The sequence below is a fragment of the Lathamus discolor genome, chromosome 16 (assembly GCF_037157495.1).
Source record: "Lathamus discolor isolate bLatDis1 chromosome 16, bLatDis1.hap1, whole genome shotgun sequence".
Taxonomy (NCBI): Eukaryota; Metazoa; Chordata; class Aves; order Psittaciformes; family Psittacidae; genus Lathamus; species Lathamus discolor.
In genome coordinates, this window is record NC_088899.1 from 1587128 (window position 1) to 1730457 (window position 143330).

The window sequence follows — 143330 nt, forward strand, 5'->3', positions numbered from 1 at the left end:
AAGGTGGGCAAACCCGGCTGAAGCAAAGCAGCAGAGCCCCTCTGCACCCGAGCAGCCACCCAGCTCCTGCCAACTTCCCTGCTGTTACTCCTTCCCTTCTCCCTCCCCTCCCCACAGCGGGTCACCATTTCTCTGAGTTTTGCAGCTCCCACTTTAAACAAAAATAGAGAAAATGCTGGCAAAATAATTAAAAAAATAAAAGAAAGGAATAAACCCCCCTCATTTTAAGGGAGCGGGGGGGGAGGCGCTGGTTGATAACCAGCAGATGTGATTTTTGCAGATAAGCGTAGTAATTTAGATAAATCTGGAGGCTTTGGAGCCTTTCGCTTGCGTCCCTTTTCTTTCTGTCTGATTCTCCTTTCAATTTTATCTCATGAGTCAAGAGCAAGGGGGGGGGGGGGGGGGAAGCTTCATCTTTGGGTACTTTCTCTTCTCTTTTTCATGTGTTTTTCCCCAGAAGGTGGGATGCAGCCTCCCCCCCCCATCCCCGCGCGCGCGCGCGGAGGAGCCGGGTTTGTGCGTTTGAAAAGCAGCGGCCCCCAAATCAAAATATTTGAAAATGTATTTCATGGTAATTATGTCATATTTCATGGCCTGGTGCCACTACTGAAAGAGCGCCTCAATGCCTTAATTTGTATAGAAATTGTAATCATTTGTTCATTTCAAGGTGAAAATTGCATTTTTTAATTTAAATTGTATCCTGCGTGATAGTCTATTATCTAGTAAAATTGTCTCCATGTCTGAATGCCTCCTCTGCAGCTGCAATGCTTGTTACAAATCCACTTAGACTCATAAAAGCTTTGCCGATGTCTCGGGAAATGGGAACACTTTCTGTGGGCTTCTTCTCGCTCTTTTCTCCCCTTTCCCCCCCTCTTCCCTCCCATTCCCGTCCTCCCTCCCCTTCCCCCTCGCTCCTTTCTTTGCTTCCCAGTTGAAATAAACCCAGATCTGCCATTAATAATAATTAGCCTGGGTAGATACAGAAGACGTGCAGAAAGCAGTCAGGAGTCCGCCTTCCTTATGTCTTTGGGAGCGAGCCACCTCGAGGTTCCTTACTGCTGGGGAATAAAGGATGAGGGAAGGGGAAGGACAAGCTAAAGGAAGGGAGAGGTTTTGTGCTGCAGCTCCTGTAAATAAACCTCATCCCAAAGGATGGCACGGGCAGGGACGAGGACAGACTGGCCCTGACTGGGATTTAAGGCGCTGGGGGTCAGAGATTTGAGGGTGGGAGGTACAAGGTCACTTTGCTTCCAGCCCCTGGTTTTGGGATGTCCTATCCTACAGTGGGTCTCTTCTGGCATCTGCTTTGATCCCTGGTGTGATTTAGGGATGCCCAGGATCTGCAGGAGGGGAAATAAGAGTCCGAGAAGGTAACCATGGAGTCCAAGGTCTGGTAAGAGCCCAGACCTCCTCACTTCCTGTCTTTTCCTGTGCTCACTGTGTGTGTGAGCTCCCTTTGCAAGAGGGAACTTGGATGGAGGGAATCACAACCACCCTCTGGCAACCCAGCTGCATCACACTGCCCTCCATGGCCGGTGATCCCTACCCCTTGGGGCAGAGACGGATGTGCCTGAATCCAGCCTCCTCACCTTCCACTCCTGCTTCACCCCCAGAGCTGAGGACACCCCCAGCCCCCAGAAAGTCAGCTCGGAGGAGAAACGCTGGGAATACCGGCCCAAGGATGCGCAGCATTAAGGGAGGACTGTCAGGAATGCTGCAGGAATGCGGGATGAGCTCAGTGCTCAGTGTAAATCAGCACAAGCAGTTAAAATTCCAAGCTGGTTCGCACCGGGTGAGGACGTGGCCTGCCCGGGACAGGATATTAATTATATTAATCCTTAAAAAAGAAAGAAATCGGCCTCCGAAGGAAATCCTTTTTTAGTCATTTAATTCCCTTTCATACACCTCTCCCTGCTCAGAATACCCTGATTTGATGCAGGTCCACAGCCCATTACCATAAACTTCTCTACACCTATTCTGGAAAGCAATTGCTCATGAAACGCTGTGAAGCTGAAGGCTGCTGAGCCAAATTCACCAGCACAGCCGCTGCCTGACAGGAGCTGTGACCCCTGAGATGAGCCACAAGGGATCCAAACACGGGTCATGGGATGGGTCTGGCCTCCCAGCCAAGCAAACACCCCCCACGGATTAAGACTTGGGAATGGGGGGAGCGGAATGCTGTTGGCATGGGCAGGGATGCACGTGTGGGTATCTGGGTATCGCAGGCTGTCTGCAGCATCCTTTGTAATCTTCCCTGGTGCATCAGAGGGATTTAGTAGGTGTGAGTACCTGAAATACCTGGGAATTCAATAGCTGGAATGCAAGGTGGGCCCTGCATCCTAGGGGACATTGCAGGGCAGGAGGTATTGCTTATCATAAGGGATGGAACTGGGAAGAAGCGGGTATAACACAGAGCATGGAGGAATTGTCGGTGTGTCAATGCACCCGCAGCCCCTCTGCCTTGCTGTCCAACAGCTTGCCTCTGCTATGCATAGGAATTCATTTCACCAGGGACTTGGATTTGGAAGGGAAAGGCTGATATTTCCCAGTGATCCGGATTCCTGCCGTAAGCAGGACCCAGCGTGCACAGGATGGTGCCAACCAGAGCTGAGCAAAAACCAGGAGCAGGTTTTAGGTCTTGGTGTGATGTTTGAAGAGCAGGGACTGGTGCCTGGGAATATCTCCCAGGTTTCCCCTGGGACTTTCCCAAACTGGGCCTCACCTGCACCCTTCTGTGGTCCCAGGACCATCCCTGCAATGTTTTCAGCATCAATACAAACCCCATGGAAGGCTCTCCCAGCATTCCCACCTTGCAGGGCTCCTCTCATCTTTAGCACACCCCAGTTTTTATAAGAGGGACCTTTCCCCAGTTATTGTAATTATTCCATTTCTAATACAGAGAAAGGAAGAAAATTTGCAGTTTCTTCCATTTCAGCTAAAAAAAAAAAAGGTTTGAATCTCTGTTTAGAAAGGCAAAAACGTTTTGTTTTGCATCCAGGTTGATCTCTTCTCCTTCACGCCTTTGAAAATGAGAAAGGGAAAAGCAGAAACAACCCCAACAGTTAAAACATTTGGATCTATTCCTCGTATTTCCTCTGTGCAAAATACTGATGAGAAAGTCTGGAAAATAATGCAAATCCATCCAACTTCTTCTTTTATGGAGTAATCCAGAAGAAAAGGGTCAGTTACCGTGCGAGGTGCTTCTGCCCTCCAAACCCACAGAGCACTGAGATGTACAGATGTATCTATCAGTGGACATAGGTTTTATAGATCTGTATTATATAGATATAGATCTGTATTATATAGATATAGATCTGTATTATATAGATATAGATCTATATTCCATATAGATTGTATAGATTGGATAGAGATGTAAATTGTATTATATTTATATCTATATCTAGATTTAGATTTATATCTGTATTTAGATTTATATAGATATGTAGGTATATAGATATATGGATATGTAGCTATGTGGATACATGGATATAAAGATACGTGGATATATAGATTTACAGATGTCGATGAAGATGAAGATGTAGAGGTAGATATATAGAGTAGGAATGGAGACAAAGATAGAGATGATAGAGACAGAGAGATGAGATAGAGATAGATATAGAGATAGAGATAGAGATAGAGATGGAGATGGAGATGGAGATGGAGATAGATACAGATACATGCTGTCTCTGCTCACTTGGAGTCACACTGGTCCTGTGCTTTCTCCAGCAGCTAACTGCAGAGCCCCAGAGGAAGGTGCAGCGGGGGCTCAGGAGGGCTGCAGTAAGAGCCTGGGCGATGGCTTAGACGGCATTGGGCTGTGAGGGGTTTGCTGGAAGTCAGAGGAGTAGGTGTGAAACCACAGTTAAAGAAATAAAGACCAAAGTGAAGAGCAGAGGTGGAAACGGGCACATTAAACCCCACTGGGGTGGAGGAGCAGCGCCTTCCTGCCAAGTGCAGGAGGCCGTGTGCAGCACCTCAGGTCAAGTCCAATGACATGGGACCAGCACGGTTGTGCTGCAGCAACCAGGGTCAGCCCCAGCGTGCAGGATGCCGAAGTTAGCAGCTGGGGTCGGATTGACTTGAATTTGATTTATCACCTTCTTATCAGCAGATTAAAGCTGATGACAGCTTAGAGCCAGAATTGACCGGTGATGCTTGTAGCAGGAGCTCTATCAGGCTGAGCAGCTCCCTCGTGGGCTTGCTTGCGCCATTGATGTCTTTCGGAGGGCAACGGATCGGCTCTGGCAAGGCCTGGGAAATATCCTGCGCTCCTCAGATAAGGTTTGAGCCGTTAGGAGGGAGGACGAGGAGCTCGGGGAACGGTTGAGGGCAGTGTTGAAACGCCTGCAACAGCAGGGCTGGCGGCGGCAGAGCCTGGACCTGACCATTGCTGGAGCAAAGTCATTCCGGGAGGGCTGGTGGGGAAGCACAAAGCTGGTACCTTCCATCAGCGGGTTAGGACGGTTTAAAAGCAGGGATGCGGCTGGGAATAACGTTGTCCTGGTTTAGTGAGGGTTCCTTCCTCTAAAACCCCTCCATGTGTGAACGTGTGCTGTGGCTTGGCCGCTACCAAACACACCGGCTCTGGAGTGAAAATCCAGTGCTGATGATGAGCGCAGATACAAGGTGGGATTGGGGGCTTCAGTGTGGGTTAAATTTGCAGATGCCAAATGTAATTCCCCCAGGACACAGCGAGGAAGCTGGGCTAACGCTCCTGCTCTGCGGGCTGAAGTTGGTTACAGTTCCTCCACAAAGAGAGACTCCCCATTCCATCATCACCACCAAGAACGGGGTTTCTGACAGCACAGTGCCCTTGGCATGGTGCAGGAGCTGTGCACCCAAGCCTTTCCCTGGTGCAGGAGCTGTGCTTCCCAGCCTTTCCCTGGTGCAGGGGCTGTGCTTCCCAGCCTTTCCCTATCTGGAGACCTGCAACACCTCCTAGGGGTACCCCTCAGAGCAATCAAAGCTTTTGCCTGGGCAGCTCCTGCATGCCCAGAGCTGCCCCAGCTCTGAGCCAGGCACCCTGCAGCCCCCTGCCCTGGGTTTCCATATCCCACCCAGCCTGAAGGCAGCTTTGCTGAGCACTGAGAACAGCTTCTGAGTCCTGCTGGGCCCAGGGGACTGTAGAGGACACTGCACAACTTCCAGTGAAGGTCCCTGCCTAAACCCAGCGCTCCAGGCACTGTTTCAGGATTGCTTCAAAGTCATAGAGCCAAGGGGAGCAGGGCAAACATGGCAGGCTGGGGACACCGGGGCTGTTCAGCCTGGAGAAGAGAAGCTGCGTGGAGACCTCAGAGCAGCTTCCAGGGTCTGAAGGGGGCTGCAAGGATGCTGGAGAGGGGCTCTTCATTAGGGACTGTAGTGATGGGACAAGGGGTGATGGGTTCAGACTGAAACAGGGGAAGCTCAGGTTGGAGATAAGGCAGAAGCTCTTCCCTGTGAGGGTGCTGAGGCGCTGGCACAGGGTGCCCAGAGAAGCTGTGGCTGCCCCATCCCTGGCAGTGCTCAAGGCCAGGTTGGACACAGGGGCTTGGAGCAAGCTGCTCCAGTGGAAGGGGTCCCTGCCCGTGGCAGGGGTTGGAGCTGGGTGATCTTAAGGTGCTTTCCAACCCATTCTATGATTCTATGAAAGATCTCAGCCAGTGCTTGATAAAGGCCTAACTCTGAAGCTCACCATAACCAGTGGAGTGCACGTGGGATGAGCAGAGTTTGCAATGCCAAACCCCCTATACCCCGCTGAGCCTTTTTGTGCTGGTGGGATCCTCCCGGTGGGCAGGATGCTGCCTCTTCTGCAGCAACGGGACATCATCTCACTGTGTGTCTTATCTAAGGGTGATCTCAGCTGGGTCTGGGCAGCTGGTTAGCTCCCATGGACTGGTCCCTCTGCTCAGAGGCAACCAGAAAATGAAACCCCAGCATCTAATTAGTTTCTGCGTGCGGATATTCATGCAGCACGACTTGGCTGAAGATCAACTTATTTTACAGAGAGCCAAAATGTCTTCAGATGGGAACTTCAGCTTTTGAATTCAGGGCTTTGTTTCAAGGCAGAATGCTTTATTCCCGATCCCTGGAGCCCGGAGCCATGTATTCCTCTGTGGAGTTTCAAACCAGTTTGCCGCGCTCTGGCGTGTAACGAAAGCCAGGTGCCCGCTGAGCTGGAGTTACCGCGCGATACCAGCCCGGCCCATGCATAAAGAACCAGTTGTGTTTGGAACAGGCCCGGAGATTGTTCTCCCCTTGTGAAAAGTCACAGGGAAATTGAATGTTGGGTTTGTTTATGTGGCTTTTCCACGTTTTCGGTCGGGATTGGAGCACGCGGATTTGCTTCTTTAGCAAAACCATCTGCTGTTTGTATGTGCGTGTGAACAGTCTGGGTTTCCCGGTTTCCCCCCGTGCTCTTGGCACGCCGCAGAGCGAGTTAAAGCAAGCAAAGCACCCAAAGGCACTTTTAATCCTTTTTTTCTCTTCTCTTTTAATGTATAACAGTTATGCCTGAGTTACAGAGAGACACCTACAGGCAGCAGGTAGTTAAAGCAAAACCAGTTTCTCTTCCTACTAAGACTACTCCATATAGCTGAATAAATTATGGTGCGATTATATATATACACACGCACGCACGCAGGCACACACGCACTGGCTCACACACAGGCATACACATGGAGCAAAATGGCTATGAGTCAAACACAGAAGCAACATATCCGCAGTTACTAGGAATAAGGAATGTCCTATAGTGCTATGTAGATACTCCCCAGGTGGGTATATGGAGGTGTTAGGGATGACGAGTTAGAAGCATTAAATACACAAAGTCTCTGAGCGACAGGAGCCAATCTGCTGAGTTACTGGACACAGTGAGGAGATGTCCATTGGGTGGCCTCAGGATGGTGCTGAGAGGTGAGGGCAGGGGCACGGAGAGGTAAAAGGAACACATTCGGAGCTCTTTCTGTCCCCCAAGGATGCCAGTTCTCATCCGCAGGCATGGAAGAAATGTCAACCTGAGAGAAGGTCTCTGGAGCACGTCCCTTCCCTTGGTGGTTCTTCTGGATGAGGTGCAGAAGGATTGTAGGGTTCCCAGGCACCCTCACCAGTAGTTGAGTATCTGCTCAGTCCCCATTTGTTCTGCTTTGCATCCACATGTTCTTCCAGATCCTGCTGTCCAACACTTGTCCACTGCTGATTGCTACTCTTCCATGCACGGTTTTGTTTCGCCTTCAAGGCACCTCCCTCTGTTCTGTCCCCCCTCTCCCCATCCCACCCTACCCGCTGAGTTTGTCTCTTGTCAGCAGAGCCGAGGCTGGCAATCCATAAACCAAACCAAACCCAATTGAAAAATCCTTTGACTTTCATACATGAACATACCTTAAAAAAAACCAAAGAAACAACCAAAACCAAAGAATCCCCAAATCAAACCCATCCCACCCCAAAGACTCTGGAATGTATTTTGAAAACACACGATAGGCAAATTTCTACAGTTCCTCCCCTCCCTCCCCCTTATTTTTGTATCTTTTTTTATAACTAGCACGGCACTCACTGTGGGGTTTAGTATCAAAAATGTCAACTTCCTATAAACATACAGCACATGACCAAAGTTCCAACTAATGTACAAAGTGCGACCACGAGGGGAAGGTCAGAGAACAGCTATTTGCGCTAGCATGGGGCGGTTTCCATAGTCCTCTAAGAACTCTATTTACAGCAGTGCGCAGGTGGTCATGGACTTCCTGGTGAAGGTAACTGGCAAATAGGTTTCGACAGAGCTCCCTCTTTCTAATGCTTTTTCACTTTTGGGGTCCTGCACTCAGCGCTGAGCTCAGCTCAAGGTCTCCTCGACAACGTGCTCGTGGTGGGGACCAGGTATCTGCTGTTGAGGGATGCTTGGGAGATGTGTGTGTACACAGAGGGGGATGGATGAGATACCAGCAGGGAGAAGAGAGCAGGAGCAGCAGTTCTCAAGTTCTCAAGACAAACTGAGCTTTCCTTCTAGTTTAGCAGGTAGCTAGGAATGCATTTGGTCAGAAGTTTCACTATGAAGAAGAGATTGCAACCGTCTGGGGTAGATACGGGGTCAACACCATCTACAACCTCCATCTTTCAGTAGTAAGCGGAATGTAGATCTAAAGGTGCTCCCAGATGGAGTGATTATGGGCATTTGGCCTCTTAAATACTATTAAAAGTGGCACACAAGAAAACCGTGTGCTGCAGAATGAGACTGAGAGACAGGAGCAAATTCAAACAGGTACTCCAGTCATTAATCCTTAACCTCACCCTCGAACCCCCAGTTCAGGTGTGGCTGAAGGTTACTGGTATTGGCAATGACATTTAAACCAATACTGGAATTCAACGGGGATTTCTTCCTTAGATCAACTCTCGCTTGCTGAGATCTCAAACCGACACGAAGCAGGGAGAGCTCTTCAGGGAATGTGACCGGTCTGAGGCATTCAGGCACCTCACGAAATCATTACCTTCGGCCTCACCCAGCTGTAGGTGCTACATATTGCCCTGAGAAAGGATGTGAAGAATCCCAAGCTTCAAGTGCTCCCAAAAGCTTCATGATCCAAGAAAAGTCTTTCACGACTAAGAGGGAAGCTGTATGTGTGATACAGCTGGGCAAGCAAAGGCTGAATTGGGATCTCTGGAGCATAAAGGAGGGCAACACAGCCTCTAGATGCCCACGCCGCCCTGCACAGAGCTCCTGCACAGAAACATGTGAGAGGCCAAGCTGGTATATTAATATGTTTTAGGAATGTTGAGCAGGCTCTGTCACAGCCATAAAGCACAGCTGATGGAAGCCAGATGTGGCTCTGATAGGATGCTGAGCTACGTAAGCAGCAAACCTCTGCTTTGGTCAGAACAGGCACTTGCCCATATGGCTCAAGGGAAAGTGGCTTGGTGGCTCATGATAAATGGTGTTGGGGAAAGGCAGGGGAGAGCTCCCTAGAAAAATGTTGTTTCAGCTGTAAAACCAAGAGGAGATTATATAAGAATAGATGAAGAAGCAGTAACAGGAGAGAGCACAAGGGAAGCGTCTCCTTTAACAACCCAGGAGCATACACTAGACCATAACACATGGTCCCCCATTATCACCAGTGGACAAAAGCAGACATTCATTATCCTAAAGCAGACATATAAAATCAGTGTATTATAAACCCTTACAGTCTGTAGATGACTTTAAATACTGCCTGTTGCCACTGGACTTCACACATCAGCTCCTGGCTGGCACAGATTCTCTGCATCAGGCTGTTACATCAGGGCAGCTTTCTTTGCCTTCTCCAGGTCACATTTTAGCATGTTCTTGAAGTCTCTCAACACAGGAAGGTGAGGAGGGAAAAGTCTGCATTAGACATCATCTGTTCAAGAATCATCGAGGATCATCACCACATGCAAAAGGGAATCTATTTCAAAACTCATGTGGGTCAGGCCTTAGCAATAACCTCTTATTGTTGGCTGCTTTTATCTGAGCACTGTGCCGAGCAGACTTGTGAAGCGATACAAAAGCCAGAGCACCGGCTGCGACAGGAAAAGTGGGGTGATAAATCCAGAGAACAAGATCTGGCTTAGAGAGAGAGAAATGCTCCACCACCAAAGTGAAAAGCAGAAGGGAGAGACTGAGTTGTATGGAATAGTACATGGAATGAGAGGGCTGGGGGGAAGAGCTGGGAGGATGGACAGGGGCACACATTTCTCCTGCTGTTGGTACAGTAAATCCTTCCCTGCAGTACAGACAGGGGCAACGCTGCAGCTGAGAGCACCTTTCCCTCCTAGCTTGTGTTAGAAAGACTCATCAGACATCTCCTCTCTGACTCCACAGCCACATCCATCCCTCAGTGAGAAGCAGCTGCGGGAAAGCACCTCCAGAACAAGCCCTATTTTCTTTCGGGTGGCCCTTTACCTGTAGAAGAACCTGGCTCTGTGCACTGACCCCTCCAAGCAGGCAGCTAACAAACACCTCTGACTCTTCCCTCTCTTGTCTTTGTTCTCATGGCCAGCTTCTCTCCTGCTGAGTGAAGGAAGGGCCACTGACAGTCCTTGCCCTTCCCAACTGGATGGGCAGAAGCTCCAACGTGATCGGGTGTATGTGATGCCCTTCCTCTGTGCGTGCAAGGCCAGTGTCCGCTATCGCATCCCCTGCTGCTATCTGATGCCCGTGTCTTTTCAGTGATAGTCATAAATTGGTCCCTAAGAGGAAAAGTAAATGTCATCTCATGCCTGTGCCCCTCATCTCCAGTCCTCATGCAGCAATTTACAGTTACACTTTCCAAAGGTCCCAGGCTGGACGGACTTACACCCTGCCCCTGCGTAGCAGCAATCTGGCCTTCTTTAGCCCTGCTTTGGGAAGCCTTCAGTGAGAACAGAAGAGTAGAGTTGGAGGGGGGGGAATTTGCTGTCACTTTAACATATGTTTTATGGTTTTCATTTGTGGTGTTTTGTTTCATTTTTAAACAAGTTCTTATGTTTGGTCCATAAGTCTTCTGTGGTCCCGAACTACATCACCCTTAATGATCAGCTTGGTTATTCTTTCCTATACAACATTCACCAAATTTACAGCAATGGAAAGAAAAGGAAATAAAAGGAAACATTTCATTTTTACAAAGAAAAAAAGATCATTTTGGCTTTGACTATGCCAACTACCTAGATCAATGGAAAGTCCTTAAGCATGGGCAAAATGCCATGGCCAGGTAGGTTAGAGGGAGGGTATGAACTTGGGGTTAATAAATGTACCCAACCCATTGTCTCTGGCCACAGGAGGAGTCAGGTCACAGAGGCCAGGCTTGCCTCTGGAATGAGGAGGAGCTGGAGACTTGGAGAGCCTTCCCCTTCTTTCCCGTCTCCTTCACAGCTCAAGTTGGTGCAAGATGGAAGGGAATTCTGAAGGAGAAGGGTCTGGGTACAGGTAGATCCCTGGAAGGCTGGTGGTGTTTCTCCAGTGCTACCAAGTTGCTGGAGTGGGCTGTTGGCACAGTCGGACTCTTCAGTAAGCTTGGCCTGTCTCTACTGGTAGGAGGCCCAGAACGGCTGAATGTTCTCCGAGCTTCATCCTGCGCTGTGTGGACAGACTCACGTTCTTGGCCAAATAATCAACAGCAGCTGAAGAGGAGGGGAAAAAAGAGGAGGGTGAGAAAACAGCACAATGTTAGCATGCAGTGGAAGGAGGCTTTCAGCATCAAAGTGTGTGTAACCAATAGAGATTGCAAACAGACTCATACAAAGAGGCTCAGTGCAGTGGTTATCACAGACATGAGGGTCCTGCAAATGGGTGATGGTCCTGCCAGAAATACCTGATGGCACAGATGCTGCTGGGGTTAAGCTGATGTTCAGAGTTTTCGCTGTGTGTGCTGCTGCAGCCCCTTGAATCGCTCCACGAAAAGAGCTAAAACTCTACTTCTGCCAATGAAAATGGTGTTTCCAAGGCAGTTGCCCGAAGATGAGCCTGAGCAGAAAGCCAGTGGGATAAGCCTTCCAGCCTCACCTCCCTGTATCGTCTCAAAGTGGCAAAGCCAACTCCTGCACTCGGTGTAAATGACTCCAGAGATTCCAATGGAAGCTCAGCAAGGCTGGTCAAGGCTTGAATCTGACTCACTGCTGTATGCTGACTCATCTCTGCAAGCTCTGCTGCCTGCCTCCATCCACCCTTCCTAAGGGAAAGCACTTTGCTTATCTCCATATGGGTGAGAAACAGCAGCCATAAGTCCTGAGGTGATGCTTAACCTGTATCCCAGCTTGCCTGACTGCCCCATGGTCTGAGGGGGAAGAGGACCAGGGGCAGGATGGTGACATTGCTCATTAGCTGAGCTTCAGTCAAAGTCTTTCCCTTTCACTAGCTTTAATGTCTCAAATTAGATTAATAAGGAGCTGGCAGGAGATGTACAATCGGTGCCAATGAGTAAACAAATTTCAGCCATCAACGTCTTGTCAGGCACCTGCCCCAGAGGAGGTCCCTTCCAGACACAAATTCTTATTAGACTTGTCATATCTATTAGAATTCTTTTCACGCTTCTGCGTTCCATCACCGGCATCATTAACACAGCTCCAGCCTTTGGGAACTGAGAGGGCCACATTAATCTGGCATCCCTGGTCCTCACCGGCTGGGACAGGGCAGGCTCGCCTCAGGGTGAGTTCTGTGGGGCTGAAGGGAGGTGGTCTGGGGAGCTTCTGCAGGCAGCAGGGTCTGGAAGGAGCTCAGTGAGGCAAGTGGAGCTGGTTGTAGCTGGGGTAGCACAACTTGGGTGCTTGGCTCTGTAATGTTGTGTTATGGTGCCTCCAGCTTCAAGGGTGGGGTGTACACAGGATTAGACCCCAAACTATGGCTCTCATCCAGACCTTGGTCCCCTGATATGTCAGGTAACCACATGAAATATGTCTTTGAGAGGATGCAGGTACAGAGGAAATTCACTCCTCAGCCACACTGTGGATGGGGTTGGGCCTCTGTTGCTGTTGTCACCTGTGCTCTCGGTGAATTCAGATGGGTGCTTGGGAAGGGAAGGAGGTAAACAGCCAGAGCTCTGGGAAAAATGGAATTTGATGGCAATCCCACCCTTCTATAACAAACTTGCTAACCTCCAAATACTGCTTTTGTGGGAAGAGCTGAAAGGCACCAGGGTATCCCCCGCCAGAAGTCAAAATACAATGCGTTGGTTTAATACAGTGGAAGCCAAAATAAAACCAGAAACCCACCAGAAGTACTCTGGGTGTTTATTTGCTTATGTGAGAGAGAAAGTGTGTCTGGGTTTGGGTTTCTAAAGCAAAGAATGAGGCAAGAAGTACGGGAAGAGACTCCCTGCAAGTCAGTTCCAAAGCCTATTAAAGTTACAGAGCTCTTATTTACCAGCCCTGGTCACATCCCCTGTCATACAGAGCCCACCCCAAATTATAGTAACCTCCCATTTTTATTGTATCAGCGTTCATTAAAAAGAGTTCTGATACTTCTTTGCTGCATCATAAAAGGAAGAAACATATGATTTGAACTGAACATCAATAAATGGTTTTGTGGAGGTCAGCATTTGAAAAGAAACAGAGAAGAATTAAAAAGCAGGAAGAATTGAAGTATCTGCTGAACACAACATGCACCGGGACAAGGAAAAGTGTTGCTATATCAAGGGCATCTTCATGTAAGTGATTGCTCTGACAGGACTCATTACCAATGAAAACTGTTTCCACACACAGAGATTATTGTAAATGGGGCTCATTATAAGAAAGTTTATAGTGGAGCAGACTTATATATTGCCCTTGCACAGCTGTAAATGCAAATATCTATAGGCAGATGTGTTCACATGTGGGATTTCACAATAATCTAGTTTTCACCTTAGAATAGCCACTGCTGGTTTGTCCTGCACCTGCAGTGCAGTGTGGCTCTGGCTTTGGCCACTGTGCTGAGGGGGACCCCAGCTCCTGGCACTGGGAAGCAGTGGCACCATGGATGGTGTGTGATGGTTTCTCACCTACCTTCCTTGCCCCAGCAGGAAGAACTCCTTCATCACTAGTGACCTGCACGTCTCTAAGCACGGGACATTGCTGGACCAACAAGGCTTGCTGCTGAGCTCTCCTGACTATTAATAGGAAAACATTCCTGTTTCAAACCGAGCCCAGTGGGTTCTGAACTGGACTGGCAAATAGAATGGTGTCCAGCAGAAAAAAGGGAGCGCTGTGACAGCAATCAGGAAAGCAGGGCAAATGACACCATAAATAGGGCTGCTGAGCAGTTGTTCATCAGCATGAGGAGAGGCCCAAGTGAAAATTCTTGCAGCAAAGCAAGACAAACCCTTCTTTCTCTTTTCTCCTCCTTTGCTGGAGAAGGAAAACGTCGCTCGTCCTCCTTACTTTATTTTTTACACACATGGGTGTGACTAACGTCTTGCCCAGGGGAATCTTTATTGGAAATCCATGGTATTGGAATTTGTTTAAGATTTTTATCAATAGCACGTGTGTCCAGCCTCACATCCAGAAGCGAGGGGAAGGTCAAGGGGTCACAGATCAAACTCCCGAAAACCAAAAAGAGGGGGGCTGTGGGGAAGCAGCTATTGATCCCGTCTGCCGCCACAGCCGGTTCTCATTTAGCTGGAGAAGTTAAAGACATTAAAGGGCTGTGACGGAGAGGGGAATAAAAAGCCACAGCCAAATGGAAGGAAAGGTCACTGAGGACAAGCTATGGGCAAAGCCCGAGTGCTCCCGGAGGAAGAGGATGCACCTTTAACCCTCTGCGGATCACTCTCTCACACCACCACACTTATTATTAGTTTAACACCAGCAGGTGAGCCCTTTGCCAGGCTTGCTGGTGTTTGTGTGACCCAAGCATTCGGGAGCAGAAACAGACCCTCCCCGGGTCCCTCTGCCTTTCAGGGCTGGGGTTTAGCTTCAGAATTACAATTCCAGGCTCACTTCAGCTTTTGCAAAGCACAGCCCAGTTGACAGGCATTGCCTTGATGTGTGTTGGAGCAAAACCTTGGGGTACAGGCCCAGCCCTTGCCTGATGGAGGGCAGGAGAGGAAGAGACACATACACAAAGGAATAGCATTAAAATCCCAGCTTTCCTTTGGCTGAGCAGGGTGAACACGTTGTAGGGCTTTTGGAGAAGCAAGAATTGGAGATGGAAGGAGACAGGTTTGGAAGCTGTCTTTTTCTAATAGAAATGTTGCACCTAAAATATTTCAGTGGGGACTTTTGAACTGGACTGTGAGGCTGTTGGGGAGGCTCTGTGGAGCAATCTCTTGTCTGTGTCTGATGAGCACATTCCCTTTTATTCTCTAGATGGACAGATTTCTTTACTGGTCTTTACTGTGAGGGTGGAGAGGCACTGGAACAGGCTGCCCAAAGAAGTGGTAAATGCTCCATCCCTGGCAGTGCTCAATGCCAGGCTGGACAGGTCTAGTCTGAGATGCCTCTGTCCATGGCAGGGGGTTGGAACTAGATGATCTTAAGGTCCTCTCCAAACCAAACCATTCTATGATTTCTATAGAAATCCCTTCCAATACAATACCTATAACTTCTTACATTCCCCCCCTCTCTTCTCCTGATCCTTGTACGGGGGGAATGAGATCAGAGCACTTACTTTGTCCATACTGTCCATACTGGTAGCCAGCCACTGGATCCACGCTGTAACTGGTGGTGCTGTAGGTGGGAGGACAGTAGGACTGGGAAGTCGGGAGGCTGTCCACGGACTTAATGGAGTCGCTCCGCTGGCTGCAGCTGGCAGAGATGGAGTTGGTGGTGTCCAAGCCACCGTGAAGGGGAGAGATGGAGAAGTCAGCCTGGGGCTGTGGAGGAACCCCGCTGGGGTTGCTCAGGATGCTCATCACCTGCAGAGACACAGGAGACAACATGTCAGCGGCTGGAGGAGAAAAGGGGGGTGTGCAGCTGCCTTCATGCATACTAGGGAGCAACAGTGCACATACGATGGTGCTCTATCACCGTAAGAGACAATATCAAAATAGGTTTGGCCAGGCTGTAGAATGAAGGTCTGCTTCCACCCAAAACAACACACAGACCCCAGAGTTGGCTCTAATGCTTAGTCCTTAGGACTAATGAGAGTCCTTAATAGGGATAACTGAGAAGCTCCTTTAAGGTACACTCCATCTTGGTCATTCTTTGCTGACCTGCCAACAATGTTAGCTGTTGTGTTAGTCCTGTTACAGCGTTAGTGCTGCTCAGAATGAAGACTGGAGAAAGGAAGAAACTTGGGACAAACCTGTTTAGCACATACTGCCATGAACTGAGGACAAGCATCCCTCCCTTCCTAAGCACTGCCCTCAGAGACACAGAAGACAGGGAGCAAAAAATCCCTGTCTTCCAAAAGGGACACTGAAGACAGCTCCGTTCTTTGGAGGTCTCTGGGGCTTGGTCTGCAAAGGTCCCCAGTCAAACCAGATGCAACCCCTTTCTGGCTTTGATACGGATTCAGCTTTAGGAACTAAAAAGTCAAAGTTCTCTTTCCCCTCCAATGTTAAAGGAGAACAGGTCCTGGTTCGGCTCATTTCAGTGGAGTGCTTGCTTGGAAAATGTAATTAAATTTGCACACAAACGCTCTTCCTGCTTTGAGACCTGAAAACAGATGAACTTTTTTCCTCTTTTGCAACAAAAAATGCCGGATTTGTTCCTGCGGGTGACTTTGGGGTAAGCTGCTGCCCACTGGCCTTCACATAAGGACCCTGATCCGCCAGCGCTCTAATGCAATTGCCTTCTGCAATCAGCCAAATTACCCCCGGGCTGCCAAGTTAAAAGTGGAAAGAGTTTGCAGGAGCGGGGCCGTGGCGAGGGAAGGAAGGGAATTCCTGGTGCCTCTTGGGTTGATCTTGCTGGAGTTGTGCTGGGGAAGGAGGGGGGAGCGGGGACAGGCCCTCACCTCAGGGGGCCAGGCCCGTGCTCAGATGCCGAGCGGCTGAACCCCTCCGAATTGAGCATAACCTTATTGACATCAATTAAAGTGGCAAATTGGAAATATTTGGAGCCTGGCAAGTGGTAAAATGAGCCCTTTATCCCCCACCAGAGGCCTGGTGAGCTATTGTGCAGGGGATACATTCTCTGGAAGGACACAAGCGGGGTTGTATAGAGCCGCGTCTCCCCTTCCTGCTCACCCCGACACCTTCCCCATTCCCTCCTCCCTCACCTTCCTGCCGGAGCTGGGGCTTAGCCTGAATAACCAGCTACATGCTGGCCTTTGCTTTCTAAAGCTTCTCCTCCCCCCGGAAGGACTCAGAAGCCCTGCAAAGATGCTTTCCCTTGATGTGATGCCACCTCCCGACTTGGCCGGCCTGAGATCCTTCCCAGGCATTTGTCTGGGAAGGGAATTTGGGAGCAGGGGTGGCTGGACCCCCGTGGAGGGGGAGGCAGTGGGGAGGTTCTGGGGAGGGCGTTAGTTGAAAAGCCTGGAAAATCAATCTAACGCTGACCACTGGGGTTGTCTGCAACGTGGTGCCGAGACAAGGTAAAAAGCTTTGCACCAGCAGCACAGTGCCAGCAGCAGAGAGCTCAGAGGGCTCATTTCACCTCTCCTCCTTCAGGGTTTTCAGCCTGCACTGAGCTCAGAGTTTGCTGCTGGTCCCCAGAAGTTAAAACTGGCTGAGCTGCCTCTATCCTGCAGGGCAGATACGTTCCAGGTAGAGCCTAAGCTACCTCCAGCTCTCCAGAACCTCTGGCACAGCTTCTTAATCACAGTGATTAAGCCTGGAGGTATCTAATGAAGCCGTTTAGCCATAACACTGTGCAAAACGTGCCCATGGAACCCCCTGCCCCATGACAGTCCAAAGACTGAAAGGGGTGAAGAAAGGACATTGCATTTAAATATGCATGACAGAGTGGATTAATATGAGAATAGGGCTGTCCTGCTTTTCTGTGGGGATGTAATGCAAACCTCCCTGCCCCAAGGCTTATGCAGCAGGGCAATTATGGGAGTGCAGCCTGAAGAGGGGGTTTCCAGCTGCAGAGTTATTTGTAGCCTTCCACTCAAGCCAGGTCATGAACTTTGATCTGGGTCCACCATGCATTCCCTTGAATGCCCCTCAATCCCACCGGCTGCAGACCTCAAAGCTTCAGCATCGCCTCAGCTGTAGGTGCTACACCCTGCACTGCTTTTCCTGATGGACACCCAGGACACTCACACATACAGCAGCCACGAGACATTATTGGATTTCAGTCACAAGCAGAATCAGATGTTTAAAACAATAAACATCCTCCTGGAAAACACAGACATACAAATGATGTGTTATTGTTGGAGAGGTCCAGCTTGGGAAGCACAAAGGTTTCTCCTCTCCCTTCCAGAGCTGTCCAGGTCTGGCAGTGCTGCCTGACTGCGGATGTGCTGAAAGAAATCCTGCTCTATCAAATGAAGGGCAACTGGAACCATTCACAGAGCAGAGGGGTTTCTAGTGCTCTCCCTCCTGGCTGTCTCCCCAAAAGAGTCAGCTGCTTTATATTACTCAAGGAAAAGAAAAGGCTCTTAAAGCAAGCAGAAGTCATATTAACACTTCCGCTACGGCCCTGCTAAAAAGAACAGAGGATGTAAAGCAACGTTGGTAAATGAAACCCAGATTCACACTCTGCAGATTCAGACAAGAAGCTTGCATAAATCCTACTAAAGACAGTAATTGGCTTTAATCAGCCAGAATCAGGACTGATTTCTAACCCCAGCTCTGCCACTGACTCAAAAGGGCTTGTGCAAGTAACTTAAGCTAGGACTCAACTAACCTTAGCCATGGGAAGTTAAGTTTCTGGTCAGTGCTAATCCTTTAGAATCCCTCTACAGAGAGACTGACACCTCTGAAGGACAATTCAAGCCATCCTAAGAACCCTTTCTGGACAAGACAGGCTGAATTTCCCTCTCAAAATCCATGGTGAAATACAAGGATGTCAATCTTTCATCACGGCAGTGCCGAGGCGGGGAATGGATATGTAACTGTATGGAGGCTGGAGAGGGGAGATGCTGGAAGGTGACTACAGGATGAACATCCCTGCTGGATGCTCCCATGGAAGTAGGGTAGAGGAGTCTTGCAGAGAAAACCTGAGGGCGGCTGTGAGGTTCCAAAATCACCATTCCCTCCAGCAACGCTGACCATGGGAATGCCTTTTCCAGGCAATGTAAGGCTGAGCCCTCATGAGATGCTGTTTGCACAGGTTTATTAGAGGACAACATCTGATCTTCCCCACCTCAGGACACGAAGGTGTTAGAAATAACAAGTGTGAACCAGCACAGATAACCCTCCATGAGCCCTCCAGCCTCAGCAGACCCACTTGTTTCAGGTGGATAAACTCATTTTCCAGGCAACTTTTGAACTTAGGAAAGTCTGGGGCATCTGGAGAAATCCCTTCTTCAAGAATGCAAAGTCCTTTTACCTTTTCTTTTTGACCTTGCTTGCTTATAATTTATTACTTCTTGGTGCATTATCATCACTAACTAAAAATCAATAACCTCTTCACATCTGTAAGGTTTTATCTGGAGGGAAATCTGCTCCCTGTCCATCACAGTGATTGACAGCCTTCCCTTTCCCCTCCTTCTCATCACTTGTCTCTCTCCCTTTCCCCATCTCCTTTCCCTTTGCTGCTGTCCCAAATCAGTCACAGGCATGGCGTGGGCTTGCACTTTGGGCTAAGTCAATAACAGCCACGGTGCTGGAAGGAGCCTTTGGCCTTGTTTCTACCCTTTCCAGAGGTCATTTGTCATGGGGTAGAGGTCCCCGTGTGTTGGGGAGACCAAGGTTAATGCACAAAGACCCTCCCGGATGAAAGAGCCACCCCCCCTCACCTCCTGCTGCTGCCTCCCTCCTCACCCTCATGTCTGCAGCTCCCCCCTGCGCCCCCCCGGGACGTTTCATCACTCTCTCCCATACTTTAAAAGAAGGGGAGTTTAAAAAATGTAATTAATTCCCTCCATTTCTGAGCTGGCCTCAGGGCCTCTGGCCATGGAAGCTGCAGCAGGGGAAATGTGCACCCTTTATGATAAACCAGTGTGGCTTTGGGAAGGGAAGTGCAATTAGGGCCTTCAATGTGGGCAATCAGGCCGCCAGATTTTCGGGTTGGGGGGGTGGTTGGGGGTGTTTGGAGGGGCTCAAGGGGCAGACAAGTGATAGGGAGAGATATTGTAAGCTACAAGAAAGGTTTGTGAGAGAACCTTGGCCCAGCACCGGTCTTTGTGGTCAGGAGTTCTATGGGAGGTAGCAGAGCAGCCCAGACCATGCCATACATCCTCAGAGTCCCTCCACCTCCTGCCCATATTATCAGCTTGCTTTAGGCTTCCTAAGATACCCAGCTGATAGAGACATCAGGTCCTGGCCACATACCTACACTCAGTGATGCTCCAGGACACTGAGGTGTTACAAGGAGATCAAACTCCAGCAAACAAAGCGATGGGGAGGCAGGAGCCTATGGATAGCATTTTCCAGTGACCACTGCTTCCGTGGTGTCTCCATTTGCAGACACTTGATTTGACACAGCACAAAGCGTCCAGAATCAGAGGCTGCCTTAGAGAAATGCTGCATTTAGAAACTGCTGAGCCTGGCTAAGTCCTGAACCGAGGGAAGCTGAAATGATCTGCAGTAGCTGAAGGGTGTTAACTCCAGAGAAGCTGCTGCGTGGTCCACAAAGAATGCAAAGGAAGGGTCTCCTGGCAGCAAGGAGCGTTTCTGAGGCTGGGGTCCTGCTTTCCTAGGAATGGGTAGAGATCTTCTCGCTTTGGGAAATGCCACAGATGTGATCAGTTGGAATATTTGATACTGCATCAGGCAAAAAGCACTAGGAAATTGTGTGTGAAGAGCGTTTGTAGGCTGAAATCTCTTTGTTTCAGCTTTCTGTGGTGTTAATATTTACACTGCTTCCTAGGGAATGGGAAGTCTGCCAGGGGCCTGATGGCCATGCTGGGAAACATGCTGGATCTTATGGATTTATTAACGGCATCGACCAAGTTAGTGATTCCCTCCGAGTTCCTCCATGAGGACTTGGTCTCTGCCATTTGTGGCCGATTCAGCTTCATGCGCCAAGACTTTTCTTACCTACTTGGTGGGGGGACACAGCTTAATCTTTTCCATCTTTATTGTGCAGCCTGTTCAGCTAATCTTTCCTTTCTCTCTTGCAGAAGGCAACCCTTCCTTACGTTAATGCTTTTTGATCTCTGTGGATTCATTTTCACTTGGTGGGAAGAGGAAGAGTCGATTATTCTATACATACATTAAATGGAAACAAAATGAAGAGGTGACTGTAGGACTACTGAAAGCCAAAGAGAGTTAGGAGATAAATACGGTTTCCCCAAAGATCATCACTTGAAAGGAGATAAATATATGCAAATATGCCCCTAGGTAGGACTAAAGTGACTTATGTAGCAATCACTAACACTGCACTCCCAAAACCAAGCAATTAATTTTGAATATGTTCTAAATCATTCCATCCAGCTGAATTGTATCCCAATATGCCAAACCAATGCAGTACATATACCCATTCAACCTGATCCTGCAATGAGGCCAAGGATCCAGACAGTGCTTCACACTTCTTGCACACTTCTGAGCCAGGTAACAGCAGTTCCTTCCATCTAAAGTCATTTTGAACTACGTTTTGGGGCCCAGGGAGCAAACTTCACATTAGCTTTCCATAAGGGTAACTTCCCTGACTCCCAGCACAGTCTGAATTCACACTGGTATAAATGAGTATGTGGTTTAACTCTCTAGTTCTGTTTTGTAGTGGACTGGAGTTTAAGAAATGATGTTCCATTGCCTCATCCAGCCAGGTATTTATATTCCATCCACCCACAGTGTGTTAGAAATCATAAAATAGTTTGGGTTGGAAGGGTCCTTAAAGCTCATCCGGTTCCAACCCCTGCCACAGGCAGGGACACCTTCCACTACAGCAGGGTGCTTCAAGCCCCCATGTCCAACCTGGCCTTGAGCACTGCCAGGGATGGGGCAGCCACAGCTTCTCTGGGCACCCTGTGCCAGCGCCTCAGCACCCTCACAGGAAAGAGCTTCTGCCTTATCTCCAACCTGAACTTCCCCTGTTTCAGTTTGAACCCATTACCTCTTGTCCTATCACTACAGTCCCTGATGAAGAGTCCCCCTCCAGCATCCCTGTAGCCCCCTTCAGACACTGGAAGCTGCTCTGAGGTCTCCACGCAGCTTCTCTTCCCTGAACAGACCCAGTATTCTCAGCCCGTCTTTTTATGAGAGCTGCTCCAGCCCCTGATCATCCTTGTGGCCTCCTCTGACTTGTTCCAACAGTTCCATGAGCTATATGAGTTAACACAATCTCTTCCTCAGCAGGAAGGACTCCAGGGCTGACGTGGCTGCTCCTCCATTGCAGTAATGTCTCATTTTCCTGACCTTCACCATTTCCTGGGAAAATATGTGGATGCCAGTGAAGAGCCTTTCCAAAGTGTGTCAGAAGCACAGCTGGGAGCAGAACACCATGTGCCCGAATGCCTTCTGGTTTGTATGGGACAGATCATACGAGATCCCTTCAAAGTGGTCACAGTTACTGCAGGCCTGTGCCTGAACAGCTTGACAGTCACCAATCAACACAGAAATATCATCAATGCCTTTCAGTGACTTCAAACACCTGAAGGATGTTTCAGCGCCATAGGGAAGTGGTCTAGGACACAGCAGGTGAAATGGAGGTGAGCATCTGTATCCTGTAATGAACCTGTTCACTTAATAGATGAGAAACTGCCACACACTCATGATGGAGAGGGCTTGGGGAGGTGCTGGGGATGCGATGGAGCTGGGGATGCGATGGTGAGCTGCAGCAAAGCAGACCAATGCAGGCTGCACAAGGGGAGAATTAGCAAAAAAGGCGATGGGAAGTTATTACCTGATTGTTCAAGGCTATGGTGAGGTTCCACCTGGAGCACTGCATCTTGTTTTGGGCACCCTGCTTCTGTAGAGATGTACAAATTACAGAGAAGGTCTAAAGAAAGTTCTAAGCTATACAAAAGAATGGGAAGGTCTTAGCTATAAGGGTAAGAGAAATGGCTTAAGTCTGGATAGTCTGGGAAAGAGGAGTGGGCTCTTCTTGCAGTGGAAATACCATCAGGAAATCAGAAGCACCAAGGGGTTACACATCCAATCAGGGCTATGAGATATCCCGCAGGAGACGTGTAATTTGGAGGGGAAGGGCAGAGGCATCACTGGGAATGGGAATTACTACATTAAAAGCTGCTTGATCTAGAAACACGAGCTACCATCCCTCGTATTAGGGCCCCCAACTCTACTGTCACTTAGATAAAAGCAGATGGCAAAGGTTTTAACAGTCTGGATAACTAGAGAGGAAACCAAAAGACATGCTGTGCTAGTATGGGCTGCTAGAGGCAAAGGGGGGCCCAGTTCTATAGGCATCAGTTTCACCAACAAGCAAAATCAAGAGCCAGAATGGGAGAGACTCAAGCCAAAAGGCTAACTAGCACCTCGCCATTCAAACTGTCCAAAGGGGCTGATTTTCATGCACTGCTGAGTATCTCCCCTCTGAAAACAGGCAGTTTGTGCTTTACTAACCATCAATATTGTTATTCATCTTGTGTTAACCAAGCCTGAAGTGTTTTTTCCTGATTAAATTGGAATTGCTAAGACATTTTGTATAGAATAGCCAAAAGAAGGCCAATGCCTCCCAAACGTGCTGGTCAGCAAACTGAGCCACCCCCTCCTCCTTATTTCTAGGCAGTAGTCTGCCTTAACAGAAGCCACCACAAGCAAACCCTATCCTGATGCTGTTTTCCCTCTGAATATGCTTCTCTGTGAAAGTCAAGTGAATGCATTGGAAAGGAAACTCTCCAAGGGAAAATCCCTTTGTGGAGATACGAAGCATCTCTGAGCAACTTTACACCTAATTGCAGGAACATGCATCTTGTCTGTGGCATTTTGGAACTCACAGTCACCTGGGATGAGAAAGCAGAAAGGCACAACCATGGAAAACTGGAATGCCTAAACATTTCAAACCGGCAGAAGAACTCAGGTTAGGTCTGGCTTTGGGAATGGGCTGGGCTTGTATCTTCTACACCTACTTGGTCGTTGCTGGGTAAGCTCAGACATGCTGATGGCCAGCGGGGAACAAAAAGCTTTTGGGGCTTGGTGAGAGACTCAGAATACCAAAAAAGAAACAAAACCATGCTTAGTCAGCCCTAAATCTATCGCTGTGCATCTGCCAGACGTGGATAATGGCAGAGTGGGGCGATCACACAGCAAAACCAAGTCCCAGTGAATTCAAACTGGTTGATAAACTTGTGTTATTCCTCTCTCCAACAGCCTCCAGCTGACCGAGCCTAACAAAGACAACTCCAAATTCACAGAAAGGCCTCTCATTCCCCTCCTCCCTTTCCATTTCTCTCTCTCATTTGATTATTTCTCTCTTTTTTCCCCATTTCTCAGCTAAGCTGCTCTGTGCTCGCTCACTATCACAACCCCCCGCGGACACTGGTAATGGAGTGCGGGTGCTGACTTACTGCTTCCAAACAAGATTTCCTGAGATCCTTTGAGTCTGCTCCATGCCCTCCCCCTTCTCCTGCTTTTCTCTCTGTGTCTCTCTCTTTTTGGAGAGTGGAGGGGAGCCTCTATAAATGTGAAAGGAGCTGCACTACAAAGAGTCCCCCGAGTGGCATATCCCAGCCCCAGGCGAAGCTGCTTGGCGCACTGATAGTCCTGGATCTGCTCTAGGACTCCTCTTTCTCTTCCTCTCCCTCTTTTCTCTGATCAATCAAGGGCTGTAATCAGTTAAGGTCCAGCTTAACTGCAGTGTAAGATACACCAGTTAAGCAAAGCCAATGCCTCCAGGGTTCCCATGGTAAATACAGAGAGGTCATGGGGAGATGAAATAACCCTGATAAGTTCAGCAAGTGCAGGGCTGGCTGGGCTCGCACCAAACACTTCATAACTTGGGCGGCAAAAGAATGGAAGAAAGGGAAAAGCAGAAGCATTTCCCATTGCCAGCTCCTCTGCTGCTTGTTTCCCTGCTCCCTCAGTTCCCTGCACTTCTGGGGGGAGCTTGGAGCATTCTTTAGGGTGAGGGTTTCTCTTTCCAGCTTACCCTAATGAATGAACAACGCAGGTCCTGTTTGGATCTTCTGAGGCTACCACAGGGATGAATTTTTAAGTCAGGATCTCTTTTTCCCTCACCCAAAGGAAAATGGCAGCTCCTGAATCCCAGGAAATGCCTTCCACAGCCCTACAAAGCACCATGTGCTCTTCCTTCGGACTTCTCTCTGCTGCTAGGGAGCACTGTGGTATTTTCAAAGACAGGGAGCCGCCTGCTGTGGCCAAACACGAAGCAAAACCCTGATAGGATCTAACTTAGGGATAAGGGAGCTGCATCCACCCAGGTGCAGCACCTGTGTAAACAAACAGTAGTAAAGAGAAGAGAAGAAAGTGTGGATCTGTGCTGAAAACACACTACCCTTACAGCTGAGGTGTTCTGGCTCAGCAGCCTCTGCCCCTGCTTTTCCACAGTAAAGCTTTGCCTCTCTCTCCAGAAATGTCCATTCTCAGAGATGGTCCAGGGAAAATTGAGCCTTTTGTGGTCATTATTTGTGATCACCTTTACACTGAGTTCATGTTGTGCTGGATCCAAACAGATCACTGCCAGTTTCATAATGCACTTCTTGAAGGGGAGGCTTGGGACCGTCAAGGGGACTTTCACGTGTGAGACAAGCTCCTGTCTACTGCCATTCCTGAGACCCCAGAGATCCTTTCTAGAGAGAACTCTGGCAGGATCTGGTCCCATTAAATCCACCCCCAAATTCTACCCAGTCTTAATCTCAAGCTCCTGATCCTAACTGAACACAACATGAGGTTGGGATCCAAACACCACTGCATCCACTCCTTCCTAATTGGACACTGGCCCATTAGACATTAGAGATGGGGGCAAAACGTACAGGATTTATTAAAAATGATGGAGACACATAAAGAGCAGCACAAAATCTTTCACCAGAAGTGATAAAGCCCTAAAGGATTTGAGTTTCCATAAGCATCCCTCTTAGAGTCCTCCAGCTCTTTAAAAGCTATTTGGAGTGGAGATATCCTGTGGTGCTATAGATGCTTACTTAAGCAGGGGATGACATGAATTCTTCCCTGGGTATTTTGGCACTCCTGAACCTGGGGTGTGCTGAGGAACCTCGGTAGATTTATGATGATGATCTGAGTGGACAACACAAAGAGGTGAAGTCTTTGAGCAGTGAAGTGTAGAAGCAGAAGCTCCTGGTCCATTAACGGTGCTTCCTTCTTACTTGTTCAGCACAGTTTGATTTTGGCTAAGTCTGAAGGTAAAACACTTTCTAGATATATCACATGAAGCCACCAAGAAGTGATCTCGAGCATAGGAGCAACAAATTGCATGGGTTTAAAACCTTGCTTTCTTATGAACATCATTTACTGCCTTGAACTAAGTGATTTTTAAGAGGAATAAGATACAAAGATGAAATGGAACTGTCTGCTGGCAAAGCCGTGTCTGTGCCAAAGGGAAGGGTCTTACCTCATTCAATTCCCAAGGGAAACAGCACTACATTTACTAAGTGGGGATGGAAACCAGCACATGGCTGTACAAATGCAAGCACAGAACTTTAGCCATTAACCTCACAACTCCTGGCTGAGCTACAAGCTCTCTTTTATGAAGATAACCTTCAAATCCTCTAACTTGCTGTGTGGAGCTGTATCCCCCTCGCTGCAATGTGAAGGTGTCATCACACCCCTGTAGGACTCGAGAACAGTTTTTATGGCATCTCCTGCATGCAAGAAGTTTAAAAGCATACAAGTCACTGCTGATCCCGAGATAACTGGCGGAAAAGGGATTAGAGCTCCTTAGCAGAGGAGAGGGAAGGCTCAGGAAGGGCTGATTCTTTTCAAGATATGACTATTTAAAGATAATGATTGCATAAATTTAATTAATGCATTTTCATGCTGCAAATGGCCGTTTTGTAATTAATGTATCTGGCCTCGCTAAGCATGGGAGATCACATCTCCCAGCCCCCCCTGCCTCCTCAATCCCCCCCCCCCGCCTCTCCTTTAATGAAAGACAGAAAGCAGATGACAGAAACAATTTGTCACCAGTACGGGTGTCAGATGCCTAATTGGTTGCGCTGAGTTAGTGGAAAGTAAAAGGGGGAGAGGGTCGAGGCTGGGGGTGCTTTTCCCTCTTTATCCCAGGCTGCAGGGTGGGTGTCTGTATTGGGAAGGGGGGTGAAAGTGTTTCTTGTTAATTGATGGAGATTAGGACACAGATTGGCTGTGGCAGGGACTGGGCAGTGACAAGAAGGGGACAGGAGGGGCTGGTTAACACCCGTGCAAACAAGCTGCCATATCTCACAATCTGTTAAGTCCCTGCAGCGTTGACAACAGCAATGGTTATCTCCTGCACACTCCCCCTGCTCTCACTGCACTCCAGCACCCTCAGACAGGACTGCTGGGGGAAGAGCTTAGTGCAAGATCTGCAGCCCTGGGCACAGACCTCCTCCACTGGGTTTGCACCCTCGAGCTTAGAGAGGAACTGGGACGTCGGTTTAAAGCTTGGGACCCTTGGGACCCAGGGTGCTGGGCTGAGGCCATCCATGGGCAAAGCAGAAAGACTGAAGTCTCAACCCAAGAGCACTGCCTGGGTCTTACGTGCCCTAAGCCTTGTCCTGGGTTCAGAGCAGTATTTCAGTGTTAGCACCTTCTTAAATCTGCACATCCACTACAACACTGTCTTAAAAACTGCAAGATGGAGCAAAACTGGAGTTAATGTATGTACCAGCTGGTGCCTGAGCTTTGGGGGTGCATTTGGGTCACTGGTAATAAAGCCCCCATCTCATTAATTCTCTCCTGGTCATTATATGGAGAAGAAAACCTCCCGTCCATGCAAAAAAGGCCTGGGAGTCTGGAGCGTTCTGTATCAGGGAGCCAACCCCCTGAACTCCAGAACTCCAGAAGAGTTGACCTTCCAGACCTTCCAGAGACCCCTCGAGGAAGAAGCAGGACAGAACATGTGCACCCCAAAGTCCGACCTATGTAGAAAGCACAAAGCTGCCTTATTTCTGCAATGTTCTTCTTTCAAAGCTTTCTGTGCTCTGCTCTAATGTATTTATCATCAGCACTAGGCAGAGCAGCGCTGCCACCTCTCACCTTACAAGTGGAAAACTGAGCCCTATAAAGGTTTACACTCGAGATGGTGCCAAAGTTTATGGGGGAGCAGGAATTTGACCATCCCAAAGCCAAGATCAATGTCCTCATTCCAACATTAAGCACAGTAATGAAGGGACCTTCAAAACATTAGTGCTCTATGATGCTGTTTAATGTATATAAGCATACCCCTGGAAGATACAAGTTTTACAAAGATGGGAACAGTTTTATCAGCTCTGTTTCACTGCCACACACACAAAAAGGTGATGGGGAAAGAAGCATGGGGGGAAAGAGCTCTAAGAATAGAAACTGCTGAGCTTCCATGCTGGGCTCTGATCACATCTAAACACACAGCCTGCAGTAATGAAAATACCACTGAGCTGTTGCATTGTGTTACAGGTCCCTCTCAAAAAGGTTTACAAAGGTGATGTGCAACTGGTATGAAAAGAGAAACAACATCTTCTCTTAGAAATAAAGTTTTCTTAACAGGGTAAATGCAAAACTGGAAGGAAATGGGTAAGGGATGCAAGTGTAAATACAACCTCCTGAGTGAAAGATCAAAATGAAGTAAAAACCTGCTATTTGTGACAAAAAGGTATTGAAACCATTTTGCTCTTCCCAAAATGTCCCAGCAACCTTCCCCTTCATCCATAGTGATCTCAGTTGTCCCTTCCACATGTGATGGATAATGAAGCTGTTTCTATCGCTATTTATTTGTGTCGCAATGACACAGAAGTGCTGCAGTCAACGAGAGCGTCCCACTGCACGAGACCCTGCACCAAGAAAGGTAACACAATCCAAAAGGCCCCAAACACTGGATGTTTCAGATTTGGGGTCTGGCTGTCTACCCTTGGGCCTGCTCTTTCTACTCCCCTCCCAAGAAAGCAAACCACACAAGCAAGAAAGGGAAAACACCAGATTCCCAAATCTCTTCCTCCGCAAAGCGAAGAGAGTAGAAGTCAAGCCTGGTCTAACTCTAAGAATGAAGCCAAGGGCTGAGGGTGCTGCAGATAAAATGGAGGAGTGGGAATTACTAATTCATTCCTTCCAAAAATTCACTATGCACAGGCACTGAAGATGAGCTTTAAGGTCCCTTCCCAAGCCAAACCTTGGCAGGTTCTATGAACCATATGGTTCTATGATTGACTCCTTCCATAAACACAACCCCATGGCATAGTCCTTCAGACTCTCATACCCACCTCACTTTTTCCTTCTGCTTTATGAAACCTAAGTGTGTGTCACTGAGAGGTGGAGCTTTGCCAGGAGGAATATGGTCTATTGTGGGGTAAACAAATGCTAAATGATGACAAGCACCATACTGGCTGAGGAACAAAGCAGGCTGCGGTGAGTTGTGCCTGTCACATCACTGCTCCTTCTTGGCAAATGAGTTCTAATGCACAATTGGTATTTATTAAATGACATACACCAACTGTCTCATTAAATCAGGGCTTGAGCATAGGCCGGAAGTCTTAATCTAAAGTGTCACCAGCTATTGAAATCAGATGGTTTCGGCAGGAGCAGAGTGAAGGGAGGGAAAGAAACAGGGCCTAAAGCAGTGGGAAACAGTCATTGGTCCCAACCAACCTTTTGGGTTGCGATTTTGATGCTGGTGTGGGCACTGCTTTGAAAACTATTGTTCTGCATTTGCTTTCTGTGTGTGCACTTTGCAACTCTCCCCCTAATAAACGGTTGGGCAGGTTTCAGTGTGTTTGAAATGCAGCGTCGAAAGCAAACGTTAATGCTGGAGATTGCATGGAATTGAAAACGCGGCCACCGGTAAATTTGGTTTGTTTAGAGTGGAAATGCTTCAACTGCTGGTAGATGGGTGGTGGGGCTGAGAGCATGGGGAGAGGGGAGGTGGGAGCTGCTCCTCTCTGCCCACAATGAGATTTCCAAGTTTAATGAGTTGGGAAGGGCACTGGATTAAAAAGCCCCAAGTGAAGCAGTGAGATGGAGAGAGAAGGGGAAAAAAATCCCACCAAAGCCCAACCGTCAGGGAGCAGAGCAAGTGAAAAATGTCAGGGCAAATTGCTCTTGACAGTGTTAATATCTGCACCTCATAGCAATAATTACATGTAAATAAATAGTGAAATAGCTCTCAGCTGGAGTCTGCACTCTGAGTGCAGATGCCACTAACAGCCAGCTGGGGACCTTTCACTCTTCCACTGCTGCTTTCCCCCCTTTGCTTCCCTTCCTCCCCCCTGTTTCATCTATGCCAGAGCTGAACAGCAATTGCTGGAGACCACAGATTTGTTCCCAGCCCTCCCCCCTTCCTCATGGCACCACGTTTGCTCCCTCTTCATATCACCCTCCCAGCCAGGGGCTGCTCTCAGAGTGCTTTTAGCCCCTTGCCAGGGGAAAACAAGCTTTACTAGAGTCACATGTGACTGTTGCATGAGTAAAGCTGAAGGGATGGGAATGGCGTGGCTGACTATCCTTCCAGCTCTGTGGGCTCCTAACAAATGTCAGGAGGGATGGAGCTATCTGTTTCAAGCACTGGGATTATGTTCTTCTTATCACCAAGGTTGTCTGTATTTCAAAAGGACATCCGAGAACATATGGTTCGGCATCAGGATGAAAAATGCTTCATTTCCACAGGAGACACATCTCCCACTGCTATCAGTAGCATCCACAGAGGTTTATAAGCCTGAGCAGTGCCTCCAATCCTTGCTCAAGCACAAAATGCACTTCTACAAACCCGTATCATTCCTCCCAAGGGTATCACTACAACACAACTGCTCTGTGTTGCTCACCAACCAACCAAGCATGGTGGGCAAAAAAGCCACCTCACCAGCAGCATTGCTGGTATAGGTGGGCTGGAATCCATCAGCACCTCTCCTGGTTCCTCAGGCAGTGGGGATTTGATGCCAGTCTAAGAAATCACAGATGACATGGAGAGGGTGAATATTAACTGACTATTCCCCATCACTTCCAGAAGAAGGCCTTGGATGAAGGTAGGAAGGATGAAATAGTGAAGTGAAGCAGTGCTTCACTTCATGGAGTCAACCTGTGGGACTCCTTGCCACAAGAAGCAGTGGATGTGAAGCTCTGTGGATGGAAGAGGAGCCTGGATAAGTATTTGGAAGAAATATCCACTGAGGATTACCAGACAAACCACCTTTTCTTAAGGAGATCCTCTGAGCTGAAAACAGTGCCTTGTTCTTGATCCTCATGAGGAGTCTGCCTATGGCCACTACTGGAGACCATAAGCTCAGCCCTAAGCACTGTCATTGTCACCAAGCTCCCTGCAGCTCCGAAGGAAAAACCGTCTCCCAGGCACTTGGCTGATATGGCAAAGGGAGGACTCTAGAGGACTGATATGAACATACAACGCACAGAAATACAGACTTACTGAGTAAGAAGCACTGTGACAGAGAAGGCATTTGGGGCCAGCAAAGGGCCTTGGCAAAGCCTCAGGTTCCTACCTTACATTTAAGCAGGATAAAATCTTTGTGCCTCCATTCTTGGCCTTGGAGATAACAACCTTCCCCATGGTACCATGAGGAGAAACACATCCCAGGATGATGAGATGCTCAGATACAACGATGAAAGTCTCAGATAAAGTTAAGCTCATTATTTTAGCCCTCTTCTCTTCCACTGGCTCAACTGATCTCTGTGTGCCCTCAATTTAGCTCCCACCCCTACAAGTCCAGGTCTAACTGTGAGCCATGGGGCTCTGCTAGAAGTCTAGCTGAGACGTGATGCTTAATCCTGAGGGAAGCTGGTGGCTACCCAGACCCACTGCCAAAAGATGCCACGTTCATGCTGACACCACATTAGCCACTGCCTAATCTGCATCACTACTTGGCCAAACTATTAGAATAAAAATAATTATAATAATATCCATAATAGCCATGATGATGAATGATAATGATGATTATGATGATGATAATAATAATAGCAACAACAACAACAACAACCTGCCACTAATAGGAGGAGATGTTCCTACTGAACCCCAGCCTTATATCAGGGAGAAAAGCTTTGAGGCCTTTCCTTTTGGCTAATGAAATGCACAACAACACCCCACACTGCACTGAGCAACAAACACAGCTCCATTCTTTGGAAAACAAATATGTTCTTTAGAGCTTCCTGGTTGTCAAACACCTTTTTGTTTAGCTCAACAACTAATCCACTTATCGGAGGATAAAGCTGCCAGTGAATCACCACGATGATAAAAGCATGCACAAAATTAGCAAGAATTTGCCTATGGCTCCTGCACATTTAACAAACAGCAGCTAAGAGAAAAAATGATTCCTTTTTTTTTTTAATAACTGAGATCCCCAGGAGAGATCCTGTCAGATAACAGCTTTTATTTGGCTTGCAGGTTTTTATTCCACTCTCTCTTCCCACATAACCCAAGCACTGAGGCTGCGAGATGCTGGGAGCTGATAAGAAGCCACGGAAATTGGCACTGTTTGAATAAGCAAGAGATGGAACCAGGCAACATTTTAATAAGTTGGGGTGGGGGGGTTAAGGAACAAAAAGTAGTGTTGAGGCACTGGCTGCTTCCTGAGGAGCTCAGCACTGCTGATGCTTTGCTGCTCATGAGCTTTTAACACCTAAAGTGTTCTGGATTTGTCCTTCCCTGCTCTTCAGTGTGTTTTGCAGCTCTTTGTGACTGTAGCCTCTCTGCATTCCTGCATGGAGGATCCATGCTACCCCTCCCTGTTCCACAGATAGGAAAACCACAGAAGACAAAAGTAAGTAGTTGCCAGGGTTGGGCAACCAAGTTAACAGCAGGGGACATGAGTCTCACAACTTCCGGTTCTCTGCTGCCCCAAACAGAAAATCAGAGACTGGTTTGTGTTGGAAAGGACCTTAAGCTCATCCAGCTCCAACCCCTGCCACTGGAGCAGCTTGCTCCAAGCCCTGTCCAGCCTAGCCTTGAGCACTGCCAGGGATTAAACCACCCTCCTTCTCTTGAGCTCTTCCACTGACACCTTTGGCACATCCTTGCAGCATTAACTGGGTAAATGGGATTTACCTGCTCTCTGAAATTCACTCAGCCATTTAAACCTTGGGAATTTCCCCAGCATGGATGTCTGCAGAGATGTTTTGGTCAGATTTCTGAACACCGCTACACACCTGCATGTGTGGAAGAGGGAATGAGGAAGAGGGAAGGAGAACTCCTTGGATCTGGAGTCTAGCAAAAGACTTGTTCCAATAAGGACTAAATAAATCCCTCCATGGTCCATGGTGTCAACAGAAAGTGATGCAGTTTGTCTGAGGCCTGTCTCTGCACTTGTCATATGGAGCATGTAAGATGACTGAGCTCCTAATGGAATGAATTTGCGTGATGTTCTCTCTTTCAATGACAACAGCCTGAAAGGGAGAATCACCACAGTGTGACTGTGCTGCCTTGAGGATTACCAATATCATGCTACCATAGCTGTTACTGGTCAGGAACCAGCACAAGCTGACTGAGGCATTTGGGAGCAGCCAGACCTTACACCACACGGCCCACAAACCTCTTCACCGCCCACCTCAAAAGGCTCAATTCAGCTCAGATGATGAGGAAGCTCCCCTGATCCCAAATCCTTATTTTCCTGGACCGTATCAATCTCAGCTGGACATTTAGCTGTAGATTAGCAAGAAGACAAGAGCTCAAAACAACACCATAGCAGCCAAACTGGGAGAACTGGGGCTTTGAAGGTTTCTGCCTGTACTTTCCAAGGACACATTTACTCAAAAGTACTGTCAGCAAGATGAGTGCTGGAGGTGAAGATCTGCAACTGTTTCAGGCCACACTCCCATTGCAAGAGAATGGAGAGAACTTAATGCCTTCCACTCTTCTCCTCTTTCCTCCCTTAACTGTGCCTAGGCTTGAACAGGACCACAACACATGATGATGGGAGCATTTAGGGGAGCTGGGAATTAATCAAGAGGCACCCACCTGTCAGGCTGGTATCTGGAACTAAATGGAAACACTTGCTAGTGCTTGACCTCTCGCCCTCCAGACAAGCCTGCAGCTCTCCAGTGGCTTGAGAAAGCCTCTTGCAGGGACTGCAGCTCAGAGACCCGGGTGGAATAAAGCACAAGCAGGGAGAGCTACAGGAGCTGGGTTAGGAGAGGAAGGAGGAAGAGGCTGTAGCTGGTGGGGATGGTGGGAGGACTGGCAATCTCCTGGCAGGGCTGGGAGAAGGTGGCTGGAGAGCTGGTGCCATGACATGGATGCAACGGGAAACAGACCAAGAGCAAGAGCTGGCTGAGGCTCAGTTCTGCAGGCAGAAGATGATGGATAGAAAAAAGACACTGAAGATACTTAGAGGTAAATATCCGGTACAGGTTGCCCAAAGAAGCTGTGGCTGCCCCATCCCTGGCAGGGTTCAAGGCCAGGTTGGACAGAGCCTTTAGCAACATGGTCTAGTGTGAGGCATCCCTGCCCACGGCAGCGGGTTGGAACTGGATGATCTTAAGGTCCTTTCCAACACAAACCATTCTGTGTTTCCATGACTTTCTATAGATCCCCTGGATGGGGTTTGTGTTGGGTGAGATATATTTGATACATCAATGTGTGCTGATTAGCAGTCCAGCACGTTTCAGTGTTAAATCAGCCTTTCTTGTCATTAATGGAGGCCAAAACTCTGTGCTGATGCCTGCTCAAACAGTGAAACCTAAGGCAGTGCTCACTCTGCTGAACAGCAGAAGAAAGCCCTGCATGCATGCCAAGGGATTTTGAAATACCAGTCTCAAAGGATGGGATTAAGATCTTAATTTGTAAAGAGATGTGGGGCACTTCTCTTTAAAATGCATGAACAGATTCTCAGGTGGTGGAAAATGGCTCGGCCACTCTGGTAGCACTGACCTCAGACCCAGCTGATGTGACCAGAAAGAAGCCACCCTAATTCTGACTTTCATATGTTCAGATTCAGGACTTTTGTGGTGTCTGTGTAAGACGGTAAAGGACAAACACTTCAGGAAAACCACCCCTCTGCACCTGCCTGGATACTGAGCATGGTACAGAGCAAGATCTGAACCGACAGTGCAGACAGGTTGGGACATCCTATGCCAGCAGCAGCGTCCTGTAAGTTCATATTTAACAAGTGAAAGTAAGTTTGCCCGCAGGAAAGACTGATGTTTCCAACAGGTATCTGTAACCCCTGCTTCCTCATCTGAACTAGAGCCATCTCCTTTCCTTGGCACCAGAAGTCACTCAAGCACTGAAGTTACTGAGAACAGTAAGCACTGCCTGTGAGAAAGCTGAATACTGGGGGTTCAGTTGCACCAATGGCCCCTGGATCTATAAGGTATGGATTTTACCCTAGAAGCCTGCTGAAGCTGGAACACAGACACTAAAATTCTTTATATGAAAGACACCACTTTATAGATGGGTGTAGAAATGAGGTAGAGAAAGGGGAATGGGCATTCATGGGAGCTGGGCAAAGACTGAGAGCTAAGGAAGCAGCTCAGAGTGAGGAATTTGGTTGCTGTCTGTGTTTTGAGCCGGTGGCCTCCCGATGGGACACAAGTGGCTGCACAGAAACTAAGCACCTAGTCCCTGCTTTTTCTTCTTCACTGCTCCAAGCACCAATGACTAAAAGCTCCAGGGAGAGCTCAAAGCCTCTGGTGCTGTACAAAAATGGGGCTGAACCACATTCCCTTGGGATAAAAACCTGGCGCTACAGATTGTGCACTAAGCAATGCTTTTATGGAGTCTTATGTAGGGAACAGAGCATAGATCTGGCCAAGGATGCAAAAGTGTCTGGGACACAGCGGGTAGCTAAGCTGAATGCCTGAGGAATACTCACCCTGCCTGGCACTGAAACCACCTTGGTCCTGGGAGAGCAGGAAGCACTATGAAACCACATCACGAACCAAGACATGGTTCCTTCCTTTAGAAGCAGGTAGAACCACGTCCCTTTTCCACTGCAGGACAAATGACCACCTCCAGCCTCTCTCTGCCACATCCCTCACCTGCTCTCCCCACTATTGCTCAGCCTCAGGGTGCCCTGTGCTCCCTCAAATAGTGGTTCAGCCCCAGCATCAACTCCTTCTTGCTGCAGCATGAGTCCCATGGCAGGAGCTGATGCCCACCGGGATGGCTCCTGCCCTGGAGCAGGGCACAGAGATGCTATTAGCAGCGTGCATGGCCCAGAGCTTCATTAGAGCTGATGGACCCACACTCCCGACAGAGCTGCTGAATCAAGTGTTGGCTTTTAGGGTCGGGAAGACCTCATGTGGCTCCTAATTCGGGGCTGGATTTGTGCTCAGCTGCACACTCTAATCGCTAATGAAAGGTTTTGCCATCATCCTGCAGCAGCTGTTGGTGTCCTACAGGTCCATCCCCAAAGCAACACTGTGCCGAGGCAGAGCCGCCGTTTGGAAAGTCCATTGGATGGGCAGCATCCAACCCCCTCCCCAATACACCCGGGGGCTTCTTTCCTCCTCAACACCACACAAAGCTCTACTTTGCACCACCTCTTCTTCTCCCCTCCTTGCAGTCAGCCCCTAAGGATTGGGTTGGGGTTTTTTTGCCTTTTCTCCTCTTTTTGCTTGCTTTTCTTCCTTTCTGTTGAACAAAACCCTGTGATTCCGTGCCTCCTGAGCCTCGGCGCCTGGGCTCGGCGTTGGGATCAGCTGGAGCAGCTTAGAAGCCTCGTCTCCTCGGATTTAGACTGAAATTTTGATTTTCTGCCCTGCTCAGATAATGTGGAAATCCTGTTCCCCGATATTTACTGTTTATCAGCGCAGCACAGCGCGGTTCTGGGGGGGGAAGGGAATCTCTCCCTCTCCCTGGGTCCCCTCTCGATCCTCTCCACCCCCCAGCCTGCATGCTAATGGAGTTGGATTTGGGAGCAAAGCCACCACAATAGCTTAATTACAGGGAGTGGAGGGAAGAACAACTCCTTGGCAAAGAGGCTGGGATGAGCTCTGATCCCTGTCCTCATCCCCTGGGCCAGACAGAGCACAGGGCTGCTCCCTCATCCTAAGCCACCAACCCCTCTCTAGACCCACTCCTAAGCCAAGCTTTGTCACCACAGGCAGACCTCAAGTCCCCTCCAGCTTTACAAAGCTAAGGATGGGAAAGTGCAGGAGCACACTGAGCCATGCCACATCTGCCTTCCCCCTGCTCCTCACGTGAATGAAGTGGTCCAAGTATTTCCAAGCCAGGTTGCTCCCAGCATCACAGTCTATGAGGCCACCTCCCCGTCCCTTCTGCGTTGTCCCGTTTGTGTCTGGGGACCCTCCTGACAGCCCAGCTGCAAACACAGTCGCCTTCTAAGGTGTGTATCCTGCTCCTCCATACGCCAACACATACACCAAGTCCTGCCTCCTCCAGTGAGGATTAGTGTCGCTGAGCCCTTGCAAACTCATTCCTGCAAGCAACCCAAAGGCAAGAAGGGAAAAGGGGGAAACACTTCCCTGTGTGACATGAACTAGGCAAGAGAAATAAAACAATAATAAGACGATCTGGGGCTCAGCAGCAGGGGAACAGCTCTAAGGACCACGTAAGTGCATAATGCCCTGCTATTAATGAAGCCTGCTGCAAGGATTGGTTATTGTCAGATAACACACAGGGCTTTCTCTCCCCACCAGCCCCTCGTGGGGAAGGAAGGCATCTCCCTGTGATTGGGATTGAGCTGAATAATGTCCCAGCCACCTGCAAATGCACCAGGCTTTCTCTGCAACTGCGTACTTTGAGGCAGCATTGGGGTAAGGCGGCGGCATGGAGAGAGGAGGGAAAGGAAAATGGGGAAAAGATGGTTTTTAAGGCAAAAAGAGGAGGGAGAGGAATGGAAAGAGAGACAGGAAACATGATAAAGCTCAGGCAGGCGCTCTCTGCTCGGCTGTTCTCTGCGCAGCTTGGCTGTTGGCTGGCTCCTCTGGTTTAAAGTGACTCGGCTTCTTATGGAAACGGAGAGGCGGTATTAAAAAGGGGGAAAAAAAAGAAAACCAAGACACAGAGCGCTTCCTTATCTCATGGAGACAGTTGTCAGGAATCACTTTGACTGAGTCGTTTTGTCTCCATGCTTTTTTTCGCTGTCAAGCAGGCCTCAGGACATGGATCAAAGGAGAGGCGCCGAGCGCTCGCTGCAACTTCTGATCCCTTCTCGGTACAGACGCGCGAGTGGCAGACAGCTCTCCTCCACATCAAATGGAAGGAGAGAGGAGAGGGAGAAAGAAGGGAAGGGAGAGGGAGAAGCAAAGCTAGGAGGGACACAGAGAGAGGAGCTCTCGCTGCTGCTCCACATCTCAGGGGAAAGACAGACACCAGCAGCTTTTACTCTTCCTTTTCCCCAGTCCCCATCAGGAGCATCCCTGCAAAGGGAGGTGTGGGGCACGCAGCAGTGCAGGTATCTCCCCCAGTCTTGGGTGAGCTCCCCACAGGGCCTGCCTCAACCCAGGCTTGGCCCCACACCTCAGTGGGTCACAGACCAAGCAGTGCACTGAAGCAAGAGTCGTGGTGAGAGCTCCCACTGTGTGGGCCACTCTGACATCCCTGCTTCAGCTCTGTGCTGGCTTGGTGGTTAAATTTCACCCCAAGCCCCTCCATGTCAGTTTTGCCTCTTCCCCTTCAACCTCTCAAAGCAGCCCTTGTGATTTTCCTGTATGTGCTTGGCAAGCAGCTCCCCACCCTTTCCCCTATGTGGCTCACGACTCCCTTTCAGGTACTTATTCCCTGAAATAAGATCCCCCTCATCTCCAAACTGGATAGGCTTAAGGGCTGACTCCAGCTTACTGCGGCAAGCTAAGACCCTCTGCACCTTTGATCAATTTACTGCTCACCCAGCCCAGACCCTGCCAGCATTTCTGATCTTCAGCCCCTGCTGTAAATTGATCTCGTGCACGCCTGTCTGATGGAGGCAGGAACCAGCACCCTGCAGCACAAGGAACCTCAGTGTGCAAGGTGGAAAGCCCCACACGGCATGCACCCCACAACCTGATAGGTGCCCGTTATTCATCTGTTGCACACATAGTTCTATCTCCTATTCTTTGCACTTCCCACTCTCCCCATACACTAGAGAAGCCCTTGCACAGCTCTCTAACCCCAATCTGCTAAAGCACCTATAGCAAAGTCATGTACTGCTCCCCCTCTCACACCCAGACAGACAGCAAGATGATCGCACTGCAAGCTGATGCAATACCCCAACACCTCTCTCACACATCTCTTTAGGGTATGTCTCCCCCATAAGCCTCTCCTGGTGCTTCAGGACATTAAAGACCTTGTGGGCAGCCCTCCAGGATGCTCCGCAGCCGCCAAAGTCCTCCTTGTCCTCTCAGCCCCAAACGTCCTGCTTGCAACCTTTGCCCCAAGATGCTGCGACCCATCTGCCAGTAATCCCAGTAGCTGGGTGGCTTTGGGATGGGAGCAATGTGGGTTTCCTGCATTGTTAGCACCCATAGATGGTAAAAGCAAACAGAAAATAAGCCATACTAAATAGTGACCCCTTTCAAAACTGTATCTCTAAGCTCTGAAGGTCACAGCATATCACCCAGGCATGGCACTAATACACAATCCTGCATCCATCTTCAGTGCGCAGTATTTCCTGAGCTGGGACAGGTTTGAGGCTCACAAAGAGAGCAGTGGACCTGTGTACACCTGCAATACATGCTCCCACCTCCTGTCCCAGCATAGTATCTCTGCTGTTCTGTCGCACCCACTGGACTGAACACTCATTCCACAACCCCTCTTTGTGCAACAAAAGAGGGGGGCAGGTTTGGGTTAGTGCCTGATCCACCGCCAAGTATGTTGCTGTAGATTTTTCCTACCAGAGATGGCTTTTCCCAGCCAGGGCACAGCTGGAGCACAGCTGTTCCACCATTGCTAGATGTTAATACGCACACACAAAGCATGGGCACACACGCTGGTGTGCACACACAGAATGTGCACGCAGGACACCGATGCCCTTGTGCACACAGGCATGCGAAAGCATGCGTGCATGCCCCTGCCTCTGAGTCCTAATTATTCCTTTCATTGCATTCCTTCCTTTTAAGCTTCCCCTCTATCTCACATCCCTCATTCCAGGGCTTTCCCTGCTGTGGTCCCTTGATTCCTCTTGCAGCTCGGCACCAGCTCCCTGGGTTATTGCAGCTCCTCAAGCCAGGCAGTGGAACACTGAATGCCAGCAGTGGCTCAGCAGTGCCCGTCGCCAGGCTGGCTGCTGCCTCTCCTCTGCTCTATCTGCCCTGCTTGCCTTGTCTCGAGTTCCCTTCTTAATCATAAAGCATTTGAAATCCTGCATTTGAATTCTCCAAATCTCCTGGCCAAGTCCTTACCCTCCCTAGTGTAGAAAAGAGACAGGACCCAGGGGAGAGGTGTTTCAGCAGAGCTGAAAGCTGCACCAGTCTGGTCTGGATTTCCATAGGAAAGACATTCCCTGCCATGCCTGTTCCACCCACCCTGCTTTGGCTGTGCTCCCACCACTCTGGGAGCAAGTACTGGGGTCTGGGAAGGGATATTTGAAGATTTATGGGTACAGATTTCTATGTCTTAGCCCTGGGTGTCTTAAATACCTGCTCCCTGCCCTGATGTCTGGGGGCTTATCAGGCACTCTCACACCTCCCTGCATTTCTTCTTCCTGCTGTCATTGGTTTTGTCATTCTCCTTAGCTTTTTGCCTCTATCTCTTCTCCTACTTTCTCTTTATTCCCTTTTATCCCAGTACTTCTGATACCTGAGTTTACAAACAGCCACAGTTTACAGTGCCACAGGGGCTGGACCCACAGAAGGTGAGGACAAAGTTCCTGTCGAATTCAAGGTTCAGGAACCAACTCTTTGCTCTGAAATCCTTCAGTGTTTCTAATATTTTAATACACACAGAGAAGAATGTGTGGAGTGGAAATCATGTGGGAATCAACACAGTCAGTGCCACCCAGAGCATAAGAGTTCGGGTTAAAGCAATAAGATGCTGCCTTGTTGGCTTCTAATCAGCCTTCAGTGGGACCGGAGCATCCAAATCAATCAAGGAAGCTCATGAAACCTTAAGAATGACATCAAGTGAGGTGGCCCCTCAGATATGAATTTCCCCCTTCCCACCCTGCAGAACAGAAGCAATCATTAAGAATCAGGCAAATAAATACGTATCTCTTTTCACACGAGAAAAATGCTCTGTTCTCCCCTTTTCCCCTTGCTGGGAGCAGAGGCGTGTAACTGACAAGAGCAGATGGGCTTTGTTTGGTTAAAGAGGGGGGAAAAAAAAGGAAGAAATTTAGTGGAAAAAACTACCAGCTTTCCTGGGATACACGTAGGTTAAAAGTTGAGAGACACGGAGCTGCATTTGACACCCAGCTAAGGGAAAACGCCAACGCAGCCACAGCAGAGCCAGTTGCTCCCAGAGAGAAACCTGGAGCTCCCATGGCCCCATTCCATTCCCCTGGCAAAGAAAGGGCATGGATTTTAGCATGTGTTTACCTCCCTCTCCAAAAATCCTGCCTGGAACCTGCCCCAAGGTCGTGGGGAGGCTGAAGAGAAAAGGAACAGGGATAAATGTGACTTGGAAAAGGGACATCAGCCGCTTTCTGAAGGGCAGACACTTCAGTTGAGGGAATCGTGGTCCTCTAGAGAGATGGGGCTGCAGGGGGAATGTGGAGGAGGCAGCAGTGGGGGAAGAGGGCAGAGACCACACGGAAAAAACATGGAGTGGAAAAGGAGGGTAGGAGAAACGGGAAGGAGTGATGGAAAAAGGAGGAAGAAGAACCCAGGAGACAAGGTTAAAGAAAAGCCCTCGTGTGAGGTGGCACCCGAGAGCGTTAGAGGTTAAAGAACATTAGAAGAACATGTTCCTACACAAAGATAAGCCGGAGAAATGAATCCTTATCCATCCAAACCCAACCCTTTCGAATCTGAGCGAGAGAAGGGTCTCCTTTCAGGGAAACAGGGAATCCTTAATGCTTCCTCCCTCAGCAACTGTAATGCCAGGATGTTCCCAATCTGCTTTGAGGGATGGAAAGATTAAGAATAATAAAAAAATTGCAATAAAATATGTGTGAACGAGGGGGTAATTGTGGACAAATGCAGCATTCAAATTCATTTTTCAGCTCTTTTACACACCATTTCAATCTTATTTTCTGCTTGTTAATGAGATCTTGTTGGTTGGGGTGGGCACGGCTGCCCAGTATCGCTTGGGTAATTGCACATAATTTTCTCTCTACTAGTGATTTGCATCAGATTCCTTTTTTTTTTCCCCTAATTCTTTGCTATTTAAACCCCCTCCTCCTTTTCTCTCTCCTTTCCCCCCACCCTCCAAATCTCATCCTCTCTCTCCTCCCCCTTTCTTCCCCTCCCCTTCTCCTGGCCCAGCAAGACTCATTTTGAATGCTTATTATAGGCACAGTGTCTCCAACGAGAAAAAAAGAAGGGAAGAAAAGGAAGCAGACAGAAGGGATCCATGTCACTGACGGAGGAAGCGCTGTCTCACTGGAGCCAGGCACCGGGATGCTGCTTCCCTCTCGCCAGCTAACATCATGTCCTTCCCAAGTGCCAGCTTTCCCCCCCAAAACCAGGGCTCAGCTGGCTCTTCTGCTCCTGCCAGGATCAGTGTGCTCCTGACAGGGATTCAGATGATCTCTAATCCCAGCCCAATGAGGCTGAGGAAAACATCAGCCTGGACAGTGGAGGGATGATGTCAGGAGAAGCAAAACTGTGCTGTGGCTATGGAGAGTATGAAGGTCCCTGAGTTTAGAGTGGGAATCTGCGGGCAGAGCCTGGCCTGTGCCTCAAGTGTTGCTCCAGGAACACGGTCAAGAAATGGTGATAAACCCAGAGATAGTTTAAAATCTGACCTCAGATACTGCCATTACACTGGGAATGAATTTGCTGAAGGAGCGAAAAAAGCCACCAAAAGCCCTAAAAAAATTAAAGCAACAAATATGAGATGGTGAACAAGTTTCTTTTGGCTTTTCCTATTCCTGGAATTGTCTTAATCTCTGGGTGATCCTGTGGGTTTGTTAAAAGATTCAGAAGTCTCAGAAATAACATGTTCTGAGAGTACAGGAAACTCCTGACTCTTAACTCTACCTCAATGTGTTCTCCAGTCACACAGGGGCCATCTGCAACAAAATAAGGACCTTTTCCTTCTGAATGACCCCCTGTAAGACCCCAACACGCTGCAGTGAATGGTCAGGTATGTTTAAGATACAGACCTGGATCTAAAAGGGCAGCAGAAATTTGAGAAGGCAAAACAGTGGACAACATCCTACAAACATGAAGACATTTTAAAAGGCAGAAGAGACGTGCGTAGAGAGGAAAGCAGAATGCACCGTGGCCCTCCTTCTTTCCTCTTTGGAAAGCACCCAGGGAATCTCCCGTCATTATAACAGCAGAGAAGCAGTCATATGTGGCCCTCACTGCTTAATTTCCTCCCACCTCATCCCCTGCTGTAGCATCTACATTCCTTGAAGGAATGTCAGATGCTGATCAAGATGTGACTGGGCTTGATATTGAGTTTACCATTATACTGAGCTATTTGTCACCAGCCTTATTGCAGCCATGGTGAAGGGTGATACTCAGCTAGCACAGGGCTGAACTTCATAAATGGACACAGACTTTGTTCTCTCTGCTAGTGGGAAGCATGACCTGACTAAGGACATTTTGGTGCCTGGCCTTGTTCTAGTTGAGGCTGATAGGTATTCTCAGATAAATGGAAGATGATTCCTCTGTAGGATGAAAATGACTTGAAAACATTTACAGCGGATCTATGAAATCCCACACTCTTGGGTTATAACCCACTCTTGTGAGAAATGATGAGACAGAAGCTCCAGAGCCAGATATCACACTCTGTATGACTGGTTACTCACTCTTCAGATTTAACTTCACTTTGGGTCTCTATATCCTTGCTAAGTCTTGGCACAGGCATTAACACCAGTCTGGAGGCAGTTACAAGCCACTGAGTCAGCCCAGCTGAATCTGTGACAGCTGCTGCTAACCCACACAGCCTTGGGGAGCGATGGGGACCTCGCTGCTGCATGTTCTGGTACCAACCCACTTGCTGATGATCCATGACTGCTGCAGCCACCCAGAGCATCCTGACAGATGGAAGGTGACTCATCTGGCTGCAGCTGGCCAGCCTGGGAAGCTGGCTGTCTCCAACAGGCAACGCTTAGAGCAAGATCTCTATCTTACAAAGGCTGTCCCAGCACAAAACCAGCACAAATCACTGCTCAAGTCACCCTGAGGGCTCTCACTGAGGTCTAGGAAGGACTACAACATGAGAGATTGTGCTTGATAGTGGTTTAAGCACGTAAGACTATCCTTTGCATAGCCAAGTCGGTGTTCCCATATGAAGCATAACAAAAACCATCATCATGGGATGAAGCAGCTGAGGACAAAAGTTCCCAGTTTCCCTCTCCCTCCTCGACAGTCTCAGGTCTGGAATAGAGGCAGAATGGCCTCTACACTAGGGAAACTGCATGGGAATTGCTTTGGGGACCCAGCAGCAGAGCTGGACAGGCACAAGGCTTTGTGTGTTCCAGGCTGGAACCCAAGCAAGAAATGTGGCCCTTTCCCACGCGAAGGCTGGGCACAACTTGCAGGAATCTGTCAGAAGGGGGGGCACTAAAGTGTGTGCATGCGTGGGGGGACGGAGCCCGCAGTGGCCAAGCATAATCCCCTTCTCTCTGTTGTGAGAATGGAAATACCACGCTTCTCCTCTAGAATTTCAGCTGCCAGCACCGAGCCCGTCCGGTGCATTCTGGCTGGGACACCCAATCCGAGGTAACTGGATAGCGAGCGGCAGCAAATGCTGGGAGCTCTGGGCCAGTCTGGCCCCCACCTCCTTGTCTAAACTGCAAAGAAATGTCCCTCCTGCTGCTGCTGAGGGCTGAAACCAGAGAACTGTCTGTTTGCAGCTCAGACAAATTGCCATCATTTTAAGTTGCCAATTGTTATCTATCTCCTGAACTCCCTCCTTCCCTGTAGTTAACATTTACCCCTTCAGAGAGCAACCAGATGCCACCGATAGCTGCACAGGAGGATGAGACGGTTGAGGCACAATAGGGTTTACCTGTAATGCTGTGGGATAGCTGAATTATGCACAGAGCAACCTGCTCTAGCGGAAGGTGTCCCTGCCCATGGCAGGAGTTGGAACTGGATGAGCTTTAAGGTCCCTTTGAACCCAAACCAGTCTGGGATTCTATGATGAATCACACAGAGCATCCCATATTGAGACCTCACTAAGCTTTTACCCACTCTGCTCCGTAAAAGAGCACACTTCCATGAGCTCATTCATGCTGTTTGGAGTATTTCTTGCATCCTTCCACTAGGAACAGCAGAGGACTTAGGCAGGAAGTGAGCAGATAAGTAAATATAAAGCAATCATAAAATAAGCTGGGTTAGCCTTTCTATGCACAAAATAAATGGAAGAATTTATATGCTGATGTCTTGGCCCTCACATGATTAAATGCATTAGAAAAATGGGAATCTCCTCTTCTTGGGGGTGCAAAGCTTTCTTTCCTTCAGGACTGCCAGATAATGTACCCCCTCTTTCCCATACAAAGGGCTTATTGGCTCAGGACTCATCTTCCCCTAGCCTGAGCCTGGGGCAGGGCAATTTGGGATAGGGATAAGCATAGATACAGTACTGGTCTGGCCATTTCAATGAGCCTCTGGTTTAGTGAGCAGGACTAGTAAGAAGATGATGAAGCTACAGCAATGGAAATTGCATGATGGACCTGTGTATGTCTAATGCTTGTGCAGCTTATCATGTGGATCACATCCTTATTCTGTGGTGCTAAATTCACTTGTGATAATCTGAATTAATCACGTGCCCTGGACCATCTAACCTGCAGCCTGCCTTTGAATTCCATACTGTCTGCTCCTCTCCTCAACCCAGTGCTATTAGAAAGCCCTTGTCAGAAAGATGCCCCCCTATTCACCACACAAATGATGCCGGTTGAGGCAACATTCAGCCTCATGCCAGTCACCCTTTTACATTTTCCATCTCATGAGCATTCAAAGCTAAAAGTGGGGGGTTTATACCACTGCAGAGAAGCTGCAAAATTTCCCTTTCCATTGACACTCAATGTCTGTTTTCACACTCGAGAGATTACAAGTTATTGGACCTTAAAATCTATCTTCCTCTCTGATGTCCCCATTTACTGGACTCCTCTCTCAGCAGTTGTCGGCTTTTCATTTCAGATGCCTACCTAATTTCTCCTTGCAGTTTCATATTATTTTGCCCTTCCTGTCTTAAACAGTGTTACTGGCCACTCTGAAACAACTGCTGTAAGTGCGCTTCACATGTCTCTGTATTTCACAAGTGACTGAGGACAAAAGTGAAATGTATTTGGTACCTCTCCAGGATGGCAGGCACCACATGAATGCAAGTCCTGACTGTTAATTTTCAGGATACAGATTACAGCAAGTAAACCAAAGAGAAGGGTAAAGGCTCTATCTAATGAGGTGACAGAAACCTGTTATATCCTGGGATCTCCACTGACTTCAGTGCAGCTCACCAGCTGAGAATGAATGTCTACTACCATAGCACACACATAGCACAAGCTCTGCTCTCTCTAGACCAGCTGATGACGGAGGCTTCAACCTCTCTACACTGCTGAGGTTTGCTTCTCTGTCACACCAGCTCTGAAAAGCCACAGAGATAGCTGGAAGAAGGCAGATCAAACCTGCGACTGGGCACTTCAAGAAGTGGCTGCACTGAAGGCTTGGAGTACAGAACTCAGAGTCAGCTCATGGGTGCTCCATTCTGAGCTCAGGCAGGGGTTTTAAAATCAAGGATGTGCTTTAACTTTCCTCCTTTAAAGCTTACCTACATCTCTTACTGTGACCTTGGGGAAAGCATTAGCAGAAGTGTTTGCATGGCAGCTAGTTTCTCAAGGCTAAATCCCAGATCTACATCCTTGTGTTTTGAGTAAGCTCAGATCCACAGAGCTTTCATGTTCCAACCAGACTTGGACAAGCTGGCTTCAGCTAATCTCTGAATCAGTCACCCACAAATCATGGACTACTTCTAAAGAGAGTCTGAAATAAAGCAGGTAAGAACAGCAAGGCTAAAACCCCACCATGGAAGGGCCCACACCCGCACTGGAATTTTTCTGGAACACCAATGCTCCTGGTCCTGGTGTTTGTGATTCCAGTGCGCTAACTTGAATACAGGAGCTAACAGGATACAAGTGCTCTGGCAGTGCAGTGCTGAGCTCAGGATAGACACTGCAACAAACAAACTCCTTGCTTTAACCAGGCTGCCTCCATGAGTTCATGACAATAACTCCCTTGTTAATCATAATACACTGTGATAGCCTGAAGCCTGTCCTGCTCTCAGAGGATCTGAATCAGCCAAATACTGTCAGCCAAAGAAAGAGAATGGAAGTGGGTCACATACCTGTGGAGAGAGGCCATTGCTAACAGGATTCATGTGGTTGGCAGGAGCTGCAGCATTCATGAAGCTGTCTGAGTAGCTGGAGAAGCTGTGTCGGGCCCCATAAGCAGAGCCGGTGTCAGCGGCAGCGGCGGCTGCAGCAAGTCCTCCCTGGTGCATGGTGGATGGTGGCAGGGGCTGGGGTCTGTGTACTGTGCTTCCTCCATCTGCAGAGAGAAGGGGAGAAGAGGCTGTAAATTCTTTTACAAAGGCCAAAGCCAGCTGGAATCAGCAATACTCCTTCCACTGAATCCCAGTATGGAGATTTACCCAGAACAAGGGATTGCCTGTATGATACTTTCTAGTGATGCGCTCATCATTTCAAAGCTGAGCAGAACAACTACAGTCACGAGACACATTGATACAGCAGAAATGACTATGAGGTAGAGGAGAAAGCTGTTGACTTGAGGAAAAACTTGGTCATCCCAGCTCGAGGAAAACCATCTGTGTGTTACAAGAGCCTCAATAGGATGCCATGAATCAGGGAAGGGATGATGGGATTATCTAGGCCTAGAGAAGAGGAGCAATGAGGCAAATGGGTGCTCACCTTGGGAAATGGTGGTTGTTGGGTAGGTGGAGTCTGGCAGCTGGTATGGAGGGAGGGTTGGCATTCCTGTCGGTGGGAATCCCCCTGGCAGCAGGTGGTTGAAAGCTGCAAGTTGGTTCGCTCCCGCCTGCTTGCGCCATCGCGCTCTTCGGTTGCTGAACCACACCTGATGGGGAGAGGAAAGGCCACGTGTGACTCACTCTGAGCTGCTGTCCCACCTCACCTGCACTGCTGATGAAAACACAGCCTGAGTAACAGCACTGGCCAAAACCAGCTTCAAGTTCCTGCCTGACGAAGACGTTGTAAGAACTCATCTCTGATCCTCAGCTTCCTTCCTCCCAGATGAAGGCTGAGAACATTGGGGCTGTTCAGCCTGGAGAAGAGAAACTGCGTGGAGACCTCAGAGCAGCTTCCAGTGTCTGAAGGGGGCTGCAAGGATGCTGGAGAGGGACTCTTCATCAGGGACTGTAGTGATAGGACAAGGGGTGATGGGTTCAGACTGAAACAGGGGAAGTTCAGGTTGGAGATAAGGCAGAAGCTCTTCCCTGTGAGGGTGCTGAGGTGCTGGCACAGGGTGCCCAGAGAAGCTGTGGCTGCCCCATCCCTGGCAGTGCTCAAGGCCAGGTTGGACACGGGCTTGGAGCAAGCTGCTCCAGTGGAAGGTGCCCCTGCCCATGGCAACGGGTTGGAACTGGACGATCTTAAGGTCCCTTCCAACCCAAACCATTCTGTGATTCTATGACAATGCTACCATCACCCTGTCTCCTTGGTGAGGATACTTGCATTTAGAATTGTTAAAGATACTCCTCAGAGCGTGGAAGCATGTATCAGCAGCCGGGTGAGATGAAGAGGAATATTTTAGCTTGTGCATTATTCCAAGAGAGTCCATAGCAAATAGATGCATTGCTACCACCTGGCCATTCTGCCTTGTTATCTGACAACTATGTGAATTATGCTGAAGGATTAAGTACCATAATAGCAACACGGCTGCTCTGTTAGAAGGGATAAATAGACAGATTAGCATCATGGTTTCAGTGTTAGACAAGCTAAATAGATAGAACCAGACCGGAGGGAATACAGGGGTTTCTCAGCTTCTCTGTACTGCAGCAAATCACTGTTGTCTGTATGCTAAGACATGCTCTCCTTGCAAGAGGCACTGCAGCGTGCGCTAGGATTGCACTGCAGCCAAATTCAATCTCTGTGTATTAAAATAAACCCAGTATTAATGCATAATAAACCAGGATTAATGTGTAAGAAACTCAGGATTAATGCACATGCAAAGCTGGGTTCATGTTTCCTACAGTGCTAGTTTTACCTGGAAAACTCAAGGGGAGATTTTCCTAAATGCATTTGTCTGCCCTGATGTGTTTTATCATGGGCAATCTGCCTTCTGCATCGTGGAAAGGGCTTCTCAAGCTGTCTCTTGGCCTTGGTTTACTTCATTTAATCAGAGAGGCTCTCAGGCCCATCTCTGTTTGGGGTTCAGAAGTATGCGGATAAGCTTTCAAGCCAGATGAGAATGCAGCTGCTGGACTTTGTGAGGCCTAAAGGTCTAGAAAACACGATTAAATTTCACAGCAACAAGAAAAAATGGAGCAAAAATCAAGAGTGTAAAGCATTAGGGGGGGGAAATCCTCCATCAGGCTTCCAAGCTGTTCAATGTCAGATCAGAAGCTGGGGTTACAAGTTTGAGTCCAAACTGCCCCCACATCTTGTGAACCAAAGCAAAGCTCCATTCCCTAGCTAGAGCAGAACCTTAGTCCAATGTGCCTTGCACTTTAGATGTGATCCCAATCTCAAAGTGGGTACCTCTGACCTTCAAATTGAGTCCCCCTGCAGATGTCACTTATTGGTTTGCCTTTTTCTTACTGGCACTTGTGGGTACATCTAATTCACAAGGCAGCATGTTTTCATTGAAAGCTGCTTGTTTAACCGAGTGTTGGCTCTTGGTCCACATGCACTGCAGCAGTTCTTGCTGCAAAACCAGACACTGAGTTCACACGCAGATTTCTGTGAGGCTCTTCAGATCAGTCTATTATTGCTCTTTCTCCTCATCTACATGGAAACAGTTTGATTAAAAGCTGCTAATGATAGCTGTGTGTGAGCTGGTGCTGGCTAGGAAGGACCTAGTCCTTCACTTCATGCTGTTATTTACATCCATTGTACAGTGAAAACCCAGTTTTCTTTGGAAGAGTTGGTCTAAAATAAGCCCCCTGAAATGTAGACAGTGCTGATGTCAGGTCCTTGGCACCAAATGTGTCGTTTCACAGACCTGTTCCTATTGCACTGCACTACTGGCTGAAGCAGCAGAACCTCTTAGCACCTTCCAAAAGGTTGACAGAAATGGGTCAGCTTACATCCGATCTGCATTGATCAACAAAGTCCATGCAGGTCAGAATCCCTGTGTCCATTTTTGGCACCAGAAGTCGCTAGCAAAATCTAGGACAGAGTTAAGGACAGAGAAATGAATGAACATTAAGGGCTGTAGCACTTCACAACTCTTTTATATAGTCCAATCCGTGGCACAGTGTCTAGGAGTAATAGGAATGGATAAATAACCTTTTGTTTACCCTGGTCATGCAAACAGGACCTGTCTTTTCCTCCTGCATGTATGTGTAATCCATGTCTTGAATTAAGGGCATGGAACATGGCTCCTCTTTGCTTCCACTTTTGCAGACAGGGGCATAAACCCCTAATACTGCTGTTAGCTGAACACAAGGAGCTAAGAGAAAGAGAAGGAGCAGAGAAAGAGGCCTGGTCCCAGGCTGGAAGAGCTTCCACTCCAAAAAAGAGATCTCAGGGCTGAGAATAGCCTAGAAAAAGCAAAATACCTGAAGGGCAGACATAAGCAAGCAGCTCTGAATGCACACAGGGAAAGGGAAACCCAACTCCAAGAATGTAAAAGCCACTCAGTGATTTCTGACACTTTCCCAACATCACAAAGGGTGGGAAAGTTCCTTTTTTATAACCAAAAGCCAGATGCTGGCAAATCCACTCGGGATTAGAAGTTCAGAAGCAGCATGTGGAGTGAGATGGGCTGGTATAGGACAGGTTTCTCTGACACCATCCCCACCGTGCCCGTGGTGGTTTGTCAGTTGGCTTGGCTAACACATGATCAAAACACAGCTTGGCAAAGGTTTGTGCTGTCTTATGTTACACCACGTGAGGTTATTGATGTCCATGCACCAACACACATGTTTGCAGCCGCTGGTCAGAACCAGTGTGTACAACTCCTCCTATCTTGCTTCTCCACAAGCAGTGAGAGGGACATAGTTCCTCTGGTTTTTAAAGGGGATAAAAGGATACTCTGGATCCTTTTAGGACAGGGTAGAGTCAACAAAAGAGGCCTGTGAATGGGCTGTTCTTGGGGTGTCTTGCTTACTTTGGTCTACAATGGGCTTTGAAGAAAGCTAACTTTCAGAAGAATGGACTATCAACAGTCAGTTCTTACCTATTTTACAGGCTCCTTCTAGGACTTGGGGATTGCTTTTCTCATTTGAAATCAGTGGAAACATTGCTGCATTCAGCATATTTGGGTCCTTAAACAAGCCATGCATCAGATCACCACCTCTAAATTGAGGATAAAACCTGTATTTTCTTAACATCTCAGTTTATTTCAACAACCAGCCACCTGAGATAGAGGCTCTTTCTAACTGCCAGTAGGCACCATATCTGGCACAGCAAGAGCTCCTTCTTAGCTGAAGCATCAGAGCAAAACAAATAAGGAATGATAATAATAGTAACTACACATGCACCAAATGAGATTCCCAACTACATGCTTAAAAGTAGTGCTTCCTACCAGAGCCTGCCTAAAGAATCCAGCCACAAATACACTGAAACCTTCCACAAAGCAATTGATAGGATTTCTCTTCCCGTGCAGAGGAAGGGACATTTCATGGCCCAAACAGGTTGATTCTGCCCCTTATTTCTAACCCACAGAAAAAAATAGATGATCCATTGCAGCAAATGACGTTAGCAATTCTTTCCCTTTGCCTGCCTTAAAGGTGGCTCAGGCCTTTATGCTTATAAATCATTTTATTGGTAGTTAAAATAGAGAGGCTGGAGCATGGAGCTGAAATGCGAGGTGCACTTCAAAGGGAACCTGCTTTCATTTCCCAACAGTTAAGGTTTTATCAGCCACTAAAGGTTCCCCCTGCCAGAGGATCCTGTTACACCATGTTAAGCCTGGAGTGAAGGCAACGGCTGCTAAAACCACACTGGTGGGAAGAAGAAGATGAAGAGGAGGAAGATTTGAAGCTGCTGCTCTGTCTGTGGAGACATTCTAGAGGCTGCTGGGGCTGGACTGCACAACTGGAGTTCTATGCTGGGACAAATGTAGGGAAAAAGGTTGTGTGAAGAACCCAAGAGCATTAAAAACAACATGTCAGAAACCTGTTTCCTCCCAGAAAGACAAGTTCTTGGTGATCATTTGTGCATTGCAAAGAGCTCCTGCACGGTGTGAACATGCTGTTTTCCAAAGGCATGGAAGCATAATGTAGGCCACTGAAGACAACAGTCAGTACCTCTTAGAAACATTTGAGGTTTTTGTCCCTGTGAATCATCTTCCAAAGGATGTACTCGTTAGACAGGAAATGCTACAGAAACTGCTTCAGGGGAAGCAGAGAGATATAGGAATGTCCTCATGGAAAATAACTTGAAAGATGTCCAAGCAGGTTCTTCATGTCATGCCCATGATCCAGGTAAGATCAGAGTCCCACACTGTGCCATGTGCACCTTGTGCAGTAAGTGAATACGCCGCTCCTGAATGCTAGATGCTTACTGCAGAGTATCACTCAATCTGTTACCTTCACAGATGGGAGAGGAAGGCACAGCGGGACTAAGAAACCTCTCCAATCCATCACTGTCTGCCTTGCAGAACCAGCTGATCTCACAAGAGTCCATCATCCCAGCCAGACTGGGTTTGGGGCAAAGGTTAGAACTGGTTCTTATTTAACCTGAACGCCTGCACTCAATCCTGCCAGGCCCGAGATGCCCCAACCACTTATTGTCAACCAGTGGAGAAGGGCTGCAAAGGCAGCTGCCTACCAGGATGGGGCTGGACTGAATTATCCCTGCAGCCACCCAGATATGGGTCAGCTCCCACAATTTGTCAGACAAGGAGAGGAAAGGAAGGTCAAAAGAGGCTCCTGTGGGAAAGAAAGCCTGTTGTGTTCCTGCTCAGCCTAATCAGGACTTGATGTTGGAGAAAGATAGATGGGATAAATGAGCTCCTAAACGGAAACAGGGATGGAAAAGCCAAGTTGTGCTTTTGCTCTCCAGTAGAATGGAAGAGATGCAGCATGTGTTTGCTTTCACAGGCCCAAGAGGTTACAGGAACCAGGTGGAAAAGTGTCAGGTGGGCATTTATGGCCCAAGCACACCAACAAAATTCCACCTAAGCCAGATGAGATCCCTTTCCAGGTTGCACAGAGGTGACTCTGCTGGACCTGGTCCTCCTCTGAACAGGCGCAGGTCCCTGCAGTGCCTTGCCTTGCCCAAAGCTTCTCTGGGCACCCTATGTCAGGGCATCAACACCCTCACAGGGAAGAGCTTCTTCCTTATCTCCAACCTGAACTTCCCCTTTTCAGTTTGAACCCATCACTCTCTGTTGTATTGCTACAATCCCTGATGAAGAGGCATCATTGAGGCTACTGAGATAATTCTTTACAAACATAAAAGCCCAGGAGAGTGCAGAGATTTTAGGCACACAGATTTTTGTCTGTGTGTAGGGATGCAGCTGTATCTAGAGACACTTTGGTTCAGTGCCTAAAAAACTGAGCCTCTGTCACTTGTGGGTGAGATGGTTAAGGTAAATATTAAACAAGGTTAGTGGAGCAGAACAAATGACTCTTCACAAATGAGATTATCCAATGAATTTAGCCTATATTTTTCCTGGCATAGCCCAGTTCCTGAAGGTGTTAGCTACTTACAACAATCTATTTAGGTTGGATATAACGCAAAAGGTCTTCCCTGTGAGGGTGCTGAGGCACTGGCACAGGGTGCCCAGAGAAGCTGTGGCTGCCCCATCCCTGGCAGTGCTCAAGGCCAGGTTGGACACAGGGGCTTGGAGCAAGCTGCTCCAGTGGAAGGGGTCCCTGCCCGTGGCAGGGGTTGGAGCTGGATGAGCTTTAAGGGCCCTTCCAGCACAGACCAGGCTGGGATTCTATTGAAGAATTTCAATAAACAGTTTGTTGTATGTGGATTTTTTATAAAAAAAATTATTGTGTTTTTGTTTTTAAAGAAACCCTTGCTAGCGGTGAAAGATTTCCTTGTGACATTGATCGCTTTACTCTTGCAATATTCTTTCTAATCTTGGCATTAATGCCACAAACACTTCCTCAACCAAAAGGTCATCTCTACCTTTAAGCGCTCATCATAGCATGAACACTTTGTTACTATGAATTTTATACTCTGGTCAGGGAAGCAGGAGAAATGGGATAGATCTGTCCCCTGTCACACTGAGATATCCGAAGCCCAGGTTTGACCTCATGACTTCACAGCTCCAAGCCCAAATCTGCCCAGTGGTGCAGCTTCACCTCTTACTGTAATGCAAGTTAATAATACCTATAAATTAAAAATTATTATCACTGAATGAAATTACTGTTGATACTGAATGACTGTTTGCAAATGTTATGTTTTCCAGCTCTGCATTTTGCAAACTGTGTTTCTCAGTGATTCTTTAAGTTGTCAGAGGATAAAGTCTGTTAAACTCAAATTTAAAACAAACCCTCTCTTTTACTTCATCTATATAGCTCTTTATACACCCTGTGTCAGAGGATGAGTGAGACTTGTGGAAGCTGAAGGACATGAGGATCTGCTCACTGCTGTCAGAAAGCAGCTGTATTCTGTGAAGTGCTTTCTCTCCACTTGAACGCTTGCTTTTTGGAAGGCCAAATCTTAATGGTGTTCAAGTTGCATGTAAACATCTCAGAACAGGCTGTGATGCTCACAGCTCATGGAGGTGAATAAGATGTTAGAGAGTAGGTTTCCTGCTGCTATTGTTTAGCTAGAGATAGGCCAGGCTTAAGAGCAAATCAGCAGTACATGATTCCCCCTATCAAGATTTTCTTTGCGAAAGTAAAAGCTGTGAGCTTTTAAAAACAGCTTAAGCACTATGGAAAGTGGCTCAAAGATTAAAACACCCTGGTAAACCCTCCTCCTGGCTCTTATAAATCTTTTCCATTGTTGGCCAAACAGGATCTCTTTAATTGGTGTCCCAGTAAACAGAAAGCCTCCTTAGCTGGGGAGACACAGAACGGGCCAGTGCCACGTGTGCTGGCTGCTCACTTACCAGGCACACACAGAAGCAGAGGTTCAGCACAGGGCACATGAGCAAAGTGTATGAGAAATATTTAGGTCCATACTCTTGTCAGACTGGAAATTTTGTGATAAAGGGTCTCCTCATAAAGCCTTTGGGAGGCCCTGTTTGTTTTGAATACAATGGGACAGACACTGCACTGCTATAAATCAGTGCAACTTCACTGACTTCCATTTAGGCCAGCTGAGTGCGCAGTGTTCCACACAAGTGCTCCAGCCCAGGAGCTGGGATCTGGTTCATTGCTTTGGCCTCTGGGCCCTTTATCCTTTGTAAGAAAATCCAATCGTTAGCACATTGTTTAGGGGATGCCTTTTCCAGGCTGGGAGCATGAGGCTGCAGTTCTGCTCCTGGTTCCAAAGCATAGTATGACTAATAATCAAAAGTCAGTTCCAGGGTTTGCATCTCAACACAAAAATCCACAATTTAAACTAACAACCAGGGCTTACTGAGCAGAAAGGATTCCTCCAGCTGCAGAAGCCAACAAGTTGGAAGGAGCACTCTCTGCCACGAATTTCTCCCTTTGTTTCATACAGATTCCCTGCCCTACACATACAAACCAAGCTGCTTTTGTCAAATTATGCTGCATGTTCTAAAGTTGATATTCATTCCAGTTGATTTGCACCAATGCTTTGCCAGAAGGACTGCAGGATTAGCCTTATCATTTTCATCTGCACTGAAGTATAATACACTTAACGGAATAGCGCTGACTCTCTCCAGGAGGATGCCCTCAGGCTTACAGAGCTGGGACTGTGTCCTCTGTCAGTGGGACATTTCTATTTCCAAGGGGGGTGGTTATTGTAATTCTACTACAAATACCAAAAGTGCTGATGCTTTTCTAAACCAACCCTTAGATACAGACACAGGACGTGCTTGCAATTTTAAGAGATCATCTCTGTCTTTTCCGAAGTCCAGGTGGAAAAAGACTTGCTGCTATAGTCTGGATACCTCATGGTCAGCTTTACGGTTTGGTTTTGTTAATTTTTATGTGACTTGTAGGTGGAATGAAGGCTTATTTGGAGCATATTAGCTGGGGTATTGGCTGCTTGTGTGGAAACCTGCATCCAAGGTCTATTTGTGATGTGCAAATGTCTCAGTGATTTGAGACCCTGGTGCTGCCCTGAGGATAATCTGGGTGTATGCACTGCTTTGTTTTACCTTATATTCCTTTCTGTTGGTATTGTTCAAGTAAAAAGCAGGAACTCTTTAACCCAATTGCATTTCTGTTTCTAATTCAGGCTGGAGTGAAGTGAAAGAACAGCAGCAACGCCGTGAGACATCAAGCATTCACTAAGCAAACAGAAAGTAACAAGACTGCAGCCGACCAACCTTGCTCATTAGCACCCTTCTCCAGCCAGATCCCCATGAGACAGGAGTGGGAAGCAGCTGGACCCTCCTCACCCCCTCGGCTGCATCCAGCCCTCGCTGGCATTACCTCGCAGCGCCGCTTCTTTAAAGCCGGCTGGAACAGCGCACTACCCCGGCCCGACCTCTGCCGGGAGCCGGCCGCTGCTCGGCACCGCACCGCCGCTGTCCCGACGTGCCTGGGCACACGCAGCGGCCGCACCGCGGAGGTTCTCAGGGGCTGGCTGTGCCAGGGGCTCTTCTTGCCTTGGGCTCTCTATGTGGAGGCTCCGGTGTGCGAGAGCGCGGCTGGCCCCGCGCCGTGGAACACCAGCGTGCCAAGCCAGGCTCTGCCAACGGGAGCCCCGGCTCCTCCGCACAGCCCCGTCGGTGCTGCCAGAACCCCAGGGCAGCTGTTGTGTCCTAACCTCCTCGCAGCCCCCTGCACAGGAAATGTAAACTAGTGGGACCCTCGGGAAGAAAGAAAACATTCTCAGCTGACCTTTAAGGGAGGGGGATTGCCTCAGAAAAGCCAGTTTGGATACACCTCAAAGAGTCTGTGAAGCAGAACATCAAGCAAACAGCATCAGGTTCCAGCAGCTTTGCATGGCTCCAGTCAATGCCCGGAGCCGGGGGGACCTGCTAACCACTGCATTGTCCCTCCCTATAATACCTTCAACAAGCACCATACCAGGGAACGGGACAGAGCTTTGAGCACAGTGACAGAGCATTGGGGTCCCCACTAGCACACAGAGTGAAGTTCCTAAAGAAATCCATGTGTTTCTGGAACCTACAGTGCAGAGTGCTGCTGCAAACGGTGCTTTTCAGCTGCTTTGCACTGAGAACAGAATTGCTTTGTGAAAATCTCAAGGAAAATGGAATGGAATTTCTTTGCTGGCGCTCCATTTGGCATGTCTGATCTAGAATATGGCTGTTTGTTTACTACAGTTTGAAACTGTGTCAGAAAATACAGATTATCTGAGGAGCCTAGAAATGCACTGAGATTTCAGAGCCAGAATCGCTCTGAGGCTTTTTATTAAATGAAACAGCCATTTTCTCCCAGGCAGAAATCACAATGGTATCCATCATAAAAATGATCAATAAAGCACTGGCTTGCGACTCCTGCTGTCTGGTTTAATTCTGTTATTGAAATAACGGTTTCTCAGTGCATGGAATTTCCTGGGGATTAATAATAACAGACATCAGCATCACAACACACCCACCTCTTTGAGCTTCTGATTTCTTTCCATAGAGCACCCACTGCCCAGTCCATAGGAACCAGGATTAACGTACTTGCTGGTGGTATTCACGCCTGTGGTATGACCATCTGAATCATCTCTAAGTGATGCTGAGAAGCAAAAGCTGCCATCTCTTTTTTGGGAATGACTTTGGTACATTTCTAGGAAAGCCTTTTGAGATAATACTTTGGAGCCTGTCACATCTGACTCATTACAGTAGCAGGAAAAAGGGAGATTGGCTGCTCAACCTGCAACTAAGGTCTGTTTGTGGTGTGCAAAAGTCTCAGTGATTTGAGATTACGGTGCTAACCTGAGGGTAGTTTGGGTGTATGCACTGCTCTGTTTTACCTTCTATTTCTGTCAGCACTGCTCAAGTAAAAACCAGGAATAAGCACACAGGTTTGTTGTATCTAGCCTTAAAAATGCAACACATTTGGGCAAACAGATCCACAAATGGGCTTGTTTAGGAAAAGGGTTAGTTCTGACTCCCTAAACCCCCAACTGATGTACCTGGTGTCTCTTTTGACATTAGCATTGCTTTGAGAAGTAATTTCTACACCTAGACAAGAGTTTCCAGGCAAAACTATTCCGTTATTGAAAAACACTGTACTGACAAAGCTAAACTGACTGTGAGAAAAGGGTTGTTCTGGAAAACATCTCAAGGAATGCCAGGGATGAAAGGCAGAATTATCACAGAATCCCACTTAGGGGTATGTTCCCATATCAAAACTTTGACATCATCAGTTAGATAATTGCAAAACCTGGTGTAAAACCCCAAAATATATTCAAGATCAAAGGCAAAGCTTCCACTAAATTAGCCGAGTGAATTGTTTAGCTGTTAGACTTCATTTTTAAATCCATGAACACTTGGCATTCAGCAGCTTGTTTTCTGAGAGGGTGGAAAAGGGAACTTGTGGATGGGCAAGAATTTGCTCAGCGCTGGAGAGTTAGCGTAGACACATGAGTCAAGACATTGCCTTGCACAAAAACAGGACAGCGGGAATTTCCACCTGTGGTATCTCTGGGCATGGGTTTGGCACCACAATCCTGATCCATTCAGAAGCCTCAGCCCTGTTTATGCTCAATTTGGGATTAACCTTTTCATAGCTTATACCTTTGGGTGTGTTGAAGTCCGAATGTTGGAATCCTGTGTTGCAACCATACAACCACTGCAGTGACCTTGCAAAAATACCGCTCACCATCCTGTGATCTTCCTAGCAGATGAGAAAGCGGAGCCTGGAGCTGCTTCCCACCACCACCCCTTCTTGTTCTGCAGCTTGGGAATTTTATTAGCTGTCAACGTGTCAAACTTCCACTTAGCTGGGCAGCTGCATGAGCAGCCAGCCTCTGAGGCCTGCCAGTAAAGTTTAACAGAGCTATCAGCCTTTCACATGGAAGTGATTATGGTACGTGAATGTTCAGGTATCAGACAGAAGGAATGAGACTGAGGTAAGTTCACCTTTCATGTGCTAGAGAAAAGAGAGGTGAGGAGGAGAAAAAAGAAAATAGATAGCCAAGCCTGCTTGTTTTTGTTCAGTGCTTGTACAGTGATTATCAAAATGGGATTCAAGTGCAGGGATGCTGTGTATATACAATCATAGAATCATAGATTGGTTTGGGTTGGAAAGGACCTCAAGATCATCTAGTTCCATCCTCCTGCCATAGGCAGGGACACCTCACCCTAGACCACCTCACCCTAGACCACATCACCCTAGGCTCTGTCCAACATGGCCTTGAACACTGCCAGAGATGAAGAATTTACCGTCCCTCTGGGCAACCTGTTCCAGTGCCTCACCACCCTATATAGTAAGAAAGGATACAGTAAGATAGCCCAACAGCAACACCTGAACTGTGATTTGGAGACCTGGATGTGATCTGGGGATTGTCCAGCCATGGCTGCACACCAGAGGGGGTGCACTGAAATCCAGAAGCTGGATGAAGCAATGACCAGACACTGAGGGCTGCTCTTGAGTCTCTTGTAACACTTCTCATGTGTCTGCCTCCCATTTTACAAGTTAACATGATAAGCTTCTGGGGATGGGATAGATGGGGAGATGCTGGCATAGCCCTTAACACCCAGACACATCTCAGCTGGCCCTACTGTTATTACAGCCATCCTTAATCCAAAGCACATCTCTTGGCCTTAAAAACTCCGCTGAGACATGACGAAGACTATAAGGTGGCAGAAGATTCCCTGCTGGATGGCTACATGTGTGGATGTGTGTGTGGGGAGGCCTTTTTCTCTTTTTCCACAAGGACTTGATTGACTAATGTTTGTAGATCCTGAGAGCCAGTAAAAGATCTGCTCTGATATCCAGAAAATTTTACAAGGGGCGGCAGGCTTAAAAGTGGTGGGAAGAAGCTGACTCTGCCAGGATGTCGGAATGAGAAAGCCATCAGGAATGTGCCTCGGAGAACAGCTGCTACTAGAGTCCTGGCAGGAACCTCCAAGCAAGCTGCCTGGGAGCAAGTAGGGGGATTCGAGGATCACGGCTTGAGACAAGGGAAAGGTTCTCTTTATTTATTGATTTAGTTTTTTCTTGCTCTGCTTTCACCTCCCTCCTTTCTCCCAGCCTTGTTACAGTGAGGTCAGAGTACCCTGGAACAGAGAACCTGCCTCTGGTTTGTGCACACCCTGGCACTTCAGGGCTTTTCCCTCCTCCCCTGCATGCCCTCATCAATGCAGGTTTCTCTCACCCCATAAAAAGGTCTTACCTAAACTCTGTTCTCCTCTGGAAACTCCTGATTTTTTTCCTGTTTGCCACAGAAACATCTACCTTTATCCTTCCTCCTTAACATCTTATGTCCATCTACACAAGAGCAATACAAAACAGAATATGCAAACAAAAATGGGGGAATTGACACATTCCAACTTTTGGTAACTTAGTCACCTCAATTAGTTCCTTTCCCAGGCTCCATCTATCTATGGACCTCCCTGGCTAGCAAATTATTAACACTCTTAGTGCTGAACACTCTGACATGGTCTTTTGGCTGAGATCAAAACCAGAATCAGTTTAAAGTCTGCTAGATTTCCTTTTGGCAGTCTCCATAGCCAAATCTTAAGGGATGCTGGAGTCAGGCACATCCAGTACCTTTCAAGAGAAAGCTGGAAGGAGGTGAGTGAGCACCCACTGCAGTGCTGTGACTTCTCTGGGAAAGAAGGCTAATGGGAAAAGCCTTTAACCAGTGAACATCCCAGGTGTGGAGAGCGAAATGGCCATTCCCGAACAGCAGGGGGGAAAGAGCAACAACTTTTCGTGGCTTTGGAGTGAGCACATCAAGCTCATTGCCTTGAGAAGCACAGAAGGAAAACCAGCCTGCTTTGTTTTGGAGGAGCCGGTTAGTGATCAACTGTTGTCCTGTCACAAACCTCTTTCTCTCCTCTCACAGTGCCCACTGTTCAACCCTCTGCTGCCTGCACAGAGACCCTGTGCTTAGCCTGAAACCCAGTCACTCTGGCCACACAGAGGACAGACTGCTGGGGTCTCCATTTCACTTCTTTAACCCAGCACAATCCCCAGTCCCTCCCCCTTTCCTTCCCTTTCCTCAAGGGACTCTATTATACCCCCCGATCTGTTCACACTACTTATCCCTCTGCGTGTTTGCACACACTGCTGACCCAGCCTTTATCTGGAAGACATAAGGGTCTCTGTGTGGAGTTCCCACAAGGGCTATTAATCGTGTAGATGTCAGAGTCCCCCGGCTCCAAACCCTCCCTTCCTGCTCCTCCCCTCTTCTTCCCTCTCTCCCCCCACCCTTTTTGTGCTCTCTGGAGATCAAGGAGAGGGGAAAAGAAATTTGATGAAAATTCACACACACAACTTGCAAACTTTGCAAAATCTGAGCTGCTCCCCTGGGCAAGGCTGGAAAATGGTGTGATTTCTCCTAAAACACCAAACATTCACACACACTGCTTCCTCCTAGGCAAATGGAGAGATTTCCTCCAACAGAAAACAGAGAGCTCAATGCCTTGCCAAGCAAGGGCAAGTTTGGCTCCTGGTCCCAACCTGGATGGAAACCGTCCAGCTGGTACCTCTGCAACAGGCCAAATCCAAATGGCATATCTGCAAGTCCATGCGAACGTGGGAACGTGCAGAACTGGATTTAAGTCTCATATCCTTGTGGACATGGCTCTAGAGAAGAAGTGTGTCCACATTATCACCTTTCAACACCCTCAGCACTACCATCTCCTTCCCTAAGGTAAACAAGAAGCTGTGCCACCAGGCAGACTTGCTCTAGGCCTTACCTGAACTCGGGCCTCGGTGAGCTTGGTTCTCTGAGCTAGCTCCTCCCTTGTGTAGATGTCTGGGTAATGAGTTCTCTCAAAGGCCTTCTCCAGCTCCTCCAGCTGCTCAGCAGTGAAAGTGGTCCGGCTGCGGCGTTGTTTGCGCTTCAAAGGCAGGTCTGGTTCAGATTCAACATCAGAGCCTTCATCCAGCCTGTTACCTGGGGTGTGAAAGAAGCAGGAGATGAGGTTTGCATGCATAAAAGCCACGTGGAGAAAGGCTGTTGGAAGAGCTAAGCAGCCCAGCAAAGTAATCTCAGTTCTACTGTGGTGGTGTAACAAATCTCAGTTCTACTGTGGTGGTGTCCATCAAAGCAAATACTCTGCCCTGCACAACACATCTACAAGCTTTATGCTATTTCTGTAGGTTCCTACTATTACTTTTCCCCTACGTTGTAAAAAGACAACCTATGAAAATCAGAACTGAACAGCTATGGCTAGGATAAGTAAGCCCAGTTTTGCTCTATTTTTGCTTGTTTCTGGAGATAAAGGCACCCCATTGGTATTCACCAAGTCTACAGTCAGACCCAGTGGATTTGAGAGGGGCCACACCGAGACCAGTGTTAGCTGGGAATCCAGTGTTTGCCAGGGGCCTCTCATGGAGCAAAGCTTGGGTTTCAAAGATGTGAGGCTCTTGGCTCCCTGCTGTGCAAATGTTGATCTATGGAGGATCCCAGCCAGGCCAAAACTTTATGTCTGCCTTCAGGACAGTGAAAAATGTGCCACTGGTTCATGGCAGAGAAGGAAGAATGTGATACACAAAGCTTTTCAGCTAGGTGAGACATGTGGCCTCGGTCACCTTTTCCTTCTCTCTCATGAAAATAGGAGACTCATTAAATGCACACTTACTTTTCCCTACCAGGCTTGACTGTGTCTTTCAGAGGCAGACTGAGAGCCAGAATGTGTTTAAACACTATGCTCACAGAGAAGTCAGTTTTCCTTTGGGGTAAACCTTTGCTAATTCAGGATTAAAGCCAGGTTTGTAAACTCTTCTTGATGAACAACTTTCCTAAAGTTACTAATAGGGTTTTCAGCCCTCTCTTTTGTCTTCCTCTATACTATCATCATCCAAAAATCTGCCTTTCTCTCTTCAGAGCTGGGAACAGCAGCTGTGACTTCCCCAACAGCTGTTCCAGAGCGGCAGCAGTTTGAGGAGGCTGAGGCAAATATCCCATCGGAGCTCACTTGTTTATCCTGAGATCCCCACAAAATGCCATCGCCTTCAGCTCACTGCAGCACAAAAATGCTTTTATGGCTCGGGGCTTCATGGGGACAATGCAGTAGCAGGACTCTGATAACTACAGTAGAGCTAGAGACAGAGAAACTGCTGCGGAGTTGCTTGTTTTGGGGCAAACACATCATCTGAAGAGGTTTTCCCTTCTACCTCTGGCTTAACAATACACAGGGTCTTTACACATGTTCATCTTTTCAGATTAAGAACTTCTTCTCTATCACTGAAGTCAGTGAGAAAATCACTGTTGACTTCAAAGAAGCGTCCCCTGCCCCATGGTTTAAAGACAGGTTTACCCTACGTAGCAGAAATTTGTTCCTACACCAGCTTCTGGGTCACATCCATTTTCAGGGAAAGCCCAGAGTCCCAACTGGTGTAAAAGGAACATCTGCACTTGAAAACATCAGCCCTTCACATCTGGGTCCCAGATGGTTCAGGGCAGGTAGAAGCACATCTGGACCTTCGAGTCCCGTGCTGTGCAAAAGCACATCTGAAAAGCTATAGCATACAGTAAATTTCTTAATCACTTCAGTCACTACTAATGGTTTAATTACTATTTTGTCTGGAAATATTTGATATGAAAAGAAGTAAGGAGAGCAGTGGGTTCAGGTCAGGATGGGAAAAGGCTGGTATAAGGAAGGGGAAAGAAAATAAGCTGAATGTCATTTAACTACAGCTGAGCATGTTTCCTTACGGATAACACACATTTCATGTAGTTAGTATGCATGCTTAGCAGCAACTTTCAGTCCTTAGCACAAGAACTGTCCTTTATGGTATTTTCACACCTCATGCAACAAAGCCCCAAACTGCTTGGCAAGTCCCATTGTGACAGTGATGTCAAAATGACCAAGATCTTACCCCTTCTGGCCACCTGATAGCAATGATGTACCATCTACCTACAGCTCATCTGCTCCTTTGGTCCAACTGCTCACACAGCAAGCCTGAGATCCACTATCTCCCCAAGTGAAGTCTAGATAAGGATATATAACATGTTTTATCTCTCATACTTCACTTCTTTGCTGCAAAGGTCTGGAAGGGAAAACAGCCAGACTTTCTTCAGTAGCTTTATACTCCTAACTAAAGATCCCTGATTTGGCCACAAAGTTCTGGGAGAGGACAACTGATTGTCATGAGCAACAACCCGTCCTAGTCACAGCAGCACTGGTAACTGTGCTGGCTACAGGGTTAAAAGGGTGGAGAGCCAAAGCTTGCAATGAAAACTTCTCTATCCAGACAGCTCCCAACTGGCATTATCTCCATTTCACAACCGTGGCAGGGATGGAGGAAGTCACCCACCTACGGTCACCCTGTGAGTCAGGAGCAAAGCTGGGAAAAGCAGCCACAGCTCCTCGTGCCAAGTCCAAGGCTCCAAGAACCCGACTACAAAGATGAAACCAAGAGAGCAAGCAAAATCCCAGGGTATGTGTGGACCCAGCTGGTCCCAGTACAGTGCAGCTGCTGCTGTCAGACACAGATTCATTAAATAGAGAAAGTCTTTCAGCTGAGACACACTGAAGTATGAGCCTATTATCTAACACATCCCCTACTATCAGGGGACAGTCTCTCTTATCTACCTATGATGCAACTCAAGGATCTAACAGGTCTTTTCCATCCCTGAACAGCTGAAATCTGCTGGACAAACCATTGCCACCATCACCACAGAGTTTCTGTGCAACTGGAAGGTTCACAGAGCTGCAGCAGTAACTCAAGGAGACTCCCCACTAGGCAAATCCAAGGGGATTCATCCACTTCAGTTTTTGCCACACATCCCTGTGTGAAGAACTGCCCTCAGCACAAGCAGGGGGTGAATCCCAGTTTGGAGCCTCTGACACAACAGGGCTATTTGCCATAGAAATAATCATTAGCATGAGCTGGTAGTGTTTTACACTGACTCAGCATGGACAGCAATGAACACCCTGTAAACAGGAAGGTGAAGAAATAGCTAGCAGCAGCTTCTTGTGTGGCTTACCAACCCCTAATTGTGATGAAAGATGGGAAACAGCTCCCCTAGGATATGATACTGGTTAAAGACTGACAAAAAGAACAGAATGGAGAGGTGAACGGAAGGGAAAATCTCATGGCAGGACAAAAAGGGGGAAAGGAAAAACTAAGAGAAAAGTGTGTGCATTACAGGGCATGTGCACTGATCTCACTACATTTTGTTTCTTTTAGAGCAATTCCATCTTTATTATTTAGTGTAACTGTGACCAGCAGGTCGAAGGAGGTGATCCTGCCCCTCTACTCTGCTCTTGTGAGACCTCACCTGGAGCATTGTGTGCAGTTCTGGTGTCCTCAACATAAAAAGGACATGGAACTGCTGGAACAAGCCCAGAGGAGGCCACGAGGATGATCAGGGGCTGGAGCACCTCCCATATGAAGACAGGCTGAGGAAGTTGGGGCTGTTCAGCCTGGAGAAGAGAAGGCTGCCTGGGGACCTCATAGCAGCCTTCCAGTATCTGAAGGGGGCCTATAGGGATGCTGGGGAGGGACTCTTCGTCAGGGACTGTAGTGACAGGACAAGGGGTAATGGGTTAAAACTGAAACAGGGGAAGTTTAGATTGGATCTAAGGAGGAAATTCTTTCCTGTTAGGGTGCTGAGGCACTGGAATCGGTTGCCCAGGGAGGCTGTGAGTGCTCCATCCCTGGCGGTGTTCAAGGCCAGGTTGGATGAAGCCTTGTGTGGGATGATTTAGTGTGAGGTGTCCCTGCCCATGGCAGGGGGGTTGGAACTGGATGATCTTGAGGTCCTTTCCAACCCCCACTATTCTATGATTTTATGCTCTGTAGCTCAGAAAGCAGCCCCCAAAGTGTTCAGATCTCTTTGCAATACTCTTAAAAACAGAGATGAAAGCTTCATTATGGGAATGAAAGCAAAGCTGCCAGTGTGAAAATCCATCAGCTCTTCCCTCTGTTCGGGGTGGGGGGCTATTTAAATGTACAGACACCTTCCAGAAGTAGAGATACAGTGCAGCTTGTGCAAGGCGTAAGAGACAACGGTGTGAGGAGACTTGCTGAAGGTTCGTATGGATCAGTGTTAAGTCCCACATCTTCAGTGAGGATGAGCTGGGGAAAACTGAATAAAGTGTTTCTTTTCTCCCCATGGAAACGAGTGCAGGCAGAGCACGTGTGCAGGATGGCACAGGAGAGGTGACAACTATGAGCCCAGGCTTGTCCTGGGACCCATTCTAGCATGAGGAAATGCGTAAATTATGGGCCACAAACTCACATTCCTGGATAATGCTCGCAGTTCAGATGGGGGTACAATTAGCAAGAGCTGGGCAGCGCTCTCTGGAGGGGTTTGAAAGAAATATAAGTAGACTGGAGCTTGAGGAAAGGACAAGAAAAACTCTCCCTAATTATGGCCTGGACGTGTCGTGCCTCTCCTCATTCCCTTCACTTCTCTATCTCCCTTCCTCCCCCTCTGCCTTTCTCCTCTCCACCTCCATTCAGTGCTTCTGGGTGCCTCTTAGCCCTGGAGTTAAATTAATCAACAGGATTAGGTGGAATCGGCCACAACAAGACCCTCCAGGCTCAGACTGAGCCCTTGATGCTCTACAAGGACCTGCTGCCTTGTCTTGAAGCACCTTGGTGCCGTCTGGAAGGATTGGCAGACACGACCAGACATGAAAACGCATTCATTAAAGTGGGGCTCGGATTTTGTTAGAGGCTAAAGGGGAGCTGCACGTTCTCTCCTTCAGTGTTTCTCATCTCATTTCCTCTCTCTCTTTCCCTCTCGCTTCCAGCTGCACCATCCTAAAAATTAAATGTGTGTTGGAGGGGAGAGATGAAGAGGGGGAAGGGAACAGTTTTGAGAATGGCTTCGACGAAGTGCACCTTTTGTACTGCAACTGGCTCTAGCAAACTTACCCATATACTGCTGGAGCACCAGAAACCAGATATGGAGGTGACTGATTGGGGAGTTAATACAGCCCCAGGGGAACTTCGATTTAATGGCATGAGAGAAGTCAGAATCACTTTGAAGGTACCAGCAAGATCTGAGCCACAGTACAGCCCCACACCAGGTCCTTCCTGCTTCACAACACTCTCCATCCACCTAAGCTGTCCTGCTTGGTGGCCCCAATGTGCACATATGCGTGCATGTTTTGCCAGTCCCATGTGTACATGAACTTCAAGTAGACAAAATAACTTCAGGTTAGTTTATGCGGAAGGATGATTAAAGACCCCGAAAAGGGCAGGATTTACCTGCCATGGCACGCTTTTGCTGCCTGACATTGCCTTAATAAATGGAGCCACATAGCATGAGGCAGTGAGGAGGCACTCATCTTGCAGGGGAAAGTATCTCCTGATTGTGGGTACCTTATAAGATAATAAGATCTATTAGAGGTGAGATCCTTGCCATGGGCCTCAGCTATAGTACATGTGTGGAGCAGAAAGGGTGGGACTGCACACCTCACACTTCCTACTCCCCTTGGAAGGACAGGAGATGAACAAGGACTACCAAGACACAGCCATTTATTCACAGCTCATGTCTCCTGTGCTGGACCTGCAGTCAGCAGCTTCAGAAGCAAAAGCTGAAACTCTCCCTCACTTCTTAGTATGTGCCCTTCCCTCTGGCAGAGAGCAAACAAAACCCATCAAAATGCAAACAAGACTATGTGAGAAGGGTGACTCGGTGGCAGCGTTGCAGGCACAGAATTGCATTGCCTTGATTTTGCTTCCCACCAGGAAAACCAGAACACCCTTTTCTCTCTCTTTTTGGAAAAGGATGAAGCCCTGAGTTCACAATGAGAGAAAGGTGCAGGGTTGTGTGCAGAATAACTCCTGCTCCCCACCAAACCTATTCAACAGCAGGTAGCACTGCAAAGGGGACCAAGTGTTTCAGATTCATCTTGTGTCCCCTTCCCCCCACCATCCACATTCCCAGCCACAAGAAAACCAATGATCGACCCAGCACATAGCATAAAGCTTGCATTTCTCCCCCCCCCCCCTTCCAACCTGTAAACTCCCCATTCTCCAGCATTTGCTCGTGCCTGCGCAGCTGAATTACAGTTTAACATAGTTTAGAGGGCCGTGGTGTGGAGCAGCAGCAGAAAACCAATCCCGTAATAGTTGATATGCGTTTTAATCAAGTAATTCGGGCCAAGCAGAATGATAGTGCCTGTTGGTGGGGTGCCCTTGAATACCAAACAGACCAGGGAGCAGGCCTAGGAAAATGAAAAAGTCATTTACAGCTCAGCTGGGGACTGCAGTGTTCAGCAAAGCATTAGTGCGGGGCCTTCCAAGAGAAAGGTTTGGGGGGGTTCTATTGTATTTGGGTTTATTCAGGCACTGAACTGGCCAGCTGTAACCAAAGCACTGGCTGAGGTAATGTCCACTATGGGCTGTACAGCCTGGGAATAATACTCACAGCGGATCTGATGCTCTTGAGCAGGGAGGAAGTGACAGTGTCTGTCTGTCTGGGGTGGATACAGAAAGGAAGGGGGGTTCAAAGAGAGAAGTGTTTCACAGCTGGATAATTCCCTCATGGCAAGATCTTTCCCAAATGAGCAAGATCATATGTGGAAGGAGAAGCTGCAGGAGGAGGGGGAGAAAGTCGAAGTTTTAAGGGATGAAAAGGGAGAGTGAATGCTAAAGGTATGCAAGCATGTGTGATGAGACATGGCCGGCTGACAGGATGACCACAGTGAGAACCACTCAACCTGCTCTAGCTTGGAATGAGGAAGCCAGTGATTTCTCAATGTCTGAATCCCAAAGGCTGACCCACGAGGAGGCCCACCTTCACATGCTGGGCCAGAAAACTCAAGGGTGCTGCAACGTGTTAGGTTTTAGCTGCTTCTGGTTGTCCTACTTCTCTGAGTGCTCACCTGAAACTTTCCCTCCCAGCTCTGCCAGAATTTGCTTCATTACTCATGGACTGGGTTGGGGCTTTTAAGAATACTCTTATACAGGAGTATCTCACCTGGCACTTGGCCATGACATGCATATATATGCCTCTAAACAAAAGATCAATTCCTCTCTGGTTTGGATGCACAGAGGTCCAAAATTCACCTCCATTTTTCACTATAAAGATCCCTACATCTTCTTGGACAAGTACTTTACACTTTTGGGCTCAGTTCTCACCAGGCCCACAGGCATAACCACAAGTGGAGCACTACACGATTTTGGAAAGAAAAAGCTAGAGAGACCCTGTTTTCCTTGGAACGGTCATCCATCAGCAAAAGCCTCTTGCCAATATGAGGACTTGCACTTAGTGAAGACATATCCAACAGCACGCTCTGCATTATTCCTCTCTATATCAACTGCAGCCATTCCAGGTAACTCTGTTCAGGTTGGGAACATACCTCTGCATGAAGCTGAAAGCTAAACGAGATGAAGGCTTTTCCAAACCCACAAAGAAGGAGGAATTGCATCCCTAACCAGATGTTCTTCCATGCATATAGACCAAGGAAACTCCTTTGCTGACACACAACAGTGCAGGTCTGGTAAAAGCCAAGAAGCTGGACTCATTTATCTTGGTGGAAGGATCTGGCCCTGGAGGCTCCATCTACTCTGCATGTGAAAGTAGTAAAAGACATCAGGGCCCCAGCAAATCCTAACGCAAATCAGGGTCTGGCAGTGTAGGTACCAGCTGCAGTGCCCCCATGCAAAGACACATGGTCACAAAAAACACAACATATTCTGTTCCTTGCGAGGAATAACAAAACCAAATCATCCAGAACATTTGGAGGAAGATAGGGAGGGAGGGAGAGCAAAAGAGAGCCTATGTCTCCAACAGCCTTTGTTAATTCCCAGCACTGGCCTGAACATAAACAGATGGAATATCCATCAACTCCAGTCCTCTTTTCTTTTCTTTCAACTTTTTTCTAGTTCTCGCCTCCCTGCCCCCTCCACCCCTCACACTCTTTCTTCTGGCTTTTGTTTGGCCTTTTAAAGAACCCCGAGGTAATGAGGCCTGCCCCAACTCCCCAGCACATCTGTGAAGTCCATAAAAGGCCCCTTTTTCACTTCAATATTCATAGCCGCGTGCTTGTGGCAGGCGCAGGATCCAGCAGAGGCCTGCACGAGAGGGACCGCAGGGGCTTTCTGGCTCCTCTACTTGAATGGAAACGATGGCATTAGGGAGACATCAACAGTGCTCCCAAAACTGGGAAGCAAAGGGAGACCAGCTGGGATACACAGGGGGATAAAGATGCAGGGAGAATGTCTGCTTACTTTCCCTTTTTTGCTTTCTGCCCTTTTCAGCTTCACCTCTCCAGTTCCCTTAAAAAGATTTCTCATAGACATACGAAAGTTGATGGAGCAATACAAACTCGTCCCACTCAAGGGTATGAGTTGTGCAGGAGAACTAGCTGTAAGTATATACAGTAGAGTGTATATGTAAGTATAATACCCAGGATGCTGGAAGCCTGCTGGCATTAAAGTTGGGGAATCTCATCCTTTGGTAACCTCCTTGATTGAAAAGTTAAAAGAAGCAGGTAAAGCCAAGACAGATTTCCTGGCCTGCAATGTACAAAGCCAGGCCTTTACCCAGGTAAGAAGGAGGAGTGGAGGCTGTAAAAAACAGCTGGTGAACGACCAAAGGGAAAAATTAAATGTACATGTTTAGCTTTGTGTTTTGTTTCAGCACTGTTCCTGGCAGAGGTACTTAGTACTTGCAGTGATAAGGCACAGCCCAAACCCAGCAAGCAGCCCCTCAGCTCAAGTCCCTGACCCTCACCCACTGAGTTCTTGCCATTCATTGACCAGGTTGAAGCACCAGCAAGGAGGTGCAAGGAAACCCTAGTGATGCCCAGCTTGCTGTAATCCCACTCTGTGCTTCAGGCCATGCCCATTTTCCCCCAGCACAAGAGTACATAACATCATAGGACGGCTGCTAGAGTAAGGAGATGAACCTCCAGGAGCCCATTAACACCAGTTTGCCCCCTCATTCTGAGCACAATACAGTATCTAACTGCTCCCCATGTGCGTTACGACCACCCTCTGAGGGTGCCTGGAGGTACCAGTACCATAATAGAAAAGACATTGTACTATTCACACACCTTTGTGAAAATAACACTCAAATCCACAAGAGAGATGCTCAGAACTTTCCCTGGCCAGATTACAGACACCTCTGGGCAGTTTTATCCTTAAACATCAGTTCCCATCCTGAGAAACATGTAGACTTCTATCCCAGACCCAATCCTCCATCCCTAATCTATTCCAGTACTTCTTACTTAGTAATTTTCCCAAAGCTGACTGAGCAGAAGCACCACAGCTGTGTCTCAGATGCTGATGATACCTAAGCAAAAATTACCTTTCTCCAGATCCGGGCTGGATTCTACTTGGTGCACCATGTTCCTTGGCACGCCATGCGTGCACAGACATGTCACCTCAGATGTCTAGCACCCTAGCAAGGCACGCAAATCCAGGTTTCACAGTTTCTCACTGTGCCAACCTCTGCTCCCCCTGGCTTTGTCCCAGCACAGCTCTACTCATGTACTTGAAGTACTGCCACCCCTTCTGTTCCAGTTCTGGGCCCCACGCGCTCTGCCAGCACATCTCAATCTTGGCCGATAGCTGCCTTGCTATTCTTACGCTGGGGTCCCTGCACAGCTCTATCACTGCTCCTCCATCCCAATTTGCAACACCCTCTTTTATTTTCATTCTAAACCCCTATATAGCTCTGCCAATGGCCCTTAATCTTGTCCTGTAGTTCCTCTGCTGTTCCAGCCCGGGGCCTCCCTGGCTGGATACATCAAGTTAAAGACCTTTCAATATAAGACTCTTTCAGGAAAGATAAACAAATTTAACCTCATAAACCTTTCCCAATCCTGCAAAACCAGCCCGTGAGAATGAGGCACCAGAGACCACTTAACCACACATGAGAAACACATTCCTCCTGCTGTTTGCAAGCCCTGCTTCATTTATCTGAATGTCAAACCGACCGCCTGAAGCCGAGAGGTGTGTAAGAGTGGGCACGAGCAGCCACTTTGCTTCCTTCACTTTGTCCTTTACCATGTGTGTGAAAACAGAGGGATGCAGCAAAAGACATTAAGGCAGTTGTCCTTGGAGAACATCTGATTCTTTTCCCCCTTCTGCTTCCTTCCTTTTCCAGTTTATGCTTTTTTACTTACGTGTATACACATACACTATATATGTATATACGCAATCCCCTTCTGTTTCACTGCTACTTCCATTTGTTTTCCTGCTCTACTGCCCTTCTGCCAGCTCCTCCAACTTTCTCTTCCTATTTACACCCCTCTCCTATGTACTTTTGCCCCAACACACTCACAGCTTTACATTCATTTCAGCCCACAGAGAAAACACCAAAGTATGTGACTGTAAACAGCTCTAGGAGAAAGGACCCACAAACAGAGAGTGCCCCTCATCAAGCTGGCCAACAGCAACTCCGGCTGCAGCTGAAAATGTGTTGAGAAGCTGGACTGTGACATTCGCCTGCAATTGAACCCCTCTGCTTGTCTCTGCTGCTCTCTGCTAACCAAGCCGGGAGAAGAAAGAGAAGAAAGAAAGTATAGGGAGGAGAGAATGCAAGTGACAGAAAGAAGGATTGAATGAAGGAGTGAAAAGAAAGAAAGATATCCCTGCACCGCTTGGTCCTTTATCAGCCCTGTCATCTGGTGCAGGGCCCTGTTCGCATTGTCTCACCTTGGACAAAACAAAAAGGCGTTTTTGTGCAGATTCCTTTAGAGCTGCCAGAGCCCGCACCTTAGGGGGTCGCCCAAGGCTGAATGTGCAGCTGACAGCCCTCCGCAGCCCGATGTGATATCAATAAACTCCGACATGTCAACTCTTCAGCACAGCTCATGTGGAAGGTACGGCTTGAATATTAAAACCTCCAGCGGCCAGGGAATAAGCTGGGGCTGGAGAGGGGGGAGGAGGTGGCTCAGAGCAAGATGAGGTCGACGGGCGAGGGGGCTGTGCTAGCACAAGTGAGGGGCAAAGCAGCCAAAACAAGAGCCACCATTACAGATCTGCTACCTGCTGTCTCAGTAACTGTTCAGTGCCCTTTTGCTTTTATTCTTGACCACCAGCAAGGACAAGAAGCATACGAGTTTATGTGACAGCTTCTGCTACAGGGCCTGGGATACCTGCTCGGTACTCCATTCTGCCTCCTGCTTGATGGACATAGTGTATGCACAAGTGAGCAAATAGACCACCTCTTCACACACTGCTGTTCATTGTACGATAGTGCTCAAAGGTGTCCATCAGTGACAGAGCCTCAGCTCTGCTGCCAGCAAAACTTCCAGGCCAGGGGGACAAGCCAGGCACCAGAAGTGCCTCCATTGCTGATGGGACACTGAAGCCCAGTAGTTTCTCTGCCACTTCAGACACTCTAACAAGGTGCTTTCCCAGAGGAGTAAGCGCAGCACTATGACAAGCACTGGTCATCTTCCATGCCTGTTGGCACTGGCTACAACTTGTTTTCCTCTGCTGACACCTTCCATCACTAGGTTCCAGAGTGAACACGCCCAGTTGAAATAGAAGAGGCAGCTCACTCCATGAGAGCTGAGCTGTGTTAAGCTCAGATCCAAGCTTAGGCTCTGTGAAGGCTACATGTTGTCCACAGCCTCCATTTCCACTCAGCTCACAGCTCTGAAGTATTATTTTTCTGGTAAAGAGTAGAACCTATTTTGTTCAAATTAAATACTTGGAGTCTCAGATGCCAGTTCCTCTGAAGGGGTAGGGTGGAACAATGCCACCACCAGAAGTGCTGAATATGTCCTTCACCCTGATGAAGGCAGGACACAAGTGTCCCGTGAGGCCACAATCAGGACAGAAGTAAGCCTCAAAGTCTCCAGCCCTGTAGAGGAGTTTTTCAGGAGGTGGACAGCTATAGATTCATTATAGTCTGTGGGATTATGTGCCAAGTGTTTCTCAGGACACATGACTTCATGCTTTAGGTATTTTACAGTGTAACAAGGGATCTTTCAGGAGATTGTGATGATCTCTTTCCCTCTTGGATTGTGATCCTATGAGGCAACTGTGCCCGGACAGACAGACAGTAGAAGCTGAAACATTTCACAACTACTTCCTGCTTAGGAATTCAAGATGAGGCGCAAAGTCAGCAACATTTCCCACCATCGTTCAACCAGAAGGATGTGTGAAGCAGAGCTCTGCTTCACAGATGGACAGACTCAATACGTGGAGAATAATGTTTTAGCTTCTCAGTCATAGACAGGAACAGGTACTTCTGCCACTCGATCTACCGGTAGAACTATGCAGATCTTGAATTTTCCAGTTTGAACCTTAGATCCCCCCAGATGAAGGGAGGTGAGAGCATTTCAGGATAACCCTAAATAATTTCTGTTTCACTGGAGTGTTTCATTGGGGCTTTTTTAATAGTAGCGAATCAGAAGATTTGAATCCAAGGGAGTAGAAACATTTCACTGACCTGAAAAGAAATTGTTTTGTTTTCGTATTATTTCATTAGATTTTCTTCCTCCATTAGGAAGTAGCTTCATTTCATCATGAAATTGTGATTTGAGAAGACACTGAAAACCCCTTGTATTTTTTGGCTCTCTTTCAAAGGCCCTGTGATCCTTGCTGAGGCCTCTCTCTTGCTCTAGTTCAGTTTTGACCATACACCCTTTGCCAGTTGCAGAAACCAAGAGAGCTAGGAGTTGGTACTGTGGTGCTTGTTTAGGGACGTGATGTCTCTAACATCAGGCTGTTGCTTCCCAAAGACTACTGCAGAGCAAATGGGAGAGGATTTGTGTGCCTGACTCTGGGACCTGCAGACACACACAAGCTTCTGTGGCATGAGGTCATTTCTGGCAGGCAGGCCGGCCAGCAAGGTGGCAAGCACTTGAAATCTATCTCATGAGCCACACATAGAACTGACATTGGCAAGTAACAAAACCAGGTTCTGAGCAAAATCAGCAAGTAAAATAGGTATCAATGACTCTCATTCAAATAAGAAAGGGCAGAAACCCAAAGAAAACAACCGGAAAACTAAGCAGTGAAGTATTACAAGAAGAAAATTCTCATCCTCAGCTTGAACAGACAGAACAAGTGCACAAAGTGTCACATGGAAAATATTTTTCCAGCTACTGATGAGCCCACATGAGAATCGCTCACCCTTCAAGGGGCCTGGTAATATGGAAGTTAGTTCCACACCACATCCAGTTTTGAAAGCTGAGCACTGACCATGCAAAAGCCTAACCCCTTTCATCCACCCCTTCTTCCCCACCAAATTTTACAGACCAGAGAAAATTAGCTGGAATGTTTAATGAACCTTTTGATATTCATACTTCTTCAGCTGGTAAATAACTTCATTCTGCACGCTGAGGACATTCAGGGTGCAAGCATGGAGATTTTCCTCTTGGGAGAGGGGAAGCTGGTTTAGCTAAATTAAGATATTACCTCCCCCTGAAATCTGAAACACTTCAAAAACGCAGTTGTCTGAATTGTCCAAATTCTGTGTGTTTCAAAGTGTGAAACAGTGCTAACTGTTATTTGTATTTCTGTAGTTCCTATAGACCATAACTAGGCTTAGGTGGGGGGGTTGCACTGTACCAAAGCAAACATGGACAAATGATGGCAGGAGGAACTAGATGATGCAAATTCCCTTTTACTGGTCTGAGTCAACACTGGAAATCAAATGTGGGTGCCCTGACTCCCAGGTGGCTGCTGGGTCACTGTTTGATTCCCTTCTAGATTATAATGCCGAAAGTAAATCATGACTTGATCTGACTCCTTGCACCTTATCAGATGTATTGCATAACTCCTGTGTCAAGCCCCAAACTCCAGGCTAGGTGAAAATGTACCTTTTGCAAGACACCACACTGCTGAATATCACCTGCAGCTCTAATACATTATTCAGGTAATTGATTAGCCTGCCCTTCTTACTCCAACACTTTCCTCCATGTCTAAAGATTCCCATTTCATGCTTCAAAAACCCCAGAGAGAACAAGCTCTTGTATTGTACGAATCTGCTGGACAATGTTGGAGCTGTTAGCCGCAGTACAAAGCAGACCCCTCTACTAACCAGCAAGCAGAGCATTCAGATGCCACCTAGCAAATCCAACAGGTCAGCAAAAGCTTGAAATGGAAGGCACCCTTTCCAAACTAGAGTGCTTATTTGTTCTAATGGATGTTTCCTAATACCAGAACAGACAAGCCAACATCAGAACAACCTGCTCCACAACACAAAACAAACCCCACATTGGGACACCCAGCAGAGTAAGCAGCAGACCCAGACTTGAAACCTCAGCAAAACCCAAGCCGAAGAGCTGTATGTGCTCCTTGGATATTAATTTCAACCCTGGGTGTGCTGTGGTCTCAGTGGGGAGAAACCCCACCGGGATATTCAAGCATTGGGCTCCAGTTGGCTCAGCAGGAGCTGAGCCCCTTTCTGGGAATGGCAGGGCTGCCCCAGGTCACGTAGCCACCATTCCACTCCCCACTGTGAGGGGCCCCAGCGCTGGATATTTGCAACCGGCTTTAGCGTCACAGTGGGAGCTGGAGAGGACTTACCAGCCCTTTGTGCTGGATACGCTTTTCGGTCCAATGCTGCCAGCACTATCACTATTAGAAATGCCACCAGAATACAGGCTAGATTTTCCACTCCCTTCTCATCCATTATCTTATCTGTCTGTATTGTCCCCTGTTTGGTATTGGGCTCGGGGACAGCTGACACACACAGACACAACTCAAGAAGTTCCAGTAAGCCTTGAACCTCGTTGCGCAGGCCACGACTGGGTCTTTTAAAGGCTGCTTTGCACACTGTGTCTCTGCAATCTGGGGGTGATGCTGATAGTTCTGGGAAAAACTGCATGCCCTGCACCTACTTAGCATTAGGTGGAGGCACTCATCTCAAACCAGAGGAGATCAAGTGCGCCCTTTGTACCCCCTGCCTTGATTATTAAAGATTTTCCCTCATGCTGCTGCCCCCACGGAGCTTTGTTACAGTAGGTGCTATACAGAGCCCTGAAAACACGCGTAGTACCTGGTCCACCAGCAAATACCAGCAAAATCCAGTGTTACACATTTCAACAGCTGGGACAAAAACGTTCACACTTAGTTTTAGTTAAGTTCATAACAACCATCCATATGGGTCTTAAAAACCCCATAGGATAGGCACAGATGTTTCCTGACAATCTAACGTTTGTATGATTTTATATTCCTGCAGAATTTCACTTGGATCAGTTTCATTCCCAGAGGGCAGAAGAGTTTCTCTTCCAAAAATCCTGAAATTTCCATCAAAAACATTTACAAACTTCTATCAGGTGCATCATTTTAGATATTAAAATAATTAAATGGGATTTCTAAAACAAAATAAATTAGACACTGAAATAATTCTATTTAGATTTAAAACATTTTCTTAGCCCACAGCAATGATACGTTAAAATAGTTCCTTGTAACACGTCACCAGTTTTCACAAAATCTCACTTGCTTGTTTTAAATTTTAATCCATTCTAAACACTGGGACTCACAAGTTTTTGTTGATGGCACTCCAGATATTTCCCAAACCTGCACAATGTCACCCTCTGCTGACGCATTCAAAGAGAAGTTTTTATAACAAGAGAGATAAACAGTCAATTTAATCCAGTCTCCTGCCCCTGACAGCTTCCAATGCTGGATCCTTCCCAATGGAGCCATTGGCTGCTCTGTAATTCTCTCTTGCACCATTACTTCTATTGAGTGCAGAGTAATCTTCCCCGTGCCATTAATTCATGGCTGACTTATTCAAAAACATAAATTCCTTTCTTCATTACAAATAGCTATTCCATACATAGGATCAAACTGGGGAAGTACCCAGAAGTTCTGCTGCTATCTAAGACAACCTGAGCCTGAAAACCTGCCCTGGAGAAAGTCATAGAATCATAGAATCATAGAACAGTTAGGGTTGGAAAGGACCTCAAGATCATCTAGTTCCAACCCCCTGCCATGGGCAGGGACACCTCACACTAAACCATCCCACACAAGGCTTCATCCAACCTGGCCTTGAACACCGCCAGGGGTGGAGCACTCACAACCTCCCTGGGCAACCGATTCCAGTGCCTCAGCACCCTAACAGGAAAGAATTTCCTCCTTAGATCCAATCTAAACTTCCCCTGTTTAAGTTTTAACCCGTTACCCCTTGTCCTGTCACTACTACTCTCCCAAGAACACAGAGAAGTCAGTATTTGCAAGACACCGACATAAACAAAGAGATGGGGACACCCCACAAACAGTTGCCAGCAAAACTCTGCCGTGAAACCTGAAAGCCTGAGAGGAGTTAGAGGCTATCTAAGTAAGGTTATGAAGAGCCATTCTTTATCAGAAAAGCTTCATATTCATGAAACAAGGCCTTAGTCTCCCTACTGATCTTCATCCCTGGTCACTCGTTTTGTGAAGATCTCACTGAATTGTTTTGTCTTTAAAAAGCACTGTTTTAGCACTAGTCTCTAAGCCCTGTTCCATAAGCAAATTATGAGATGTGTCATGGTTTAATGCAGGACAGAATGGAAACTGTATTCAAATGCTTTCATTTGGTACTCAGTGAGTCCAAACAGACAGGTAAATTTAAATATAGCAATATATATGTCTTACTAGCAAAGGCACACACCTAAAGATGGTGAAAAGCATGATAAAGGTTAATGAACTATATACAAAGAATACATGGACCTTCTTATGTACTTACATATTGCGTGTGTGGTACCTGAAGATCTAGTAACACAAAGAACAGGAAAAGGACTGGGGTAAGTAACAAAAGGGATAAATCAAAATAACACATTTATTTTTGTGCATTCTGTGACTTCTAAGTGCCATTGACAGTGGCATTTATAGCACTCATCTTGTGTCATAGCATTGAGCCAGTGGGCTCTGCTGATGTCTGGTAACAAGTGGCATTTATCCTAGTAAATGTTCAGGAGTCAGAAAGCCTTGCTCCAAGGTAGCTGTCACTTATCAGGTGTGAGTGTAGGCAGAGAGAGTGACATAGGGGACTGCATGCCCAGTGGGTTGACAAACGATTGGCGAGCTTCCTTCTTGACCTAAAAATCATCAGTAGATGGGGAAGAGAGGAAGTGGGAATGACTAAAGGCAAGAAATGTACTTTCAGCAATATGCTAGGACCTTGAAATGAAACAAGAGGGGGAAAACCAGGGGGAAAAGAAAAGGCAAAAGAAGTCTGAAAGTCCTTGGGGATGAGAACATCTGTCGGCACAGGCCAGCAGCGACATTGTGTAATAACTGATCTGGATTGTCTGCAAGGGTGACTACAAGTCAGTGACACTGATCCACATGTCCATCTGGATGAAAACCTGCTTGTGGGCAGACCCTTCCCTGAATGAAAAGTGCCTCCTACGGCTCCTTCTGCCCATCAGTTAGACATGAAGAAGTACAGAGCTCAGTAAAAAGAGGCTGTTTTTCCTTACCCTTCAGCTTCTTCTGAAACAAACCCAACAACAACTCAGCTGCTCTTCTACTATTTTTGTTGGATGGACTGCCCCAGCCTCTCCCTCCCCATGCTGGTAAGAGTCATGTAAGTTTGTGGTGCACCTGCCAAATTCTGAGAGAGGACCAGGAGCCAGCTCGTGTGGTGGCAGTTTTTCCTGGACAAGAAAGCCAGCAAAGACAAGCAGGAATGTGGTGGTATCTGAATGCTGGCACTGGAAAACAGACCAATAGCTGCCCTGCCCCACTATGGTGGGTGAGGGAGCAGGAGTGAAAGGGATGGACAAGGACGGAAGAGCACATGAATATCAGCACTCAATGAGGCATGTCCTTGGAGAGCATTAAAAAGCAAACCCAGTCCCTGTGATGTGCTTTGGGGATAGAAGTAGAGGCCGAACCCAATATAGTATTTACTGCGCACTGCTTTTATTGCAAAGCACAAACGCCGGGCTGCAGTAGTGCCTGGGGCTGTATAGATATGTGAGCACAGCAGTACATGAAGGGAAGGAAAGGACAGAAAGGGCTAAACCAACGCACCAACAAACTCAGGCACCTCAGGAAGCAGCGCTTGGAGGCAGGCAGCTATTTCAGCACAGGCTGCAAAGAAGGGCTCTGACCTTGGCGAGGCTGTAGCAGGCCGCTGGGTCCCCACAGGCTGCTGGAGTAGCACCACACCGCATCTCATCTGCTTTACCATCCTCACCACTGGACCACACCGCTCTGTGTGAGCTGACCACAATGACTCACACCACCACAGCCACCCTGACTGACTGCCCACACGAGGGCTGCCCTGACTGATCAAAGCTAACCCTAACACATCAACCACCACCCGCAAACCTGCCTCAGGCCATGGCTACACACGGACTGCACCTGGCACGCAGCTCCTCACCTGAGGCGTAAATAGCTCTGCTCCCATTGGCTCCCTTCCCGGCCGGCCCGCCTCCTGCTGGTATCCCAGCCAATCAGGGCCCAGCAGGCACCTGGGTGTGGTGGAAGGTGCCAGAAGCAGGGGTAGCAGAGGTGGCCCGCAGCCATCTTGACAGCGCCTGTTGCCTCAGGCACCTGCGCCCACAGTGGCCTGGAGAAGGGGTGTGGAGGTAGAAGAAAGTCCTTTTCAGCCAAAAGAAGGCAGAGATCTGCCATAGCTTCCCTGCAGCCCAAAAGCAGAAAGCGGATGGGAGCACCTAAGGCGTCCGTTTGCTGTGAGGGAGCAGAGCACGCAGCCCCCTCAGTGTACCTCACCTGGAGGGTGGTGGTGAAGGGGCCCTGGCAGATTGATTAAACCCACACTGTATCATTGTATATGCGCTGCTTCACTAAGGGAGAGTTTGGCTTCTGTACATAAACAGAATGGCTGCTGTGCGCATCGCAGTGGCATGAGGGGATGCAGGCAGCCAGGAGCTGATGGCAGCTTGAAGGGGGCACTCTGGATAAAAACAAGAAGAGTTCTGGGGATTAAGGTCTGAGATTTGGGAAATGGTTCACAAGCAGTGAAAGAAGAAAGGAAAGAAGGGTGGAAGAGGCTGGGGGTGCAGCAGCAAGGACAGGCAGTTCTCATCGGGGTAGATTGCGCAGTTCCTTATGCAGGACGAGCAGGATTCTGCTGTGTCCCTGAAGAGAGAGATGCTTGCATGAGGAGAAGGCGGATTTTAGCAGAATAACTTTGAATAACCAAGAAGGCAAGGAGGGAGAAAACAGCAAATAAAACCCAGACTTAGTAGGTCACCTCCTGCACACGTCAGTCAGCACAAGGCTGTTCTTGCCAGTAGGAATTTCTCCTTCTCAAGTTGATAGTTCAGTTTAAGTCCTGACGCTTCCTCCAGTGTCCAAATGCCACAAGAGAGGGAAATCCGACTTCACCAACCGCTAAGTCTTAAAATCTTCTTTCTTTCCTCCCCGTCCTTATTTCTTTTGAGTCAGACAAAACTCCCTCTGAAGTCGAGGGGACCAGATACGAGGGCATTTTCTCAAAGCTCAATTCAGATGTCACTGGGGGTAAATCTCCATCATGCCAGCTGGCGCTTGCTTGAGTGAGCAGTCATTACTGTCTAAGCCAACTGCCCAGTAAAACCTGAACCTGGCCCGCAGGAGATGCAGTGGTAAAGGGGCAAGCCTGATACTGAGGAAAATAGACTTCTATTTAATTAAAGAACTGTTTAGCATCTGTGTTTGGAAGCGTGGATCGCAGCTGAATCCCCAGGGAAAGGCAGTTTGCAGATAGTGCAGAAATAAGGCCAGGCAAGCAGCTTTCTCCATAAATTATACCAACGAAGACAACTCAGTTCATGTCTCAGCATCCCGATCTGCTCCGCTGAGTTGTCTGCAGAGAGCTTTAATCGTAATTTATGGAGGCTAAGTGCCTAATAGTGAACAGGTTTAAAAATCACTGTGGAAATGAGCAGTCCACTGGTTTAGAATGGTTAAAAATATGTCTCGCAGCCTGCTAGGAGCAGAGTGAGATGTCCTTGATCTTTTTTTTTCTCCCACTCTGCAGGCAGGACCTCGTGGTTATTTCTTCCAGCTTAAACAGTATAGAACACATTAAAACAGAACAAAACAAAAAAGCCCGAACTGAAAACCTTGATGGTAAGAGGGGGGGAAAAGTTAGCGAGAACTCAATGAAGGCAACAGCCGTTTCTTCCCGCCTCAGGTCTGATTCAATCAGGTCTTTCAAAAGAAACTCCTGTCACCACAAACTGCCTTTTCATGCCAGATTCCTCCGGCTCCCCCTCTCTGCCCCATCCCAGCGACTTCCAACAGCACCGATCAATCTCTAGGCGACACCCTGCTCCCCCCTCTCCCAGCTGCCTCCAGCCACCGCCGTTCCCAAGCAAAAGGCAGCTTCACCCAGGAAGGTGGTGGAAAAAATGTGGACAAATTTCTGATTTGCAACACTCTGGGAATGGGTTTATTGCCATTGTTTGAGTGCAAATGTATAAATAAAGCAAAACGAAGATTCCAGGGTGAGTCCGATGAAAAGCAGAAAACAAGAAATTTTATGGCCATAAGTGGCGTGGGCTAATGGTGATTTTTGAGGCACTGGACCATGGTAGTTACTTAGCTAAATGATTGCTGTGAAACCGGGCAAGAGGCTTATTTCTTAATTACTGTTACATATTATGTCAAGCTGACACTTCAAGGCGTGCTCGGGCACTGATAAAGTTAGCCAACAAAAAAAAAAGCCAACCCAACCAAAGCACCCTTACTGTTCTGAGAGGCTGTGTTTAAAGCGTGCTATTGGGGGTCACGGCTGATGCTGGAAAAAGGCAAGGCTGGCCCCCAAAAAGGGATGCAGTGGGTTCATGCTCTCCTCATGCTTACCTCTAGATCCGTAGGGCAGAAGGGAATAAATCCCTGGGAGCCTTCCAGCTGGCTGAGCAGGAAAGCTATAGAGGACTGGAAGGAGCTGAGAGGACTAGTGGCACTAGGACAGTGGAAGGGGAGAGTCCCTGCTGTCTGGCTGTTCGGAAAGAGCAAGAGCTGGATTTTTCTCTTGGCCTCACCAAGCCAGACCACTGTTTTCAGAGCTGAAGGTTATAACTGGGAGCAGAATTCAGCTCCAGCAAGGGATGTACATGGGTAGATGATGGAGTACAGCAAACCAACATATTGTCCCTGTCTCAGCGCAGCTTCTCTTTATTTCTAGTGGCTACAGAGCTGACCTGGCTTACGTGCAAAGCTGTTCAGAGTCCTGCCAGGACACCAACCCCTCCTTCCTGTGCAGGTCCAGGGATCTGAATTTCATTTCCCTGGGGCCAACTCTCTGCTGCTGTGCCCTGAGAGCAGTTGCTGGCAAACACTTCTCTTTTGATCACTTTGCCCTGACATAACGTTGTGGGTAAGGTGAGGCACGAGCAATCAACCTGTTAATTCCCTACTTCCAGATCTATCTATCTAGCCATCATCAATTATATTACATGTACGCTTTGATCATGTATAGTCCCTACGTAAAAATCTCACTTGGAGGTATCTCAGAGGTACAGTTCCTTATATACCCCATAGGCTCAGAGTCCTACAGGTTCTAGTTTTGTTACTTTACATAGTATGTGTGTAGATTTGCCAAGATACCATCCTCTGCCTTTCTGTCTGCCCAGAGCTGTACAAATCCTAACCCTAAACATGATAATCTGCACTAAAATCTTACAACCTGAGCATATAGTTTTGTTGGTGTATTTTCTTCCCAGTCTAAACCAGTGCACTCCAGTAAAAGACAAATTACACATTTGCAGTTCTTCAAAAGAACTCTCTCACCACTGGCATGAACTGGATATAAAAACCCATTGGGGATATTGAGCAAGGAGAGATGGACAGAGCAGCATCACACTATCCTACATGATAACTGGTTTTAATTTGATTTCATCGGCCAAATCAACACCTCTATCTCCATATGACCCTTCAATGTGTGGCATGCAAAATCCACATACTAGATTTACAGCCCAGTCAGTTTTACCCTATGTAAGCTGATTTTATTCTACGTTAAAAAAATAAACCAACAAACCTCCCTGTGCAGGAATGCTAATGGCAAAAGATATTCACACCTTATTTAATAACCCAAACTGCATCATTGCAACAAGTAAGCTCATCCCCAGGTGCTTAACTTAAATTCTGTGAGCAGAAAACTCTTCTCCCTGAAAAAAGAAAAGAATGGAAAATGAAAAGTCCTCAATGAGACTCCTCCTCAGAGTGAGGGATTTCATTCCCAGAATCAGTTTCTGTCTTCAGAACTCCTCTGAACAAATGTCATTATTTGTAAATCATGGGGTTTGCTTCACAGCTCACTGGCCATGCTCCTGAAAAGGCACTGGATGTCCATTGATGGGGGAGAACAAATAAGGGCACTTTATCAAAACTTTGGGAAAAGAAAAAAAGAAAAAAACAAATGCAAAAAGTCAAGCTTCTTTTTTTCTGCTTTTTGTTTCAGCTCTTTGGAATAATTTGCCTTCAAGAAGCCTGGATTTGCTCCAGTGTTTTTGAGGTAGGAAACATGCAGAGCTTTAATTCTTTATTGACTCCATCAGGTTCAGGTTACATGTCAGGGGATGAAATTATAAACAAATGGACGGCATTTCCATTTCTGAAGTGTTTCCAGTCCCTTCACCCTCTTGCCCCTCTGAAAGGGACATCACAGGCAGTGCCGCCTGGGTAAAGGGAGCCAGGTGGCTTCTCCGATACACAAGACATCCTTTCTACTGCCCTCTTCCTAGCAGTGAGCTGCTCTCTGCCTCGGGTCCCTGGCTCAGCTCCAGACTGAAATCCTACGTGCACTGAGCAGGTCAGGCTCAGGTGAGCCCTGAGGAAATCCGACTTATGTCCTGAACCCAGAGGTCTGAGCAATTATCATTCTGTAGTCCCGGTAATGTGGAGAATAAGCTGTAAGTTCCCTGTTTTCATGGACAGCTCTGCCTTAATCAGGATCAAAGAGAAGGTGTCAAAGAAATGGGACAGGCGTATGCCCATCAATTTTTACTGCAGCTCCCTTGTGCCACTGCATTTTCTGGGGGAACATGGACACAGATCAGTTTGGCCAACAGCCCCAGAAGTGTTTTCTTCCTCTGTTGGATCCCCATCACTTGCTCTGTTGTCATATTTGTGACTTGGAAGTGAGGAAATGGAAACTGTAAAGTCATACAACTCTAATCGAGGCTTACAGTTCCCGGAGAGAGGAGGGACAAAGTGACACCGGTGCCAACGATGTCACTTTTTGTTCTAATGCGTTTCAAGTAGACAATCCTGCCCAACCCTCCAAGCCCCCCGCGAAGATCAGAGGCTTGAATGGCAAGAACGCGCAGGCAACTGGAGGGAATGCTGGAATCAAAGCCAGCCAAGCCCCCTACAAATCACTGACAGCCCGTGTTTTCCCTTGATACCACTGTTTGTTGTCATTAGTCAGGAATGAAGCACTTCTCACCACGACATATAACCTTGATCATGAAGCGCTAACACAGCTTCTCAATGAATATCAACACAGTCCTTGCACATCACCAAATTGTACATCACCTTGTGAGTTGTAGCAAGGGCTCATTTGCAGATCCCAACTGCTACGTAACTAGCACAAGAAGCGAGAAAAGGAGAGTCTGACAGCAGTAGGGCAGCTTCCCATGAGGAAGACTCTTCAACACCCAAAATGGCAACAGCCTTAATCTTCCAAGTAGACCTAAGGGAGCAATAATTAGTAAGGATGATCTCCTGGAAGCCTTGACATGTCATCTTCACTATTTCTAAAACATGATAGTCCAGAGCTGGTTCACATTGACCTACTGAATTACCAACAGCAGCTCTTGCAGCACTTAGAGGCTTCTTAGACATCCTCCAGCTTCAGGAAACATTTAGCTAAACCAGAGCAGCAGTGTTCTCTGTTATTATCTCAAGAATGAGACAGCTTGATCATTTTGGTTCCCCATTGTGCTAGACATTGAATGAATGTGCAGTAAGAGACTACCCCTGGTCAGATGAGACAGAGGTGGGGACAGAAAGAGAGCCATGGGGAGGTGAAGCAGCTCAGTCAAAGGCAAAGCAATCCAGTGGCAGGGCCAGATTTTAAGTCTTCAGAGCCATGATTCAGTTCCATAGTCTTTCAACAAAACCAATAGCAGGACCAGGTCATGTATCTGCACATCAACTAACTTGGTGGTGGTGAAATACAAATCAGATTTGTTCTTAAATCAGTATCTAGAATTAACAAATGAAGTTCCTTATTTGGTACAAGCTAAAGTAGGTCCATTAAATTCACTGGTTTACACCGGTTTATGGTAGAATCTGTCCCTTAAACCTTGTGTATGTGAGCACACCTCTGCTACAGTGAGTATATAGGGAGATCTATGTTCCGAGGAACGCTTACTGCTGAGTGAACCATCCCTTCTTTAGCTGTTCACTTTGATAGGAGGTGGTAGTGGAAGTATCTTCTTAATCGTGTCAGTATTGCATACCGTGAGGGTACACACATGTATAAGATTAAATATAGACATAAGTAATTGCAGATCTGGGACATGAGACAATAAGGACTGAATTTTCAGGGGCTAAGCCTAGGCCTCCAAAACTGCATGCCTTAAATTGGGAGATGCGGTTATGAGTGATCACATTTTCATATGCCCCAGAGCTGTGAAATACATACAAACCTATTTTTCATGCACCAACCTAAGTTCTGAGCAATGAAACCCAGACCAAAAAATGGGGGGGGGGGGGGGGGGGGGGGGGGCGGCGGGGGGGCAGGGAAGGAGCTGATCCGTTCTCTAGTCCAAATGAGGAATCTCCTATGAATTACCCTGTTTTCGTTGCACATCAGAACATATTTCTAGATCAGTCCTGGTGAGATTTCAGATGCATTGGAATGGATGATGCTTACCAGCACAGTTAGGCAGAGGGGGGAATCATTTGCCACATAATCAAAATGCTACACCTGGAAGTGTATTAAAAAACAGGAGATTCAGCGCTTGTGGATCCCAGACCCCAGCACCAAAGGCCCTTCCTCAAATCCAAAATTCCATGAAGTGAAGCCATTTGAGAACTGGCCCGAGCCTCAGCATGGAAATGATTTGTGAAGATGGAGGAGGGGGTTCCACGAGACACAGTTCTGTTCCTTCTTTAACTCTGAATTTCCATCAAGTGACATACCTATCCAACCTGCACGTAGCTATCAAAACACAACCACATTGCCCTTCTTCTAGGGTATGGTGACCCAAATTCCAGTAATGATGCACTGGTGGGTATATAACTTATGTGTTCCCAGACAGATTTTCCAGCTAGTCACATTTCACTGTGACCTTTTAAAACATGATTCTTGCTTCTTCAAAATACAAAATGCCTGTTATTGAGTGGAATAAACCAGCAAACATCTCTTTAGTGCTTGCTTGGAAATGAAAATAAGAGCAGCTACAACATTCAGAAGAGAGACAAGTGCTCACAGGAGCCTTTATATATATATATATTTGGTTAACTGTGATGTTGCCTGTAGCTCTTTATGGCACTTTTAAAGCATCAAAGCTCCGATTTGTTATATTGAACCTGGAAAGCTTCAAAAAGTTTGTGTAAATTAAATTATTTTCTTTAAAAAAAAAGAGAAGATACCAAAAGCTGTGAAGTGGGATTTTGCAGATGGGAATGTGCTTTGATTTCAATGGTTCATGCAAATAATACTCTTTCCTCCTCCTCCTTCCCCCTGCACCCCCAACAGAGTTTTCAGGGCTGCAGACAGAAGGTGGGGAAAAACAAATATGACATAAATTGTCTTGGTAAACAAGTAAATAGTGTCACTTAACTCTTCCCCCTAGGACTCCTTGCTGGAACTGGGAATTAGTTTATGGCAGGGTTCTGTCAAAAGGCCCCCCTCCCTGGAAACAGAGGTGACACCTCCAAAGCTATTGTCTCTTTAGTTAATTAATTAAGGTAATATTGAGAAGACCTTTGCTTCTAAGTTCAAGGAACCCAGCTGGGGGCAGCAGCCTCTTGTTTGATGCCATGAATACGAAGGAATGAGCTCCAGGCCCTGCATTAAAATCCAAAATCATTTAAAACACACTGGGGAGGAGAGGATGGAGGGAAGGACCTGCTGGGGGGAGCCCAGTTTAGGGAGCTTTACAGCAGGGTCCAGCCTTCTTCAAACAACTGCAGGGGGTCACTTTGCATTTTACACCACTGCCAGAGAAGTGGTGACCAGTTCCTTGGTTCATGGCTCTTGTCTTTCAGGCAGAAGATGGGAGGAGGCTGCTGAAGTTTTGCAGAGCTGATTTCTTTCCCCACACAGCCTCCTTCAGCTGGGGAATGCTTCTTACCGGTGCCCAGCCCAATCCCTATAAATGTCGTATTGGTCAATTTTGCTTACACGGGGAATCCTCTCACAGACATGGGATGGGATGACTCATTTGGATAAAGTCGCCCACAAACGTAAGCCTTTGCAGGCCTAAGCTGGAAATGTGTTTTATTTCCAAGGAGCATCTACTTGTTTGCTCTGTGAGCTGATTTGCCTCTTAAGAAAAAGCTAAAAGAAAAAGGCAAATCTTCAGGTCCATATTCAATCTTTGGGTAAAACTCCTACAGATACCAGGGGAATTTTCCTGCATAAACCCACTAAGTTTTGAAGAAAAAAGGCTCTGGATGGGGCTCTGTTTAGTAATTTTTACACCAGGTTCCAGTCTTGGATTTGCCACTGATAGACCTGGGCAAGCTGCTTCACTTCGGTTATCCCTGGCTCTTTCCTGCGCTGCAAGCTGGCTCTGGCTGCACATCCCTACACTGCTGAACACCCACTGCAAACCTCAGTACTGACCCATAAAGCAAATAACAGTCCTCCATGATGCCCTGCCTTGGTCCCTACCCTCAGATGCCCTGCACATAAACACAGATCTATTCCTTTTGCTTTTTCTCTCAAATGGGAACTAACAATCCAGCAGGTGCAGGATTTAATGCTTGGCGATTGCACGATCTTTGTGGATTTGAACCTCTCCTTTTTCCCTTCATATGCTGTGTATTAACGTCTGCTGCTGTGTTAAGTCTAATTTCATTTGGTATCTTCTCAGGGGAGAGGTTGGCTCTCATCTGGACGTGGCTGCTGCGCGCCAGGCACACCAGTGCCACCGTATAAATAACAGTGGTCATAAATAGCTGACAACACCTGCTGGTTTTGAATCGGCAACAAGTGATAATCCTGCGAGCAGCTAAATGGGACTTTGGGATTGCAGGGATTGGCCTGGTTAACTGCCTCCTTGGTTTGATTATGTGTTTGTGTTTTCCCATTTCATTTTTGCCTTTGAAATGCCTCAGGGAGCCACTATAGGAACAGGAATGACCCAAAATCTGTTGGTCTTTCATCATGTCAGCTCCTCATCTGTTTCTTTTTTTCTTCCCCCTCACCCCATTTGTGATGCTTTGAGGCAAATGTACCTTAGGGTGCATTTTCCCAAAAGGAAGTAATCATAATATTCCAAAGGTGCAAAACCCTGGGCCTGTTGGTAGGTAGGTCCATTGAAGCCAACGGGGTTACTTGTAGCAGTAAAATCAAATATGTGCTTGCTTGAAGGGTCAGAAGCTTAATTCATTCTAGCATGGGACCAAATTATCCTTCTTCCCTGAAAATGAGGGTTTGGTTTGTTCTGGAGCTGGTCTGAGGCAGTAAGATGCCATCACTGCACCATCCCTTCATGAAGAGCATCACCGCCACCAACCGCAGCTGGAGATGGGGATGCTCGTCTGATACTAAAGTCCTCCTTGGGTTTGCAAAGAGTTAAACCCAAGACTGCCACTAAAACCCCTGGTTGGGTTCCTACAGTTCCCTACAAAACACTGCTCTAGCTGATTAAGCAGGTATTTCCCTAACTGGGAAATCCTTCTGCTTTAGCTGTTATTTCTTGCTTTTGCTCAGTGTTTCCTCTCCCTGTTGCTGTTTCGGGGTTTGGTTTTGAGGGTTTTTTAACAGGGTGGTTTTGCCCTTGTGGCTTCATCTCCATTGAGGTCACCTCTCCAGGAGCACATCTCCTTTTGGAAGGCTCTAAGTACAGGTTGGGAGGGTCGTAAGTTGCATAACCCCCCTGAGGGAAGCTTGGCTTTAGCCAGCCATGAAATAGCAACTCTTACGCTGTGGAGGGGAAGGTGAGGCTGGGGAAAGGGGGGTAATTTTATTATTATCGTCACTTGACCTTCCAGCCCAGCGCTGGGAACTGTCTCTTGTTAAGGAGTGTGCACACAGGCTCTGCAAACACCAGGGATCAGATAGACATGAGCTATCAGCCCCCCAAATGCCCTCGCAGCCACTGCAGCAGCCAGGCTGAGACACTCCCACCTCGGAGGGATCCCCTTCAATGTAACAGCAGAGACAGTGGGGACCCATGAACATTCAGGGCTGGGATGTGAAGGCAAGGACCGAGGTGTTTAGGTGGGCTGGAAAAAACTCTTCATTCAAATTCACACCCTGCTTGGGCTATTTGTTGCAGTCTGCACCTCTAGAAGTTACTTCAGCGGCAAAGTGAGGAGAAACTCACTGCTTTCCCTATTTCTCTCACTGTCCAGGCAACAAAATTCCCGAGATCTCAAAGCTAAAATGCCATCAACTGCAAATGCACATTAAAGCCCTTCTCCCCTTCCAAGGCTTTGCAAAACTTCTCTGAATTAACCAAGGTCGAAAACATCTGAAAGAGGCAAAGGCGGGGGGGGGGAACCAGGCACTCATACACCTCCCTGATTCCATGGGAGAAAACAAAGCTGCTTGGCATTACCCAAATTTACCCAAACACTGCAAACCCTATCCCCTTCTGGAGTCTGGAGCCATTGGTGAAAGCGAGGGGACCACAACATTCGTTTGGAGACTTCGCCAGGCACCCATTGCCAGGTTTGCCATCCTAGCCCCTCTCCATAGGATGCTCGGGATGTTTCTCCCCAGCACCGTATCTTGATAGCGCAAGGCTGATATCCCAGGGAAAGGGAAAATAAAATCAAATAAATCCATCAAAGCCTATTAGTTAAATTGCTCTGTGCAAACCTAATTGACCACGAGGGATCTCTTAGACAAGCAGGGCCGTAAATCGTGATTTGAACAGCGGCAGGGGGAAGGAAAGAGGAGATAAAGGGGAGGAAGAGAGAAAGAGGGAAGAAAGTTTGCGATTGCTGGGGATCATTTTAGGCGACTGCCTGGCTGGAAGCTGCGGAGAAAGCCCTGATCTGCAGCATATGGTGCAAAGAACCGGTGCTGGGGGTGGAAGAATAAAAACCCCGAAGGCCGCAGATCCTAAGGAGCTATTTATTCCTCCCCCTGCAGATGTACATTAATGCAGGAGGAGTAGGGGGAGCAGATCTTTGGGTTGGAGAAAGAGAAACAGCGCTCCTTCCTTTTAACATGCTGTTGTCTGGCTTGATCTTGTCACTCCAAAGGGACCCATTCAGAGGTATTCATGCATCTGCCTCAGGGGGACAATGGGACCTTAGTTTATAAACTGTCTGTCCAGTTGCCTGCGGCCTTTAGTCCTTTTGTTTTCGCTTCTCTTAATAAACTTTTTGGGGGAGTTCATCAATACGCTTGAATAGCTGATGTTCTCATTCTCAGAGAGGGGAATAACAGAAGGTCTCGAAGGGTTTTTTTTGTTTTGGTTTTGTTTTTTAATAGGGGTGGGGTTTTCCCCCTTAAAGGCGAACCAAGACTTGAAAAGCATCAGAATAAACCCCTAAAAGAAATCTGAATCAACCCTAAACAAAACCTCTATTCAATAGGGACGGGGAAATGTGCAACGTTTAATTGCCCCACACACCCCTCCGAAAGCAATTTTCGTCTTGACGACAGAATTAAGACGATCTCCAACTAATTTTACAGCTCTCAAAATATTTGGGGTAGGGGGATTGGAAAGGAATTTCGGAGACCAGGCTCATTTCCAGGGGATTTAGGGCTGAAAGCTGGCTCTAACCTTTCCCCCTCCGTTCCCCCCCATTCCCCCTTCCCTCGGCAATTGCTGAAATCACAGCCCAGCAGATATATTTCCCCGCACACACTCTCAAATCCCAGGGAAGCGTCCCCAAGCCGGAGGCTCTGGCCCGCCCCCCCCCCCCCCCCCCCCCCGCAGCCCGCCGAACCCTCCCCTGCCCCGGCGCCTCTTTTGTAGCCGAGCCCGGAGGCGGGGGGGTGCGGAGATGCCCCTATTTCCAAGGCACAGCCCCCTCCCCGTGCCGGCTCCCTCTCTCCTCCCTTGATTTCTCTTTTAAGGCGTTTATTTTCCTGGCAGCAGCCCCTTCCTCCCGCCCCGCAAAGCCGGGGGAGCCCGGCACAGAGGCGATGCTGGGCTGCTTCCCCCCCACCTCTCCTCGCCTTCCCGAGGCAGCCCCCCACCAACCGCTCTCCCCAGTGACTCCAGTTCAGCGTTTTAAGGCCCTAATGAGTGTTGACAAGTTTAATGAGTTTGTTTTAAAGAGGAAAAAACTGGTCAAGTCGAGATTTCCGAGTCAAATCCATTAGGGGATCCCATTCAACCCTCTCCTGACAGCTCAGCCGCTCTCACACTTCACCAGCCAGCGCAGGGCCGGGCTGCTGTGTGAGCCCGACCCCCTGCCCCACAGCAGGCCCCCCCCTCTGGTCCTCCTAACCGGGATGCGGCGAGCCGAGAGAGGGGTTTGGCCGGGGGGAGCAGCCCATCCCCGGCGCCTGTTGCAGGGACGAAAACCGGGATGGAGAACGGGCCCCCCCCGAGGAAGGGGCGAACCTCGGGACTGCCCCCTAAAGAGGATGGCCGAGGCTCACTCCCCCCGCGTGGGTAAGGAATCCCCGAAACCCACCCTACAGAACAAGGACCGAGAGCACCCGGCGGCCAGAACAAGGACCTCGCGGTGCTGTAGGAAATTTCATTACACTGCCCGCTATCCCCCCTTTTTTCTCCTCTATTTCCCCCTCTTTCTGCCTCCCCCGCGACCTTCATATAAGCAAACAGGCCCGCGAAGCCGAGGTGGAGGTCACGTTAAGTCATGCCGTCTGACTTGGTGAACTTTGAGCTGGGTGATTAGGAGGGGGGTTCTCCTTTTTCAATTTCTCCACTTCCTAGGTCTCTCCATTGTTCCAATTCCAAACAGCTGCTGGTGCTAATCTTTCGGTTATTTGCAATCAGGAGGAAGAAATACCCACACCCTAGAGTGCTCCGATATTAGCCCTAAAGACAGCCTTGGAAGCTGGGGAGATGGAGGAAAACAAAACAGACTCAAGTTATTGAACTCAGTTTGACTCTGAGCCTTTCAGGTACCTCTCAATCCCAAATCCGCCGGCAGAAAGCCATGGAAATCAGGCTTACAGGTACCACCGCATCACTTAAAGCCAGATCTCATTTTATGTGTAGTTTTTCCAAAGGTTAAACTCCTCCAGCCACTCAAAGTCTGGCCAGGGCTAGAGAGGAGGGAGGACAAATACCAACGGAGGGCGAGCTGGAAGGAAAAGAAACGGTGACAAAAGCCCAGTTGGAGGCAAACCTGGAGAGCTACGCCCAGGAGGGTTTTGGTCGAGCTGGCTCTGAAGGATTGTAATTTTTTCCCTAAGCTATTATTAAGAAGGGATGGAGAAACTAAAGGGTTGAAGGAACCTGGAGTTTCACTTGCGGAAAGGAAACCGTCCTCCTTACACGTGTGGAAGTGGTGATACACAAGAGTGCTCTGCCCCACGCGAGTGGGTAGGAGATCTCATTTAACTCACGTATTCCCCTAATAAATAGGAGTAATAAATGAGGAAATAGGAAAAAATAGATGGATGCCGGGTGAAGATGGGTGTCTACCTTGAGGCACCCCGAAGGAGAGAAAGGAATCGCCCCTCTCTTCCCTGGCAGCAGAAACATCACTAACGACTCAAACCTGTGCCAAAAGCCTTAAAAACCGGGCTCCTACACTAGCTGGGGTGCCCCCCGAGGTGTCCCCACTGTTTCGGGGGGGGAGGAACATAATACACTAGATCTCGATAGTCTTACACAGCCCTGCCACCCTCTCAACCAGCAACGCGGAGCTTTATTGGTTTACTTGAGTGTTAATCCCTTAACAATCAAGTTGTCTGACCACCGAGCCCCGTCTCTATTCTTGTTTACATCTAATTACGGGGCTGAAATGCCACTTCCCTTCCCACCCCACACCCCCCCCTCAAGCCTTCATCCCAACTTTCATTTCGCCCCTTTTAGGCAGGTAAAGCCCCTTCTCCCGGGGAAGCGATTGAAGATAATTACAGCGGTGGCTCGGCAGCAGCTTGTCCGGGCCCAGATGGATGGGAAAAAGGGAGCCTGGAAGTGTCTGGGCACCAAAAAAACCCTGTTATCCCCACTCCAGCCCACCTTTGGAGATGGTGTGGCCCTTCTTTCCTGCACCCACTACCAGCGGGGGGGGGGGGCATGGGGGTGGTCCGCTCTCTGAGATGTGCGAATGAAAGGAAGCGCTCTCCCATCCCGCTGTCCCGAGCATCTCAGAGCCTCCCTTAATTCAATTAAACCTCGGAACTCCAGGAAGCCAGCGGAGATTCACCCAAGCAAGCCAGCAGCAGGGCCTAACAAAGGATCTTTCTTTCCAGAGGCCGTGAGGACCCCGGTGGCCCCTTGGCCACCCGAACCGGGCACTCCGGGGTTAACGGCGGCGAGCTGGGGCTGCCGCCTGGCTCGGAGCGCGCCTGGGGCCAGTCCTGGAAATCAATTTTCAAAACAATCAGTTTAGGGGCTTTTAATTAAGCTTTAAACCAGTGGTTAAAAATAGCAGTTTACTTCTTTGGGATGCAAACTAGGCTAGCGTAAAAATAAATCACACAGACGGGCCCGCTGCCTTTTGGGATTCAGGGAGACGTAGATTATATACGTCCCAAGATTACGAGGATTTTTTTCTTTCTTTCTTGTAACACTTATTCTCTCTCCCAACAGCTGCTCTTTCCCTGCCAGGCACTGAACTGTCCATAGGACCGCAAAGCCGTGCAGCTTTCCCAAAGCAAAGCAACGTGTCGGCGAGGAAATCTCAGCACCCCGGCCCTAGGTCAGCATCCCGCTGCTAACAGCAGACTCACCGCCTGCCTTTAGACACCAGAAAGGGAGGGAACAAGGAAAATAACCTCAAACAAACTATTCGGCTGGGTTTATTGCAAGGAGAAAAAAAGCCCATTCCGGGGTTTGGAGCGCCGTAAACGCATACCGTTGTCCCCAAAGATGAATTTTGCTCCAAAGCTGAATTTAGGCTCCTTTTGTGCCTTTGTAAACTACAAAGCGGATCCTCCAGGTCCTTCCCACCTCCCAGCCGCCCTCTTCCTTTGTTTAATACTTCTGTGCACACAGCAAAAGGGATGCTCGCAGCGCCCTGCCCGAAACATACACTCCGCACCTTTAAACCCCTTAAACTGGAGCCGGGTTTTGGCTCCTCGGCTGGGAAGCAGATGCTTAACCGTAGCTCTTGCACCCAAAGCAGCTCTTTAAAGGGACTGCAGTGTTAGGTTGATTAAAGAGTAATTAAGGCCAGTGGAACTCCTTTGGTACCGCTTCTAGGACTCCCCTCACCGGGAGGATTCCTCCCTAAGTGTCCCAGATAAATTACAGATAGGGCTGGCATAACTTTAGTCCGCGACTGGCTGGGATGAGCCTGGACTGCAAACCCCGCTCAGCAGCCGCTGTTGCGGCTGTTGATGCGAACAGCGGGCAGCCCAGCCTGGAAAGCAGCGATGGGAACGGGGGGCAGGCACACGGACACGACACTTCTCCCCCCTGCCAGAGAGGGCTTGGCAGGCAGTTTATTTGCCTTCCTTCCCATCTCTCGCAGCCCCTAATTCTCAGCCCTTCCGCGGGGCCGAGCCCGGGGAGCATCGCGGCTCCTCGGCCAAACGCGCAGCCGAGACCTTGACCCAGTTTATTCGCAGTATGGGGAGTAAAGCAGACGTCGGCCGCCGCTTCCGAAGGCAGCGGGAGGGTGTTCCTTATGCCCCCCAGATTCGGGGGGGACAAGATATTGGGGTACCGCTAATCCGGGGAGGTTACTCAGCTCGGGTGCGTGGGGACCCCGCACCCTCCATTCCTATCCCCTCAGAAGCAGGACTTGGCGATTACCTCCTTTTTTTCCTGTCTCAACGAAAGGAAAGACCCCAATTCCCCATTGGAAAGGTGGAGAAGAGCTTTAAAAAGGAATCTAATCTCACCACGAGGGAAGACAAGGGCGGGGATGGGAATAACGGGGTCGGAATGGGAGCTTTCCCCAATCAACCTGCTCTTGGGTCGGGGTGGGGGGGGCAAAACCTTTCCACAGCTGGATTAATCCCCCCCAAAACTCTCTCCTTCCTCTTCCGCGCTACTTTCAAGGACTTGCTGCTGCTGCTTTCCCTCCGTTCCTTCCCTGAGCATCTCCCCCCCTCCCAGCGGCTTCCCCCCTTTTAGATCTCAGCGTGTTTGCTCTTGACTTCATCCACTAAGTCAATAGTTTGGAGATGCCCTCATCCTCAGAGGCCCGAGCCCCCTTGTCCCCTCCCTGTTTTCTCCTGCGGATAATGGCAGCCTTTTGTCGTGTAATCAAGCTCCCGAGGGGTTGGGAGACAGATATAGATTCTTGGCATTTGTCGGTGAAAATGAAAGCTGGATTAGGCAGAGGCGGCTGCACACTCCATGGTAAAGGACAACAACTATTCCCCCATTGAAAGTCCCATTCTGGTTTGGTTATTTTATCTTTAAAAGTTGTTTGTATTTCTAAAGTGGCTATTGATGCACTTAGAAAGTGTAGCAAGCTGTAAAGCCTCGCTTCAAATGAAAGGCGGACAAAAAAAAAAAAAAGGGGGGGGGGGTGAAGAAGAAGGAAAAAAAAGGAGGTTAAGGGGAGAAAACAGAGCAAGGCAAAAAAATACAGACAGAAAAGGAGGGGGGAAAGAGAAGGGGGTGGCAAAAGAGTCAAAAAAGATGAAATTCAGCCTGGGTAAAGTTTAAAATCGGAGCGAAAACTCGCAAACCACAGCAGCCGGGTGGGGAGCGGGGGGTTCGGCTCCGCTTTTCCCCTTCCCTGCCTCTCATGGGGAAAAATCCTGCCACTATTCAGGTTTTCCTGCTGCCGGGGGCAGTTTTTGCTCCGCGGGGGACACTTGACTCTTTGCAAGTGAACTCTCAACCCACCCGGCTTTCTGCTTCGCGCTGGAATTAGTTGATTCCTCAGCCATGGATCACAACCACCACCTTATTTTGCTCCTTGACGGAGATTTGCTCTTGCCAAGCAGAAACAGGGAAGATTGTCCATCTCTGCACTATTAACCCCTGAGCATTTTCCCTTGAGGAGCGCGGAGATTTTGACTTTATATATCTAATTTCCCCCCTAAACATCACTTGGATTTAATCATCCTGGTTCCCATCGTCCTTCAAATGCGTCTTAATCTGGGGTTGTAGCGTCTTTCCCTCTTGACACCCCCTTCTCCAATGAAGAGAGGGTGGCAAGAACTGCGTTATTTTGTTTGTTTAAAAATAAACCCCATTTGTTACCCCCCCCCCCCCAAAAAAAAGGAAAACTTTCCCCCTCCTTTTGCTGGATTTTCAGGAATGGAAATCGCAGTTTACCCGCTGCGAGCACATTCAGCCGCACGCACAAGGGAGGGTTTGTGGCTGGAAGGAGATTAAGGGGAAAACTCCAGGAAAAAAGAAACAAGAGCAACAAGGTACAACCCGAATATTCCCATTCTCAAACAACAACAACCAAAAGAAGAGGCTTCAAATAGCTCAATTTGCTGCTATTTAACATCAAACAGGCATCTTCCTGAGAAGTGGGGGATGAATTTCAAAATCATTAAGTTACTGCACAGGAAAACAGCGAATCCCACTTGAAAACGCAAGCTTTTTGCTACAGGCGCGCGTCTATGTGGGCATATATGTATTTATATATCCATATACTCCTTTAAAATCCCCAGCTCCGGCTCTGTACCCTCTCCTGGATAATTTCCACCATACAAAGGCTGGGGGCTATTAATCCCGTCCCCCCCAGCCCCCATTCCCATTCATGTCAATGTTTCTTTCTCTTTTTCTTTCCCGAGCAATCGAATGTGCCGGAGACAATTGTAGCGAATTTAAACATGACTGTCCCCTGAATATCCCTCGACATCGCAGTGTCCTTTGTACCTTCACCCTCTCCTTTTAAAGACGCTTATACATTTAAAAATGCAAAGTAAAGCAGCCGGTGGATGCTTATTAAAGCATATAAAGTAAGGCGAGGCTCTGCTTGGACTGATTCTCACAAGGAAAAAGAAACCATCATCATCTTTACGGAGTTGTTTAACAGTGGGAAGTTTCACGGGCGATTTAAAGCCCCTTCGAACTTTAAGGAAGGCGAAAAGCACCCGGGTATTTATAACTCGACTTGGAGGGGAAGTGCTCGAAAGCAGCAATCCAGTCGAGGCAACTTTCCTCGCTCTCCTTTAATTCCCAATAAGAATGCAAATCAATTCTTCCCTATAATGCGAACGAAAGAAAAATTATATATATACTACGTGTGTGTATATATACATATATATATGTGTATATATGTATATATGTGTATATATATATACATATATATACACACATATATACATATTAGAGGCTTGCTGTCGCTCCGGACCTTCCCCTCCAGCCCAGGTCTGGACACCGAGGGAAATAGCAGCGGAGCAGGAGCAGATTTTCCCCCTTCCCTTGGGAAATAGGAAAATAACACTTTTTTTTCGCCCTTCCCCTCTTCCTTCCCTTGGATTTGGGCAGTTTCCTAACTTCCTCCCCCCTCTCCTCCTCCCCCTCTTTTAAAGATGCCACCAGGTCACTTTGATCCGCGGGCTTTAGGGTCTCCGGACAAAGGCAGCACTGAAGGCTGCGGGCTGCCCCCCCCCTTCTCCTGCCCGCACCCCCCCGGGGGGGGGCCCCGCCGCGGCCCTGCCCTCGCCCCCTCCCCAAGGTCAGGCAGAGTGCTGCCTTCCAATTTTAGCAACAACCAAAAAAACCTACCTAAAAACAACCAGCAAGAGCCGAGTGAAAACCAAGAAGGGTTTTTCCTCCCTCTTCCAAAGAGAAGGAGCGAGCCCAGGGCAAGGACAGTCACCCTGAAGGGGACAGTGGGTGTAAAAATAGTTCGTGCTTCCCCTGACTCCTCTGAGCCCCCCCCGCCCCGGGGTGCAGAGCATCCTCCATGGAGTGCAGAGCATTCTCCGTGCCCCCCCCAGCCCACCTCCAGGGGGGCAGGGCGGGGAGGGGGCACCAGCCATAGGGAAGGCAACCCCCCCACTTTGAACCCCAGCTTTTTTCTTCCCCAGAAAAAGACTTTTTTCCCCCTTTTCCACGTTGGCAGGTGGAGATGAGGGGAGCATCCCGCGGGATGCTGAGGAAAGAGAAACACTCCTCTTCTAGCTCGACCTCCTCGCCTCATTCGCCCTCTGCTTAGGAAGACTTGGCTGGTCTTTTATCCTTCTTTTTTGACTCTATTTCCCCTCGTTTCAAGCGCAACCCCCCCCGGGAACCCCCGACCAGCGCGTCCTGGCCGGGACCCGCAGCCACGCACAAAATGGATGAGCTAAAATGTGTCCTCAGCTGCAGGCTTCATGAATGAGGCACTCCCCCCCCCCGCGCCGCTCCCCCCCCCCCCCCATCTCCGGCTATAGATTGATAGATATAGATATATTTCATGAATGAAGCGAGGGTCCTCCCCGCCTCCCCCCTGCCTCGGCTGTCCCTGCAGAGCCTATAAACAGCACCGGCCCTTCACAACAATTCATCACAGGACCCAGAGCCATCCAAGCAAGTAATGTGGAGCCTCAGATCTGGTATGTCCCACAAGACAGAGCGCCTGCTAATTAATAGACAGTGATTCCTGCAAGCAGCCCTAGCAGTCTGTAATATGATGAACTTCCTTTGTACCGGTGTCACCACAAATGTTTCTGATAAGGAAAAGCATCCAAGGATCAAAGACTATAAGCTTCTCAATTTCCTCAAGCTGCCTCTACTTTTCCTCACCTACTTTTTCTTTCTCACTCTCTTTTTTTCCTCCCCTCCTTCTCTCTTTCCCAGCCTCTCCAAGGAGTCGCAATCCCCCTCCAAGGAGTTACAACCCCTCTCCAAGGAGTTGTAATCCCTCCTTCTCCCTTCCGACAGCCCTGAGGTCCCCTCAAGTGCAAGGGTCAGTCCCAGACCGTGCCCCCAAAATATCATCATCACTTGCACCTTCATATTCTGCCTTGAGAACAGCTCCGGCTCTCGCCCCCCTCAGCTCTTCCCCACTTCTCTCCCAACTCCACATGACAAATGTCTTTATAAACAGGCATCAGCTGACATCTAATTTCTTTTGTGGCAAGATGATGCCAAGTGCGAGCCCTTCCCGGTGGGTACCAGCCCCGGGAGGGGGTGAGCTGGGAAAGAGGAGGGTTTTTTGGGAAGATGGGGAGATGCCGGGAGTGGGGAGGGATGCAGCAAACCTCCCACCCGCGGGAACGCAGCAAAGCCATGTCCCCATCCCAACCTCTCCTCCCTCCGTGAGCTGCACCTGCGCTTCCCAACCCCTTAATTCCTATTTTCCTGGGTTGATAGGGGAGATAGGGACAAGGAGCCCCTCAAAATCCAGCCCCCGAGGGCTCTGGATGCTCCATCTGCATCTTCAGCGCTAGGGAGGTGGAAGCGGTGCCCGGGGCGCAGGAGCACCTCCCGCCCGGGAGCGCGGGGATCCCTCTTCCCATCCCCATCCGCTGCTTCCCGGCCTGGGACCCACCCCCCAGCATCTTCTCTCCGCCAGTAAAACCCCACCAGAGCCTAAACCAGATTGAAGTTCAGGTTAAATAATAACCATTTTAAAAGTCCAAACCCGCTGGTGATGAGAATGTGGCAGTGAAACGGGCTTTTTCTTCTTCTTTTTTAATAGACTCTATAAATATATAATATCTGCAAAGCTCAGGTCTTAAGAGGGTCCCTTATTTGCTTATTTCTTTTGTAGCAAACGTAATTTTTAGAAAGATACTTCCCCCCCCCCCCATCCCCGCTTTACCCTAATGCTCGAGTAAGAACCTTACAGCTTTAAGGCCAGTGTTATATGTGCTTTAAAATCCTGCCATGTAAATTCCCCTGAAAAATTTGGAAAGCTTCTTGGAATGGGAGGGGGGCGGCGGGGGGGGGGGGGGGGGGGGCTTTGGGATGGGGGGGAAGTAACTGGGAGAAGGGGAGGGGGAGAAAGGGGAGGTTAATCCGGGTTTAATGCTATGATGCAGTCACAGGACCAGGGCTAGGCTGATTGTGTTATCTCTTCCCAACATTTGGGTCTCCCATATTTCACCCAGCCAAATAGCTGCGAGAAAAAAGTGCGTATGGAGGCACTCCTGACGCCTCAGGAAAATATGTTATTAATATCTAAATAACTTCCCAATACTGTCTCTAAATCTCCCCTTCACCACTCCAGATGATGAATTCGTTTGAAGTGTTCTCCCGTCTCATCTTTTCAGTGTCTCTCTCTCTCTCTCTCTCCCCCTTCTTTTTTATAACCAGGCTTATTTCAAACTGGTAAATATCTAATTCCTTTAACCACACTGCAGACACGTCTCTCCCCTCTTATATACAATTCTCATTTGGAGAGAGCCATATAGACATGGCTTTATAAAAGAGAATAAGCCCCAACACAGCCTTAAACTATTTCTTTACATTATTTGGGGGTTAAGAGAGGGGTTCTTTCTTTGGGGGGGATCTGTTTGTTTCCGAATAACCCCCGAGCACACCTGGATCACACGTTCCCCTCACAGCCTTTCCTGCCGCTTAATTCAATCTCTGCCTTCTCTCTCCTGCCCAATTACGGGCGAAACCTCGGATTAGAACTAGACCTTTACGGCTTCCTTCCTCTGCGCCCCTATCACGGCATCCATCTCTCCAGCATCGCCAAATGTCTGCTTCCTACCCCTCCCAGGGCAATGTAATCTACCGTCCACCTTCGAATTAGAGATTATAATGTCCCAAACGTATTTCCTTTCCCATCCGAGCTGAACCCCAGGCACCCCACTTGCCAGCCAGCGCTTCCGATACCAGCATTCCCCTTTCCTATTCCTCGGTCTATGATTGAACCGATTCTTCACCCCCAAAGCAAAGAGGGGGAATGATGTAGGAAAAGAAAAAAACCTCAAACAAACCCTGGATCACAAACATCTCCCTTATATTATTTCACTCCCTACTGTATAATTGAACCTCTCTCCCCGCATCCTTGTCTTAAGTTTGTTTTTTAAAACGTCTTGTATTAGATTATACTCGTTTATTCCCCCTTCCAACCTTATCTCTCCTCCTCTCTTCTCTCCTTCCCGTCACACTTCATTTAGGAAGGAGTTTATCTTGCAAACATTTGCCTACTTTGTTTATGTAGACCAGGTTCTGCAGCTACTTGTTCCCAAAAGCCACTGTTTGCCTTTGTAATTGTTATCTGTGTTTATTGTTGTACCTCATTTGTCTCAGCTTTTTTTGTGCCATGTAAGCTCCGTGTGTGCTCACATCCACCCCCCTTCCTTCTCCCTCTCCCTGCCTCTTTTTTCCTTTTTTTTTTCCCCTCCTTTTCCCTCTTCTCACTGAAATATGCACAGAATAACTCAGCCTAAAGCCAATGAATTGCTTGACACTACCCTATCTCTTTCCTGCCCCCCATTATTAGAGCTGATCCCACTCGCAACACTCACAAATCCCGCCTGGGCTCTGTTTGATTAGATTGCCAACCTTTCGTAATCCCTTGATTTGATGAAGTGTCTCTTTCCCCCCCCACCCGCCCCCCCCCCCCAGCTCCCTTCTAAACATACATTTACAGAGACAGCGCTTGTTGGTTTTAAATCAATGCAGATTGTTTGCTGATAAATTGACTCCGCATCTCCCCCCATCCCAGCTTGGGAAGCAAAACGCCTTTCCGGAGGCGGGTTCCCCACTTTCTCCTTCTCCCTTTCCCCCTAATTCAATTTGTAGGACCTTGTATAGCCAGTCCAGCCTCCTCCTGTTTCCATTCCCCCACCACCCCCCACCCCCAATAAGTATCAATGACCGCTACGAAATTAAATTATCACCTCCAAATGTCCAAATATCGCCCCCTTCGAGTTGTTGTTCACACTTGGACGCCGTTCCCATCCGCAATAAATATCCCCCCTCCCGGGTTTCCCACTCGGGTTTCCCCATCCCACGGGTGGGGAACGAAGCAACGATCGGGGGAAACAACTCCGCGTCGGAAAGCGGAGTTTGGCGAAATGAAGAAGAGAAGGAAATGAATGAAAACTCCCTGAATTCAGCCCAGGTGTACGGGCCCCCCCCCGCCCCGCACCCTGCGAGCACCTCCAGAACCCTCAGCATCATCCGCGGGCATCGTGCCCCACATCCCGCCGCGGTACAGGGGGACCAGGACTGGCTGCCCCACGCGTGGCCGTGGGGTGACACATCGAGGAGGGGGGACACGGCACATTTCTGAACTACCCTCTCTTCCTGCATAACCCCAGCTCCCCCCTTTCATCCGCGTCTGGTTGCAATTAATACGCCGCCAGGATGAGCCCCCTCCTTGCTCCTCCCGCATTGAAGGTTGAGCACCTTCCCCAGCACCCCCTGAGATTTGGGGATGCTTAAATTCTCCCCTTTTCCTCCTCCATCCCTATCGAGCAGCACGGAAGAGCAGCGCATCACCCACGCGTGACCCTCCCTAATAAACCCCACCAGTCATAATAAATAACAACAGCCCCAAATAATAATAACTCGGTTTTAACAAGGATGGGGGGGGGGGGGGGGAATAAATAAATAATAAAATAAGGGGAAAAAAAAATAAAGTGAAGCCTCATGAATATATGCCCAGGGCGAGCTGGAGTGAGCCGTTTAAAGATGAAAGTGCAAAGAAATAAAGGCTCAATTTAATCTGCCTTAAAACCCTTCAACTTAACGTTTGTGCTGGGAACTCAGAGAGTGAGTACTGATTGGGGATAAATACATTTCTTAGCATGCCTTGGAGCTATTACACCCTTCTCCAACACAGCTCCCTATTCAACAGCCACAGTTTTCATTACCAGCTCTAATAAGTCTTAACATTATTAAATGCCAAGCAGACGATAGAAAGAAACAGGCGCAGGGTGGAAGCTTTCTTTAACACTTAAAAAGAGAGAGCATTTAGGGCTGTCTTCCTCCGGCTCCCCGCAAGGAGAACCCGCAAATGGAGCAAAGGCGTTTGTCAAGAGGAAAAAGGCCAAAACAAAGTTTCCCCCCTCTCCCCCCATCCGCTCGAATAATACAAATGCTTTTAACACCCCCCCCCCCAAACCCAACCCAAAGCCGCGCAGGAAAAGCGGAGCTGGAGAACAAGTGGCAGGAGCGCGGTTGTGTTTTTATTTTCCCAAGGAAAATGAATGGGGAGGGACCCGCATCTCTAAAGAATATGATTATTTTCGAGCCAAAACTAAAAGTCAAACCCGAGCCTACATTCACCGCCCCTGAGTATTTGACAAGTTAAATCACCCGTTCGCCTAATCGGGGCCATTGCAACTTTTCCGGACGTGAAAACACACATTGACGGCGGTAAATTCGAGTTTCGTTTTCGTTATTATCAGTTTCTAAGGGTTAGTTTTTAATCGCGTTGGATCTTGCTGCGATCGCGGCAGCGCTCGGCCGCCGCCGGCTCCATCCCGCTGCCGCGGTTGATGCTCCCACCCCCCGTGCCCCCAAACCGGAGCTTTTTGGGGGTAAATTTCCCATAAGAAGAGTCAGGACGCGATGGAAAAGGAGGGAAAAAAAGGATTGAAAATATTAGGGATAAAGCGGGGTTTATCGGAAGGGCCGCGAGGGAAGCGCGGCTGCGGAGGTACCGCGGCGCTCCGCGGGCTCCGGCATCAGGAATTTGCCCTGGATTCAAACCGAGCTGGTTTCACACAGAACGGAGGGACCGTGATTTATTTGTCCGCGATGTTACCCATGAAGGAAGAAGAGAGCGTTTCGTTTTGCTTATTGACACGCACTTCTGCCTGGTCTCAAGGAATCAAAAGCCTCCAGCTCCATCCCTACGCGTTTGATTTTTGGGGGTGGTGATGGGGAAAATGCGCACGGACAAGAAACTAAATCAATGATGTTAAAAATGGTATTTTTTTTCAAGTGATGAGGCTCGAATACAATTAATCTCGAACCCTCAAACCCCAAAAATCCCTCCCCCCCCCATATATAAAGTGACCCCGAAGTGATGGGGGGGAGCTTTTAGCGGACACAATAGCCCCGATTTGCAAATGAGCATCGCCTGTTTCCAAATCACAAGCAACATTTTGCAACGTCCAACGGCTCCCCTTTTTCCAACAGACGGTCCTATAATATTACAAAACTATCTAACAGCAGGGAGTTTTGAATAATTTATCTCCCTTTCTTCCATTCCTCGGCCCTTTGTCCAAACTTTTTCTCCTCCTTGCCGAATTTTGAATGAGAATAGACAAGCCCTCCCTCCCCCATCCCTTTACTCCCGTTTTAAGGCAGCCCAGGGTTTTCCACCCTTTTCCCCCTCCCCTTTTTTTCCCCCTTTTTCTCTTCTGTTTGCTTTTGTGGTCAGGAATCTTTTACTTATAAAGCTTCAATAGACTTGAAGGTCTTTGTAAGTGAAGTTCATCTTCAAGGTTGGAAAAAAAAGGGGGATCGGATCCTTAAATAAACCCCTTTTGTGCACCTTCATTTAAAACTCTCAGGAACGTTTGATGGCGACACGGAGAAGCTTTTTTTTTTTGTGCCCTCCCGATATTTCCCCACTCACCCTCATTGTCCCAAAATAGGGAAAACTTTGTGGCTAGGGAGAAACTTTGGCAGCGATTCCCCCGCTGCTTCCCACAGCCGGATTGGGGATGTGGAAAATACCTCTCATCCCGGAACTCCGACGGCCATCGCTATTTTACCATCAATTTGGGAGGAAAGCAGCCAACCCCAATTTCCTGGAGCCCATCCCCAAGACTTAGATAATTGCTGTTTCCCCCCCCCCAAAAAAACGCTGAGCTCTGCGACACAAGGGAATCATTTTCTGCTTAAACCGATACTCCAGCTCCTCCCTCCCGCTGCTCCAAACTTCCCTCATCGATAAACCTCAATGATGCCCCCTAAAACCAACACCTTTCCCTCTTTTTTGGGGGGCGAAGGGGAGTCGTCACCCCCACCGAGCTCGCCAAAAAGCAAATGACAAGTGCCACGTTGCCGCGCCTCATCCCTCACATTTACAGCCTTTAAACAGTTTCATTTTTCCTCCCACAAGGTAAGTGCCAACCATGGGAGGTGACAACAGCGAGATTTCCCCTCACACCAGCCTGGCCTCATGTCTTTCATCAGGAACGCCTCACTTATTGCTCCTGATTGGACTTAGGGGTTCAGACCCCCTGTTCCCCCCGATCCGAGGACTCCCCATCTCCCCTCCGCGCTTCCCCAGCGCCAGCGGCTCTGCGGCAGCGCCGATCCCGGCTCCTCTAATTGATATTGATTGGCCAAATCGGTCAACTGTCAGTTGGAGTTTCAGGGGACCACTTAGAGAGCAGGAGAGAAATCTGTTTAACAAATTCATTTAGGAATCAGAGATGCCTCTCACCCCCCAGCCATCTCCTTTCCCTTCTTATATATAATTAATCCAGAGCAAACCACCAGCAACTCTTTCTCCTGGGGAAGCATCCGCAGCCTGAGGGGCTGGGTACCACCATCCCCTCCATGGCCCTGCGTCGCACCTCGACTCTGCTTGCAGACAGGACAAATAGAAGAGGCTCTGAAGCCATCCCATCTTACTCTTGATAGGGGGGCACATGTCCCCTCTCCTCCATGTCCCCTCTCCTCCATGTCCCCTCCAAGCCAAGCCCTGGGCCACGCGCGGCTGCCTTTACCTTTGTCGCCCAGGATGCCGTCTATGCTGTGCTTGGCCTTCTTCTCCCCGTCTTCCTCCTTCTTGTCGCAGTCCTCCTCTTCCTCTTTCTTCCCGAATTTGATGCGTAGCACACGGCTAATCGAACTCACTAAACCTCAGACAGTCAAAGACAAAAAGGCAAGTATAAGCTGCCTGGGAAGGCGAGGTGGAAGCCGGCTGGGAAAACCCAAGCTGGGGCTGCGGGACTTGGGCAGGAGGCCTTGTGCACGCACAAAGGGCATCCGCACCCCTTTTCCCAGGAGTACACACATGCCTGGTCCTCTGTGCCCTCCAAAACGAGCTGCTAAAGTGGACACCCAAAGTTGGATGCGCTCATCACTGTCTCCCTGAGACACCCGGGGAGCAGCACCGCTTGTGCACAACACCCCCCAGAGCATCACAGCCAGTGCAATACCCTGAGGCACGCACCCCTTGGACTACAACCTACCTTGTGACAGGGAAAAGGTCCCCAATACCCAGCTTCCACCCCAGCCCCAAATAGGACCCCGAAAGCTGGGTTCAGACCTGGGCCCTGTCCTGCTTTGGGGGAGATGTGCTCTACAGAGAAGGCTCACCCCCCCCCCCCCCAGAAATAGAGGGGAGCTCACAGACAGGACCTAAAGAGCTCATCAGACCCCAAGCACATCCCTGCAGGCCCGATATTGGGGTACAAGGTCGCTTTCCATGGGCGATGGGGATCCCTTGCTGATGGAGATGCTGCTCTGCAACCCCCGCTGAGCAAGCAGATCCCAACAGGACAACCGGGGTCCCTGCAACCCTGGATTTGGAGGCTGCATCCAGACAGGCTCCCTCTGCACCGGGACATCCCTCCCTGCTTTCATGGGAGTTGGGATAAGTTGGGAAAACCGTTGTGTTTGTGTTTGTTTTCCCAGCAGACCGCAGCGTGGCCGGGGCACAACCCCCCTGATGTTTATTTGCTGCTGTGGCTTTGCTTGGGGTGATTTATTTTCCCCTCTCCTCTATCAAAGCAAAGGCCGAGAAGATGTTTATAGCCCCTGGAAGCATTTTGTGGTGGCAATCCTCAATTCCCTCCATCTTCATTTGGGAATCGGGGTGTCCTTCTTGCCAAGCTGCCTTCTCACCTGAGGGCACAGTGCTCCGGTCGCAGTGCCCGTCCTTCAGGAGCCTGTCTCGGATCTCCCAGCTAAACATCCCGGGGTTTTCCCGTTTGTATTCCTCGATTTTCTTCTCCACGTCAGGAGTTGCAACCTGCTTTTGTGATCAAGGGACACCGGTGCGTGCCCGCGTGTGCAGAGAGAGGGAAAGGGGAGAGAAGAAGCGCTTTTAATTGAAAAGAGAAACCGTTCAGCTCGGTTCAATCCTCCTTACCCTGGCTGCTGCCTCGGGGGGCTGAAAATAGGGATCTGAATGGGGGCAAGGAGGAAAAGAAAGCAGGGAAAAGGCCAAATGTTGGCCACTCTTAAAGTAGAGTCCCTGGGGAGCACAGAGACCAGCCAGGATGGGTTTATCCTGAGCCTTATGGGAGAAGGAGGCAGGGAGGGGGTGCAGAGGATGCTTTATGTACATCCAGCGATTTATTATTCTCTAAACCATCAGCTCTCCTGCTGCCCCCAAGCCCCGGGTCGAAGCAAATGCTTGAACTCACACCACTTGTTGCACATGGAGGGGGATAGGGAATCACTTTAAGTTATTCATAGCCTTCAACTCGGCACCAGTGTCTACCCATCGGAGCCTGCAAATCGCGGCTTTATTAAAGCCCTTTCCTCTCCTCCCTCTTTTCCTTGCGTATCCACCTGAGAAACTTCTATCCCCCTGAAGAAATCTTCACTGTAACCTAAGGCGAGGGGTTCAGCTCAGCCCCAGCATTACACTCACCCTGGGCTTGCTGCCTCCGATGGCTCCGGGACGGATGGAGCCCGTCTCCTGGTACCTACAGAGGATTTTGGAGACGCAGCCATGGGAGACCCTCAGCTGCCGGGAGATCACGCAGGGCCGGATCCCGTGATGGGCCATCTCCACGATTTTATGACGGATGTGGTTGGGCAGCGGTCGGCCGTTGATGAACACCCCTCCGAGCTGGTTCACCCGGCCCTGGCCCAGCGGGGTGGAAACTGGAGAGCAAAAGGGGGGAAAAACCATCCCAACAGTTGGGAGGGAAAAAGTTAAAAGAGGGGAAAATCCGGCAAAACGGGGCACATCCCCCCCCGCACCTTCAGCTTCTCTCGTGATGGCTGAAGCTTGCGAAGAAGGGAGAAACCTCTCGCCCATCCCCTGGCCTCCGCATTTATCATGGGGAAAGACTTTTCCCGTTGATAGAGGGGAATTGAACCACCCCGTAGCCCATCACGCCGCTGTGCCCGTGTCTCCCTCTCTATATAATTCCTGTCATTCCACACCTCTGATTTAAACGCTTTAACGTCTGAAATAAGGAACGATTGAAAACCGCATAGCAACCCCCTAAAGAAACTTCCCATTCTCCCCCAAAACCCACTCCACTTTTTGCTCCGAATTACAGCTGCTTCCAAACAAACTTTGGGGAAATAACCTCTGGAATCACCCTCGAGGGGCTTTTCTCCCTTTTGATTTTTCCTGCGGCTTTGGGGGGGTTTGGTTAAGGCGGAACAAGCGCGGTACAACCGCGGCTCCCCGACACCTTGTCCAGCGCATCCCCATCCGGAGCGGCGGCTCCTTAATCCCTCTCCCCAATGTATTTAATATCTCGCAATGGAGATCTTGCAGATTAAGACGATTTCACAGGCTGGAAAATAAGGGAAGGGAAAAAAAAAAAAAGAAGGAAAACATAGGGAAAAAAAGGGGGAGCGAACTCAGCTGGGTAATTTGCGGGAAGGCTGGAGGGGGCGAGGGACTGTTCTTTATACAAAGAAAAGTCGATTCCAGAAATTGCCTCGCGATTTAACAAGAATCATGCACCACTAATTCCAAGTCACTCGGCCAGCACTCCCTGGATATATCATTATCGACAGATAACACTCGAGTGGCCAATTTTACATTCAAGAGGTACTAAAACCGCCGGCCGCTCTCTCTTTTCATTATTCCCAGTCATGTTGTGCAAATATTGTTGTAATCCTTTGATCCTTTCCCTTGCCGTCTGTTTTACTTCATTTGCTACAGAAAAGCACTTCACCAAATCCCCCCAGCTTGTGTGTTTTGCAGCCTGCGTGGTTTTGCCCAGGTTTGAGTTTCGCCACTTGATCACGGTCAGGAGGAAATTTTCCTGTTTAATAAATGCGGGGAGAAGGGTCCCGCTTGGATTTCGCCCTTTTTTTTAGATATATGTAATTCCCGGTGTATGCCTGGAAATAATAACCCGTAACGCAGGGAAAATAATAAAGGAAAGCAGATGATGGGGAAGTGGATGCGCTGCGAGATTGGGATGACACTTGGTGAGGTGACAGCTACAAAGTCCCCCCCTGTCCCTTCGCCAGCCCCGGCCAAGGAGACCCTGGCTATAATGTACTTTAAGGGTGTTTATTTCCGCCCTTATTTTCCCCTTGGAAAAGTGGAACATGCTCAGTTTGCTTGGTTTTCCCAGTCTTTGCGGGATGGTGGAAGCGTTGGGACATTCGCGGGTTGAAAGGGAAAAAGGAGGAAAGAGAGGGGGGAAAAAGAAGAAAAGAAAAAAGAAGGGGGAAAAGGAGGGGGAAAAGAAGGAGAAAAAAGAAAAGGAAAAACTAACCCGTGCGAACCTGCCCCCCTAAATCTGCGGGAAGCCTGAAACTACGATATAAATAGGGAGGAAAATAAAGCAAATCCCGGTAATTTCGCAGGGATGGAGCGTTTACAGCGGAAAGGAGCTGAATATCGGGGAGAAGTTGGATGCTGAGGCCGGGACCCCCCCTTTCCCCCTGGTCCCCCCGAGGTGCTGGGGAAGGAGCAGTTCAGGGAGGCGCTTTCCCGGACCTACCTTCCAGCGGGAAGCCCGTCCGAGGGTAGTTTTGCCCTGGAGCCGGGCGCATCATCCGAGGCACCGTCCCGGGCAGAGCTGCCATGGTGTGGGGGGGATCGGGGCTGCGGAGAGGGTCCGGTTCAAACCGGGGAGGGGAGAGGGGAAGGGGGAGGGTACCCCTGAGCCCCGGGAGAGCCGAGAGAGCCGGGGCGGGGAGGGGGGGGGGATGCGGGGATGCTTCTCCTCGGAGCCGAAGCGCTTCTCTTCCAGCCCGCGGCTGCAAAACAAGGGAGAAATCTTTGCTCCAAAAGGGGGTCCAAAATGAAAAATATATGGAATAACGGGGGGGGGGTGGGGTGGGGAAGGGGGGGGGGGGCACCCACCAGCGAGTCTTCGTAAAGTTTTAGGGCTATGTCACGCCCGGCCTGAGCGGGCGCTCCGCAGGAATGTAAACCCGACTGCCGGGAGAGGCAGGCGCGGCCCAAGTTGCCTCGGAGCTGGGCTGGGCTTAGGGGGGGGGGGGGGGGGGGGGGGAGCGAGTCCCCCCTTATTTTGTTGTTGGCTTCTTTTTTTCCTTAAGTGGTTGGTGCTGTCGCTTAAAGGATGCTGGTATTGGGGGGGGGGCTGGTGGGAGGGAAGGGAGGGGGGAGGAGGAGGAAGAGCGGGGGGAGAATGTCAGATGGAGGGTTTAGAAGTTGTTAAAGCGCCGAAGTTGGGGCGGTGAAGGGGGGGGGGGGGAGCGGGCGGCGATAGGCTCCGGCTCCTTTCCTTTATCCACGGCCGGGGAAGGGGGTACCAATAAGAGGCAGGAGCTTCCCAGCGAGCAGGGAAAGCCACGGGCTCGCCTTCGGTTGGATCGCTTTATTTATTAGCATCACTTTTAAAGATATTGTTATGTACAACCAGGCTCGGCTTCCCTTGGGTGGGAAGCTGGGGGGGGACCTCCCCCGGTTTGGAAATATATTGGGGTGAAAGAAGCGAGGAGAAAGTTTAGGGAAGGGGGGGTGGGGGGGGTGCGTTAATTTTTCTATTTATTTCTTTACATAAATTGATTTTTTTTGTGCCTAAAAAAGTTGAACATTAGTGCGAGTCCCAGCGGGGTGAGACCGGCCCGGGGGAGGGGTGGGTTATAATAGCGTATATAATAGCACGGATAATAATAATTAATTTATAAGTATTAAATTAAAACTTACAACGAACAAATAAAAAAACATCGTAAATAAATAAAACCCACAAATTTAATACAATAAAATACCTTCCCCCCCCCCCCCCCAGCTTTTCCCCCGAGCCCGGCACCCACCACCCCACAGCCCGCTCCCCCCTAGGGGATATGGGACCCGCTTCCACCCGATTCCCGGCCGTAGTTTGGAAGCCGGCTCGTCCTGTCCCGCTCCAACCCGGGCTCGGAGCACCTTCTCTTCCCCCACCCCCCCAAGCCGGGTCCGGGAGCAGCCCCTCCACCTCCTCCGCCCAGCCGCAGGTATCTCCCTGAGCTCCTCCTTCATTAACATCCCATCTTTAATTAAGAGACAGGCTCAGCTGGTACCATGGGGGGGGTGTGTGTGTTAGGGGGGCAGTGTTAGGGGGGCAGCTCCGGTGCTCCCCGCGGTTGTCCCGCTCGCTGCCCGCTCGCTCGCCGGTCCGGGCCGAACAAATAGCCAATGTTTTCCCCCCTAAACAGGAGCGGGGCAGGAATCCTCCTCGCAGCGGGGCATGACGCCAGGGCTCACGGCCCCTTTTGTTTGCAGCTGTAAAAGGACTCGCAGTGCAAACCGCTGGAAACTTCTCCCCCCCGCTCCCTTAAAACCATCCCGGGGGATAAAGGGAGGTGGGGGGGGAATAAAGCAGCAAACGAAGCTTTTGACCCGGCTGGACCCAAAATGCGGTCCCTAAACCCCCTCCCTGTCCCCCCCTTCGAGGGCATCGCCACCCCTAATCCCCCCCTCCCTTCACCAGGGCTGGGTTTTGCTTTGAAATTAAAGCCCTGCCTGGACCCCTCCCAGTCCGGCCACATCTTCATCCCTCACCCTCTTCCTCCGCCGCCGCCAAGCTCAGCCTAACCCCGGCTGCGTGGCCCCGAGTTGGTTTTCCCCCTTTTCCACGCCTAAAATTCATCCAAACTCCCCCCAAAAACCGGACGGGACAGAGGGAAACCAACCCCAAACCCCGGCAATACTGGAATTCTTTCCAAGGTGTCAAGTTGCTCCCAAAGTCTCCGCAGCCCGGGCGCTGCCCCGACTTCGGGGCTCCTGCAAACGAAAAGAACGCCTCTCTCCTCCCCGAAACCTCGGCATTCCCCAAGTTTTCGGCAGGAAAATCGCGGGTGGAGCCGTGCGGGACCGTGGCGGAGCCCCTCGGCCGGCGCCTTCCTCCAGCGCCGCCGTAATTCAATTATTTGCTCGGATGAAGTGGGGGGAAAAGCCTGGGAATAAAGTTGGAAATTAAACGTTTGTGCTCTCCCAGCACCGGGGAAGATTAAACCGCAGAAGCCGGGGCCGGTCCCTGCCTTCCCCCGTCGCACACAGCAGTTGTTTCCCTCCCCAAACTGGGGTAAGATTTGACACTTTCAGGCAAAACACTTTCTCCTCCAGCCCCTACGCAAAGAGCTACTCTGATTTTTGTCATTTCTTTGGTGTTGCTTTGAATTCCAGGGATGCGCTGGCGTGCGGCAGCAGCCCCGACTGTGGCTTCGGGGGGCATCGGGGGGTGACAGGGGCTGTCACAGAGGGGGACGGAGGGGACACACGCACCCTCCTGCTGGAAAGCAATTTCACAAATCATTTTTCTAACAATTAAGGAGTGTGCAGGGGTGAAATGGCGATTTCACATGCGGATCGGGGGGCCGCGTGGTACCTGCGCACCCGAGCAGCCAGCAGAGAAACGGGGAACCCCTCTTTTAGCCTATCTTTAACATTCCCCCTCTTTTTTCCCTTTCCCCCCGTGCTCTGCTTCATTACCCATGTTCACAAAAGAGAGACCCCTTCTTTTCTCTCCTGGGAGCAGCGAGCAATAGATTAAAACAAGCATCAATCAGGAAAGGAGCAAGTAACTGCTTAAAGGAACAGGGGCAGAATTCCTCCCCGCTTTCCCCCTTTCCCTGCCCATCTCCATGGTTTCCTAAGGTATGTTTCTGGTTGATAAATGCCGTACATCGCTATTCCCTTTGGAGAAACGGCTTGTGAAGCAGCCGCTGAAAGCCAACTCATAAGCAGAAGGGCTTGGCTGGATTTTTTAGGAGCATCTCTCACCCCAGCATCCATCCCCTGCATCCTCCGAGGGAGGAAGGGACTCCTCACGTTGGATACCTCCTAGGAGGGGGCTGACAGCACCACGCTGGGGGGAAAAAAGGGGCTCTATGGGCAATTTTCGACTTGAGAAGGATACACACAGGTTGGCTAAACCTACCCCTAAAATCGCCGGAGCATCAGCACTGTGCCGGCAGCGAGCAGCCCCAACCACCCATTACTGTTCATCCTCATTCTCCTCAAGATAAAGTCACACTCTTCTTTTTTCGGGATGCCGTCCCATTTCCAGAGCCGTGCGGATCCAGAAATATGAAATCTCCTTAGAAGTCAAACGCATCTCATCTGGGCGACTAAAACCTGCAGGTTTTGATCCCGATTTTCCTCTCCTCCCCTCCACAAGTAGGATGCAAAAGGAAAACCGCCCGGGGATGAATGATTTAATGAAAAGTTGCTACTTTCTGCAATTACAAGCAGATTACTAATGTGGGAAGGTTTTCCATTTGAGATCCCGGAGTAATAAGCATTATTTTTTTAAGCGATTATCCAATAAATCTCTCTTTAAAGGGCGATAAATCCACCTTGAAAACCGTGGATTTAAAAAAATATCTGTTTAGGATAATATTTAGGAGGGAATTTTTTTTTTTAGATGACCATTGAACAGATCGTGAAAGGAAAAGCACCCCATTGAGCCTCAAGCGTTTGGGGGTTCTTCTCAGGAAACCCACAGGGGAGCACAGGAATATTTGCAGGCTCAGGAAAAACGGGCTGCTTGGTTATAAAAGGTGGCTCCAGGACCGGGGAAGCCAAATCCAAAGGAATGAATTTTCCTCCTTCCCATTAAAGCCCAGACACGAAGCAGATGGGATCTGGGTGCAGACAGTTGATGCCTGATCCCCCTCAAGCCTCTCGCAGCATCCCCGACCCGCTGCTGCAGACGAGCCCTCCCATGTTCCAGCTCCCAGAAGACCCCAGATGTGTCCTGGGGTACAAACGACCCACGTTCATCGCCAAGATCTGCTGTTGGTTGCAGGTGGGCTCCAAGAGGCAAAGACAGGGAAGGGAGATTTAAGGTCTTTGCCTGGCTCCCCAGCTCCGAGCACAGCCCTCAGGTTGGGTGCTCGTCTGCAATTCTCCTCCTTCCTCCTCTTCCTTAGCAAGGCTCTGTTTATTTGCCAGAGATGCTCTTAACTTCACTGCTGAAGGAGGAAAGAAGTCCCTTTCCGAAGCCCTGGAGCAGGAACAAACCAGTTTCCACTTCCAGGACTATTTGCAAAGGAAAAGTTTACACTTCTCCCCCAATGCAGGGTGCTCCTGCACCATCAACACTGACCCTACAACTCCACAAGGATCTGGGTTAACCCTGCTCTAAATTTGTGCACGTAACAGGAATTCAGGTCTCTTTTATCCAGGGAAAGCAAGACCCAAATCCAAGAATAAAACTCCCCCAAATCCCGCTCCCCATCCGGGTGCTGAACAAAAGGCTGAGTGTCACAACACCACCGGGCTCCTTGGCTCTGCCTCTCCACTGGGTCAGGTTTAATTTGCCCAGGGTGCAGCATTACTAGGATGTAAGCTGCACCCTTGAACAATTGCCTTATCAAAGCATAACATCTATGGAATGAGCTGAGTATTTTCATTAAACAAATCAAAATAATCAGGCTGGCAATGGCCTTGTTCCTTCTTTGAACCTCTAAGTGGCTTTAGAGATATTCAACAGTCCCGCACCAACTTCTGTTCCACTGGTAGTCCCCGCTTAGTTTCTCTAAAGCAGATTAACTGCTCCTTGCTAAAAGGCTCAGTTCTACTTTTGTCAGGGTGCACACACTAATTGGGTTTTCCCTGCATACAACGGGATTCCTATGCTCCTGCTCCCGGCCTCGCTTCCCGTTTCACGTGCGTTTTCAAGACAAGAGGAACACTTCTCTCCACGCATTTGATTTGTTCAGCGTTAGAAAGAGCACCCTGGAATAGGACCTGGCCACAGTGAGAGCTGCTGCTGGGGCAGAATGAGGATGCAAAAGGGGATTTGCAAATGATATATTGCAAGGGAATGGGCTGTTGGAGGAGGTGGGAAGGACTCCGCTCATCCCGGGGGGAAAAACTGAGCCTGGGCACCCAGGGACCAGCATGCTGTAAGAGGAAAGAGAACAGAGTGGGAATAAGGGGGTGTCATGGTTTTGAGGTGCCTTTCAAAACCCCCAGCTTCAGGCACACTAAAGATGGATTGACAAAAGAGAGCAGAGCACCTGCCCTCAAATAACTCAAGCTGCCTCCACACTGGATATGCAGCCAAATCCCCTGTTATCTGCCTCATAACTCACCTGTTCCCAGATTAGTCCCACTCCAGCACTAAGGGCCAGAACATTTCTCACCCCCATAAAGACATCACTCTTCCTTCCTTGCGCTGGGGGGGTAAGGAAAGCACACAGAGATGCCTGGATCTAACAGCACAGCCACTCTCAGTGCTTCCACAGCTGTCTGGCTTTTCTGGGAGCTGAATCCACTGTAAAGACAGCCCTTTATGTAGGCAAGGGGGACATCAAGCTTGGAGAATCAGGTTAACCAGAACCCAGGGCTTGTATCTCACAGCCTCATCTGGCCCCTGGATGCTGCCATTGCAGCAGAAAGAAGTCCTTGGGAGAAGTGGTGAGCACAGAGGGGAGAAAACACAAAGGGTTTGGTTTGGTCTTTCCTGAAGTGGAAGGAATCAGATGGAGCCAAGCTGCATATTTGTCTGGGTGAATTAAAAGCACAATCCTCTCTTCCCAGAGGGAGCGGTTGCTTCATATTTATACATTTAGTTTTACAGGTGTAAAATAGCCTCCCTTTATGCCTATATAATAATTTTTTCATTTGAATTTCAAGGCTTTATTCCCTTCTTTGGATTCCGGTCTCCTACCTGAGCCTGATTCTCCGTATTGCCATTAATTCCTTCATCACAGCAATGAATTCCATTTAATTCTCTATAGCAGTTGTTAAGGTAGATCAAAAAGTGCATTTGCAAAGGTTTCTTCCCCTTCTCCCTTATACTTTCCAGCTCACCTGTGGCCTGAAAGGACTTGCATTGGAAGCCACTGCACTATTCACCGCCAGCTCCTGTCACTGCAGAAGAGAAAGGGATGGGCAGGAGAAGCCCTTTTTGTCCCACTCCGGTTCACAGCTGGGCTATTTCACCCTGACTGGGAGCAATAAGGTTAAGTATTGATCCCAGCTGCAGATACAATTCACCTCTTTCACCAGGTGATGTATAATCAGGTAAGACCTGGCCTCTATCGCACTGGAAAGCGGAGACAGCAGCAGAACCCTGGATTTCCATAGAGAAAGCAAAGAAATGGTAAGATTTTAAGGCATAGCTTCTCTAAACGTACGGATTTTAGCAACACCAGTTGCTCAGAGGCACCAGACTTCCCCGAATGTCTCAGATGCTTCCTTTTCTGATGCGAAAAGGCTTTCCTTAAGAGGAATTAATACACAGACTGATTCAGACAGGTAGCGAATAAAGGAAGCAGTTGAGGGCTGTGTTTTCTCACATCTCTGCATAACGCGGAAGGTGATTATAACCATGCGGTACTCTGAAACCAGCCCGTCTTTACCCGATGCTCAATGGAAACAGCAGGAACAACTCAGCTAACCCACATATTGATAGAAATCAAGCAATAACAATAACACAGGACTCACACAGACCCTATCAGCCTTCAGAAAACGTTACATGATTCTATCAGGCTTGCTGCTTGCTGGGTTGTAACCCCAATGCTATTTAGATTGCTTAGAACCTCCTCATTTAAAGCCTTTCATTTAAAGTTAGTATCTGAGGGCAAAACCTGCTTTTTCTTCCTATTTCAGTCGAGGTCAGGTATTTAGCTCTGGTACTGCATAAGTGGAGCTGCTTTGTTGCCAACTATAACATTGCATAAATGTGCTGTTATAGCAATATAAAGGAAAAAATAAGAGAGCTGGAAACATTTTCCTACTGCTTAATTATAGCACTGAGAATTAAAATCCCCACAATATATCTTCACTATAAGTAAAAACCCTCTGGATTACACATAGCAACCCAACATAGTAATATTGCTTTACTTAAATACCTGAGGTTGGAGGATAAAAGCACATACCAGGGACTGCTGGCAAGGATGCTTCCCAGGAATAAAGAAGGGAAATTGAGGAACCATTGGCTTTTTTAGGGTTGGAGCCCTCTCTGGATCCCATCTTATAGGAGGGGGCAGAACACATTTTGGCTGTGTGGGATTCATGTGTGATTGCTCATGGAGCTGATTAGAGATAGGCTCAGTTGCTTTGTCCTTTATAAGGAGTACAAGTAGGTGAAGAATGTGCTTAGAGAATGCTAATATAGCTCTCAAACTTAGTTGTAAAGCTGTTAGAAAACTTAAAGCAAGGTGCAGGTAAAGGAATAGAAGGGGTCAAATCTCACAAGTTCTGGAAAGCTCCATTTTGGTTTTGTATTGGCTTTTTCAGCACCAAGGTAGGTGCTATGTAGTTTGCTGTAGGGGGTTCTTTGATGGGTGGTGGGAGGTTAGTGCTGGTAGCACAGCAGAGGTGGAAGGAATACGCTGTATGAAGTGACTCGACAGCATGTAAGGCAGTAGTAAGTAAGGTTTAAGTCTCTACAAGTGGATTTAGGGAGGCTGAAAGGGCCTTTTCTGTTCTGAGCCTTGTGTTAGGGGGGAATATGGGGTGTTCCATCAGCGCTGCAGATGAAGATGTGGATGTAGGAATAGACTGAGCTCCCTGGGGGTGTTTCTTACATCGGTTGTATATTAACCAAAACATCCCTGGGTGAGGAGTGTGAGCCTGAAACAAGGTAGTTTTAAACCAATACAAGCTGTTGTTACTAAGCATGATTTCCTTCTGAGGCTGGTTCGCAAACTTCAGTTGCGGTGGTAGACGATGAACTCCTGGTTGAATGACCTGGCTTTAGCCTAAAATAACTGGTTTAATTCTTATTTTTCCTCTCTTGATTTAACTTTGGTGGGACCTTTTAGTAAAAGCAGGGAGATAATGCGGTTCTCTCCTTGCTGTCTTGTGCGCAAGCTCTGTAGGATGTTCATGGTTCTTGATTTCCCTGCTATGTTCATGGTTCTGTGATTTCCCTGCTATGATTCACACGAGGTTGACGCATCTCTTCCTGAAAGCCAGTTTCAATGTGGGATGCCTTAAGGCAGCCTTAAGGAAGAGAGAAACAACAAGCCCAGGGGAAGAAAAGGTTAAACCCCACTGAGCAAGCCTCCAATTCCTCTCTTTCATTCCCACCAGGTAGCTTCTAATTACTCCAAGAGGAAAAAGGTCAGGAGGTGGGAGGAGGCTGCCACAATAGGGTGGAAAATGTTTGATTAGCTACTAAGTTAAGGGCTGCCACCCCCTGCCCGGGCTACCCCTGCACCCTGCTACTCTCCGCAGGCTTAAGACTCTCAGCAATGCTGAGCTGTTCCTTGTAGGTGATACCTTTGAAGGCCAGGTATTATCTTAAAGTGGGAAAAAGTCCCCATGTTGGTTCAGTTTATAGCGCTTTAATGCGAGGTTGTGATTTCCATTTCAATTGAGATCAGTGCAATGCCATGAGCTTGGGTGGTGCTGCATGGAGAAGAGCAGATCTCTGCTTTAGAGCTCTTGGAGCTGTTTTGGTTGTATTGTTGGTGCACATGATGCCTGAGAACTGTCTCCATTTCTACCCAGAAGTGCTTGGGATGAGGGTGGTGTTCTTCCCATACATCCTGCTTCTGTAAGATGCTTTCTCTGAATACTGTTGTAAGACGTTGCTAAATTGAGATGGAGCTGTTTGCTTTTCTGATGTGAGACTGGTGGTTTGTCTCCATTTTACTATGTACTTTTCCAGCCGTTTTTTTTCTCAGCCTGTAATAATGGTTACACCAATTCACAATGAGGCAAAACATTAAAAGAGGGGAGGAAAAAACCCTGGTCTGAGAAATGTATATCTCCTCGGTGGGTTTTCCCCATCCCTGATGCAAAAACCTGGATCTAGAGCCCTGGTGGGGCTTGCATTGATCTCTGCAGCTAATGGAGTCCATAGGAGCAATCTGCAGGATAAATCCTCTTTATCCAGATGGAGTCCATACATCTCAGGGGTTTGCTTGTATGTAGCCAAACCTGGATGCCAGGTCTCTGAACTGTTATGCTGCTGTACCAGAGCACATATAAGATGCTCTTGACTTCACTGAGTTTGATGGTGAGATATCAACCACGTACAAAGATCATGAGGCCCTTTGCAGACTGGTTTAAATCTGAAGAAGTGTTGCGTTTATTGTATTGATTATTTATTGTATTTAACGCTAAGGAAGCAAAGGGTGGAGGTTGGCTCAGAAGAACCCCTTTGGTGTGCGGCCTGTGGGGCTTGCTTGAAATTGATGCTGACTTCTAAACATGATTTCTTTTAGTCAAGATCAGTTCAGGGGCCCGAGATGAAAGACAATCTGGCCACTAATGCCCTGTAAAGTAAGGGGGAAATATCCCCTGACAAACCCAGTAAAAGAGGCAGGAGGGTATTTCTTTCCAAGAGTCAATTCTCATTTCCTGAATTTCCATTCGGAAGGAGGGGAGAGGTTTTCTTCTTCCCTCTTAGTTCCTCTCCATAATCAATTGTTTTGCTTTAATATTTGACATAGGTGACAAGCTGTTGAAAGAAGGTAATTTAACTGTTTTGCTTTCAATCCGCTCAAGTATTTGAGGAGCGGTCTCCTGTTTCTGGCCCTGTTGCAGCCTGTGATGCCCATTGCTACAATGGGGGAAGGGATGTGCCCATGTAAAAGGGGGCATGGTGATGGTAATACCTGACTCCTCAGGCAGCAGTGGGGCAGGATCAGGTCCCCATAACGTAAACACAGGAGGAGATTTTGATCTGAATTATTTTGGCCCGAATCCAAAGTAACCCATTGACTTCAGTGCAGTTACTGGGGCTGGATGGATGCCCCGTGTAATGGAAAGCAGGGTTGGGGGCCCTCTCCTAAAAGCAGGTATTTAACATTCACAACTTCTCAACATTAGGGAAAACAAATTAACATCCTTTCAAAAGGCTTTTTTTTTTTCTCCTGGAATGGTGAAATTGCTATTTCTTTTCACTTTCTGTCCCTTAAAATTAAAATCGTTCTGTCTTCAGGACGCTTCTTTTTTTGGGGGGGACTTGGATTTTCTTGAAGCCATTACCTGGCCAATTTTTAAAGCCCATGGTTACATTAGCCTTGGCTGATGCAGTATCTGTAAAAGAAAGGTCTTTTGCTCTAACGTGCTGGCTGCACTTGACTGTTTCCTATTGATAGGAGATAGAGCAGCATGGAAAATAGCCTGCGCCAGGCTGGGTAAAGGGAGGGAAGTTACAAGGCTGCTCAGCATATAAAACCACCCATTCCCTTATCATAATCCATGGCCTCACTTTCCTAACATCACCTCTGCTCTTGTGGGCAGAGGCAGAGCTATCTTCCCAGGCTGGAGAGAGCCAGATAGTCGCGGAGCCGCACACTTATCGCCCGGCGCAGCGGGCGTAATGGGAACTGCAAATTGCTCTAAACTGAAGTTGCTGGGGAATTAACTTCTAAAGGGTGGAAATCCTCGGAGGAGAAGGCTTCGGGATCCGCGCAGAATGGAAATCAGCCTCGTGCTTGGTCTCGCTCTGCTCCTGGGGGGGTTGAAAGCCTCAGGTTGGCCAAGACTTCAAGCTCTGATGGATCAGACCCTAGAAACACACTGCAGAGGAAGGTGGGAAAGGTGATGCAAATCTGTATCATGACCCTTGGCTGCTTGGAGCATGTCTTTGGGCTGACCTTGATGGGTCGTGCCACTGCCATAAGCACCCAGCACCTTGCTGTGTTCCTCTTTGCTACAGAGCAAGCCTGAAACCAGGGTGCAGCTTTAAGCTGAGCCTTCTAAAACTGGGTCCTGGGCTTTGCTAAACCCACATAGACCTTGCGTGGGCGCCGGAGACCTCTGCCAAGAGCCCTGCCTTCTCCCAGTGCTGGCTCAGCAGAACACTGGGTCTCTGTCCCGGCTCACTCAGCAGCTGTGGATGCCTCCAGGGTGTCCTCCGAAATCCAGGAGGATTTAAGCTGTGCTTAAAGCGGTTGGAACCCAGCAGTGGAGGGAGCCCACTGGAGGTATGGATGTTGTGGCTGCAGGGCATGAAGGAGAGTGAAGGGAGGGCAGGCATGGGGGCAGGCATGGCATCCTGCTGCTCCCTGAAAATCCGCTTGTTTCCCAAGTTTTTAAATCTAGAAAGCCGGATTGCTTTGCTATCAGCTGTTTTGGCTCTATTGCAGTCAGAAGGTGACTTAGCCCAGCGTTTCATCTGCTCTGCTTCCCAACATCAGGCTTGGGAATACACGTAGAAAAGCACCCTGAAATGAAAGCTTAATTCACCCAGCCTCTCTGGAAAGATGCTTTCCCAAATGGGACAAGACCTGTTGGGTCAAAAAACAACACTGAGCAAAAGAAGTTATTTACTCTATTGGAAACCTGCACTTGGAGGTCTATTTACTATATTGTAACTCAAAAAGGCCTGTGGATTGAGCTGGTTTCAGCCTGGGAGTGGCTGCAATGCTCCTTTCCCCTATGGCAGGATTTGCCCAGTCCCAGTGAAGCCAAAAGAGGTTATTATAAGCAATGCATTGACAGTGGTATAGGAAGTCAATTGCTAGTAAACACTGTAGGGGATGCCATGAGAATGGGGCCTGGCATCTGTTCTTAGGGACGTCAGTGGCATTGCACCATGTTGTCCTCGCACTTGCTTTTGGTGATAAATCGCAGTGCACTTCTGACAGGGTGGAATGATTAAGCTCAGATGTGTTATTAAGATCTCTCCTTTCCCAAATGTCACGTTGCCTTGATGTTTAAAGGTCTCCATTGTGCAATGAGCACAGCGTTGTGGTGAGCAGCAGGCAGGACCCGTGTGGTCCTGCTGGGAAGCATGTGGAGGGAGAAGATTGGCAGCTCTCTTCTTGCTCTTGACTCGGGGGGTCCCAATCCCCTGGTATCCTCAAGGAGAGGGGTGATGGGGTGAGCAATGGGGTGAAATCTGCTGGCCCATCCAGCAGTCTCCTGTGCCAACTCAACCACCTTCAAGTACATCCACTGACCTCCTCAGTGGTGGTTTGCAACCCCTCATTGACTGTGCCCATCATCTCCAGCCTGATGTCCTTTCACTGTCCCATACTGCTACCTGAGGGATGCACATATGTGGATCTGTGGCTCATGTAGGATCAACAAGTGGTCTGAGAGCTCTGAGCTTGGACACAGCTCTCCATCAAGGGATGGAGAAGTGTTTGAGAGCCTCCTGCCCCTAAGGCCACCCCTTTGCAGTGCCTGGCACAACTGTAGGCTGCCATATCCTTGCTGCTCCTCATGGACCACTGAAGATGGGGCTTCAGTTCAAGCCCCTCAGTAGCATTAAGAGTAGAGCAGTGGCCTTCTAATGGTACAAGCATGTGATGAAGCATCCGGGTACACCAGGAGCTTGGCAGCAAACTGTGTCCAAAAGGACCATACAGGGAGCAGAGGAGATGGGTGGCTTGGTGCCTGCTTGACCATGGTGCCTTTGCCCACCTGCAGCAGGATGGGGTTTGGGAGCCCTTAGAGGGGGAAGGGGGTTGTCACATGGATGTCACTAGCGTGTTCCCTTCATCCTGCAAGAGCGACCAGCTTTGCCTCGGCCCCGCTGGACCTGCTTTGGGATGCTTGGCTTCCCCTGGGGAGGGGCCTTCACTGTCCTCAGCCCCGTTTATCAGAGCAGAAGCGTGCTGCTCCTCGCTTCCCAGCTCTGGGGATGCCCACGAGGAGCTGGGACCGCTCTCCATCAGCAGATGCCTGCTGCCACCCCGTGGCCTCTGCCGGGAAGCTTCGGGGAGCGGTGCCCTTCTGCCTTCCTCCCGTTCACCCTCCTCCTCCCGGCTGCACCGGCTCAGTTGTGGGCCCACCAGTGGGACCTGGAGCTCCGGGGGTGCTGGCTCTGTCCTCTTCCTTCTGTGTCAGCCTCGTTTGTCTCCACTTGCAGCCTTTCCACGTATTTGATGGGTTCTTTGGGGTGACAGCATATTGAGCTGCCCCCTAAGCAAGTCTTGGGGGAAAGGGCATTTAGGCTGACTTCCTGCGGGACAGGGATGCAACTGCTTTTGGGTTAGGCCATTGCAATAAAATGTGTGGATAGCCTGGTGGCAAGGGGTTCTCCTTCCCCAAGGATCTGAGGGGTTTCAGTCCTCTTCTGTACTATGATTTTTAATCTCAGACTGGTTTGGGTTGGAAGGGACCCTAAAGTTCATCCAGCTCCAACCCCTGCCACGGGCAGGGACCCCTTCCACTGGAGTCGCTTGCTCCAAGCCCCTGTGTCCAACCTGGCCTTGAGCACTGCCAGGGATGGGGCAGCCACAGCTTCCCTGGGCACCCTGTGCCAGCGCCTCAGCACCCTCACAGGGAAGAGCTTCTGCCTAAGAGCTCAGCTCAGTCTCCCCTCGGGCAGGTTCAAGCCATTCCCCTTGGCCTGTCCCTACAGGCCCTTGTCCCAAGCCCCTCTCCAGGTTTCCTGCAGCCCCTTTAGGCACTGGAGCTGCTCTGAGGTCTCCCCTTCAGGAGCCTTCTCTTGTCCAGGCTGCCCCAGCCCAGCTCTCTCAGCCTGGCTCCAGAGCAGAGCTGCTCCAGCCCTCGCAGCATCTCTGTGGCCCTAAAATGGGCCCTTTAGAGGTGCTTGAGCCCAGGGTGACTCCCAGTTTTCCTTTAAAAGCAGCTGCTTGTGTCTTGCCAAATTCCGTCTTGACTTGAATTTGACAGAAGAAAAACCTGAGTTTGATGCAATGAACTCAATGCAGCGCTACAGCACGGGGAATGGGAGGGCCAGGACCTTCCCTGGTCCTGATGCCTCTCCCATCACCTCCCACAATCAGCTTAGAGGGGCTCTGTGTGTGCTGGGTGCTGTGGCACGGGGCTGTCTCCCTCCCCTCCACCTCAGCTCATCAGTCAGGAGTGGGGTGAGCTGCGGGCTTGGCTCATGTGCTGTGGGAGCTCACTCGCTTCCTGCCCTGGGCTGGAGGTGAAGCTGCTCTTTGACAGGCTCAATTAGCCACAAAGCTGGGTCATAACCACTGCTCTGCCTCCCCTTGTCACGGCTGGGCTCCAGGGGGGTGGAAAATCAGACCCATACAATGAGTGTTTTGAGGAGCTCCTGTTAACCTTGGAGAATGAATGAATTCCCCCTCCGCTGGTGATGATGCCCTCAGGAAAGGGAGAGAAAGGGGTCTCTTGGCCATGTTTTTAAAGCCTTTTCCTCTGAAGCACTGCTGGTTTATGGGGGGAAGCTCTTGGCTCCTGGGCTGGTACAGGAGGCTCCTGGATGGGATGTCTGGGGCTGCCAAGGCATTGCTTGCCCAGGGTCAGGGCAATCGAGTGGAGCCAAATGCAGGTCATTTAACCCTGCCTCATCCCTTGGCAGCCCAGAAGTGCTGTGTTTGTGAGCGGTGGGCATGATACCGGGTGGTTTGAGCAAGCTTTTGGCTTGGGGTCAAGGTCAGCAATTTCCTGCACACCCTGAAGCTTGCTGGAGCCTGTGCCGTGATTCCTGTTTGGATCCCACTGGCTTTAAGCTTCTCTTTTCCCCTCTTCTGGCATCTTGCAAAGTATGAGGCGCTTTCCTAGCAGCCAGGAGTTTGTTGGCCAACCTGAGGACTCCCTGAGTTTGTTCTGGTCTAGGAGGGAACAGATATGACTATAACAGGGTGGATTTCCAAGGTAAGCACTCAGGTCTGGCCATTGACTTGCTTCTTACCTTGTTGTTAGCCTATCTCTTGCTGCACTTGAATCTGAAGCTCTTGGAGACCAAAGGCAGGAACTTGAGGTCACCGAGGCCTCCACGGGATGGGGATGTGGCCCCTCTTGCACTTTGCAGTGTCCTTGATACTTCAGCTGGGTACTGCTCATTGATGGCCTGGGGTGTTAAAACCCAGTCCCTGTTGCTCAGACCCCTCCTGCAGTGCCCCAGGCATGGATGGATTGACACCCATGTGCAGTGGAGATGGGCTGGGGCTGATTTGCAGACTGTGGGGTTAGGAATGCAGGGAGGATGGCTCTGCCCTCTCTAATATTCGTTAGGGGAGTATCTAATTGCAGGATGTGATGGTGAGGAGAGGTACTTGCGCATGCTTTCAATACTCTTGGTAACCTTAGGTATGTGTGAAAGCCCTGAGAAGGGCTGTCTTGGGTTAAGGGCTTTGTATTTGGTGTGTGAGTGAGCCTCAGGTCCTTCTCAGAGCATAAAGCTCCTGCTTTCGATGGGCTGAATGCTGCTTAAGTCCTCAGACCTTTTAGCATCCTAGCTTAGGACCTGGCCAGTGTTCTGTGTGATCTTGACTTGTCACCGACCCTGTGTCTAGGTCATGATACAGAAGCAGATGAGGCATCACTGGGTGCCGAGTGTGGTTGTGGCCTCTAGCAGGAGCTCCAAGCAGAGCTTGAGCACATGTCAGTGTCTGTACTTGCGATGCAGAAGGGAGCTGAGCCTGGAAGGACCCTGCTCTGTTAGTGGGTGATTTGGCAAAACAGACCCAGTTCTTGCTCAGGCCCTTTGTAGAGGCAGAAGGAGGTGAAGTGTGATGCATGAGCACGCTTTTGTTCCCCTTTTCTGCAGCCCTCATCTTAAACCCCCTTAACCAGGTTATTTCTGGAGCTTGTGCCTCCTTTAACCGCTCTAAAGCTTTGCTTGTACGCCAAGAACAGTTAAAACAACAGTAGAAGCTGCATTCATTCCAACCCCAATCATTCCGTGGAAGGCTTCAGCAGCAGTGAGAACAGCCCTGCAGTGATTCAGAGCTGAGAGCCTCTGTGCCTTGCTGCTGAAGGTGAATGAGGCAGATAGAGCGGGGATGTCTCATTGCATTTCTCAGTTACTGGCTTACCCTGCCCTGGGCATGCTGCCATCCCTGCCCGCAACATCAAGCTCATGTTCCCTCTGTCTCCAGAGCCATCAAGCTACTATGAGCGCGTCCTCTCTGCCCTTAGGTCATTCTGGGTGAGGTTTGGGTCAAGGTTACGTTTGGAACTTCCAGATTTGTGGAAGCTCTGCGAGCTCAAGGATTGCTTGAAGCAGAGTCTGGGTGCTGAGAGGTGAAATGGTGCTGGCACAATGTGGACCTGCTTGAGTGGGTCCAGAGGAGGCCATGGAGATGCTGCGGGGGCTGGAGCAGCTCTGCTCTGGAGCCAGGCTGAGAGAGCTGGGCTGGGGCAGCCTGGACAAGAGAAGGCTCCTGAAGGGGAGACCTGAGAGCAGCTCCAGTGCCTAAAGGGGCTGCAGGAAAGCTGGAGAGGGGCTTGGGACAAGGGCCTGTAGGGACAGGCCAAGGGGAATGGCTTGAACCTGCCCGAGGGGAGGTTGCCAAGTTCTGGGTATGGTCACCTGGCTTCAGGAGGTCTCGGAGCAGGCCTCCCAGTTGTTTTAGAAGGAGATTATAGTACACAGGAAATGGGAATTCACCTCATCCGGGGGGGCTTTTCCTGTATTAAGGTATAGGAAAATTAAAGGGAGTTAAAGGGGTGACATCTTTTGCCTAAGCTCCCAATGTTAGTAGCAGAGTAGGAACCATCTCATTGTGGGTTAGTGATAAGAATGGCAACAGAATAAATGTCCATTTACTGCTTGCACTGTGGCATAAAAGCTCCAGTCCAGGTAGAACTTTGGTCTGAAGGCTGGTCCATGTGAGCACTCTGGGCAGTAGTTTGGGAAGAGAAATGTAAGGAATAGTAATGAGATGGGACTGGCTTCCAAGGGCAAAGCGCCTTCTGAATGATGCCTTGTATGTGCATCTCCCTGCCTGCCTGGTCTTGCTAAAAGCCTTGCTTCCGAGTAGGTGCTGTGCATTCAAATGATGACTTTGTCTTTTCAAATCATCTAAAGAAATGCCCCAAACAGAGGGGAGAGATGTCAAAGGCTGAAGTTTCACCCCATGCCCCTTCCCCAGACCGACTTCAAGCTCTTCTCCTCGATGGTCACAAGATGATAATTGATTTCAACCCTTCATTCCTGCTTGACCTTTGAACAAAAGCCAAATCATGAGTCCCCGCAATGTGTCCATGCTTGTAGACCGACAGCACCTGACCCACAAGTGCTCTGGCTTGGGAAACTTGGCTTGTGCTGGTTGCTTTCCAAAAGGCCAGATCTCAGCAGCTTTGCTGCGTTTGAGATGTTTGACCCAGTGCGTTTGGGAGCTTCTGTTGCTTTTTAAGGTGGATGGCCCCATGTGCAGTGAAGAAATAACACAGATGTTGAAGGGGGGGCAAAGTCCCCCAAAGCTTGTAGCAAGCCATCTGTGTGGATATGCAGGGTGTAAATATATGTGTGGATATGCAGGTGTAAATGAGGCAGGAGATGCAAGGGTTGGTGGTGGTGACTGCATGTAAAAGCTGGGAAGGAGGAAGGGAGCACTGGAAGTTGTGCAGTGGAGCAGGAAGGGCTTTGGGCCAAGACTGCAGAGACTGGGAGCAAGACCCCTTAGGACAGGGGCTGAGGGAAGGTGGTGGGTGAGCATCCTTTGCAGTGGGCCAGGAGATGCCTTCCTGGGGCATCATCTCCACCACTTGCCATCAACAGCTTTGGGGGTAGATGTTTCTGGAGACGCAGGACTTGTTGCCTTGGGTACCTCCACAAAAGAGCATTCATTGAGGTGGTGCTGGCTTTGGAGACCTGGAGAGCCCTGTGTCTTCATACCAGGTAGCCCCAAATCACTGCGACGCACAAAGCCCTGATAGGCTCTGATCTGCCACAGTGCTCAGCATCATCAAAGCACCAGGCAGGCACCAGGAAGCTGCCCACCTCCAGAGCTGGGCTTTCATGCAGGGAGGGTGCTTTGTGTGCTTCTCACTGCCTGTTCCGTGGGGGAAAAGCATCTGCAAGGACTCTATCTGCTGGGCTGGGAACCGTTCTCTCTGCGCTGCTCCTGCTGCATCCTGCTTTGAGGCATCCCTGCAGGATGGAGAGGGGGGAAAGAGTGCTGCTGGGGCAGTTATATTTCTGCTGTGGGACAGAGGGGTTCCCTTTGGAGCTCAAATCCCAAAGGGGAATGAGCAAAGTCCATCTGAGTAGCTGGAAGTGTATTTATAGCCAGCCTCATAGTGTTTATTGCTAATGAGGTGCGCACAGGGCTTCAATTATATCATAGCATGGTTTGGGTTGGATATGAGTCAGTGTTGGCATTCTTAGCTCAACAGATCAGTGTTTGCTGCTGTTAGCAGCATGCAAGGACTTAAACAAGGGAAAAAAAGCTCTGGGCTGCATCTTTGGAAGAGCTGGTGGCCTAAATGGACAAGAAGCCATGAGGGGTGCAATAGAGGTGCCCATAGGGGAAGGGACTTGATCCGGATCACAGCAGAAGCTGGTACTGGGTGCAGGATGGGTGCATGTGGGGAGCTGTGTTCATCACCTCCCCTCCTTGCTGTCCGAGGTGCATGGAGGGAGCAAGGCTCAGCACCGGGGTCTCTGAGGAGGTTCATGTGGATTCAGTTAGGGGCGTGAAATAGAGATGCTGGTGAGAGCTCTCCCATGGCATCCATCACTGTCTGGAGGGAGGGGGGTGGGAGATGGGTGAAGCCAGCTGACAGCCCTGCTTGGTAGCTGTAACACAGCAGTGAGCAATGACAAGTGAAATCCCACCTAACGCACAGATCTTGCTCACCACACGCATTTCTCCACTCAATCCTGTCCTGTGCTTAGCACCTGCAACACCTCCAGCCCTGGAAACAGGAGCCGGGAGGGCTGTGAGAAATGCCCTTCATTCCTCCTCGGAGCTCCTGGTCTGGACAGAGTCATTTGTTTCTCCAAACAGAGGATTTCTTGGTAGCACTTCCATGCCAAGTTTATGTCAAAAGGAAGGGAAAGGGAGCAGGGATGTTTGGAAGACGGATGTCTCACCTGCTATGTCATGTTAGTGTCAAGGCAGAGAGATCAGTGTGAATGGATATCAAGCTGGGAAACACAAGGAGCGGGGAGAAAAATAAGGTGCAGACATCAGAAACAGGCACTGTCACAGTCTGCTTGTTTGATGCAGAAGGCTTGGAGCTGCTCCATAGCAGCTTAGGAATGCTCCACGCTGGGCTGCTGTTCGGGTTTTTATTTAGCATGATTTAGTATAAGGGTCACTTGAAGGGAGGAAGCAGCATTGCTGCGTGAGGATGGGGCTCTCCTGCCAAACATGAGTGCTCCGGCAAGGTGATGAGCTGCTGGTGAGCAATAGTCCTTGTGCTCACCCAGCCTGGCCAGGAGGGGTGAACTTCAGGGCTGGCTGAACAGGGGAAATGGAGCTAAACAGAGACCATTTGCATTGGAAGTGAGAGGTGGAAAGGGTTTAGGGGGTTGGTGCCTCATGAGATGGAGCATCCTCCACTTGGTGCCCCACAGCTTGGGTCTGAGTGGGTTTGTTTGCATGTCCTTTGTGCTTTGGGGTTGACTATCAAGGCGTTACCTCTCTAACCCCTAGCAGGCAACCAGGGCAGGTGCATTTGTGATCTGAGTAGCATCTTTGGCTGTTGGGTGCGGAGGCAGCTGGAGGTGGGCAGACCACCTATACTGGGGGGGACAGATGGCATTGTGGGGGTTCTGAAGTTGAGAAACCCAAACCCTCAATCAGAAATACTCCAATTCCCTTTGGGTTGAATAGTGATCATTCTTTAGCTGCCACCTATGGCTTAAGCAAGGGAAGGATAAAAATCCCTTCGTTTCCTTCTTGCTGTTCCTGGTTTTGGTGTTCTGCTTCGCTCCGTTCCTGCTCACTGCTCCCCTTCATGGGCTCTGGGCAGATGGAGCATGTCTAAACCTGTGTAAGCACCAACTGCAGGGTCCAGGGAGCAGCTGCCTCCTCCTGTCAGCAGAATCACCTCCTGAACAGCTCCAGCGAGCAGAGCAAATCCATCACGTGTCTACCAAGTGGACTGAAATCCTGTTAAGAGGCAGGATACAGGCTGAAGGGAAGGTGGTGGCAGGGATGCTGTGGTACCACCTCTTCAAACCAGCACCCCGGGGGTGATGAGGTGTAGGGAGGAAGATCTTCTGAACTAAGAAGGTGAGCTTTAGAGAAGGAGGGAGTGAGCAGAGGGCTGGTTTTGTGGCTCTGACTCTTCTGAAGTGCAAGGCTTGGCATCTTTTGTGAAGCTGTTCTACAATCAATTACCCCTAAACCGGAGTCTACCCCAAATGATTGTCATCAGTCTTGTACATGCAGCACAGAGCATCCTCTGCCGACACAGGAGAGACGGTTTATGTCCTGCCCTGGGGAGCTGAGTCTCAGTCTGATGGAGCCAGAGGTTTGAGCGGCCTTGAGGCACTGCAATGAGAGCATCAAACACTGGCTCAAAGCATCTTGGATAGGAAACCAGCTGGAGCTGGGCTGGGGCAGACTGTGGTATCCAAAGGTCACACTTGTGGCTTTCTTTCACCCTCTGGTCTGCTGCTGGACCACAAAAGCCTCCAAGAAGTTCGCCCCTCGTTAGCACACTGCTCATTGAACAAGCAGGCATTGAGCCCATGGGTCTCCACTGGCTCGTGTTGTGCCGCTGCTGGCTAAGGGCTGTGGGAGACAAACATCCATCATATGAAGTGATTTCTGTTTCAGTCCTGGAGGTAGCTGTGATCAACTCCAAGTCATAGCCGGGGGTGCTTGGCAAGCACTGAAATCATAGAACCACAGAATGGTTTGTGTTGGAAGGGACCTTAAAGCTCATCCAGTTCCAACCCCCTGCTATAGGCAGGGACACCTTACCCATCATGGTTAAGCATTGTAGGTGTTGTGTTGCCACTTGAAATGCTATTGATTCCTCTGGACTCAACAGCAAAAGCTGTCAACACCGGTCTCTGTATTTCACACCCATGAACACTAAGGGCACAAAGAGCAGAAGCAGTAGCCTCATTCATATCTGGTCTGCAGTTGCTCTATTGAAATAAGCTGATTTCTCTGTTAGAAGTTGTTATATATGTAAATAAGACTAACTTGAGTCATTATGTGGCTCTCATTTCTTTAAGCCATACTTCAGTAACTAAGTGCATGTGCTTAGCTCTAAGTAAGCAGCACAATTTGTGGGCTTAGTGAAGTATTTGCAGGATTGGGGCAGAAAAACCTGCTTTAACACTGCTGCAGTGTGTGACAGCACTGATTTGTGCTCAGGCACTGCACCACTTGTTAAAGAAAAACACAACACCAACACCCAGCATCTGTGGTGTGGGCATTTATCATAGTGAATCCCAGCCTGGTTTGGGTTGGAAGAGACCTTAAAGCTCATCCAGCTCCAACCCCTGCCATGGGCAGGGACCCCTTCCACTGGAGGAGCTTGCTCCAAGCCCCTGTGTCCAACCTGGCCTTGAGCACTGCCAGGGATGGGGCCGCCACAGCTTCTCTGGGCACCCTGTGCCAGGGCCTCAGCACCCTCACAGGGAAGGGTTTGTATTCAGGTAGTGTTATGAATGCCCCAGGAGCTGCTCTTTGCATGAGCACTTGTTGCTATGTGAGTGTTTCAGCAGTCAGTTTCTGAAGGTCTTGTGTTGCTTCTTATCCTATGGGACAGACTTGCACGGGCCAGTTGGTGATAAAAGCTTCATGCCAGGGACTGGGTTATAGATCATGCATGTCAGGAGGGGATGCCATGTGATGATGAGGAATGGCTCCATAGGAAAAAGTTGTCTCTCCACTCATTACTCAAGGCTATTAAAAGTTGCCCTGACCCAGGTTTTGTTTTGTGTGTAGCCTCTGGTGTGGTGTCTGGCTTGGCTAAATAGAGCTTGCATCTGCATCAGGGTAAGGAAGAGGAGTAATTAATGATCTGAAGAGATATATAATGACTTTGCTCTTCATCTCCTCTCCCTGCAGCTATGCATGTGACCCAACCTCTGCACTGGATAGACTTGTTATTGTAGTGCCTTGGTCACGGTGGATGCTGCTGACACATGATAGAAAGATGTCAGGGACACCATCAAAGCCGGCTTTTCATAGGGAGCCCTTGTCTGCATGGAGGCCTTTGGACTGACATGAAATGAGTTTGGGTCAGCTGGGAGGACGCCTTAAAGGGGTAAGATAAATTAGAAAGCTTCTGGTCATTAGATTAAATAGTGTAGTATTAAAACCCCCATGAACACAGGGGCCTTTGGGTTGTCAGGCTGACACGTGCATAGGGATGCACATGATGGGGCAGAGAGGGATAACAGAGGCTGTGTCTGGCAGGCGCTTGGGGCATGGGCAGAAGGGGTGAAGCTCCCCTCCCTGCCTGTGTGGTTTTAAGCAAATCCCTTTCCTTGAAGAGAAAACACTGTTTGTGGACAGCTGGGTTAAACCCCTGTGATTCCAACATGTCTCTGTGTGGTTTTGTGGCTCCATGAAACCTCATTTTGTGATTTATGATTCCACATGGGTGCTGGAATTTCTGCTTTTTCCTCCTGCTCTCGGCTCCTTTCCTCAGCCCAGCACCAGTCAGTAAAGTCCATCTCGGCTCCACCTAAATAAGCAGAAAGAATTATTTCTATATAGATCATAGAATGGTTTGGGTTGGAAAGTACTTTGAACTCATCCAGTTCCAACCCCCCATACTTCTCAGCACATTAGAGCTTTCTATCCTATTTGTGACCCCTTCCCCAGGGCCAGGTCACTTTGTGCATTGTTTAAGGTTCATATCCAGGCAATAAGATAATTTTTGCTCTAAAAAGGGCAAAAAAACAGAGAAAGATGTCTCTATTCCTTTAGTTCAGTTGGAGACCATGAGATGCCCCTGCCTCCTGGGTACCTGTATGAGGTTCTTGACCACAGCGCGCTGCTATACATTCAGATGGAGATCAGTGGTTTCAGGGAGGAGGAACTGAGTCTCGGGGCTGTAAATCACAGCTGTGCTTGAAGCAGTACATTCATATGTGAACTGGAGCCAGGCAGGTTTATGCCATGGGCTGAGGGTGCCAGATCTGGGTTTTGCTGCTGTGCCACCACCACATGCCTGGTTGTAGGAGAACTGCTCTTCAACAGCTCCCTGGCCTTTACATTGCCATGTGCTGCCACCCTTGCTTGAGTTGTGCTTTCACTTGGTTAGTGATAAACAGCAAGGGAAGAAGCTGCCAATCGTGCTTATGGGCAGGAGCTTTGTCCTTCCTAGTGGTGCCCAAGGATAGAGGGTACAGTCAACCTTGTATAGGGGAACCTTTCCTTTGGTTAAGAGCAGAGTTGCGTTGCTTTATAGGGAAAAGGGTGGGGAAAAGCTCATGCAGGTTAAACCTGACCTTTAAATAAGTGCTTTGCTGCTGTAGCTCCTTTGTGGGTACCTCTGCTTGGAGGAAGACATCAGTAAAGAAAGTGGAAGTCAAACAGGGACACTGATGGATCACTTGAGAAGAACTAACTGGAGAAGATGTGCTCCAAGCGAGTTCTTCCTTGCAGGCAGGAATGGTGAGGCAATGCAGCTGCTGGTTTCCATATGGACGCAACTCCTCCTTTGGAATATGTAGCTTAGTTACTAGAATACTGCCTGCATCACTTTCCCAGCTTCTAATGGGCTTTTTCATCTCTTCAAACAATGTCACATTAAAGGCACACCAGGAGGCAAGCATCCTCTCTGGGGGAGGATGTGACGTGCTCAGAGCTATCTCAGATGCCAGTGTTAGAAGCCTATAAATAGATGTTTTGGATCCTCCTGAAATACATCCTGGGTATAAGCAGTGCTGGGCCGTATCTGACTGTATTCTCCAGATGGGTCCTGTCACCGCTGGGGGCTTGCAGTTGATGCTACAGGAGAAGCTGCTCACCTCAAGACTTCATGGATGTCAGCTTGGGTCTCAATAATCCTCAGGAAGAGAAGCTTCTCTCTTAAAAGCCTTGGGTTGGTAATAAAGACAGATGTTGGCTTAAGACCTACTGTGGAATAGAAGGGTTTAGAGGTCTGAGAGACCAGGTCTGCACTGGAGTTGCTCACACAATGCTTTGGAGCCTGGTAGCCAAAGGGCAGGTGGGACACTACAGAGGACTATTGGAACAAGATGAGGTGACTCTCAAGGTATCCAGTCTGTTGAGCTCAGGAGCAGCACAACAGTTGTGGGACCATGTACCCCTGAATAATCTTCTGACCTAAGGGAGAGGATTTCTTTGCTTTTAAAAGCATTGGCTTGGTTCCTAACGCTTGTGTTCAGGCACCTCAGTGCAAATGTATCCCTGCAGCAGGTTGTTGTGTGCCCTCAGGAAGAGCAAACAGCACTTTGTGCCATCCTCCTTGAGCTCTTGTGTCACTGCAAATCACGATGAAGGCAGAAGCTGCAATGATTGTCTCCATTGCTTTCTCCCCCATCTGTGTGCCCTTGTCTTGAAGGAAACCTGAGCTGATCTAAACTTCCTCCCTAGGCTTGATTTAAAACCACTTCATTGCAGTGGTGAGAAGAGCTATTGCCTTCAGGGTTTCTCTTGGAATCAGGAGTGGTCTTGCACAGACACTTATAAGAGCATCTCTCCTTAGGCTACGGTCACTTTCTTCCTGTCTTGCTGGAGCAGAACGAGATGCTTTTTCCACCACTGCATCCTAGCTGGGGTCAACATGTCTACCTGGCCTTGGCTAGGGCAATCTTGTCTTGAGCAGCTTATCTGAGCTCCCTTTTCCAGGCTTTCCTGGAGAGTCTTTTGCTTCTGCTCCCGCAGTGACCCCCTCTGCATTGGGAAACCACAGAGGAACGTCACAAAACGCCATGTACTTGCCCTGACCTGCTGCTGTGCCGGAGGCTTGATTTCCACTAAAGATTCCCATCAAGCCAGGAAGGAGCTGCCCATGTGACCATGGCTTTCAAGATGACTGATTCCTTTAGTTGGGTCAGTTCCTGGCCCTGGAAAGTAGGAAGGATGTGGGCAGAGATGGCCTTTAGAAACTTCCAGACAAGATTGACTGGAGCTTTCCCTCCCACTTGCCTTCCCCAACATCCTATTGTGTGATGTCTTCCTTGTCCTAACTATCCCAGGCGATACCATCTCTCCTTTCATGATGCACAGAGATGGCCTTTGATTCTCCTCTATCTGGCTGTGCCTCATCAATTTGAAAAGCTGCATTTTTTCTCCAAGCTTCTCATTCCGTGTGTGTATTTTGGTGCTTGTTTTCCTTCTGGAGAATATCTGTGGCGAAATTCAGGTTTCCCCCCAAAAACAGCTTTGGAAGATGGATATAAGGGGTTAACTGCTTTCTGGCTGCTTAAAAATGAAAATAGAGAGAAAAATTAGCAATGAGATATATCACACCAAGGAGGAGTATTCCTGCATGCTCATTTAGCAGCAGCAAGTGTTATCTTGTTCCTAACCATGGGTTTGAGTGGGTTGATAGGAAGAATACGCCACTGAGTAAGCACTGAGCCTTGTCAAATAGTGATTTGATTTTTCAGCGCAGTCTACATGATGGCAGACTAAGGCAAGTTATTGCCTGTGAATGGGCTTATTAGGATGCTGTGAAGGCTTCTAGCTGACAGCTCCTGGCTTGAGCGGGGCTCTTGAGAGGGATGGAATCACAACACACCATGCATGGGTCCTCTAAATCAGTCTTACGCTTTTAGAGCCTGGGGTCAGACCATAAATTGGTCAAAATCCACTGAAATCATAGGTTCGGGTTGTTTTTTACAGCTCTCCTCTGCCCTTTCCTTTGTATCTGGGGTCAATAGCATTAAGAAATGGGGGTCCTCTGTCATAGAGTGGAAGAGGGAATAAGGGTCTTGGTGTGACCAAGGCTTTGGGAGCTGTGATGGGCACACAAATGACTGTGTGGCTCCCACGGTTTTTGGCAATGCAGTTTTATGGCCCAAGCTGAGCCTCAAGGGTGTCCTTCTGTAGCTCCAAGTTTTTCCTGCAGAAACACGCGATCCTTTGCTGCAGCAGTGATAAACCTCAGGAAAACACTGACTGTGGCAGGAGTGGAAGAAGAAAAGCTCTGAAGGATCCAGGCTGCAAATAAAGTAGGAGAAAAATCACAGCATCAGACCAGTTTGGGTTGAAGGGACCTTAAAGCTCAACCAGTTCTAACTCCCTACCACAGGCAGGGACCCCTTCCACTGGAGCAGCTTGCTCCAAGCCCCTGTGTCCAACCTGGCCTTGAGCACTGCCAGGGATGGGGCAGCCACAGCTTCTTTGGGTAGGCCTTCAAAACATCACACCCTTGGTAAGATGCCAGGGTTTCTTAGACACACCAGCAGACACAGTCAGGAGAGTCCTTGTCACTTCAGGGTTACACTTCCTTATCACATAGTTGGGTTGTTCATATAATATGAACACAGAAGTAATTTGGTGACTAAAATACAGATGAAGAGCAAAACTGATGTCGTGTATCCTCTGGTCTCATGCTGCTTAAGGGTGAAAATAGCGGATGGAGGGGGGAAAAATCCATCCCACTTAGTGTTTGCACTCAAGCGAAGAGCCACTAGATGGCAAGAGCACCCTGCCAGCAGCTGAGCTGCAGCGTGAAGATGCTCAGAATGCTGAATTTTGGGGACATCCTGAGCTACATTTGGTGCCTGGATGTTCCCTCCCCTCCAGCACTGTCATTGAGTGCATCCAGCACACGGCTGTGATGTTTAGTTTATGGCTGTTGCAATTTAGCATCTTTAATGTGTGCATGGGAGGGCTGGGGCAAAGCAGTGTTGGACCTTCTCCACTCCATCAAATACTTACCCAGGCGGGGAGAAATCTTCACCTCATGCTGCATTTTGCCATCGTTAGTGATAGAAAAGCAGCTTGGAAGAAGATGCTGAGACCAGCTCTCACTGCTGCAGCAGGAAACATGGTCCATGACTTAGTGGTCCTGGCAAACCTTAAAACCTCTTTTCAGGCTTGTTCTTGGGATGCCTATTTCTCCTTTGCTCCTCTCCCTATTTTTAACATCTTAGGGATGATCCTCTTATTAATCCCAAATAATGCAAATGAATCAGACCATGAAAAGGTCTTTGGAAGCATCGGGGGCAAGATGCAGGTTATGAGGGTCCCCCCTGCTCTGCTTTAGGGTCCTGGCCATCTGCAGGAGACCTCCTGACTGAGATGGGCTGGTTTTATCCAGTTATATGCCCTCTTTATAAAGCCTAGTTCCCCTGAGGGAGGAAAAGAGCATCATTCCATGTCTTCCAGCCTTGTCTCTGAAAGCTCCATTGGCCGAGCGATACAAAAGTACCTGGAGCTTGGTTAAAAGATACCTTGACATTGGTAGCTTATCTAGGACCTGTGTTCTGTGGGGACAGGATCTTGGGCACTTCTGCATGTAGTGAATCAATGCTGATATCCGTTTTCTCCCTGGAAGGGGTACTTGTGGCTTCATTCTTCCCTATGTGCCCTGCAAGATGGTACTCTGAGGGTACACCCCAAGCAGTGTTGTTCTGCACCCCCCATATCCCTGCAGAAACACAGGGATATGCTCAGTTTGCTCTTGGATTTTCAGGCTTCTCCTCTTCCAGAACACCTCGAAGGCTTTGTTGGGCATTGCATGAGCCCCTAAAGGCCCCTGCTGCTTTCCAGACTGTCCAGCAAGCTTTGGTGGGCTTTCACAAGCACATAAGGCACATTAATTTTTCACCAAGGAGAAGCCCTGATGTGTGGAAGGGGATGGAAGGGGTTTATGTGTTTATAAACTGCTGAAGACATCTCCGATCAGTGCTTTGTGCTTTTTATGGGCCATAAATCCCCACTACTGCAACACTTTATTGCAACTTAAGCAGAGTGGTGGTTGTCCCTCTCATAATCCTTAAAATGCTGTTTCCCACCAGCTTTTTGTCTTTGTCGTTTTATGCACATCCAAGCAATAGAAAGGTTTTGCCATCCTTCATATCAGCTGTGGGAGAGGGAGATGAGGGCATTGCAAGGGCATTGGTGGGGAAAGAGGGCTGGGAGGAGGGAAGCAAAGCAACTGTGTTATAGGGGTCTCTAGGGTTGAGAAGGGGGTTGTGGTACCCATGGGGAGCAACCTGGGGGTTTGGGCTTCCCTGTGCTGTGTGCAAGAGGTCTGCCCTCAATTGACACTTGCCTATAAGTGCTCTCCATGTGGCTGTTGAGCATCCAGCTGATGCTTCATTATCTCTGGAAGCAGCAGTTCACTGGTGAGTGCAGCGAGGCTGCAGGTATGGATTTAGACTTCTTCTGCCACTGATCTCTGAAGTCCGGTACTTGCTTTTAATGATTGCTCAAGCAGAAGCTGTTAGAGCTGTTGCTTGAGTGCTGTGCTCAGGAGTTCATTATCTCACTGAGGGTAATGACTGCGGGGAGGGAGTCACTGATAGGGGGTCTTGGGAGCTGGAAACTGCCTGTTAATGTCTACATCCTTGTAGCATCCTTCTGCTTCATGCTGTCGAGGCCACAGTCCCCCTTAAACTGATGCTCTTCCAGGAGTCTGCGGCATCTGAGGGTGGTTTCTGCAGGATGTGGTCCAGGGCTGTTACCAGTGGATGCTGTTCTATTTATCCTTGTATTATTGCTTTGGGAAGGGGGAGTTAGGAAACCAGTTGAACATCTCATCTGTTCCATGGTCTTCCCAATGTCTTTTGGTGGGCAAAAGGCTCTTCAGCTATCCTTGGGATGCGGCAGCAGGTTAGGAGCATCGAGGCTGGGCAGTGCCTGTGTGCTTTGGCCTGAAGGCAGCCCCCGGATGCATTCAGGATAGAAGGGAAGCAGGTTGGGATTCATTCTCCGGTTTCTAACAGCGGAAAGGAAGGAGAGGCGGCTGCTTGTGCAGGCTGCAGCCCAGGAGGGGTCAGCACAGCCCAAGGATTGCGAGGGGAGCAGGCAGGGGATGCCAGGGCAAGGGACCGGGAAAAGGGAGATCCACAGAGCGCTCTGCTCCACAGCACCATCACTCAGAGCATCGCCTGTACCAACCACTGTGGCAGTGGCCTTGGGGACCACATCGGTCCTTGTTAGGATGGTGAAGACTATCAGCTACCCCTGTTGATCCTGCACATCCCTTCGGCCCTGCAATGAAATCATTCAGTGACGGGTGAAGATGTCCCTTGCTAGCAGAGTTGGTGCGGGGTAGATTGGTAATAGGGTGCTTGGCTTCTGGCTGATATTCTGCCAACTTACCCGGTGTATGGCTTTCAAAATGCCGCTGCCTTCCAGTATTGACACTGGTGCTGTTAATTACCAACTGTGGAGGAACCCTCAGCTGCCCAGGAAGGGTCCTGCTCTCACGGTGCTGCCTGCCCCAGCCAGTGCCGCTCCCTCTGCCAAGCTCCAGTAAAGCTTCAAAAGCTTTAGGATGCAAATCTCCATCACTGAAGCATCCAGCAGCTGGAGAGGTGAAGGGCCGGGAGGGAGACATCTCCCATCTGTCTGCAGCCTGTCTGTCCTCCTGCAGCACAGCACAAAGGTGGCTCCTCCTCCCCTGCAGAGATGGGAGGTGGTGGTGTGGAGTTCAGGGCCCGAACAGATGGCTTGGACCACGCCAGACCTTCGCACCAGCGCTGTCTGGCGAGGGCAGGGAAGTGACACAAACCAGTTGCTCATTAGTCATTAATCAGTGAAGTGTGCTGAGAGCAGGAGGCTGCAGCAGATGATGGGGATGGGGGGGGTGGATGAACGGATGGTGCCCCCGGGGAAGGTGCAGATCAGGTGTTTGCAGCCTCTTCTGATGAACCCGAGCTGGGATTTGCTGCTCCACATCTTCCTCCTGTCCCTGCTGGGTGTTTGGCCAAGCTCTGTCTGGGCCCTTCACATGGGGCTGGAGGCTGATTTGGAGCAAGCATCCTGCTGCTACAGCATCCATCCTTGCTCTGGGGACATGTGTGAGGGCTGTCAGCAGCACAGAAGGATTGTTCCTTCTTTTTGGCAAAGCAAAACCCTGAAGGTCACATCTGAGAACAGGAAATGTGCAGTTATCTCCAGACCTGACCATTGAGAGGCAGGGCCATTCCACAGTGTGTTGGTGGTGGAAGAAACAGCCAGAGGCAGCTTTGCCCAGGTCCAGTTTCCCCTGCGGAGCTCTTCCAGCACTTGGTAGATCCCCATGTTGGATGTCAGGATGGAGATGGAAGTTTCTACCTTCCTCACATTCTGGTGTAATGCTTTTGGATACATCTCACCCATTCATTTTATATCTGTGATTCCAGTGTCCTATTTGTAAGGAATGATAATGACCCTTCAAGGCTGCAAGCCACTAGCTTGGGTACTTAGGGTTGGAGACAGGAATGTATGAAAGGGGACACTCAAAGGGATGCAGCAGTAACTGGGTACCCCCATCCTCCCCTGAGCATCCACCCTGACCTTTATCCTGAGCAATGGGGATACAAAGCCGCATCCTTCCCCTGCAAAACTCTTCAGGTTAACCTGGAGCCAGCTCAGCTTTTCTTCCGCTCCTTGGGTTTCGGTTCTGCTGACGTTCCCCAAGAGGCAACTTTGCACCTTCCATGTAGCAGAGCAAGGGAAAACAAAGCGGAAGGGTTGGTGCCGAGAAAGCAAAATGGCAAAGAGGCTGTAAAGCAGAAGTGACTGGAATGCTGAGGTGGCTCGAGTGTGCCTTGCTGCCATGTAAGGGGCAAAGTGCCTAATGCATCCAGACAGGGCTGGTGATGCTTGTGCCGCTGGTGACTGTGAGGCCCCCTTCCTACAGCTCTGTCCCAGCCAACATGAACTTCTCTTGGTCCAGCAGGAACTTTGGGAATGGTTTGTCTGCATCCTCTGCCTCAGGAAGGTGAAGCCCTGCAGATACAAGCACCAGTTCTAAGCAAGCAGCCTGCCTGTTGTGACCAATTTTGGTACTTAGAGGCAGGAGGATGCAGCTTTTCCATCACGGGAGCATCACTGGTACCCAGCTCATCACCCTGCTTATCTGTTACTACTAGCCTCAGCCATGCAGGATGCAATCCCACTGCTCCCTGCAGGAAAAGGGAGATTGATCTGGGTGGGACCAACCACCCAGGGAGCACAGGCAGCTCCTGGAATTGCTGTCTTTTGGAAGTCATAGCAGCTCCCCCAACCCAGCAGGCAAGGGGTTAGGGAGCAGTCCGTGAGCCCCCAAGGGATGAGATGAGATTTCCAGGTCCTATTTACTTGCACCAAGTCAGACTCTCCATCTTTTGGGGCTCCTGAAATGCCAAGCCTTGTACCCATCACCCTCCTGCATCTCAGAGGCTGTTTCTGGCTCACTCTGAAGCATCCCCTATCTCCTCTCCCTGCATAGGCTTCCCTCAAATCTTGGCCCAGACCTTGTGTTTATTGAAGCTGAGGCAGGTTTCTCCCTGCCCATCATGGCTGGGATTTGCCCATCTGCTGCTATTCTTTACCCATCCAAATGACCCTTGCAAGCAGCTGGATGCTGCAGCGTGCCATGTTGTGCTCACTGACCCTTTTTCCATGATGGATGCTCGGGGAAAAAGGCAGGGAAAGGGGAAAACTTCCACTGCTCCATAGGGAACCAGAAAGCTGGTGGCTCAAAGGACTTGGGATGGTCGCACACACCTTGGGCTGCAGGGAACTGGGCTCTTCAGGAGCCATTCCCACATTATTCCTGTTTATTATCTTTAAACCCAATGCTCCAGAGAGCTGCGTTTCTTGCCTGATGCGGATTAAGGTATTTGCAGTGCTTGGTGATGATGATAGACTGGCTTAAACAGCCTGGTGCCCTTGTGCTGCTGATGGAAACATCAAGGCAGACAGGCCCTTGCTAATGAGGCACCCTGCCCTAATGAGCTCTTGTTTACAGGCTGGGGAATGGGAAAAAAACCCAACAAAGAAGAAAGTCAGAAAGTACAGCCCTGCAGCAGCAAGACCTGATTCTCTTTTATTAGGGGCTGGGTTTATTATAGGAGCTATTCCCAGCCATCCCGACCTGCTATTTCAGCCCTCATCTATCACCCCAAACAAGGAAGGGGGGGGGGGGGAAACAATTAGGAAACAAAATACTTGTGATGGCTGCATTTTAATTACAAATAAAAAGCTCTCCAATAGGCCTATCGTGCAGAAATAAAGAATTCGGATGCTTGGCTTGGTGCAGATGCTTTTCTTTGTGCAAATGGTTGATATGGCTTCATCTCTGTTTATCTGTTTGCAAAGAAAAGCAGGGAGAGCAGCTGCATAGCAACCCAGGAGATCTCTTTGCAGCACATCTGGTGTCAGCACGGCCATATCCTCGCCTCAGCTGGATGTCAGGCTGGGTGCCCCAGGCTGGGCATGCAAACTGAGGGGGTTAAAGCTGATGTGGGGAGTGGGACTTGGGTATCCAACCACCCAGATCAATCTCCCTTGCTCCTGCAGGGAAGCAGTGGGACTGCATCCTGCATGGGTGGGGAGGGTTGTGCCATGAGGAGGGTGATGGTCTGGGTACCAGTGATGTTGCCAGTGCTATGAAAGCTGCATCTTCCTGGGCACAACAGGCAGGATGCTCACCCAGGGCTGGTGATTGTGTCTATAGGGCATCATTTTCCCGAGGCAAAGGATGCAGATGCACCATTCCCAATCCAAGCAAGCCCAGGTTTTGGAGCCCACAGAAGATTATTGCAACCTGCAGCAGCTTGGAGTCAATTCCCTTTAAATTTAACTCTTACTTGTAGGAATCCAGTGTTTAGATGAAGCTGGCAGCGCTGGTTCAGTTCTTTGGGTGTCTGTGAATCCATGTGTGCTTCTCTTCCATGTCTGTGGAATTGTTTTTATGGAGAAGTGCCAATTCAGTGGGTTTGTGGTGCAGACATGACATTTCCAGGCTGGAAGGGAGCAACGGGTGAGCCAGATCGCTGATGGGGATGCCGGAGTCTTGCATCCACATCAATGTGAAGCAGTGCAAGGAGTAGGGATATGGGGTACCACAACAGCAGGGATGGAGGGGGT

General features: G+C 48.9%; 1 protein-coding gene across 1 annotated transcript; it reads right to left on the reverse strand.

Moving 5' to 3' along the window:
* Nucleotides 1-10963: 10963 nt before the first annotated feature.
* On the reverse strand, nucleotides 10964-110811 carry PAX7 (paired box 7). The gene is made up of 11 exons (XM_065696337.1): nucleotides 110695-110811; nucleotides 110330-110588; nucleotides 108280-108515; nucleotides 107526-107655; nucleotides 106403-106531; nucleotides 61539-61738; nucleotides 47396-47561; nucleotides 46813-47015; nucleotides 22270-22335; nucleotides 15038-15284; nucleotides 10964-11079 (listed from the first exon to the last, which is right to left on the reverse strand). The coding sequence occupies exons 2-11, from the start codon at nucleotides 110412-110414 to the stop codon at nucleotides 10964-10966; spliced, it is 1578 nt and encodes a 525-aa protein (XP_065552409.1). The 5' UTR covers nucleotides 110415-110588; nucleotides 110695-110811.
* Nucleotides 110812-143330: the final 32519 nt, after the last annotated feature.

Coding starts and splice junctions, on each gene's coding strand:
- PAX7 (XM_065696337.1), bottom strand. CDS start 110,414: ATGGCAGCTCTGCCCGGGACGGTGCCTCGGATGATGCGCCCGGCTCCA. Junction 61,739..106,402: donor CGGCATCCTGGGCGACAAAG/GTAAAGGCAGCC, acceptor TTCACACCCCAG/GTAACAGGCTGGATGAAGGC. Junction 47,562..61,538: donor TCACCGAGGCCCGAGTTCAG/GTAAGGCCTAGA, acceptor TCTCCCCATCAG/GTGTGGTTCAGCAACCGAAG.